Genomic DNA, 114,207 nt, shown 5'->3' with positions numbered 1-114,207 from the left:
AAATTTTTAACGTCGTATAACGAAACGTAATGATGGATTTTCTTGTTATTTTTTTAAATTATTTTCTTAGCTGATGACTAGATGGCGCTGACCTAGGTATACGTGAATATGCAAGGAACGGAGCGTCTTATCTTATTACACGTCACATCAACGAAAAAAAAAATAGGGAATAAAAATGGAATTAAAGGAGAAAAGCGTCAGATTATTATTCGAATATCCCGAGAGATTTTGAATACCATTTGTACACAAATCAGAATTTCTTGGGTCTCGGCTCAGTTTTTTTTTTGACTTGACAAAGGGTTATTAAATTCTTGACCGTTATTTGAAGCTTACTAGTTTGAGATAGGCACCTACGTGTTTTCCGCTTATATCTCTGTCCTTTTCTACCCCATATCTTGCATCTCTCTCGCACACCGACCAGTTTCACTCCCCACCAGGCAGGAGGCGACGAGTGTTCTCGGCGGCCACAGTTCGTCATTGGCGTCTTGTTTTCCGCCCGAGAAGGTTGGTCTAACCAACCGCTGTAGTATTTCGTTGAAAAATAAACTCAGTGCTCTCGCAGAACACAGGTGAGTTTATAATATTTTATACAATTTGTTAACGGTTTTACCGTTCGATATTCGATTTTGCGAAATCAAGTGTTAATATTTTGTACATCTACCCCTTTTTTTGTCACGAGTTTCTTCCGTGTACTTTTTTTTTCAGTAATTTGTTTTCAGAATGAGTGACTTATAAAGCAAATACGGATGCGGTAAATAATAAAGCTACCACAGCCCGTGCACGTGACTATGGAAAAGAAAGCAAGCCCGAAGTTCCTAAGGCACCTGTGGCCCTAGTTCAATCCTGCAAGGCGTTCAACTTTTTGACAAAAAAGAATGGTGTGAGGTGCGGTCCAACCAGCATCTCCTTAGTTCGGACTGGTCACTACCGCACTTGAAGAGGGCTGGTGGTGTCAAGAAAGCTTTTCGGCCTTGAAAGACTTGGTACGCTCCCCTCGGACTGCCAGTAAGTCTGTTAGCCACCCCCCATGGGGGTCGGCTCATTATCAGGGCGTGTGATGGTTTTCGGCCTTGAAAGACTTGGTACGCTCCCCTCGGACTGCCAGTAAGTCTGTTAGCCACCCCCCGTAGGGGTCGGCTCATTATCACGGCGTGTGATGGTTTTCGGCCTTGAAAGACTTGGTACGCTCCGCCTAGGACTGCCAGTAAGTATACTAGCCACCCCCCGCAGGGGTCGGTTCATTATCACGGACCCGTGCAGGGTACCAATCTTGCATTTTGCGAGTCGCAGCATCATTACAAAGCAGGGACCAGTAAGTATACTAGCCACCCCCCGCAGGGGTCGGTTCATTATCACGGACCCGCGCAGGGTACCAATCTTGCATGTTGCGAGTAGCAGCATCATTACAAAGCAGGGACCAGTAAGTATACTAGCCATCCCCCGCAGGGGTCGGCTCATTATCACGGACCCTCGCAGGGTACCAATCATGCATGTTGCGGGTCGTACCATCATTGCAATCTACCCTCGCAGGGTGGCTTTTTGGATCGACTTTCGAAGAGTCGCCATTATAACCTTCCCTCGAAGGGAAATGGTAATCACACTCACGCTGAATGGCGTGTGACGCAAAACTCTAAAAGCTCCCTTGGGATATCACGAGTAAATTACAATAGGAACCATGTCCAACAGAGGAAACAGAAAGCGTCCAGGACCGCAGGCGGATTTTGATGCGTCCAACAAGGCACGTAAGTTATGACTTTCCAGGCGGGTTGCCTAACATTATATCAGGACCAATGGAAAGAAATGGGAGCTCCGCCTTTCTTGTTAAAAATAATAACTGGGTATCGCATACCATTGGCCAAAAGCCACCTTTGATAGATAATGCCAGATTTGACCAGAGAGTCCAAAGAGATGGATGTCGTCATATCCCAAATGATAAAACAAAAAGTTCTATTGATAGCTGCAAATTCTGCCAGCTTTCTTTCCAATATGTTTCTTGTGCCCAAAAGGCGACGGAAAGAACCGTCCAATACTCAATCTCAAGGTTCTCAACAAGTTCATAATTACGGAACCCTTCAGTTTAATAAATGTTTTTCGGGTGCTAGAGTTTCTTCAGAAAGACGAATGGCTGTGCAAGTGGATCTCGCCCAGGCTTACTTCTACCTTCCGGTAGCCGAAGGTCACAGATATGTTCTTCGACTAGTATACAGAAGAAGACTGCTTCAGATTACGTGCCTACCATTTGGCTTAAGCACGGCACCCAAGACCTTCGCCACAGTGACCAATTTGGGTGGCTCAAACTTTGAAAACTCAAGGGTTACTTATAATTGTGTATCTCGATTTTCTGGTGGCTCACCAAGATATATTTGCCTACTTTGGGATCATTTGCACCATGTTTTGGATGGCAAGTGAATAAATCGCAAGCATTATCAACAAGATAATGACAAAACGCACTATGTGACAAACAGCACGACAAACTTAGAAGACCTGCATAGCTTGATAGGACTTTTAAACTTCGCAAGTTTTCGTTGTTCCATACGGCAGACTGCATTACCGGGCTCTCCTCACTTTCCTCAATGCAGTGTTGAACAGCAATCTATACCTACCCTATTCATGGAACCGTGAGCCAAACGGTGAACAAACCATAAAAAGGGTTCTTATAAGTCACGATTGAAGTAATGATCATATTTTATAAAAATAACTACGAAAGTAATATACTGACAACATTAGAAATGATATTTTAGAACGATGTCTGTGGAACTTATGCAATCTTTTCAAACTTAATTGAAATCAAATATGTATAATAAATGCCGTAAATTATTTTCTTAATTTTAATGAAATATGTAGTAAATCGTTTACATTTAAAATGAACCTAGAAGTCTTGACTGTCATACATAGAACCCTACTTAATTGAAGACCACAGATACTAAGAACATTTTACATAAAAATGTGACGTTTTTGTCATCGGTCGGGTTATACCCACCATTTTGAAAAAGTGTCATTCTTTGGTTACATTGTGGGCTCACGGCTCGGTGAATGGAGTATAGCAATGTTGAACCTACCAGCAGATACCTTAGCAGATCTAAAGTGGTGGCTGGTCAGCTGCCACCAAACCTTGGATATTCATTCGCCACTTCCCTGTCACCTTATAACCACGGACGCCTCCGATGTAGGATGGGGGCACAACTGAACGGAACTCCCGTAATGGGTTCATGGAACGAGAGAGAAAAAGGCTTTCACTGCGATCTGAAAGAGATGCTTGCAGTATTAACTGGAAAATCACGGCAAGTTGCTAAAGAGATCAACAGCCATTTTTCAATGCAGAAATGGGACTGTGGTGTCATATCTAAGAAATCAAGGTGGCACCCGATCAAGGAGCCTACCGAACTTGACGTACAGAGTATTCAGTTATCTTGAGCTGTATCAAATCTATCACGTCGTGAATCATATACCAGCCCTATTCAACAGTCAGGCAGACCATCTCTCCCGACACAAACCTCCACCGGAGTGGCATCTTGTATCAGCAGTGGACCTATTTGCCTCGAAGCGAGCCCAGGGACACATAGTTGTGTACTACGTGCCCCTAGATCTGAAGGACCCGAAAGCGGGGTTCCACGATGCATTTTTCTCAAGTTTTGACTTACCCGCTAGCATGGGTATTACCGCCACCTTACCTTATACCGTAGGTCCTCAGTCATCTCAATTCAGGAACGGGAGTTAATCTCATAGTAGTTCCTTCGGTGGCACCAGGTATTTTGGCGAGCAGATTTGAAGTCCCGATCATTAGCAGTACCCTACACACTGATGAACCTCGAGCAGAAACCGATAGACACAGCAACGGGGATACCCCCTGCCAAGGTCAAGGAAATGGGGGGGGGGGGAGGGACAAGGAGTCTCTCCGACTGAAGTCTTCTTCAATCCACACGCAACACTTATCAATCAGCTTGGAGTCGATGGTTAAATTGGGGCGAAAAGTATGAAATTGGATCCTATGAATCCTTGAATCCCTATTTGGACCTATACTTACCCAATTTTTAGCGGACTTACACATAGTAAATAAACTAGCATACAATACTATTTTATTACACAAGTCAGTTATAGCTACACTATGCAATGCAGAAACCACTCTAGAGCTAGGTTCACACGTTCTAGTCGGACACATTTTAAAATCAATAGCGCTGAGCAAACCTGTTCCCCGGGAAGCCGTCCATCTGGAATATTGACCAATTGGTAACCTACTTAAGTGCAGTAAACGTAGACGAGAATAATCCATTTGCAACTTCCAGGCACACTGCTGCTCTTTCTTTTGCTAGCTTGTTTCGGAAAGGCGAGTCCATGATCTTTCCTTGCTTGCAATAGACCCAGAACATTTCAAAAACAACAAAGATAATTTAATCTTATGGCCAGTCTTTGGCTCTAAGACCGACAGTTCTAGTCATAGGCAGTCGGGTTGTTGTTTGATGGATAATCAGGAAAATATAAATCTAAGTCCAGTGTATTGGGTCAGAAAGACTAAAGCCTTGTTAGAAGATAGACGGACATCGGCTAATTCCTTAAATTTATTTATATCCGTTAGAGGCCAACCAAAGGCAGGCACCCGAACGATGATGCGGGTGGATTAAGACATTGTTAAAAGAGGCAGGAATAACTACAACAACAACTACCCCAGGAAGCTTCCACTCGGCGGTAGCGTCAAAATCTGTGTTGACAATATACCTTTGGACGATATATTAGCAAAGGGTAATTGGCGATCAGGCAATACATTTGCCCATTTTTACAGAAGGGAAAGATACCCACTAAATAGAAGTAGCAAGTTATCTCGATTATTTAATTAATCCAGCTGATTAATGTCTATATTTTTGTTACTATTGTTATTAAGAAGTATCGCAATGTTTTTGTTAATTACTATTAGAAAATGAAATCAATTTTTGCTTTTGTTCTTGCATCTCTCTTTTAATTTTTATTACTCATCCTTCGAGCCCCTTTCCCAACTATGTTGGGGTCGGCTTCCAGTCTAACAGGATGTAGCTGAGTACCAGTACCAGTTAACTTTGATTATATTAGTATTCCAGGACGCAATACACATACTTACATGTGATTACTCGTGTACCTAAGTACCTATTTACATACACAATTTCATTGTGCTTTTGCTCACATTGGCGTCCACTTCCACCAGGCGATAACAAACACGTCTCAAACTAGTAAGCTTCAAATAACGGTCAAGAATTTAATAGCAGCGTTTTACCTGAAATAAAACGCATATTAAATACTTACCTTATTTGAAGCTTACATTTTAATTTCTGCCTGGTGTTTTCGACTCAATGACGAACTGTGGCCGCCGAGAACACTCGTCGCCTCCTGCCTGGTGGGGAGTGAAACTGGTCGGTGTGCGAGAGAGATGCAAGATATGGGGTAGAAAAGGACAGAGATAAAAGCGGAAAACACGTAGGTGCCTATCTCAAACTATTATAGTAAGCTTCAAATAAGGTAAGTATTTAATATGCGTTTTATTTCAGGTAAAACGCTGCTACTAACGTAGTAGGTACACCGGTACTGGAGACTGGCAAGCGTAAGCAGGGTGGTCAACGTCTGCGGTACAAAGATGTGCTGAAACGCCACATGAAGAGATGTGACTTAGATCCGTCACACTAGGAGGCTATGGCGGCAGATAGGACCAAATGGAGGCGCACTATTAAGGACAAGGTGTGCGAGTTTGAGAGCCGGCGGAGAGAACAGCTCGACGCTAAGCGAGATGAGCTGAAGGCCCGACCACCCGCGGCCATCCAATACACCTATATCGGAGGAGTGCTGACTTGCAGTGAATGTGGACGAACATTCACTGCAAAAATTGGCTTTGTCAGTCACTGGAGAGCACACCAGCGAAGCTCTCAAAATTAAGCGCAGATCCAAGTCGCTGTGGCCGAAATCGGCCCGGATCAATATATATATATAGGTACACCGCCATCTGGCGTTGATTTTGGGAACAATTTTTTAAAAATTCTCAACCTCCCATTCTGTACATGTATTTTCGAGGGGATCGATGAGGAGTGACAGCGTTTCTGAAAGTCACATCAGAATTTGTATGATATAAGGGCTCCCACACGTACGTTTTGTGTACCTACTTACAATGTGATTTTGTTCGGTAAAGCGTTTTGTAGGGTAACCACATATTCAAGTGTATCGTTTTTGTAGGGCATGGTGATAATAAACTTAAAAGCTTTTCAAATGAAGTAATGCTCATTCTAAAATACTCAAAAGATATCTTCTTCAGTTCTCAACCCATAGTACTTAGAGTAAAATAGTTCCCATCAGAGTGAGAGAGATTAACCCAGAATCTTCTTTTTCTTTTATATCTATTCAACAATAACAGCAGGTGCAATAATCGTTTCGCAATCCACGAATGAAAACGAGTCCACGAAACGAAACAAGACGAGGTGTGATGAAAAGTTACATGTTGCACTAAAGTGCAAACTCACTTCATGCTCTTTTGATTCCCTCGCTATCGCTCAGGATTCCAATTTTTTAATCCTTTGGTTCCTCTGTCATCCAAATTGAACTCTCATTAAAAAGCAACTTTGCATTCTTGTACAACAGATAACTTTTAACTGTGATGTAACAATAAACACAAGATTAATGTCCATATCGTTAGTATTTAATGAAAAATTCATTTTACAAAATTCAAGTATACCTATACAACCAATTAAAAGTAATAAAATTGTTTACGAAGAAAATATGAACTCGTAAATGCATTACTTACATAAAAATATAATCCATTAATATCTTAAATTAGGTATAATATAATAAAAAGATTTTTGATATTCGGATAATTTTAAAGCAATAATTGTATGAATTTAAATGTAATGAACACCGGTGAATGTTATTGTTTTCAGGTACAGTCACTTTAATTATAGTGATACTTTCAATATATCAATGAAATTATAGAACATACATGATTAAGAATTTCGATAATTTAAAGAAGTTGTGTAACAACCTCAGGAATCATGAATTAGGCATCATTAACAGAGAGCAGGGCTGATAGCTGGATCTTCAATCAGGTGTTGTCACGAACGAGAACATTTATCGCACAATTATTGCTTTACACATTCTGATACATTTTATATGAATATATAGCCTACACAGCGTGGCCAGGGACCTGCCTGCTGGTAATTTCTGGCCTTAAATTTGTAAAATACAAAACGCCGTAACTGCTTCATGATAGAACTAGCAAAACCATTTCGACCAAAATGATCACAATGCATTCACGTCTTTGGTTTCGTAGCGTAAAACTTTACCGAATTTTTAATTGAGAATGTAAATAAAGATTTCATTTACATTGAGTATTTCACATCTTATCATTTTATGTGTATATTCTGCTATCTGCACTAACAATCAATACGATTCCTTAAGTTTAGTGACAGTATAGTGGAATGGTATTACGGAGCTTACAACCGAAAACACATAATTACAGTATTTTCTACAAAAATAATAATTAATTACGATGCTATATTCCCAAATGAGTCTTATCATAACTTAAAAATAACGTCAAGATATAAAATGGGTATATTAACTTAATTTTGCTAGATGCACCATTTGAACGGAAATTGTTGACACGATTTTGAATATGGTAGTAAACGTGGTTGCACTATAAGTCTCAAGTACCAGTAAAGCTAATTCTGAATAGAGAGATATGAATTAACAAAACATTTAACAACACTATGTTCAAACAAACTCGGTAGCTGCCAAAGAATACTATTTACACAGTATTTTTTTCTATTAAATTATAGCCTAGCTAAATATTTGAAATAAGCTAATGGCTATGCAGAATTAACTTTACAGCAGCTACTGATTTAATATTTCGATTAAGTGTCAGTAGAAACCAGATAAGAAAAACATCATTAAACTAAATTAAAAATAATGAATTATCTCATAATACTACAAGTTACAAAACTAATTAAGTGGTTCCAAACACCTGTGTCGGTCAGAAGTGGCGTTGTCTCCTCACGAAACCAAGAATCCACTCTACCTGCCAATTAAGATATTTAACGTTTTATCGCAATGATTGCACGTCACGCCACTCCGGCTCGTTAAAGGCACACATACTTAATATGTAGCTTTGCGCGTTATGTTGAGCACTACGAAAACGCCCGTTTATGAAAATTAACCCTTTCATTATTTTTGCACGTCAATGATTTAAGAGTATGCGAAAGGATTTCGTAAGAATGGACCCTTCCATTTTTGTAACAATTTGTGCAAGAATATACCTGGATAGATAACAGTGATATCTCTAGGTGTAATCTAATCATCACCACGCAGAGGGGTACACAGACTGATTTGCAATTGATTTTACTTCAATTGTGATACCCACAAGATTTTGACACGCTAGGTTTTTATACCGAACACGACACTCGTGTTAAGCCCTAATAATAGTATATACCTGGGAGTCTATGTTCTATGTAGGCACCGCTTATTTAAGAACTGATTCGTCCTTACAGTATTGTTAACGAACTTCATTTAAATGAAGTGGCTTCGAATTATTATTTTATTGTATCAAAATTATGTCACGAATTTATAATAGGTAGGTACTATACTTTGTAGTACGAATATCTGAGAAAATAAGTTCTTACCCTACCTAACTACGTATGTATAGACAGCTATTCTGAATCTATGACTCTACAACCGAAATATTGAGATTTAATAGGCTGACGCGCTTGTCTTACTTTCTTGCAATTCGGGAAATGTAACATAACGCACTGTTGGTTTTGTTGGACTTTTCCCGTGCTTTTGACTGTATTAATATTCCTCTTTTACTATCTAAAATGACTTTTTATGGCTTTGACGTGGACACAGTAAAATGGTTCGATAGCTACCTTAACAGACGCACTCAGTTCGTAGAAATACGACATACAGACGGTTCCATAGATGTTTCTTCTTATCGTTCGGTTAGTAGAGGCGTGCCGCAAGGTTCCGTACTCGGACCTATATTATTTAATTTGTATTGCGCTGACATAACGACGAATATAAAAAAATGTAGTTACCACATTTACGCGGATGATACTCAAATTTACATCTCCTTTAAACCCCATGAGTACGAAAGAGCACTGAAAGACCTGCATGATGACCTGGAGCGAATTGTAAATTGGTCCAAGCGCAATTCCTTGGTCTTAAACCCACAAAAAACTAAGTACATGCTTTTTGGTACTAATACCCAGCTAAGCGCAATTAACGCCGCCACTTTCTGCATAAGAGTAATGGGAGAACCTATAGATCGTGTTTATGAGGCACGTAATCTGGGTCTGATTATGGACGCGGACCTTCGTTTTGAGAAACATGTCACTGAGGCAATCCAAAATTGTTTCTACAGGCTAAAAGTGATTTACAAAGCGCGTCCCTATCTGTCTGAAGATTTGCGTATTTTACTTGTTGAGTCTTTGATTTTATCTAAGCTCAATTATGTTGATTCTGTGTATGGCCCGCGCTTACTATCCAAAACGGAACGTATGATACAGAGACTTCAAAATGCATGTGCGCGATTTTGTTTCAACATACCATTTAGAAGTCACGTTACTCCATTTTTTAATAAACGCAACTTGTTAAAAATGAATGCACGACGAAAACTGCACTTAGCCAGCTTAATGTTTAGTGTCATACATTCACGCACACCCCTATATCTGTATGATAAGCTTGAATGGACACATGGTTACACTGGCAGAGTACGAAGGAATTGTGTTCCACAACTTTCTATCCCGAGACACAGGACCGCAGCATTCAGGGGGAGTTTTCGCTATGCAGCAACAAAGTGTTGGAATAATATTCCACCCCCCATTAAAAAAGCAAAAAGCAGTGTGACTTTTAAGGTGAAATTAAAAGAATTTCTACTACTGCATCAAAAACGATATGAAAATGTCTGTATAACCTCTTCTCCCATATAACCTTTACAGGCTTCGTATGGCTGCTGTTTGTTGTGGCTTATATTGTCTTATTTTTGTCCTTTCTGCACGTGTAAAACTATAAAACACTAGGTACACTCACACTCACTGACACACACACTAATCATTATATAATAATATCTATAATATGTATTTACTAACTATTATTAATCTTGGAATAAGGAGTGAATTTTAAGACGGTATCGGTAGCAGTAGATTTTAATAATTTCGAGCGTACGACACTCGTGGGTTGCAGCTGAAAACCAGCGTCGGGTGGCCAGTACTGTTGTACAGTGTGGTCACTTGACAATATGCTGAGCTGTGACCTTGTTGGCACAATTTTTATTATTATATTTTTAAATGTTGAGCCTATTTTATTATTATTTTTTATTTATTTTTTATCTGAATTGTTTTCGGTGATACTTTTATTTTACTGTTAATTTATGTTATATACTGTGTATGTATTGTGCCAATAAAAATATTTTTCTTTCTTTCTTTCTTTCTTTCATTTGAATGCCATTGCATGTATATGTACTTTATGTTGCGCAATAATATTTTCTCTTTCAAAATTTCACGAATCAAATGAGGTACATACATTCTGAGTTAGATTACTCAAAGTTCGAGTTGAACATATTAATGTTAAGGTCTTCGAAGGTAGCAGTTCCGCTCTGGTCCAATATCTGCAGCATGTCGGAGAGCTCGTGCGGCGCGTGCGCTCCCTCGGCGCCGGCCGCGCCCGCCGCCGCGCCTGCGCCCGTCTGCCACGACCACATGCCTGCCACATTTTTTTTTGTTTTAGATCATGTAGGTATAGCGATGAGACGCGAAAGATTTTATAAATTCCTTGATCATGAACTTAAAAACTGAGAAATTTAATTTAATTATCAATTATAGTTAATTTGCTGCGCCCTAACAGGGTTATGTATAGCCAGAATAAGTATGCATATCTGTAACAGTATACATTTTCTAAGTCACGTGAAGATCGATCCTCGGTGTTCCGATACATATATGGTACCTACCTATGTGATGTATTATGGTTAGTCAGAAGTCATACAGTCTAAAAACACTTTTTTACCAAGAGGCATTGTGTTGCCCAGATGAGTTCAGAAAGTTAGATAGACAGCTGCTCCTAATAAAATACTGAAACTCAGGTGCATCTGGTTAACATGGAAGCTTTCCCCAAAATAGTCAGAAAAGGGTATCGTATATCGTAATGTGAGGTGATAGTGTCTTGGTGTGTGGCTTACCGTGCGAGGGGTGCGGGTGGTGGTTGTGGTGGTAGTGCGCGGCTGGTGGCAGGTAGGCGGGCGCGGGCGGCGAGCGCGCGGGGGACGCGTCCGCGGCCGCCGCTCCCGCCGCCTCGCCGCTGTACGCGTAGCTCTCGCCCGCGCCGCCGCCGCCGCTCTGACACAGGCTCACTCATTACTTGCTGGACACTTTCAAGGGCTTGTACACAAAACTGCGATGCGACGTCGCAAAAATCAGGGAGCACTTTTGCGACGCATCACAAAAGTCACATGAAATCGGATCACAATTCACGTCGCGCTGATTCGCTGTGTAGTGTACAAGCCCTTAATTTCACACAATCATTTTGTTATTATGGTACTAGAATTTATAGTTCATGAACATTAAAATAAAGTTCAAGAAACGTACACCATTTATGTCCGTCTTTTACAATCCTACTTATATACTTATATATACTTATATTATAAATGTGAAAGTTTGTGAGAATGTATGGATGTATGTTTGTTATTCAATCACGCAAAAACGGCTGGACCGATTTGATTGAAATTTGGTATGTAGATAGGTGATACCCTGGATTAACACATAGGCTACTTTTTATCAACACACCACGCGGGCGAAGCCGCTGGCGGAAGCTAGTTCTAAATAAATCTATCTTTTTGGACATAGAAGCAGGTATTCAAGTAAACTTACAATGTAATATATTTTTTCCCCTTTTGAAACTGTTATAAACCTTTCAAGGTCAGGCATTCACTTCAATACAGGTCTCAACACAAAAATAAAAAAACAATTTACTGAAATGATTTGAAAACTTTTTTCACTGTTGGAACGCTAACTTTTTCTGAGTACCATAAGCTATATTTTACCCCGGTATAAGCAGTAGTTCCCACGGGACGGGGGTGAAACCGCGGGAAAACATTTAAGATATCCTTGTAAACGTGTAGTAGTTTGTAAAGCAATGGTGTGGTCGACTTACGGTGCGCAGCGTGGTCCAGGTGGTGTGCGGCGGAGTGTTGGCGGGGCGGTGCGGCGAGTACTCGGGCGCGTAGTGCGGCGCGTAGGCCGGCGCCGCCGCCGCGCCCGCCTCGCCCGGCGACCGCGCGCTGCCGCCGCCGCCGCTCACTGGCAAACCAAACGCTATTGGAGCCACGGGACCTTGTCCCGCGCCCACTCTATCATTTACAACAAGTATACGATTGATCTGAACACAATATTATATTTTCATAGAAAGTTTTCTTGATGAGATAAAATACTGCTAATTAACCATGAAAAAGATCAGTCGTCATATGACATAAAATTATACATTTGCAATTTATAGCTACAAAATGCAAATGCGACTGTTAACAGCATTCTGCACTGAAAACCCGTCTAAATTGTGAATAAATCATTAAACCACGAGTTTGGGGGCATCTGTCTCAGTCTAGTATACGGTAACTAAATAGGTACCTAATACAATAATGGTAATCATAGCGAATACAATTGTAGACATACGATAAGTACCTGGTGGCGCATGGTGCTGTTGGTGCAGATTAGGTGCTTGGGCTTGATACACGTCTCTGTGGCGTAAGTGGTAATCGTAATTCTCTTCCGGGGCAGCTTCGCCTGTTGTACTGCCTAACGACCGACTGGGAATAAAAACAATGAGTCAGGCATGGTGATTTTTTTATTTCTTTAACGAGCCCTAATTATATAAACACATACTTCGCTAAAGTGTTGGTGCAGACGATGTACTCTACGTCATCATTGTAAGGGTTTAAAAATGCGAACGCTGAAGTTCTTAACCAAACCCACTCTCTGCTCTTGGTGCGAAATCGGTACATGAGTGAAATAATTTGGCCTTTCAATTTCAATACTGAAACAAGTAAAACATTTTTATTATTTCCGTCGTAGTAAGAATATTCGACGGTGATCCATTCCATAGAATAAGTATTTAGAACCTTGGTCAAAGTTATCTCTCATGTGCTGTTGGTCCTCTGGATGATAGAACTCGTAACAAAGTTTGCCCAACAGATCGGCCGGTGCGTACCCGACCACCTGTGTGGCGCGTTGATCGGCGAAAGTGAATCGACCGTCCACCGAATGCCGCGACACAAACTCCACTCCGCCGCTACATAAACTGTTCTCAGAGGAGTTAGGCGTTGATGTGACCTGTTTAAAAAAAGGTACTAGATAATAAATAAATCCTTAAATGACTGTGATGTTAAGAACTGCTTATAGTATTTATCAACATACCTGAAGTCTTCCGATAGCAACTAGGCAACAATGGGATGTGTCAAGCTCTTCCTGAATAGGACGATCCATCTGCATACCTGGAAACAGATCTGATGTCCCAACACACATATAACTATGCTTCTTAATGTTTTTTAGACAGAAGAACTCATAGCAAATGTTTAGTGAAATACCACGATACACTACTAAATGATAAAAAAATTACATGTATATTACTGGCCTCCTGGCATGAAGGTAAACAGTTTCGTAGTTTTTTTTTTCTGCCGAGTCTAAGCTACCTCCCCATCAATTTTCAGCCAACTTACGCGACTTAATTTATATAGATTTTCAAATAAGTTGGATATTATGTCGGTATATTGTGTTACCTGTAGGAGGCCAATTTTTAATATATCCGGTGCAATGTACAACGGCGTAATTATGGCCATCATGCGAAGGGCCTAATGAGTTTCTTGCACGCAGTCTTCCGAGATGTGCACCCTCTGCAGATCCACCGACGCGCATTCGACATATGAAACCACGCCGGGAGCCCATGACTTGACGCATGGATGCTGTGATAAGTAAAATCGTGAATTTTAAACATTATTGCTTTTTTATACCTATCTAAATATTCTTATCATAAAATGACTTACATTGGTGACCTTCTTTCTTTACTGTCCCTGTTTTAAGATCCAAGATACGACCTGTGTTTTGAGGTTCTTGTGTGCTTAATTGTTCTCTAACTTTTTCCACATCATCTGGATGTACTTGATCATATAAGCATGATGAGTACCATTCACCCTAAAATAGAACGATGTTATTAAAATTCGAAAAGGATTTCTGTAATTCCTAATCTCATCGCCATAGTATATTGATTATTTTAGACATGCAACATTTTATATGAAGAGACATTTAGCTGACCTGCGAGTAGTTCAAAACTGGTGCTATACTGTCACTGACATAGATAATACGTCCAGTATCGCAGCTGACAACAAATAAAAACCCATCAGCCGCTTCAAGGATTAAATGTTTTAATTCCTGATCAGTTAGGAAGGATGGTTTGTACGTGCCGTCTGTTGAAGTATTACCAGTACCTAAAATAAAATAAGAAGATTACATATTAAGACTTGTGTGATACTTGATTAAAACATTTGACTTAATGTAGGAAGTTGCTAGTAAACTTATGTTCCTTTCCCTTAATCTCAAAAACAAACAACTGATACTGTTTAAAAATCAAATAAGTAAGTATACCTATAGAACATACTACTTGATAATCATCACCTTCTTGTAAAGCCATGCCCCTAAAAGAAAATGTATTTTTAAATTGCTTCAGGCCGCGGGGTCACCCTTGTACCGAGGGTTCTTCTTCCCGCACATGTATAATAAGTAGCCTATCATGTATTACTACCATGTTTAATCGAAAGCCTTACAGTCCTTTCTGCGTGGAAGAGTAGAAAACATAAATCCTTACATACTTTTGCATTAATGATTTTTAATTGATTTAGTCACCTCGGAGCAATCGGTGAACATATATAAAAAAAAAATCGAGAACTTCCCCTTTTGAAAAGTCGATAGAATACGAGTTCCAAAAAGCACAATAGTCAATTTAGGCCCAATTTCACCAATGGCTTCATTATCCGAGAATACTAGTACTAAGCTTATACGCTACATAACTTTTAGATAATAAAAATTGCATTTCACCATACTACAGTAGGAAATACATAAAGACATGTAGGTATATGGCTACAAGAATAAACTTTTACAAGATACCTCTTAAGGCTTTCATGTGCGCTACTGCCATACGCAGTATCGTGAGTTTGTCTGGTTTCCGCGCGAGGGCCGAGCATGTTGGAACCATATCAGATAGTTCCGTGATGTACGCCGTCATCTTGTTTCTTCGGCGACGTTCAATTTCGCAGTGGTTCTCGCGACTGGAAAAAAAACATTTCGACAATTTCCATCAATTTCATTTTTATATCTATGACTCTCGTAGGTTTTATATAACAGATCCAACAAGTTTTGTAGTTCTTAGTCTCTATCACAATACCACAGAGTAACATGTTAGGTATTATGTGTTAACAGTTGGGAAGCTACCTACGAATCTTGTGACTGAAATACGTGTCCACACACAGGCGCATTGACTAGACCGTTACGTACTTCTTCCGATGCTGTCAGTAACGAGTGTCTTCCTGACCCACCGCGCTAGTTGTGCTTGTGCCGTTCGCCAAAATAAGAACTACCTAAAGTTTGAAAGACACGTGGGAAACTTAATCATCCTTAATTTTTCCTTAAATGTTATAAAACTAATTTGACGTTGCTACATACATCGCCTAATGTTGCTGTGTTGCGATTCAAAAAGTAAAGGATCGGTGACTATGTTTAATTTGAAGGGTTTACTTTCTTCACGGTCAGTGTCTTAAATTACATGCTTATCTTTTTAAGAATGCCACTGGCCTATACAATGAATTCACAAAACATTACACAAAAGACCTATCAAAGATTACGGCTACAGAAAACGATTTTTGAGGACTTTGAAGACGATGGTGCTGTCAAAACAACAGAAAATCAATTGTGTCTCGCGTGGATCCGCGCACAAAGGGTTAATGAAGATTCAATAATTTATTGCACCTACTGCTCCAATGGAGCTTACATCACCATTTTGACAACTTGGCTTAGCTTAATTAAAGTAGGAAGTCTGGTGCCTGCCGTCGGATTTGATTAAAGCGAGAGCGATAAATACGACGGCACCATAAAAAATATGTAGGATGGAGGCTTCGAAAGTGCCATACGATGTACAATAAATATATAACTAATAATGTAGTATGTATAAACGAAATTGATATTTTCATTAAAAAATGAGTTAAGAGAAGAGCGCGCACTTGTCGCGTGATAAGACACGTTTTCAATCATCACACAGTAACCTATTAATGGGCGTTGTGGGTATGAGAAAATTGCAGGCCTTGATGTTAGCACTTGTGTTCAATTAACCGTTAATGGCATAAATGAGCAGTACTTATTTAAATTTTTAGACTAGCTGTATTCCCGCGGTTTCACTCGCGTCCTCGGAGATAATGTGGCTTCCTAAAAGTGCATACGCGTTAGTAAAGAGCAATTAATTAAAAACATAAAAATATGTAGGAAAAACATGCAATTTAAACAAAATTATAGCCAAGGCAAAAATATAAATTTAAAGAATGTCAGAAGCATGACCTGAAACTTGCATCTGTAGAGATTGATGCTATTGAATCGACTATAATTGTTAAAAAGCCGATTTAAAATTGTTATGCATGATGGTATTATTTGCAAATCCATTCGATATTCTAGAACAATATATATGTTACGGGTAATGCTAGAAGGTGGAGTAAACCTAGGTTTATCCGAGTTGACTTAGTATTACCCAAGCTTCTTGGGTAAAGTCCGAATAATAAGTAAAATAAATTTTAATTTGGGGTTTATCCATGCTCACCTAGGTCTACCCAACGCTGACTGAATAATGTTAGGTGTTGCGTAATCTTCGAGCCCGTGGCGTAATTCTAGGACGAACGTGGTACTATTGAGGAAATGTTCTCAAGGAATCAGTTTTCTGTGTGTCATGATAAACTGATTGATATTGAAAATATATAACCAGAAAAAAAAGCTTACGAGAGCTTACGAGAGCTTGCAAATGAACAGTCGCTTGCAGCCAGGGTTATAAAAGGTGTAATTGCAAAACGAAATGTGCCACAAAGAAGTGTTCAGACAAAGCTGCAGGAAAATTGTTGAAAATTGTGTAATTCTAAATGTCACAGCAGTTTATCTTGCTCAAATAAATAATTTCAATTTGAACAACAACGACCGTGATTCGTTTTTTCTATTAAAGCTTATGTTATTATTAAAGTTCATGCTCTTAAAGCGATTACGATCGCCTTTGTATGTTTTTTAAATAATAAATGTTTAAAATGACCTTGGATTTTCATTTCACTAATTAATTAGACATATTTTTAACATTACCCAGTCAGAGTTGGGTAGACCTAAGTGAGCATGGGTAAACCCCGAATTAAAATTTATTTTACTTATTATTTTAGTATTACTCAAGCAGCTTGGGTAATACGAAGTCAACCCGGGTAAACCTAGGTTAACTCCATCTTTTAGCATTACCCATAACATAAATATAATCAATGACATTTCGTTATTCAGCACTGTAAACATCAGTCATAAACAGTCAGGCAGGAATATAACCTAATTGCGAAAGAAGCATAATTTTAAAATAAAATAATAACTAGACAAATGAAAAGAAGTGATCAACACACACAGAACCTGAGGAATACTGGTATTATATTAACAACTTTATTAAATGCTCACACACTAGTAACAAGTATCTGCGATAATCAAAATCTGTAATTTGGATATAACATAGAACCACCCTTACCTTGCAAATCTTTCCTTATCCTGAATGTTATCCTCCTCCATCCTTGTATATTTCCCTCCACTTGCGTCGTCTTCATCTGACCTATGAAGAAAAACAATTCACATAAACAAATAAAATTTGATTAATATAAAACTTATTATGGCAAACAATCTGACAAATACGAGATTGACTAAAGTCTAAAGCACACAGAGTCCCATATCAATTATCTATAAAATGGCCAAAAAATCTTCATTTAATTCTACTTTTTAGGATTTGTTGTTATAGAGAAAATAATAATATATCATCTGTGATAAAAAAAAATACAAAGAAATAGAATAAAATTTAAAATTTCGAATTATTTTGTGACTTTTGGAATTCATGTTGCTAAGCTACTTCTATCACTAACAGCCTTGCTACAAAACCTTAAACATCTGTTGAATACTTGTCTAAATAACATGTCTGCAAAACAGACCTTATTTCAATGTCATAATCTGTCATTTTTTTAGACAAGTGTTCAACAGATGTGTAAAAAATGTTGTGGTATGACGGTTAGTGTTTAGCTACTTTTGAACTGAATGTGAAGTTTAATTTTTTTCTTTTATATACTGTATCGTAGCAATCAATCAATTTATTAAAAAATCTGCCTCCAGCCAGTGCCAAGTTGTTTCTTTTTAGATTAGACCATATATGCTTTTGCCAGGTCAGCCACCGATCCAGGTGCATACCAGGGTACTTTGCATCATCATCTACTCAAGGGATGGTCAGTATAGGTGGACATGTTTTCCTTCTGAGAGTAAATGTGGCATGTTTCAATTTGATTGTCTTTAATACACTATTTATTTGTTAAACCACATTTCATCATTAATCGTTCAAATAAACTTTTTAAATCTAAATTTAATAGTATTTCAGATTACATCTGAATATTATAATAATTAACAAGAAGCTAATCAGTACAGTCACATAACATCAACACTTACTTACAATATAAATTCAAATATCAATTTGAAATCCAAGACATTATGTTTCAGTTATACTTTTTAATTTATCATCCTATCCTAGAAACTCACCCAACACTGCCAGCACGGCGTTTTTGTATATCCTTTGCTGGGTCAGCCCCTATAAAGATATTTTTTATTTAATTCTGCTATTTAAATCAGCATGACATCACTAAGATATTTCTCATAACTAGTTACTCATTTTTTTATTCTAAAAAGTTATTTTTACATGTCTGGTGAATTGTTTACTGATGATGATATTTTGTTAATTTGTACACATAAGCTGTTGGTGTTCCTTTCTTAAATAAATAAATAAATAAATAAATAAATGATCATTTACTGGCAGAGCAGTTACTGGCTCAGTGGAGTAATTTTGGCTTTGAATTCTAATAAATATATGAATTAGAGCCATGCAGGATGTTAGTGAACCAAAGTACATAATTTAAAGTACTAAACCTGGCTAATTTGTAACTGTTCTTTCTGTTTATCTATGTTCAATAAATAAGTATCAGTCAAAAACAAAAGCCTATTTTAAAAAATCTGCAGGGCATTGAGAATAACAAGACAAAAAGTTAGGTAAAATATGTGCCCAATATTTACAGTCCTTCCATGAACTAATAAACAAAACTACTAGTTCGATGAAAATTTCTTTGGTGAAATGATAACTCATAAACTTAGAACTATTTTAAGCAAATAAAGTACATTCAAAATTTTGATTTACTATAATAGCAACGCGTCACGCGGTGCAATGTCAAATTGAAAATAGGTCGATAACTTTAGATTTTTACGTACCCATATGGCATTGGAAACAAATTTAAAATATCGTAATTATTGAGAAGCTAAGTCGTAATTAACACATAAGTGATATTTTATATCGGTATGCGTGGATTTCCTTCTAATTACAGCAACAAAATGTTCACCAACCGGGGATAGTGGGAGCCACGGCAGACATCGGTCAGTAAACTCATTAGTCCACGTTATAATATCACTAACAAATGAAAAATAAAAACTTTTCAATCCACAACAGTTAAGTTCATTTATACACAAAGCAGTACGTATGTTTACAGCTCTTCAATACAACACAAACGCCATTTTCCATTTGCAACAATTCCAGATCCAACCAACACAAAAACGTCACATGTAATAGAAATGTTGCCATATACTTGACCAAAAACATTTTTAACGCGATTTATTCCGGATGGATTATAAGATTTCATAGTTAGGGATCCCAGAGTCAATCAAGTGCACTAGAGAAAATTTTCACGTAAATAAACTTCATAGTTTTTCACTTGTTTGCTTGACGCCAAGAATTTTGGGGTGAAGGTGTAGTTACTACACCAGATACGTTCTAGCTCGAAAAGCAGATTGAAAGTGCGGTCAAGTCCGATCAAGTGATCGTTCTGAGCATTCGGATAATAACTTCTTTTCTCCTTTTATTCCCTTTTTTCTATTTTTTAAGGCAGATTTGCTTTAAAAAAAATACTGCCCAAGAAAGTGACAGATGGCGTTGTAACTATAAGCCTGCCTTATAAAAAAATATTGCACCGAGTCTTTTGAGCTGAGACTCAAGAAAGTCCGATTTCTGGACAGATTATTTGTGTTCAAAAGTTCTTTTCTAATTTTTTGACATGTTTATGCCCTATTTTCTATTTTTAAATTGTTGATGACAAGTACGTTTCGTTATACGACCTCAAAATTATATAAAATTTATAAGATAATGACGCTCCGTTCTTTGCAGTAACGTATCAAGATCAGCGCCATCTATCCATCAGCTAGAAAAAAAGAAGATCCCTCATTTCGTATATTATACTAATCACGAACATGTTTCTTACTTTTTCCATGCTATGCCTGCTTTACATGAAAACGCAAACTCGAGCTCATTGGGCTCTTGTGTGTCTTGCCTCTGACTGTGGGACGTAAAAACCGAGTCATGCAAAAACCGCCGAAAAAAGGACTGATCATACAGAAAGGGCTTAAGAAGAAACATGATCAGTTTTAGTAACTTAAGGCGGGTAGTAAAGTGTACATCTAGCGTGCCCTCTATAAAGCTGAAGCTGAGTTAGGGTGCGACAGTTCAAATAATCTGGGTCACCTTATTACCGGGGACATTAATGGTGGATATTGAACGTGAACGTAGAGCACTGTCCGTGAGAGCAGACGTGATTGCTCGCGTGTTTTCGGAGGCGCGTATCACTCACTACCATCTACTTTGTGCAAGCAGTGCGCGTCATTGCTGAGCAGAGTGCGGACTAGGTGCAACGACGTTTTAAGTATGGCTATCATATCTAAAAGATCTAATAGATTGCACTGTCAGTACATGGGCGATATATTATTGTTCATATGAGTGTTGATACCTCGACTCATGCATGGGACTGGCAGGGGGCATGTAGATTACGGTTGTTACTAACATTAGTTTTTAAGTTATAACAAAATGGATCTATGTTATCTGAAATAAACGTTTTATATCTCGGTGTATATATTATGGACCAAGTGATAAGTTGGGCAGTATACATAATGACCGGCCATTATAAAAAATGCCCAATATGAGAGCGCAATTTGATAATAATTATTCAAATAAACAAATTGACCGGCCACTATACATATTACCCGTGACGTTTTGGGCAAAGTAATACAAACATATTTAATTTCAATTTTTTTTTTTATTGTTATTGCCATTAAACTTAAAATAAACTAAATATTAAACCACTTAAATAATCAGCCTCATGATTTGGATTAATTATGAAGGACTTCTGCCTTTTTTCATCAAATGACCCCCCGCTGTGGGTTAGCAGCGGTGAGGATGTCAGACTCTTACTGACTGACCGTCGTGTTCTGTCGTAGGCCTTTTATGTACCAGGGCCGCGGTCTTTCGAACAATCCCTCAGCCCCGGCAGACCTTGGCCCTGACGGGCCCCGCTGGGGTTGCTGACATCTCTTTGAGGAGCGCGTGGAACAACGCGCGCCACCGACACGGGTCTGTTGCCTAAAAATAGACATGAGCGAGCCACCCGAACTCACCGCCCACAGACCCACGCCTACGGTGGCCGGGAGTCGTCTCGCGACACCCGGCGCCCGTGGTCTACCTGGTCCAGCGCGGCGGCCGGGATGAGAGGTGCGAACTAAGGCATGCAATACCGGCTTACCGGTTTCGGTTTTACCGGTAAAACCGCCCATTTTCGCGATCTTTAATGTACCGGTAAAAATAATGTGTAACCGGTAACTTACCGGTTTTTACGTTTTTGTGATAATATATAGCAATTGTTCATTTAACGTCAAATCTTCATTATGTAGCCTGAACATAATGTAATTTTGAATACTTTAGGTACATTATTGTAAGAGTGTTAAAGTTGCTGTTTTTTAGGAAAGTAAACTTATGTGGCTCCTTAACTATAGGTTAGATACAAATCTTCATTCTCATCTTAATTTATAATATCTAAACAAATTTTATTCATTCGGTTATTCTGATTTTCCTCATAGCTGTCAGCTCATATAAGCTAAAATATAGATTATGCTTATTTTACTTACTCTATGACCTTATTGAGCAAGTGCTTTTACTTCACTACCATGCGGATAGCACTGAGGACACGGTGGAGCACACAGTCTAGGTGTGCACTGCCTGGGAAGGGTACCGCCGTGTCGTCGTCGAGCCAATAGGCAGCGGCGACCTCTCGCGTCCGGCCCTGGTTAAAGCCATGGTCCGGAGCGAGAGGGAATGGGAAGCCGTCGCCTCCTTCTAGTGCGAACTCTTTGACGTTCCGCCGCCTCCTTCTCGAGCATGACTGCTTCGAAGAAGGAGGCGACCCATTCCCTCTCGCCCCGGACCATGGCCTGAACCAGGGCCGGACGCGAGAGGTCGCCGCCGCCTAAAGCCTCGACTAGGACCCGGCGGTGCTCTTCCCACGCAGGGCACTCCTGGACTGTGTGGTCCACCGTGTCCTCGGGGCTGTCCGCACAGTGTTGACACCCGGGCGCCTCCTCACAAGGATTTCTGCCTTAAAAATCCACTATTTTTTGCATATAAATGTTAAGGAAAGTCATATTAAAAATATAACATAAAATAAAATTAAGAATAGCTGTCTCTGATTAATCAAAGCGTGTCACGCCATGCGTACTTCCCTCCCCGCCCTCGCACCGCGTAATATATAGCTTTATTATCAAATTGCCCAGCTGTCATGTAGCAATATAATAATGCCCGTGCAATGTGATAAATAATGAAGTTAAGATAGTTATTAATCACTTGGCCCGATAAAGCTAGACATTATTCATAATGCTCGGGCATTATTTATAATGCCCGAATTAATCACATGGTCCATAACATATACATACGCGTAACGAAAAACTTGTATCAAACTTATGTAATAAATATCTACTTGTTTTGTACCTTACTGTAAACACGGGGTAACCAAGACAACAAAAAAAGAAATTGAGAAACTACTCCTTTGTGGAAAATCGGTTGGAAAAAGGAGCAGGTACGTGCGTTGCGTAGTCGTTAAGCCGCGTTTACAAGCGCAGGACAAATAGAAGGTCATAAGAAAGAAGCCTAAGCATAGGTATCCTAAGATTATAATACTACCTTCATAATTGTCCTAAAAGAACTGGCCATTTGTTCGTCTATTGTTTTATGATTTTGACAAGTATATTGTGGTCTTACATAATGAAATAAAATGATGTGCAACTTTATTTGAAAGAATTCAAAATTATGCCTATTATATAGACTTTTTCCTTATATTCTGAGAGACCAAATAAAATAATGGACGGCGAGCCTGAAGCGTTATCTGATACAGCGACTAATTGTAACTTGGCATCTGCATCTGAAACGTTGTCAGATAATAATCAAGCTAAACTAGATTCTTTAGAAAAGAAAGCTGTTCATTTAAGGTATTTTCTATTATTTCGTAGTAGTGTAGGTAAGCGAGGAACCCCTATGTACTTGTACTGCTCATAAATAATTCACCGAAACGTTTGTACCTAAGCACTTATCTGTCGGAAGACTGCACCAAATTAGATATTTTTTTCTGCCTGTGTTACCTTCTTATTGTCAGCACAAGGTAACTGTTCTCATGCACATCTGGAGCATGCAGCTACTTTTGTGATTGATTCAGAAAATAATTTTGTAAGTCTTTATGTAAGTCAATATTTTAAGGTCTTACTCGAAGGTTGACATTAGATACTACTTTTGTTAAATCCAATTAATCATTTCAGATTAGTATTGGAGAAGGATTTTAAAGCTGCAGATATAAAATGGAGTCTATTTGTAGCGGCAGCTTTTAGTTTTAGATATGAAAGTTGTTTGAGACCTTTTCCGCCAGCTTTCTTGAAAAATGGAGTCAAGGATATGGATGAATTAGTATGTTGTACAAATAACACTGTTATAGTTCAATAAATTCCTTAGTTATTTTTCCGCATTTCAAATGGACTAACAGCTATGCGCAAGATTACTTATAGCATATTAGATAAGTGAGAAACTTCGCATAAAATTACACAAAATATATAATATTTCGTTTTTATTTTAGCTTAGTGTAATAACCGACGTGCCGGCTTTGGATTTGGTCCTACAGCAGTTGGATAACTTAGATAATTTGTCTAATATCAGCGATATCATTGATTTGTTGTTTTATGTGCTCGTAAGATTAAAGGAGCCTGCTTTGAAAACAGTGCCCGCAGAAGTGGTATGTTGTTTTTTTTTTAAACGCTTATATTAGCTTCAGTTGTAACTATGTATGTAAGAAAATCTTGGAATCTTTATTTGACCCAATTCCCGGTCTTCAATTAAGATGAAATTTTGCACACGCTCTGAGTTTTGATGACATACATGACAAGCGTGTTTTTTAGTTTTTTAAATTATTTTTATTAACATTAAAAGTAGTTAGTTAGGCATCTACTCACTTAAAAGAGAAAAAAGAAACATAGATGAGTATAAGTCAGACGGACGGACGGACAAACAGACGTGGCGAAACTAAGGGTTCCTAGTTGAATACGGAACCCTTAAAAAGAGATTTACCTCGAAATTATCACATTTTTTTTTAATTTTCAGCATGAGACTGTACTAGCAAACGCACATTCCACATTATCTGCACCGAAGCCGCAATATATATTCCAAGTAGCGAGCTCCTGTAAGTCAACTGCAGAAACGAAATGGAAAGAACTGGCAAAAAACCATCACATATTTTATGCATATCACGGAAATCGTTTGGAAAATTTTTACACTATACTTAATTTTGGCTTGCAGCAACATTTAAATAAGGTACGTTGCATTTGATACAATATACCTCCGATACCTACCTCGCAATATGGGTTAGTTACCAACTTTTTGACTTAGCATGTGGGTCATTTGTTTAAGTCACACACATTCTTAATTCAAAAAGATACGGTACGAACTGAACCTGTCCCTGAACCTGCCCCTGAACCATGTCGTTCATCATTTTGATTCTTTTTCCAATAAAAATAAGTTAAGCCAAACAGCAACAACACCGAGATCCTCGCTGCTTGCCATTCTTGCACTGACTGACACGACGGCGCGCGTTTGAACAGCTTGAATATCCGCCTGCCCGCGACGGGCTGCACGCCGCGCAGCCCGCCAGGCAGCCCGCCGGGCTGCGCAGCGCGCGTGTGAACGTAGCATTAGAAAGCGACCTGATGCTATTGGAAGATTATTTTTTGGTAAAAATTATCGTCGAATGTGACTGACTGGCCTGACCTTCTGCATAGGGAAGCTGCTTTTCAATGTGCTATATGTGCTATATGTACTATATGTGCTATATGTGTGTACCATATCGGGCATTCTGCTACTAATATAAGACCAATCGTATTCCAACGACATTCGATTGGTTTGCGATTGGCTGCTATTTTGGTGATTTTGGTCCAGTGGTTCTTAACCGGTGGTCCGCGGACCACTGGTGGTCCCTGGAGGCATTCCAAGTGGTCCGCGAGCTTTGCTTCGCGACGTTGCTATCCATCTTACTTGTCCAACAGAAAAAAAATAAGGTTTGAAATGTAGTCTTTTTACGTAATTTTGGTTCTGATTCTTAAAAAATAATTAAATTTTCCGCTCGCTTCGCTCGCTTATTCAGAAACTATATGCCCTCGTTTTTACATTTGTCAACAAACAAAAAGTTAAAGTACGTTTGGGCTAAATTGTACGTAATTTTGGTTCTGAGTCTTAAAAAATGATAAAAATTTCCCGCTCGCTTCGCTCGCGTATTCAGCAAATATGTGCCCTCGTTTTTGCATTTGTCAACAAACAAAAAGTAAAGTTCGTTTGGGATACATTTTACGTCCGTACGAGTCCGAAAACATTTCGCGCTCGTTTCGCTCGCGTATTTGTAACTACAAAGGCATGTGTAGTCTTTCTGTACATTTACGCAATGTTCAGCGTTTTGTAAGTGAAAGATTTAGTCGGAGCTAAAACAGTTTTTTTTTTTACCTAGTGGACCCCCCCCCCCCCCCGCCTTGTCAAAGCTATAAATTCGTCCGTGGGTTTTCAACGTTTCTGATTGTTAAAACAAGCATAGAAATCCGTTGGATGGCACTGGCGACATGCGTTTAGCTTTGAGTAGTACTGAACCAAGAATTCTGAAGTTAGTAAAGAGAATGCAGTCACAAAAATCTCATTAAATTAAAATCTGTAGCTTTTAGTTTTTTTGCCAAATTCTTTATCAAAGAACTCTCAATTTAGGCAAACCAATGGGGTGGTCCCCGGCAAGACAAACTTTTGGTAAAGTGGTCCCTCATAACAAGGTTAAGAACCACTGTTTTGGTCTATACGGTAGTTTGCTGTACAATCATTTTGCAATCGTAAATCATTTTCAGACAAAATGATTCATTATTGAATGACAGAAAAGGATAAAAGGGTGATTCTTTGAAACCGAGTGTTTTTGACTCATTGATCTGGCTCAATTTTTTTTTGCTCTTAGACCTGAATTGACGTAATAGTATGACCCAGTGCCTTATGTGCAATATCATATATCGAAGGCATCGATTTGCATCACGTAGATTAGGATTTAAAAGGTGCTGATTAATTGTGACAGAGGCAGATGAATGTGATTTCGCACCATATTAATTAGAGGTATACAGATTAATGATACTTCCTTTATTTTTCCAATGATCTTTATTATAAAACTAGCCGTTTTCCCTCGGTTTCACCCGCGTCCCGTGGGAGCTACTGCCCGCACCGGAATAAAATATTACCTATGTTACCCGCAGATAATATAGCTTTCTAATGGTGAAAGAATACCTATTTAAAATCGGTCATGTAGTTTTTGAGATTATCCATTACAACCAAACAAACAAAGTTTTCCTCTTTATAATATTAGTATAAATTTTACCAAATATTGAAATAATTACTCCTATTACTACTTAATTATTTATTTATTTATTTATTATTAGGTTCATCCACAGCATATACATACACATACACAATACACACATAGAAGCATAAGTATTATTCTAATATATATGCCAATTAAGGGTAAACACAACATTTACATTAAATACGCCACATTACACACTACGGGTAAACTATCACTTTAATTATGAATTAAGTAAACAGTCACACTCTCCTTCAAATTAATCATTTATTAAACCTCTTACGGTTGTTAAATCACACTAGCTTCAACGTTATAATAATTATATAAAATGGTAAACTTATCTTAATAAGACCTCTTAACTTAATAACACAAAACAAAAACAAAGTGTATTGTCATCGGTCCTCAATAAATCTACAAAGTTTGAACGAAATCTGGCCGTTTAAAGTGGGTCAAAATCGCGCCCAAAGAAGTCGGTTACAAACATACAAACATACAGGTGAAGCTAATAAAAAGCGTGTAAAAATAAACTTCACCGAAAACAAACTCTTAATTAGAATGAAATAAAACTTACTAATCAAAATCAGACTGAATTTTTCAGTACGATAGGAACTCTAAGCTTGAGATAGTAGAAAACTAATTAATATCTTGCCTGAATTACTAAAAAATATTAAATTTTTCATCATCAGAGTCTATTAAGTATGGATTTATATATTTCCTAAATCGACACTAAAATGTTTACTTCCATCTCTTGCAAAAGTATCTCTTAATCGAAAATCAGGTTAGATCTCCCAAACTTGCAGAACGCTGAATAATTAAATTTGAGTTTTTCAGGAACCTTTTATGAAAATGAAAATTCTCCTATCAGTAGTTGTTTGTTTTCTTCTTTCCTGCGTATATAGTTTTGTATATTCTTTTCTTGTTTTTCTTTCCATAATTCTTCATTATTGTTTATTCTGTCATATCTTTTCTTATCCGCTAGTCTTTTTTTCTTAGTATTTCTTCTCTTGTTTGCAATTGTCGTTATGCCATTTTGAAAATGTGGATCTAAAAAAATATAAAGCTATTCTAGCAACGATAAAAAAAGCCCCAAAACCTCTAGCACAGAAATTGAACTTCGGAATAAAAACCAACAGGCCATTTGCTTTCATTTTTTGTATTATTTACTTAAGTAATCTTATTGAAATAAAAAATAAGTAATACTAATAAAGATCTATGTCCAGAGGAAAATAATTATTTCCACGGTATTTGAACAAAAAAATGCACTAGAAGCCAACAAAAATTAACAGATATACAAACTACAATAAAGAAATGTCATCAGACATACCTGTAACATATGCCCGAATTTGAATGAAATCTAATTCTTATGTCCCGCTCAAATTCATCTTGCTTTAAGAGCCAGATGAATCCAGACTAATGGGGGCCAGAAAAATTAGGAATTCGCAGATTATCAAATCCTGCTCCTTTATTTATAAACGTAAAGCATCAAACATGCAATTAATGTTAGCAAAACCATCTCATAAGACACTTTGCCTTGGTAACAAAACGATAGCAGATACACACTATCAGTTAATTAAGACAGATTGATATGACTACTTGCTTTACAAACACCAGATGACAACTTGCAATCGTATTTTTTTGGAAAAATACGTCCGCTCACGAGCACTCACTGTCACCGTTCGGTGCTGACCGGCACGATCACTTACAAGTAAACATTACTCTTTCAAATATTTTTCATTTACGTATAGATAATGATTGAACAAATCGAGCCAGCTTAATGATGAATTTAGTCGGGGACAATTTTTAAATTTATGTAATTATGAAAATACACCATTTTCTTTTATTTTAATGTTAAAATATTAAGAAACACATATTTGAAGATCATTTGGATTCATTAGTTTTATTGTAACGCGATCGTAGCTCGCAGAAAATTAAATAATGCAGCAAAAACCGTCGTTGGGACACACCAGATTAATTAGGTTTTACTGTTTTCTGCTAACTTAATTATAGTTTTTTAGGGTTCCGTACCTCGAAAGGAAAAAACGGAACCCTTATAGGATCACTTTGTTGTCCGTCTGTCTGTCTGTCTGTCTGTCTGTCTGTCTGTCAAGACCCTTTATCTTAAGAACGCGTGAACGTATCAAGCTGAAATTCACATGAAATACTCGGGTCTATTGTCCCTTTAAGCTGTGAAAATATCAAACTTCTAAGCCAAGCCAATCAAAAGATACAACCGATTATGTCGATATTTTCAACAAATTTTCGACACTCGCAAAGGAATCAAAACCTACAGGGTACTTCCCGTAAACTCAGAATCTTGAAATTTGGCATGAAGCATTGTCATATAATGCAAATATAGGAAAAATTGCGAAAATCACATTTTTTTTTGTTATAGAATATAATAAAAATATTTTAATAAAATGAAACTTACTACCTTATTTCTCACGAACGAATAAAGGTACCAAATTGAAATTTATACCAAATACCTAGGTCTATTGTCCCTTTAAGCAATGAAAAAATCAAACTTCTAAGTTAACGCGATCAAAAGATACAGCAGTTTTACCGACACCTTAGACGAATTTCCGTCACACGCTAGGGAATCAAAACCTACGAGGTACTTCCCGTGAACTCAGAATCTTGAAATTCGGCACGAAGCAACGTTATATAGTACAGATAAAGGAAAAATTACGAAAATGATAAATTTGAAGTTACATAAAATATTAAAATAATATTATTTTTGCTTACATGACATAAAATATTTTTTTTATGTCATGTAAGCAAAAAAAGTCTAAAAAGTCGTGGTGGCCTAGTGGGTAAAGGACCAATCTCTCAAGTATGAGGGCGCGGGTTCGATCCCAGGTCAGGCAAGTACCAATGCAACTTTTCTAAGTCTGTATGTACTTTCTAAGTATATCTTAGACACCATTGGCTGTGTTTCGGATGGCACGTTAAACTGTAGGTCCCGGCTGTCATTGAACATCCTTGGCAGTCGTTACGGGTAGTCAGAAGCCAGTAAGTCTGACACCAGTCTAACCAAGGGGTATCGGGTTGCCCGGGTAACTGGGTTGAGGAGGTCAGATAGGCAGTCGCTTCTTGTAAAGCACTGGTACTCAGCTGAATCCGGTTAGACTGGAAGCCGACCCCAACATGATTGGGAAAAAGGCTCGGAGGATGATGACATAAAATATTTTTTTAATAATTATAAACTTACTACTTAAACTTTATCACATGAACGCGTAGAGATATTAAAGTTTTGATAAAAAGTGAAATTCATATCAAACACTTCTTAAATATAATGGCCTCTAAACTGTGAAAAATTTTAAATCATTCAAAGGTCATTGGGCACCTTAGTATGGAAACCATACCCACGGCGGATACGAACGAAATATAGCACAGTATAATGATAAAGGCTCTGATTTACTACGGCATTAGTCGCATCAATGTGAACCATAGGAATCTAGAGAAAATCAGGTGTAAACATCAAATATTTTCCTCATTTCAATGGGGAATTTAAACGACCACGTTTGACGGATTTGAGAAATCATTTCTTTGTAGTGAAAGAGTATACTCGCCGTTTATTTCCATTGTCATCAGGTCAGGATCTGATGATGGAAATCCTGAGAAATCGAGGGCAACTATCAGAAATTGTAGGCATGCATAGGATTTAAACTTGATTCTCAGATGTATGTCTGGTGATACTATCAAACAGTGAAGGTTTAGAGCTTACCTGATGATGGAGACGTGAGAAAGTCGAGAGAACTCCTTAACGGTATGTTTTTAGTTACGTCGTGTTTATATTATTCGTATTGACGAGAACTTTTCACAAAAGTTAAAAATAAAAACTTTTTACAAAAAAAAAAACAACTTCTAAAAACAACAAATGCATCTATATTTATTTAACCACCGACTTCTAGACCGATGCATATAAACAGTTTTTAATTTCTTTCTTGCTTTTCTTTTCTTGTTTTAATTTCTTTCTTGCTTTTCTTTTCTTGTTGCTTTTTTATATGTTTGAAGTTGGATTTGTTTGTAAAATGCTACAAAATAAAGCCCACTTTATAAAACAAAGAAAGGGACAGAATACTTTTGTCAAGGCTCTAGAAACGTAAAGCCAGCAGCCCCGAATCCTACTCTCTAGAGGTCGTTGTTACAATTCGTCAGCTACAAGTCGTCAGGCGGTTTCGAAAAAAACCTGAAACTGGGGCTCGTTAGGTGATTAATCCCTCAAAAATAAAAGATCCCATTCCTGCAACGGCTGCTTTAACCCAAGTTAGTAGTGAATTCTCGTCACCTAAAATAAAATAAGCTCCAACACAAGGTTACGTTATAAATTGTAAAGGAGTTCCCATAACTATATCTGATCTTTGCTATCGATCCCACAATGGCAGTCAAACCTATCTATGTTGAAAGTCTTCGCCAATACGAATAAAATAAACCCAAACACGTGGTAGTTGCAACATACCGTTCAGGAGTTCCCTCGACTCTCTGTAGTCTCCATAATCAAATCAGCTCCAAACCTTCACTGTTTACCAGTACCCTCAAAAATACACTCACATGTCTGGTTATGACTCGATGCGTGCCTACAATATTCAAGAGTTGCCCTCGATTTCTCAGGGTTTCCAGATCCTCATCAGATCCTGGTCATCCGAATTGGCATCTTCCTTCTTTATGAAAATTCTTTAACAATAAAAACTAGCATTGCAACCTGTACAATCCTCTGAAACTGCTTGTCTTTTATATTTTTCAAACGATCCTGGACATTCGTCTCCATGGAATTTTAATAAAATATTATATTCAAAGAAACGTCATACCATTCTCCACGATTTAAAACTACTTTGATTCATGTCCGCCACTTTTTACAAAGCGGGTCAGATATGCCCAATGACCTTTAAGACATAATTAGTTATTAAAGTTATTTATATACAACATTTGATGACTATAAAATGTTGTATATAAATAACTTTAATAAAATAACTTTTACAAGGTACTGGCCTACTGTTTTAGTTATATTATAAAATAAAAAATATTAACTATTTTGACTCTCACGAAATTACCATAACTAAGATTGTTCTAAACTTAACGGTTGGCGCGAAACTCACTTTTTATCTATACAGGATTTGTACGGAACCCTCGCTGCGCGAGTCCGACTCGCACTTGGCCGGTTTTATTTTATATAAATTCTAATTAGTTAAATGAGGCGTCGATAGATCTTTACCTTTTACATAAAACCTGAAACTTTCATTAAAATCGAATGATATTTTCATGTGTTCTTCGGTCAAAAACACGTAAAAACTGTGTTTCGAAGAATCACCCAAAAACGTTTATTTCAAAGAAAAAAATAGCGGAATGCCACATACAATGCCAATCGTAATCGAGTCGGGATTGGATCTCAGTCGAACCGAGTCGAACGTAAATCGTATGTCGCTTAAGTAAAATTAGGAGAATCGGGCCCCTGTAATTGGCTGAGTGCTGCTTTACGATTGTCGTTCTTACGCTAGTGTTGAGTTTCCATGAAATAAATAATATTATAGTGCGGTACTCATGGTACGTTTACACGCGCGCGTTCAAATCGACATTCAACGGGCACAGTCACGTTCACGAGCGTGTAAACGGTACGCCCGAGCCCGTGAACGCGCCCGTGCCCGTGAATGCCGCGAACCGGGCGAGTGTCGGTTTTTTGGCAAAGTTCAAAGGATGAATGTGCGGGCGCCCGGCGACTGTTTACACGCGCGCGGGCAGTCAGTCTCTCCTGCGCTTGCGTGACGATTAAACGTTCTAAGAAAGTCGCTACGATCGGAGATTACAACATGGCGGAATGGTTAACGTCGTTCATCATTTTGATTCTTTTTCCAATAAAAATAAGTTAAGCCAAACAGCAACAACACCGAGATCCTCGCTGCTTGCCATTCTTGCACTGACTGACACGACGGCGCGCGTTTGAACAGCTTGAATATCCGCCTGCCCGCGACGGGCTGCACGCCGCGCAGCCCGCCAGGCAGCCCGCCGGGCTGCGCAGCGCGCGTGTGAACGTAGCATTAGAAAGCGACCTGATGCTATTGGAAGATTATTTTTTGGTAAAAATTATCGTCGAATGTGACTGACTGGCCTGACCTTCTGCATAGGGAAGCTGCTTTTCAATGTGCTATATGTGCTATATGTACTATATGTGCTATATGTGTGTACCATATCGGGCATTCTGCTACTAATATAAGACCAATCGTATTCCAACGACATTCGATTGGTTTGCGATTGGCTGCTATTTTGGTGATTTTGGTCCAGTGGTTCTTAACCGGTGGTCCGCGGACCACTGGTGGTCCCTGGAGGCATTCCAAGTGGTCCGCGAGCTTTGCTTCGCGACGTTGCTATCCATCTTACTTGTCCAACAGAAAAAAAATAAGGTTTGAAATGTAGTCTTTTTACGTAATTTTGGTTCTGATTCTTAAAAAATAATTAAATTTTCCGCTCGCTTCGCTCGCTTATTCAGAAACTATATGCCCTCGTTTTTACATTTGTCAACAAACAAAAAGTTAAAGTACGTTTGGGCTAAATTGTACGTAATTTTGGTTCTGAGTCTTAAAAAATGATAAAAATTTCCCGCTCGCTTCGCTCGCGTATTCAGCAAATATGTGCCCTCGTTTTTGCATTTGTCAACAAACAAAAAGTAAAGTTCGTTTGGGATACATTTTACGTCCGTACGAGTCCGAAAAAAATTTCGCGCTCGTTTCGCTCGCGTATTTGTAACTACAAAGGCATGTGTAGTCTTTCTGTACATTTACGCAATGTTCAGCGTTTTGTAAGTGAAAGATTTAGTCGGAGCTAAAACAGTTTTTTTTTACCTAGTGGACCCCCCCCCGCCTTGTCAAAGCTATAAATTCGTCCGTGGGTTTTCAACGTTTCTGATTGTTAAAACAAGCATAGAAATCCGTTGGATGGCACTGGCGACATGCGTTTAGCTTTGAGTAGTACTGAACCAAGAATTCTGAAGTTAGTAAAGAGAATGCAGTCACAAAAATCTCATTAAATTAAAATCTGTAGCTTTTAGTTTTTTTGCCAAATTCTTTATCAAAGAACTCTCAATTTAGGCAAACCAATGGGGTGGTCCCCGGCAAGACAAACTTTTGGTAAAGTGGTCCCTCATAACAAGGTTAAGAACCACTGTTTTGGTCTATACGGTAGTTTGCTGTACAATCATTTTGCAATCGTAAATCATTTTCAGACAAAATGATTCATTATTGAATGACAGAAAAGGATAAAAACGTTTATTTCAAAGAAAAAAATAGCGGAATGCCACATACAATGCCAATCGTAATCGAGTCGGGATTGGATCTCAGTCGAACCGAGTCGAACGTAAATCGTATGTCGCTTAAGTAAAATTAGGAGAATCTGGCCCCTGTAATTGGCTGAGTGCTGCTTTACGATTGTCGTTCTTACGCTAGTGTTGAGTTTCCATGAAATAAATAATATTATAGTGCGGTACTCAAATTTTAGCCCAAATCGAGGAAGTCGATGAGCTTATTATTTACATTCTTCGTGCATGTCTATCAATTCAAATTGTACGATCCTACCCTACGTAGGTATTTTATATGTATAGGACCCATACGAACACCTTTGCCTGGCCTCTGGCCACCACAGTGGTAGGTACATGATGTTCGTAGTTTTTACTAAATAGGTACGTTTTATGGCCTTGTTTATCATGCAGAATACACTGCTGGGTAACGGCGTATACTTGTCACCTGAATTGAACATAAGCTTGCCGTACAGTCATGGAGGATTCGGATGGGGTGCTAGCTGCATTGGTGGTCACTTGTCCTGTATAGCCATGTGCGAAGTTATTGACGCCCCCGAAGGAATAAATTATCAAAAGCCTGTTTCCAACGAAGGTAAGCATTCTTTGTGGGGAAATTTTGCAGTCTTTAAGATACTTAAATGATTTAAACTGTCCTTATTGGTATTGTATCGTAGTACGCGAATGTAGACATAGATTATAAGTCCGACTTTAATGTCGAGCCAGAAAATTGTTTATGTACAGACATCAACTTTCCTCAAACTGTCAAATTAGTTCAATAGATTTTCAACAGTTTTTTCAGATTCAGGTTAATGTTCGATTGGTAAAAGTTAACAGATTTGGGTAGGTTGACCTGCTGGCGTCTGTACCGTTTACTTAGTCTTCTTTAATTATTTTTGTTTAACAATTAGGGAACTTTTTTAATTGTTGTAAAGTTTTATTCTTAAACATTTCAACAGGTGACGGCATATACGAAGATGAAAAGAGCAAGTTACTCACGGAGCAAGGTTGCGACGGACAAATGACACAGTACATCGTTACTAACTGTGATTTAGTTAGAGTGCGATACATGCTTGTGTATGCCAAACAGCCTGCATCGATGAGGTTCCCTACAGCGAACGTCAATAGAAATGGTACATATGTTCTAGTTCTTTTCAATATTTAGTTTTTTCAATAGTTTTGTGTCTTCATCCTCGTTCACTATACAGCTAAAATTAACCTAATAACTCTATTGACTCATACTAGCGGTCTCCTGAACTCCTAACCATGAGAGCAGAATGTCGGGTGGAGATGTCATATAATGGAAAATCTCCTCAGAAAGTAGTGTTGTCAAAATACAGGTGTGCGGGGGACGAGGTACATTACATACATACAAGACAAGCCTAGAAAAACAAGATCTACCTTATGGAATCCCTGCTTATTGTTCCATCTCCCGTGGTTCCAACCTATGCACAACGTATAACGCAAAATGATGAGCTTGGCCTCAAGATAGTTTTCAGGGTCCGTTTCTGATCAAATAGATTGAAAACATTTTTTTTTTGGTTATTATCAAGAGTTATGGAAAATATACAATGATATTTTTCGGTATTACATACTTAGTAGTTATTAAGTGGTACGTCGTTTATTGGTACAGGTTTAAATTTTATTTACATTTCAGTTGGAGGTCTGCGCCAGTGGCTTGCAAGGCACAAGCTGTTTTCCATTCTACTAGGATATGGATTAATGTTAGCAACCATAGGTTTCGCAAACAATCAGCCGATCCACTATTACTACAAAATACTATTAAAAAAACTCGATATCGCTTATAGTTCTGTAAAAGTGTGATGTATTATAACTATGAGAAACTGTCTAGCGTTTTGATCAGTGAGGTTAAATTTGAAAGTGATTACAATAATTTTTAGACAATTTTATGTTGATAAATAAATCTAGAAAACGTATTTCTATCAACTATTTTTATTAATCCTCATTCTACAACAGAAAGCCAATGCCTTCTTTCCCATGGCGATCACTTCTCATTACATATGTATGTGGCAAGATTATAACTCGGAGAAGGCGTGAACGGGACAGGGACGTGATTGACTTGTTCCCGTCATACGTGTCTTCGTGATATAGTACCTATGCGCTTTCATGTACCTATGTACCTACATTTTGTATGAAACGATGTTTCCGAAATTTGCCGTTCCGTTCCATCCTTTAAAAAACTGGTTAAATTAAATTACTATTTGTGTACCTACTTATAAATTTATTGTTTATGCCTTTACCTAAAAGGTGCTCTGCGGGTACCTATGCACACCTCGTATCTAAACAACTAATTTTAGTTCTATATTTTTGTTTTATTAATTAATGTATGAATTCCAGTTGAAATTAGAACAATAGTGACCAGTCATTGTTACAATTCTCCCGTCATGGACTAAAGCGCACTCATTGTTCGAAAACAAAATGTGTCGTCGATAGTAGCTACCTTGCACAGTATTACAAATTGTATGTACAGACCTACTCTCCACACACCATGTAGGTATCAACCATGACTCAAACACAAAACGAGTGGCAACCAACAGTGCCAATCGGTAACTTGATGTAACCCAACTTATTTGAATTGAACGTACCTATGTTTATAACATTTAATTCAGTTCACAAAAAAAATCGCTCATAAAAGTAAAAAATGTTGTTAAGTGATAGAATAAGCTCTATAGTTCCGATAAATATTTGGTATTCTTTAAGTTTAACTTTAATTATGGCTGTGGCTCAGGACCCGGTGGCTAACTTGCCGCAAGGACGAATTGTAGGGGTAAGTTTTCTAATATTTTCTAATATTTTTTATTCTTGTATGTACTTACTGAGATACAGCATATGTATGCCACTTTGTGAAGCATCATAACAGGTGTAATTTGCGTTAAGGAAAATTGCTGTTTGCTTTATATTTTAGATACCAATTTTTTACTAAGTCTCATTTCGTTTGACGACCTTTTAGAAAATGGACGGACATGATATTAGGTACGAAGCGGCTCACCAATCTAGGCGAGGAACATTGTAAATGAAAGTCTTTGTAGGCATTAGATGAAATATTAGGACGGATTTTATAAGAGACATTAATTTCCCTTTTGATAATGAATTTCATGTGACTATTGGCGGCCTTTTTTTTTTAACGACGTCAAAAATCATCAAATGACCCCTCCCGCTGTGGGTTAGCAGCGGTGAGGGAGTGTCAGACTCAGTGGCGGCCCTAGGGGTGTGCTAACTGTGCCATCGCACAGGGCCTCGCGCTATAACCCACACTTTGTACCTTTCCTTCTAACTTGATTAGAGTACCTACCTACTTTTATGTCCCAAAACTCAAAAATTTTCGCGCTCGCTACGCTCGCGACTTCACCTTGCACTGTTGTTTATTATAGATACGAGTTTAGGTGCTTTAATAACCTAAAGCTCAAAAATTTTTGCGCTCGCTACGCTCGCAGGTGCTTTACTTTCCCCTCGGGTTATTTCTTTCATCCTTTTTTAGCCGAACCTAGAAGGTAGCGCCGCTTTTAAGTCCTTTTATTAACAAGACATTTACGACGTTCGAACTACTCAAGTCAAGTAAGAAAAGTCGCAAGCATCACATCATTTTAATATTTGTTGATTTTGTGATTCTTTAATTAAATAGTAGTAAAAATATTATGTAGTAAAAATAAAATTTTATTAATTTGTTTAACTTGAGCATTTCTCGTCAAACATGACTATTAGCTAAATCAAAAAACCAGCTTACTCTCGCAACACATACTTTTCACGTAGGACAAAGGGCCTCGCATAGACCTGCCGCACATAGCCTCGCATTGGCTAGGGCCGCCGCTGGTCAGACTCTTACTGACTAAAAACCGTCGTGTTCCGTCATTGGCCTTTTATGTACCAGGGCCGCGGTATCTCTTTCGAACAACCCGCAGCCCCGGCAGGCCTTGGCCCTACTGGGCCCCGCTGGGGTTGCTGACATCTCTTTGAGGAGCGCGTGGACAAACGCGCGCCGTCGATACGGGTCTGTCGCCTAAGCAGACAGAGGGACGATGAGCCACCCGAACTCACCGCCCACAGACCCACGCCTACGGTACTATTGGCGGCCTCATACGGAATAGGCATGATGACAATAATCAAAAATCATTAAAATAATATATTTATTAAATTAAACTTGAAGCTTGGAATGTAAAACGCGCATTGTTTTCTTTATTAATAATGTGATTAATATGTATTTTTATAAAATAAAATTACGAAATAAGGCAATCCGCCATGATATCTTGAACACCAATCAGAGCTCGTGACGTCATTTCTCAAAACAACTCGCGCGAAAGCGCGCGAACGTCACATTTCGTTATTGTGAACTTCCACTGCGATCTTTGTTTTTAATTAATTAATTGTGTATAACACGAGTTATGGAGCCCGGATTTATCAAGGCAAACAGCGCTAATTTGCCTAGAATTGATATCATAATGCTGGGAGAGAAATGAATTTAGAAATGTTAAAACTTCCATGTAAGTATACTAGTTTAATTTAAAAAAACTTCCATGTAAGTGTATTAGTTTAATTAAAAAAACTTCTATGTTAGAATCTAGAGAACTATGTAATAACTTACATCAAAGTGATCTTCACAAAAATAAAGCTTTACCCTGGGCAATATTGCTTTTGAATCTCGCCTTGCAAGTTTAAGCCACTTGTTTCGTATTTTTTTATTGTGAGGAACGTACACAAATAACTTATCAGGAGTTGTTTTGGATGTGTTCTTACACTGGGGGACCCCACAACACCTATGCACTTTCGAATTCATATTTAATAACACAAAAAACTTAATTATTGCACGAGCGTTGTTTACTTGCGTCTTGTAATTTCAGTTGTGACGTCACAAGTGACGACATGACACTGACAAGCGTTTTCGCGCCGGATTCAAAGTGGACAGAGAAAAATGCAATTATTTGATAAAAAAAACTTCGCATTTTCTTAAAATTAATAATTTTTCATATAAAATAGACGTATACCTACATCATACAAAGGAATTTAAAAATTTGTCATCATGCCTATTCTTGTACCCTACCTATTATATTCCAGAATGATAATCTACTTACCTATTGCAAAATTCATAAGTAGGTACCTACGTATCCAAAGTTTTTTTGAAACGCCTGTACGTTTTCCACTTAAAAGGACTGACCGACTGAGTTTAGATTAGGTACAAGAAGAGGTTAATGTCGGTTTTCCGAACCGCTATTATTGTTTATTGAATTGGACATTATATATTGTTTTCAGATTAAAGTTTATACGGAGAATTCCCTTACGCCTGTTGAAATTTATTACGGAGTACCATATGCGACACCCCCAAAAGGTCGATACAGATTTTCGGTATGTATTTTAGAAAATACCTATTAACTTACCATTAAACTACGAAGCTCTTTTCAGGAATTACTTACAGTAGGTACCTGTAAGTCAGCTTTGACGCTAATTATTTATTTCCGGTGACTAGTAGTAGTAAATCTTTGATAGTGGATGACCCCTCACGCTGTGGGTTAGCAGCGGTGAGGGAGTGTCAGACTCTTACTGACTAAAAACCGTCGTGTTCCGTCATAGGCCTTTTATGTACCAGAGCCGCGGTATCTCTTTCGAACAACCCGCAGCCCCGGCAGGCCTTGGCCCTGCTGGGCCCCGCTGGCGTTGCTGACATCTCTTTGAGGAGCGCGTGGAACAACACGCGCCGTCGACACGGGTCTGTCGTCTAAGCAGACAGAGGGACGATGAGCCACCCGAACTCACCGCCCACAGACCCACGCCTACGGTGGCCGGGAGTCATCTCGCGACACCCGGCGCCCATGGTGTCTACCTGGTCCAGCGCGGCGGCCGGGATGAGAGGTGCGAACTCTCTGGCGTTCCGCCTCCTCCTTCTCGAGCATGACAGCTTCGCATAAGGAGGCGACGGCATCCCATTCCCTCTCGCCCCGGACCATGGCCTGAACCAGGGCCGGACGCGAGAGGTCGCCGCCGCCCAAAGCCACGAGGACCCGGCGGTGCCCTTTCCACGCAGGGCACTCCTGGACTGTGTGGTCCACCGTGTCCTCGGGGCTGTCCGCACAGTGGTGACACCCGGGCGCCTCCTCACGACCGATTCGATGCAGGTACCTCCCGAAACAACCGTGTCCGGTGAGGACCTGCGTCATGCGATACGTGAGGGCGCCGTGACTCCTCCCGAGCCACTCCTCAAAGAGGGGACTTACCGCCACTATGGTGGCGTGCCCTGCACTGGGTTGCGACAGTCGCTCCCTCCAGGCCACCATGAGATCGCGCCGGAGCTCTGTCAGCTGCGCGACAACTTGCCGCGGCAACGGGGTTTCCCTCCGGCGCTGAGCCTCCTCGAGCCAGTCGTACAGGCGTAAGAAGACTCTCGCCTCCAGATCCCACGGTGGCAGTCCGGCTAGTAGGCCAGCTGCTTCACGGGAGATCGTGCGGTACCCCCGGATTAGCCTGATGGCTATCAGGGCCTCTGGGGCCTTTGGGGCACGTTCAGGCCTTTTGGGGCACGTTCAGGTAGTGTACGGCCCGCTTCCGTACCGAACGTGCCCATACCGGGGATAGTGCCTATACCTATCATCAAATAATCCTCACATCCAAACATTCATGTTTTTAATACTAGCTGTTCTCCGCGGTTAAAGGCATGAGCTCGTACTCGTAGAGCGCCTTAGGTATAGTGAACAACTAGTATTAAAAACATGAATGTTTGGATGTGAGGATTTGTGGATCACAATGACTTCAAAGTCCAACGGATTTCATGAAAAATGGGATTCATGAAGCTTGATCCGAATAATAATCAGAACGCGTGGGAAAGCGGGGCCGGTACATAATTAAAAATTGCTAATTATTTTGGAAATGTATAATGTATCTTACTTTTATAGGCTCCAGAACGGCACACAGGCTGGAGACGAACATTTTTTGCCCATCGATTACCACCACACTGCCCGCACGTTGGAGACAGTGATAACGATAATTACAGCGAAGATTGTCTATACCTAAATATATGGACGCCTCGGGTTAGATTTTGTTTTTTACGCAGTAGCTAGGTATAAGAACTGAAAATTAACCTTGTGATATTTACATACTAGGGCTGTCAACACGTCAAACGTATTAAACGTTTGATTGGGTTTGCGCCAGTAAAAACTGTTCGATAATATACCTAATGTGTATTTAATCTCTTGGTAGCGGATATGCAAATAGTTTACCTATTCATTTTCTGGTGCCTATAATAATCATTTAAAAAGAGTAACTCTTGTTCTAGGCAGCGCTCGGATGGTAAAACTTTACCAGTTGTGGTTATATTATTCAGTGAATCATGGATAAGGGGCGGTGTATCTCTGCCTTGCCAAGAACTAGCGGCTGAAGGAGTAGTTGTGGTGACAGTAATGTATCGCTTACATTTGCTTGCCTTTTTCACGCTACGCTCTATATCAGCTCGCGGTAATCTAGCACTGTTGGATCAATACCTGGCATTGCTTTGGGTGCGTGACAACATCGCTGCATTCGGTGGAGACCCGACCGCCATAACATTGTTGGGCCACTCGGCTGGAGCTGACAGTGTATTATACCATATGACGTCACCTCGAACTATTGGTAAGTATCTAGATAATTCGGCTGTTACAGTATCAGGTTAATTAAAAACGGCTTATGTTTAACTGATCACCAGATATAGTAACAAATAGCAGACAAAAATAGTAAATGATCACCAAAATGAAACTCGCATTTTAATGTAAAACTATAACCAAAGTTTTAACACTTTGCTATCCTATTTAAGTGAAATTACTCCAAAATAAATCATGCGTAAGCCAAAAATAGTAAATGATCACCAAAATTAGACCACCATTTTAAAGTAAGATTATAACCAAAGTTTTTAAATTCTGCTATCCTATTTAAGCAAAATGAGTCCAAATAAATCATTGTTATCCCAAAAGTAGTAAATGATCACCAAAAGTAGTAAATGAAAAAAAATTATACCAGCGTTTTAATATAAAATGATAATCAAAGTTTTTACATCTTGCTATCCTGTTTAAGTAAACTGACTCCAAAAAAATAAGTTCGGCCTGATACAATAAATTTTATAACATTATGGGGACCCTTTTCCTGCACTAGGGTGGAAAATTGTCTATTGCATGCCTCTAAACAGTGCGATAAGAGTGTGTTTTCGAGGGAGTGTATTGAGAAACACATTCTTCTTCTTCTTTCTCCTGCCCTGTTCCCAATTTTACTTGGGGTCGGCGCAATATGTCATTTTCTTCCATTTTCCCCTGTCACTCGTCATACTGACACTCACGCATGCATTGCAAGCCGGACACATAACTTAATATGGCATCATAATACTTTATTTGGTAATAAGCCTACATTTTATGGCAATCACAGTGACTTATTTAGGCAAAAATAATACATTAATTTGGTCGTCAAGAGTTGGTGATCATTTACTAAATTTGGTGGTCGAATACAATTTAAAGTGAAGTCGTGACTAAAATAGCTGGTACTATTACATTTTTAGACTTTATTTTTCTGGTGTTCAGTAGATATTTCTGGTTACAAAACTAAGGGTATCAAAGCATTTTATGGTGGTCATTATATTTGTTCCCATTAAAAACATTAGAATTCTTGATAAAGAATTTCTCCTTTTCTCTAGATTTTATCCTAAATATTTAGCCTATTATACCGTCCACTGCAGAACCCAGGCATGCATGAACGCCAACTGCCCGTCACCAAGGTAGACATATTATATGTAGACTCAATGGCGCTATCCCATTGATATACAAAAAGCCATCCACAGGTATTTTATCGTAAATCTTATATCGGCAGGTCTTTTCCAAAGGGCGCTTATAATGTCGCCACGTGATATCTGGAAAGCAATAGATGAAAGCAAAATTGTTAAATTCAGTGAAGTTGAAAGATTATCTCGTGAAATCGCAAGTTCACTTGGCTGTAACAATAACACAGATAATGAAATTCTGCATTGTATGCGTGAACGTCCTTTGTCGGATTTAATGTCATTATACTCGGTATGTCGATTATATTTGAATATAGTACCTACCTACCAGTGTCACGCTTTCTGTGCTGCAATAAAGGCCATTTCCACAGAACGAAACCTTGAGCGCGGGGATGCAACCTATATCTGACAATTTTTTACCAGAATCGGAGCAGTTTTTACCACTTACGCTTACGAAGTATTTGTCACTGAATAAGCAATCTACACGACAATTGGATTTACTTCTAGGATGTAACGACATTGAAGCTTTGAACTACAATGGTGAGAGGGCTTCTTCCCTTGTAAATATTTGCCTGTAGCCTGTAGTTAAATTTGAAAAACACCGTAAAGTGAAAACCTCGTTTGAAACTCTTAATTAGAGTAATTCGTTTTACCTTTGTTTTGTATTTGAAATATTAAACATGTGTTTCTATTCCATTAGGTACTTTCTTTAATATGATTTGATTAATTCCAATATGTGTTCCAGATGCGAAATACAAAGAATTCCTGGAGAAAGGCACTCAGTATGTATCTGATTACGCCAATAATGAGATTATACCTGAAAGCCTTCAGTTGTTTTCTTACGAACAGTCGGAATCGTTGGCAATGGTAAGTACCTAGTTAACATACACAGGGTGTTATATAAGTGACTGGGAAACAAAAGAGGGTTATTTGATTTTACATACTTACTATTAGTTCACTTGTCAGAAGGGATTCGTTTTCATCTTTCTGACTTTAAGGAAACTGCTAAGCCACCGGTCAATAAATATCATTTCTTCTTTTGCCTACTGATAAAGATGAAGTACAAAGTGCTATTCTTGAACTTTAAAACGATTGTGCCCCTGAGTGGGATGTAATCCGTTGAAACTGCTCTTTGCATCAACAACGCCAGTCCTAACTGATTTTATTATAGGTAATCTTTTGTTTAATCTTACTGGAGTATTTTAGAGCAGCATTCTCAGTGGTTTTAGAGCAGGTTGTTCAACAATAAGTGCAGTCCTTATCTAGTTACCATTGTAGTGAATATCTTGGATAATAAAAACTGCTATTTAGCAATATTTTTAGGCCTTGCCAAAGCCTTTCACGCTGTTTCTGTTCCTCAACTCAAAAACTTGAAGACCTCGGCATCCAACATATTCCACTAGTATCCTCCTATATAATGTAACCCAATCTGTAAAAATTGGCGATCACATTAGTGACTAACTGCCAGTCTCTTTTGGTGTACTTCAGGGCAGTATTTTTGGTCCCAGTCTATTTCTCTGCTCCATAAACGATCTGGGGCCCGATTCTCTTAATTTTACTTAAGCAACATACGATTTACGTTCGACTCGATTCGACTGAGATCCAATCCCGACTCGATTACGATTGAAGCGTATGTGGCATTCCGCTATTTTTTCTTTGAAATAAACGTTTTTATCCTTTTCTGTCATTCAATAATGAATCATTTTGTCTGCAAATGATTTACGATTGCAAAATGGTTGTACAGCAAACTACCGTATAGACCAAAATCACCGAAATAGCAGACCAATCAAATGTCAATCGAATACGATTGGTCTTTTATTAGTAGCAGAATGCCCGATATGGTTAAAACTGCTATTGCGATCATATTGCGATTCGATTTCTATTCGATTTTGACATTAACTTAGGAGAATCGGGCCCCTGTGTAACCTCTACATCGCATACGCTGTCACCTATTTACATATAGGTACTGATTATGAAAATTTATATTAACAAGTAACCTACCAATTAAGTGTTTTTACTTTTTAATTATAATATCTAGTTAGGTACAGTGAGTTGCTAAATTATAAAGATCAAGGTTTAACCTACTCGTACTTGAAGATTTTGTAACATCGTTTTCAGTTGGCAGAAGCGGTACGATGGGAATATTGGAGAGAGAAAACAAAAAATGAAAAAGAAATACTTAGTAGAATTGAGATTCTTGGTCGAGTGGAATCGTCTGCGAAATGGACCGCCGGTATAGCTCTCATAGCAGCCCGCTTGGCCAGGAGAGTATCGCGGCTTTATGTCTATAGATACTCACAACCCGGAGGCGTTGATCTGGAAGGTCGTCAGTACAATTTTACAGGTGAATTACGGCTAGTAGCTGTAATTTAATAATTAACTATTGACCAATTAGTAAGAGTAACTTAGGACTAATTAGGTAGCTCCACCTACCTTGTTTTGTAATATTTTTCAATCAATACAGGAGCTGTTCACGGATCCGACTTAGTGTCACTTCTAGGTGACGCTTTGATGCTTCAAGCTGCTCGTCGACCTGCAACTAAAGACGAGAAACGGATGTCATCAATTTTACGACAATATGTTGTTAATTTCATAAAAAACGGGTAATGTCGTGAGTTAAACAGTATTTATAGCAGTATCTATTTTCCATAATATAAATATGTATGTACTTACATTAAAATTGCGAAAGCAACTTTACGTTTGAAAACCCTTAGACCGAAAATTCATAACGGGGCAGGGCGTGCGTGAAGCAGGGCGTTTGTTTTGGGCGACGCCCGACTACCGAACATATATTATGCAATTCTGTCTAGGTGTTATGTAGGTACCTATTCGTAGCAGCGTGCAGCGTTAAGCGGCGTGACCAGCGATTTGTCGTTTTGGCGAGCTTTTGTAAGTTTTTCAGTTCTTTCAGCCTCGTATAATACATCTAACAAAGGGAGTCGACACTGCACGCTACAGCCCACGTTCAAACCCCGCTGCTCACCCTGTTGTTCCGAATTTACGTCCTTAAGGTGCTGCTCACTATGAACATTCATCTTTTATGTAAAATGATTGAACTGTCATCAAAAGTAGTTTAGTAGGTAGTGAAACATTATTTGCATAACGGGACATTCCTTAAGACATACCTACTAAGCAATTTTCATGTTTAAAAATTTATAAATTTGAATTTATATTAGAATTAGAATTTAAACTTAACTTGAATAGGCACCTAGTAGGCGATCAATGAGTGCATAGCTCCATTATTTCTACGGAAGTTGTCAACATTTCTGTGGTTCAATGTAGGTATGTATCAGTCCCGTTACTAGTTACGTAAATTGCATTGTTCCAACAGATCACCTGACGATGAAACCGTGTGGCAGAGCTACAAGACAGGTGATGCAAATATATGCGACATTCGTGATGCGGAAAGTGCCACCAACAACTACCACAGCGCTAAAAGAGATGTTCGATTTTGGCTTCAGTATTTACCCCACCTTTACGAAATATCCAACGTTGAAGAGAAAAAAAGCAAACTGACGGATAAACAAGGTACTTAATTAGGTTTGTTCCCACTAGTTCTACTGCTTAGTTCTACCGTAGAACTAATGGGAACTTTTTTTCCCACTAGTTCTACTATTTGAGGTGTAACAAAATAGTAGAACTAGTGGGAATTATGGTGTTTATTGGTATTCCCACTAGTTCCACTGAACATTGGCAGTAGAACTAATGGGACATAATTTTGTTCTACTAGACAGAAGAAGTACAGTTGACAGCCGATAGTTGTGATTTTTTTTAGAGCTCAAAATCGATAGCAGTCAGAATAACTTAGATTTTTTTCATTACTTTCAACAAAAATCTAATGTTTTTCTTTATATAAGTACTAGGATAGCAGAAATGAAGAGGAGCTAGTTAATCTTTTTGTTCTTTTGATTTTTAAAAACCACCATTGTGGTGGTGTTTGACACATTGATTAAAAAAAAAACACACTAAAGTTAGTTTAGTTAAAAGGTTCTTCTAACCTACAGACAGACAGACATGTGTTGCTGGGAAGTTTGTTGCGCCACTTTTTCTTTCCAGCAAAAACACATAGGAAGTGGTGAAGGGTGGGCGTTTTGGGGGCTGTCTATTGTAAATTCCTGACGTTCAAAAAGTGCTGTCTTGCAGCCAAGTTTGAATAAATGATTTTTGATTTTTTGATTTTGATTTTGTTAGTTTGATGTGAGTGTTATGTTTGGAACTAACAGACTGTTAATACAAAAGTTAAACATCTGTTGAACACTTGTCTAAAAATAGTGTGGCTACAAAAGGGACCTTAGTTCAACGTCGTTTGACATTTTTAGACAAGTGTTCAACAGACTATTAAAAGTTTTTGTGGTACGACGGTAAATGTCCGAATTATTTTGTAATTTTTTAAGCGTGTTTTTTAAAACGATTATTTTTGTTTGATACTAGCTTCTGCCAGCGGTTTCACCCGCATCCCGTGGGAACTACTTCCCGTACCGGGATAAAAAGTAGCCTATAGCCTTCCTCGACAAAATGGGCTATCTAACACTGAAAGAAATTTTCAAATCGGACCAGTAGTTCCTGAGATTAGCGCGTTCAAACAAACAAACAAACTCTTCAGCTTTATAATATTAGTATAGATTTTTTTGCCTAAATCATAGGGCTGCAGTTCAAATAGCCAGTCTCTTCAAAGTTATTTTTGCGTTATTGTATACTTACATTCCTATTCAATGTGTATTATTATAAACAATGTCTTTTAATTAGCATTAGCAGTGTTATAGATGAATATCAATGTCTGATTTTAAACACCACCTAGCTCCTCTTCATTTCTGCTGTCCTAGTACTTTTATAAAGAAAAACATTTATTTTTTGTTGAAATTCATGAAAAAAATCTAAGTTATTCCGACTGCTATCGATTTTGAGCTCTGATAAAAATCACAACTACAGATAACCACGGGCCACGGACACGGCGAGATGTCACCCAGGCGCGTCGTCTGTACTTCTTCTATCTAGTAGAACAAAATGTCCCATTAGTTCTACTGCAAATGTTCAGTGGAACTAGTGGGATACCAATAAAAACCATAATTCCCACTAGTTCTACTATTTTGTTACACCTCAATTAGTAGAACTAGTGGGAAAAAAAGTTCCCACTAGTTCTACGGTAGAACTAAGCAGTAGAACTAGTGGGAACAAACCCTTAATTAATATGTAGGTATTCTTTTTAGTGTAGGTACCTGCCTACATATGTACCTACAAGATAGGGTTGTGTTTTTTAATGCGCTCTTTGGCAACAATAGCTATCAGTTTTCTGAAATTCACATCTAGCACTTTTCAAAACGCCGACGAACTTTCTATCAGGAATTAGGTAGTCCAGTTTTAACCGTTTTCTTAGCAATTCTCCATAATTCAAATTAAGAATACTTATAAAAAGTACACCCTTAGGCCGCGTTTCCATTGACGCGGAGCGGGGCGGAGAGGAGCTTAGCGGTGCACAAATTGACCAATGACTATGCTTGAAATCTCCGCTCCGCTTCAATGGAAACAGTACGAGCGGGGTGGAGCAGAGCTGAGCGAATATTCATACATCGAGGCGGTGCAGTGCGGAGGACAGCGAGCATTGGGCGTGCAGTGTGTCAGTTGTCTTCGTTACGTCACTAGGTGCATTCAAAATCTTCATCGCTCTTCTCCGCCCAGCTGCGCTCCTCTCCGCCCCTCTCCGCCCAGCTCCGGTTCAGTGGAAACACTGACCACTTTTCACCGCTCTTCTCCGCCCCTCTCCGCCCAGCTCCGCGTCAATGGAAACGCGGCCTAACGCTTCCTTGACTACCCTTTTGATGCTAGTGCCTAACAGACTCCAGTCATTAAAACCTTTTGAAACGTACTCAAAGTCGTTAAAACCAATATTTCGCACAGGTGATTGATTGCTTCTTTTTAAGAGTTTCTAGTGGCCTTTTATGTAACATAGTTATATTACTGTGGTTATATTATAGTAGGTATGGTTGAGCCAGCGGCTGTAGTTTAAAATTTCTGTCTTTGGGGCCAGTGGACACTTACCCGATATCAGTAGGCACCTATTTTTTGTTAAACATATTTATATATTCTTTTTTGGTTCCAGGTGACAGACTCCGGGGTGGTGTGCTTGCGATGTGTGGAGTAACTGTAATGCTACTGTTACTACTACTTGTATGCGCCATACTATTACACAGGCAAAAGTCTCGTCGTTTTACTGTGACTGATGATAATCATCACTAGATAAAATTTTACTTCGATTGATTGTGTATTTGTAACAAGTTTACTCACAAAATAAATTGTGCTGTACCTAATAATAGAGTAATTATTTAAATAAAGATATAACCAATCAGGCAGCCCTTAGAAAATCAATAACCTATTAGGGTGCGTCCACATCTGGCGAATGCACCGCGAATGCGCAGCACGCGAGCCGATCGCGAGCTGTCCGCGAGCTGCGCGCGTGCATTTTTGTTCGTGCGCCGCTTCTGCGCCGCCCGCGCGCAGCTCGCGCGCGACCTAAGCGCCGCACGCGAGCGGCGCGCAGGCGGCGCGCGACGTCTGCCATCTTCGATAGTACTGAGCCAATATACGGAACTGTAAGGGCGAGAACTGGGGCCCGATTCTCCTAATTTAACTTAAGCGACATACGATTCACGTTCGACTCGATTCGACTGAGATCCAATCCCGACTCGATTACGATTGAAGCGTATGTGGCATTTCGCTATTTTTTCTTTGTAATAAATGTTTTTATCCTTTTCTATCATTCAATAATGAATCATTTTGTCTGCAAATGATTTACGATTGCAAAATGATTGTACAGCAAACAACCGTATAGACCAAAATCACCAAAATAGCAGACCAATCACACACCAATCGCACACCAATCAAATGTCAATCGAATACGATTGGTCTTTTATTAGTAGCAGAATGCCCGATATGATTAAAACTGCTATTGCGATCATATTGCGATTCGATTTCTATTCGATTTTGACATTATTAACTTAGGAGAATCGGGCCCTTGATTGCGCGCAGATCGCGCGCCGCTCGCGCGCTCTATACGAGCCTTGCGTGAGTTGCGCTAAAGAGGCGCACCGAACTATTGCAGTGACTGCACGCGCGCAGCTCGCGGACAGCTCGCGATCGGCTCGCGTGCTGCGCATTCGCGGCGCATTCGCCAGATGTGGACGCACCCTTAGGCTACGTTCAGGGGCCCGATTCTCCTAAGTTAATAATGTCAAAATCGAATAGAAATCGAATCGCAATATGATCGCAATAGCAGGGGCCCGATTCTCCTAAGTTAATAATGACAAAATCGAATAGAAATCGAATCGCAATATGATCGCAATAGCAGTTTTAACCATATCGGGCATTCTGCTACTAATAAAAGACCAATCGTATTCGATTGACATTTGATTGGTGTGCGATTGGTCTGCTATTTTGGTGATTTTGGTCTATACGGTAGTTTGCTGTACAATCATTTTGCAATCGTAAATCATTTGCAGACAAAATGATTCATTATTGAATGACAGAAAAGGATAAAAACGTTTATTTCAGAGAAAAAATAGCGGAATGCCACGTACGCTTGAATCGTAATCGAGTCGGGATTGGATCTCAGTCGAACCGAGTCGAACGTGAATCGTATGACGCTTAAGTAAAATTAGGAGAATCGGGGCCCAGTTTTAACCATATCGGGCATTCTGCTACTAATAAAAGACCAATCGTATTCGATTGACATTTGATTGGTGTGCGATTGGTCTGCTATTTCGGTGATTTTGGTCAATACGGTAGTTTGCTGTACAATCATTTTGCAATCGTAAATCGTTTGCAGACAAAAAAGTCGTGGTGGCCTAGTGGGCAAAGAACCAACCTCTCGAGTATGAGGGCGCGGGTTCGATTCCAGGTCAGGCAAGTACCAATGCAACTTTTCTAAGTTTGTATGTACTTTCTAAGTATATCTTAGACACCAATGACTGTGTTTCGGATGGCACGTTAAACTGTAGGTCCCGGCTGTCATTGAACATCCTTGGCAGTCGTTACGGGTAGTCAGAAGCCAGTAAGTCTGACACCAGTCTAACCAAGGGGTATCGGGTTGCCCGGGTAACTGGGTTGAGGAGGTCAGATAGGCAGTCGCTTCTTGTAAAGCACTGGTACTCAGCTGAATCCGGTTAGACTGGAAGCCGACCCCAACATAGTTTGGGTAAAGGCTCGGAGGATGATGAAATCGTTTGCAGACAAAATGATTCATTATTGAATGACAGAAAAGGATAAAAACGTTTATTTCAAAGAAAAAATAGCGGAATGCCACATACGTTTCAATCGTAATCGAGTCGGTATTGGATATCAGTCGAATCGAGTCGAACGTGAATCGTATATGTATTGCTTAAGTAAAATTAGGAGAATCGGGCCCCAGATGACAAGGGCACAATTTTTTTTTTTTTAATTTTTACCTTTATATATTTTATAATGCATAATGTATCGTATCACGAACCGTATCAAGTTGTTGGATTCTCCGATTTGCTGATATGATTATTATTTCTGTGTTGTGCGAGAAAGGGGAAAAGTTAGAGCAAGAACAGTCATGAAAAAGGCATTTGTCATCCATACAGTTGTGCCGACCGATGGCGCGGGCGACGCGGCTGTCCCGATCATAGATATATTACGTCTATGGTCCCGATCGTAAGCTGATGTATTATCTGTGGTAAAGAACTTTGATAGTGATGTTCCATGGTGATGCAGCAAGGATATCGATAGTTTGAATAATTATGATATTAGCGCAACATAAGGATTGTTTTGGCTTAAAAATAATTATTCTTGGAACGTCAATATGTAGCTTCACAACTGTTATAAGAGAGTATATTTATTAAATTGTGACGCTGTGTTTACTCGTCTAAGCTATTGGTTTGACTGATATAATTATATATATTTGTATTGTGTTATGCTCTTTTATATTATGTTTATATATATTTTGTATATAGTATTTTATTTTTAGTTTTGTATAAAGATAAGTAGTTTAAGTTTGTATATATGTATAGTATGTACATTGTAAAAAATAAATGGATAATATCTGTGACAACTGATAGCGTCTGTGTCATGTCACCTGTCACTGTCACTAATCCTAATGTAATGTCGGACGGATTGTGCGTGCATTTTGTTGTTTGAACTAATTGTTATGATTGTGATAATTTTATATTCTGAATGATCGTAAAACTAAATCACTAAAGAAGGTAGCGCTACTATTGGTCACTTCTTTTTCGTGTAGAACTTCGAGTGCAACTAATTGTAATAGTCACTGAAACATTGCGATTATGGCTTTAGCCCTTCAAAGGCGTGCAAATGTGAGTAGATAATGAGATTTTATTTTATTGTCATATAAACAGGAGCTCTAGTGTCTATTGGCAACAAGTATATCAATAATTATAGCATTGATTAATATAACACTGCGGAACAAAAAATGCAGGATTAATAATGTAATTGTAAACTTAATAAATGGTTTCACAAAAACTCCATTAATTCTCCAGTGTCTTTTAGGTACGATTACCACCAGAAGTTAACAGAATACTTTATGTCAGAAATTTGCCCTACAAAATATCTGCTGAAGAAATGTATGATATCTTTGGAAAATATGGTGCAATTCGACAAATTCGTGTGTAAGTATAATATTATAATCATCGGCAAGGATATTGAGCCCTGACCTTCACCTGAGCAGAAGTGATTTATTGGTTTATTGCCTTAAGTGTACAGTGTGCAAAGCAATCCCTACTCTTTCGCCGAGAGCTCGTTATCCGTGCCGATAACTATATCTACATTCAGTAATGTTATAAAGAAGAAAGATTTATATTTTTTTGTACACATGTTTGTAATGTAGAAACTCAAAAACTACTAACTAAACCCATTTGTAACTTATTTTAAATTAAGAGGACCAGGTTGAAATATATTGATTGAAAAGTTATTTATGTGTTAGGAAGATACACTATCCCTAAGTAACATAGGCAATATTTCATCCTGGTAAAGGAAGAAGTTCCCACGGGATGGGTCAAGCAGCAGGGAAACAACCACTACACTACAGAAAATAGTTCCCAGCTGAAATGAATGACCACTTTAAGCTTTTCTATAGAAAGCTTTCTGTAAAATACTTTTGAAACAAGTATACCTATATATAAAAATATATTTTTCATGTTGCAGTGGTAATACACCGGAGACAAGAGGTACAGCTTTCATAGTTTATGAAGATATATTTGATGCCAAAAATGCGTGTGATCACTTGTCAGGCTTCAATGTTTGCAATCGGTATCTAGTAGTATTATATTACAGATCAAACAAAGCTTTCAAGGGAATGGATATTGAAAAGAAAGCAGAAGAGATTGATGCACTGAAAAAGAAATATGGTATATCAAGTGAGGATCTGCGAAAATAAATACTATCTGTCTATATGTAAAAAGTGTTTTATTATTATAAATACTAAAAGCATTTCACATTTATTACAATTTTGTATAAAAATGATGTCTCATCCTAATACTTGCTAAAAGCACAAAATAAATACATAAAGGACGTCAGCCGTTTTGGTCCAAAATCAAAATAAAAAGTGCTGAATTCTGACACATCACATCCACCTGAGCATTTGTTAATATGGCACCAAAGCTGTAGCACCACAGTCCTTTTGCTCTGAAAATATTTCTTAAATTGTCCCATTCTTGTTAGGTCCATTATCTGATGATGGAAACCTAGAGAAATCGAGGAAAACTAGTCAAAATTATGGACACACTTTGGGTAAAATTTTACTTTTTACACCACAAAACAATGAGGGTTTAGATCCTACTTCATGATTGAAAGGGTACAGATGAAAGAACTCTTCAACTGTACATACCTACCTAGCATTGGTGACTGCTAATGCGAGCTTGATAATGGAGATAAAGCGAAGAGCTAGCGGCCAAGTCAAAGCCGCGCGGATCGATCGATCATAAGGTTAAGCCTTAACGGGCGGTCTGTGGGTTAACTGTACGCGGAAGGCTCTAGACGCCCTGCGGGTACAATTTAATAATGGTTTCCGGCTGCTGTTGGGGCTGCCTAGATACTGCAGTGCATCGGGCATGTTCGCTGAAGCACGGGTGGATGATTTCTATGCGCTCATGAGGAAGAAGGCTGCCTCGTTTCTAAGCAGATCTAGGTTCAGGGGCCCGATTCTCCTAATAATGTCAAAATTGAATAGAAATCGAATCGCAATAGCAGTTTTAACCATATCGGACATTCTGCTACTAATATAAGACCAATCGTATTCCAACGACATTGGATTGGTTTGCGATTGGTCTGCCATTTTGGTGATTGTGGTCTATACGGTAGTTTACAATCATATTGCAATCGGAAATCATTTGCAGACAAAATGATTCATTATTGAATGAAAGAAAAGGTTAAAAACTTTTATTTCCAAGAAAAAATAGCGGAATGCCACATTCGCTTCAATCGTAATCGAGTCGTGATTGGATCTCAGTCGAATCGAATCGTATGTCGCTTAAGTAATATTAGGAGAATCGGGCCCCAGCATTCTACAAGTCTTGGCCGACAAGCATGACGCTCCGCTGCTTAGGCATTCGATCGGGTTGCTTGTTAGGCAGACACTTAGCTTTTACGTATTACTAACCCTTAGTCGATAAATTATAGTTGATAAGATACTAACAATTGGTTAGTTGTAGTCATCAAAAATAAACGCATTATTATATTTGTATGTCTCTACCAGACCTTATTATTAGCGCGGTCGGTCAGTGGATGGGTGAACATCTTGTCATTTAAAGAGTTCTTGTGTTACGGAAGGCACGATAAATTGGTCCCAGCTATCATTTGAATATCAGTCGTTACCAGTAGCCAAAAAGCCGGTACGTCTGACAAACCAGCCTTACCAAAGGAGCATCGGGTTACCGTGGGTAACTGAGTTGAGGAGGTCGAATAGGCATAGGCATAGTATAAAAACATAACGTGGCGCTAGGGACCGCAACATGTAAAAGGCTTATGTTTAACTGATCACCAGATATAGTAACAAATAGCAGACAAAAATAGTAAATGATCACCAAAATGAAACTCGCATTTTAATGTAAAACTATAACCAAAGTTTTAACACTTTTCTATCCTATTTAAGTGAAATTACTCCAAAATAAATCATGCGTAAGCCAAAAATAGTAAATGATCACCATTTTAAAGTAAGATTATAACCAAAGTTTTTAAATTCTGCTATCCTATTTAAGCAAAATGAGTCCAAATAAATCATTGTTATCCCAAAAGTAGTAAATGATCATCAAAATTAGCGTTTTAATATAAAATGATAATCAAAGTTTTTACATCTTGCTATCCTGTTTAAGTAAACTGACTCCAAAAAAAAATAAGTTCGGCCTGATACAATAAATGTAATAAGATTATGGGGACCCTTTTCCTGCACTAGGGTGGAAAATTGTCTATTGCATGCCTCTAACTAAACAGTGCGATAAGAGTGTGTTTTCGAGGGAGTGTATTGAGAAACACATTCTTCTTCTTCTTTCTCCTGCCCTGTTCCCAATTTTACTTGGGGTCGGTGCAATATGTCATTTTCTTCCATTTTCCCCTGTCACTCGTCACTCACGCATGCATTGCAAGCCGGACACATAACTTAATATGGCATCATAATACTTTATTTGGTAATAAGCCTACATTTTATGGCAATCACAGTGACTTATTTAGGCAAAAATAATACATTAATTTGGTCGTCAAGAGTTTGTGATCATTTACTAAATTTGGTGGTCGAATACAATTTAAAGTGAAGTCGTGACTAAAATAGCTGGTACTACTACATTTTTAGACTTTATTTTTCTGGTGTTCAGTAGATATTTCTGGTTACAAAACTAAGGGTATCAAAGCATTTTATGGTGGTCATTATATTTGTTCCCCATGTAAAACACTAGTACCTACCAGTCAAAGAGCGGGTAGTCTAGCTTCCCAACAGTGAAAGAATTTTTCAATAATAAAACACGCAAGTGAGATTACATATTTATTTTTCAGCAGCATAGGTACATATTTGTTTAATGTAGTAAGCTAGAATCGATTACAATCTTGTTCAATACAGTAACTACAATATTCATGCTATTGTTTATATCTTAAGTAAATAGAAGATGACACTATTTTAATAGTGTGGGTTGGAATAATTCACTTAAACAGTATTTTTTCACGACTGATGATATAATGCGAGTATTATGGCCAGTTCCACCGGTTACTGATATTCTCTGATAGCTGATCAGACACTACGGTTTACGTACAGAGGCGACTTCGAGCTGAGTAAGCATATCGATACACTTAGTTGGTAACAATTAGAAAAACTTGTTTCAGTGTGTGTATAACAGCCAACGTAAAACGGTCGTATCTGTGACATCACCACACTCAACAATAAACTCAACTAACGGTAATATACTGGCCCACTAAACTCGTACACACACTATCTATAAGATAAGTTATATTTAACTTTTGGGTTCACCTTTATCTGGTATATAACATTAACTATTAGATAACTAACTGACCCTTAATCGGTAACCAGTGAAACCAGGCCTAAGTGTACATTAGGTACCTACGATTGCATAACTGTGCATTCATCGAAAAATAATTAAAATAGAATTCGGAATTAACAAATTTACACTCAAGGAGAACTCGATGGTGAGTACGAACGAAGTATCTTAGCGAGACTGAAGTCAGCTGTATGCTGGGCAGTAAATCTTTTTAAAACAAAATTGTATACTGTGCGGCTAATTAGCAAGTTCACGCTCGCCGAGATACGTCGGTCATAGTGTAACTAAATAACAACTTTTAGAGGACCACGCCTGTCTTTTTACTCTTACTAATAATTAAGTCTATATAAAGTCATCCCTCGCTAGCAAATATCTTAGTACGCATATTGCAGCCAACGGTTAAAATAGCCATTCAATCAAGCAGCTGGCCCTTTGACCAAACAACGCCTCTCAATCACTCTTCAAGTTATACAATTGAAATTGAGGCGCAGAAAATGTTCAACATTACAGGTGATTCAAAAGCTGCCATATAATTGAAGTAGTTGACAGTGCCCGTCTTAGTTGAGTTTTGCTAGCGATATGGCATCAACTACACGGTTTTGATTATTTTACGATATTTTTCCTCCTACTTTATGCAATAAAAAAAAATGTCGCTTAAAATGATTGTACAATCTACAATATTAACGACATGATCAATTAATTGTGCAATTTAATGATCGCCTAGGACTTAAGTTTTTGGCACTGGAGTTACCAAAACGCTAAACAACGTATAGACGCGTTTTTGAATGGCATTTTTCAGTCAAAGAGCTGTTTGATTGAAAAGCTATTTTAACCAGTTGGCTGCGACACACAAATAACAAATGAGTATGACATAAGAAATAAATAAGGATGTACCAAGGTATAACAAAATATTCTTAAATATTATCTGTTGATTACCACTCACTGGTGCACCTGACTTCACGCAAAAACTTAGGAATGATCAAACATGTGCCATATTATGAAGGCAACAAAATACCAATTGAACCTCGTGGGTCTCGTGTGAAGGTCTACAAGGCCAACATTTACAATCGCGAGCCTATTTCAAACCACAACAAACAAACATCATTCTCCATCCTACCTATTACATTCAAGCATCAATCGTACTGATAAAAAGTACCTTACATGTTGTATACTAGCTCTGTACACAACAACTCCGACGCGGAGGACATTAACACGTTATGTCACATTTTACTATAGTTCGGCCATTCAGAGAATGCGTTCCTGACACGTCGCGATTGAACTGACGACGTAACTACATTCATTGATTATTGATATAATAATGTTGTTTTAATGCTCCTCAATTGTTAAAACGGTAAACAACCAGCAAAAATATTTTTATCGTAACTGCAACGCCATTGCAAAGTTACGTCGTCAGTTCAATCGCGACGTGTCAGGAACGCATTCTCTGAATGGCCGAACTATAGACATATTTACGTACACTTTTATGGTAGTAAATAAGAAGCCTGTTCTATATCCCATAACTCATAACATTTGAAAAAAGTACTTCCAAAATTTTTCAACAATAGGAAAAACTATGGGGTAATCCTTAAAATCTGCCAAGATGTTTATTAGAATGTATGGCAATTGGTTTAAATAAGATAATAACAACGAAGTTTTCGGTTTACACAGAATAAATAAGAACTTATTTTGGCTACCGATACTTTTTTTGCAGGCAGTTCACATTTCATTTACATGTTCACTGGAGTTGTGGGAACAAATTCCCAGGCGTATATGCAAGTATACTGCCAATTTATGAATAACTTGATTCATTTAATTAAATTGCATCAATGCTGCAATAATAGAATACATGTTATCCATAAATCCACAAATACTTCTAAGCAATCCAATAAAATAAAGCTGAATAATTTAATTTATTTGACTAAACAAGCTACTACTAGTTCTACTTCAAAGTTATATTTCAGTATATATCCAGGAAATCTATTTGTGAAGGAACCTTGGCTTTTTTCGGATAAATAAGTAAGCAACTACCGATAAAACTGCGCGAGACAACTATACCATGCGCGCTGAAAAGAGAGAATTTCGTACGAAATGGACCTGCACATACGCCCACGTAACTATTTTTATTACCATTTACAGTTATGCCTAGGTCAACGTACGAAAATCACTCTTTTCCGAGCGTGGTTAATAGTTTTTTATATATTATAGTTGACGATCCAAAAATGCCATACGTGAGAGGGTACATTTTGTTTCGTGACTCAGTCTGTGTCCTCTCTCATAACAAAATTAATACAGAGAATAATAATTCTAAGAGTAATCTGTTATACCTTGTATTAAAGCAAACTTAACAGCTTGAAATTATATAATATCGCTTAGGGAGTTGATGCGAGCCGCGCTCTGCCTTCAGCAACCAATTGTTTATTTAAATATATGTCTTCGTCAGTAGATGTGTCAATAAGATCAAGTGTCAATAAGGGCTCGTTTGGATTAAGAGGATCTTTTCCAACGTCTTTGCAAATGCCTACAAACTGCTGTTCTACGCATAATTCCTGAAACCTAATGCAGTCTTCTACCGTCCAGTCTTGGTGTAAAGGAAAAACATCTGAAACAAATATAAACTTAATAATAGTAGCAACGCGCTCCGGCTACCCTCAATTCAATTTCAATTTTGAACTATAACAGGGCTGACGACTGTTTATCTTAATATGAATATCCTCACTCCGGTGTTAAATTTCAACTAATGTTATTCAATTTAGCAAAATATATGTTTTCAGAAGCAGAAGGATTTCCTTCTCAACAAAGTCGTAAAATTTATAATAATACGAACTCAACAGAATTTTCGTTTTGAATAGAAATAAAACAAATTCCTTACCATATAGTCGAGCTTTTATAGCTTGAGGTGGTAAAGACCGCGCTAACGGCGCTGCCGATGGTATAGGTCGCAATGCTTTAGTAGCGAATAACGCCAAATCTCCGTAGTCACAAAAGTAGACAGTAACCATCTCCGACGAGACAGTCCCCGCAACAGTCACTCTACAACAATATAAATATTTGTGAAATTATGTAATGGATCCATGTTGGTTCGATTTTAGTGATTCATGGTGAACGAACACTCATCGAAATCGACCGAGGCCAGGAATGAAATTCTGTTAAATGTCATATCTGTGGTTCTTCCAGATTGGGACGATTCGACCGATGATAGTTAGGTTCTGCTGTAAAATCTTATCATTAACCGGGCATTCTTTATCTTAGCATAAATAAATAAATATGTTTCATAATTACCTATACCAAGATGAATCTTTTTCGTAATATACAGTATAGAGTTCTCCACTAGCTGGATTTACTGGAGCATCCTTCTCAGACAGTTTGGGACATTCTGTTTGTAGTGTCGACATCATTGTTTGCAGAGTATGTCTAGTACTGTTTGGCTGGACCTGTTAATACAAATAGTAGTGGATTGATGAGTTATTCGGGTGACAACGGAGGCAGGGCCGCCACCACGATCTGTGTGTATGTAATAAACAATAACATATGAACAGTATTTATAATCAGTAGACTACACTTACCACAAAGTTCCAAGGATTAGCAGCCATTGCAATATACACGTCGAAGCACTTGCCGGGAGCTGGAAGCGGCGGCGCAGGCAACACTGCGCCGCTCGTGGGTCGCTCCTCGCCTTGCATAGAGAGACTTCTAAAAATCCGTTCCTTTTTCTTGTGCAACGCCTCTACGTGGTTCGTGGTGTCTTTTTCATCTTCCTTAAGCCTGCCACTAAATTTTATTTTATTAGGTATTTTCCTACTATATCCTAACCATTGCGAATTAATAACTGTATGTTTGAAAAAACACTTGTATGTTAGGCCGCGTCCTGCGTGGGCGAACTTCAATGTTTAGTGGGTATAAAATAACGCATGTTCCATACAATAACAGATTTGAAATCAGCACAAAAATTCATAAACCAATCATCAGAAATGCTGTATAATAATTAGGAGGGAATTTCCCGAGCTCTCACCATAACAGAATAAGTACTTGTTTGCTACGTTTCGAGTAGATCAGTCCAATTATATCCTCACTAAACTCTTAAGCAAAATAAAAGTTTGTTATTAATCGCATACTTAAATTGTGTTGATTTACAGATGCAAATAAATGTGGTGGACAAGTAACTTACTGCTGCAGATAGTCGTACTCCATGAGTATGGCGTTGTTGACGGAGGCGAGGATGTTCTGCGGGCCCGTGCGCACGAAGAGCTCGACGTGCGGCGCGGCGGGCGCGGCGCCGGGCGCGGGCGGCTGCGCGCGGCACAGCACGCTGCTGTGCAGCAGCAGCTCGCGCAGCCGCGCCACCATGGCGCCCGCCGCGCGCTCCGCCGGGCCCAGCCGCACCGCCACTGCCTGCCCGCGAACACACATCTACGTATACGTATGTCGTGCTACCACCTACACTCATCTTAAGGTTTTTTGTGTTGATGGGTGAACATAGAATAATCTATATTATGTATATTGATTGACATATCTACACCTCTCATCAGGACGGCTTCCGCCAAATTACCGACGTAGATACTGTCAGAATAGTTTATTTAAGCTACTTTCACAGCCTAATGTCGAATGGGATCCTTCTTTGGGGAAACTGTGCGGAGGCACATCTGCACATAATAATATGAAGTCACGATATGAAGACAATGATCTCACATTATCGTTGTTTTTAAGTACAGACGACAGCACATCAGCAACCTCAAACTGTCAAATTTCTTTAATAGAATTTGGTAAAGTTTGACAGATTTGGGTAAGTTAGCGTCTGTATCTTACTTTAAAGTATGAAAGCACATGTTAGAGAAGTTTGACAGTCCAAAGCCTGATCATGATCAAATGGCAAACCTTGTTCAATCATTTACCTGATATGGAAAGGCATTAAGAGCTGGTGAAAACGACTGTAGCGGCACCAAGGATGACAAGGGCGCTCTTAAAATAAGACCGCTATCGACGAGTTGTGTCCTGACAGTGCCTTCGCCATCCAATCCGCTTATAATCGTGCAGCGAACCCTAAGATGAAAAGATCAAATATAAATTTATTTGTTCCAAGATACTGTTTAATTGTTATACTATGGTTCATTTGAGGCACACCTTTTAATTCAGATGCTTTTGGCGCTTAAATTATGTTGCGGTGCCTCAATTTTCTTTTTTATAGAAGTCATGACCAAGTTCTTTTATTAGAATCCTCAAGTAAGTAATTTTGATGGCCTTGTTTAACTCTGAAAGTTCTTACAAATCAAAAGTAATCTGACATACTTTTAATACGAAATGTATAGTTATCGGCACGGATATTGAGCCCTGACCTTCACCTGAGCAGAAGTGATTTATTGGTTTATTGCCTTAAGTGTGCAGTGCGCAAAGCGATCCCCATTCTTCCGCCGAGAGTTCATTATCCGTGCCGATAACTATACCTTACGTATTGTGGTTATAGAATAGAAGTGTGTACCAGTCTCCGGCGAGCGTGCGCACGATGTAGAGCGTGCCGGCGTTGGGCGCGGGCGCCTGCGGCGCGGCGGGCAGCGGGCGGCGGTAGGGCCCGGCCGTCAGCAGCGCCAGCGCGCCGCGCACCAGCGCCGCGCCGCCCGCGCGCGACACCCACACGCGCCCCTCCTCCGTCACGCACCCCACCTCCACCTCGCACGGTTTCTGAGGACACATGCTATACGTTGCACTAACATATCAAACAAATGCACTGGCTTAAAGGCATTACGATCGACTGATCAAAGTTTAAGCAACGCTTGCCACGATCTGTCGATCGATGGGCTAACCGTCGAGCATTTATGGCATAAAGAGTTTCTCTACGTTAAATTCAAAAACTTATCCCATTCTGGGAATTGCTCGTAGTTACAAGTAGTATTAAAAACAAGAAACATGAGACTACCAGCGCTATATGGCAGTTTAACATTGTACTGACACATAGACCAGTAAAATTGTTGAAAAAGTCGCCCTCGCTTTCGTCGTGCATTGTTAATTATATAAAGAAATTGCCTTTAGTGTCTCTTTTATGATATGAAATGAAATGGTTTATTTTGCAAGTTGGACATTACATCACTTTTAAGGCGCGGCTCCACCGCAGTGCACGCTGTGCACGGACACGCGGCGCATTTTAGCTGCGTGTATTCATTTGTTTGACAACGTGGGTCTACGTTTCCACTGAAGTACACGAATATGACCCACGACTATGTATAGCGTGGCACGGCGCACGGGTAGACCCACGCTGACATCGTTGAGCTACGTAACCGCTTACAACAACTGCTCTGCGATAACCGAGCTGTACATAGTCGTGGGTCTTATTCGAGTACTCCAGTGGAAACGTAGACCCACGTTGACAGCGTTGAGCTATGTAACCGCCTATTCGAGCAAGCCACGCGTGTATCAATGACGTCAATTCATGCGTAGCCTTTCCGTGGGTTGCAGTGGACACAACCACATACATTTTCTTACAAAACGAAGCTTAATACACGTGCGTAGCCTCTCCGTGCACCGCGGTGGAGCCGCGCCTTTACACGTCATTTTAAGAACGCTGAGGCCGGCATTTCCTAACTGACTGATCCCTGAGAAGAAACGCCGAAACAAACTCAAGGGTCATAGTCTCTTTTAAAGTCCAAACATGTTACAAATCAAATAATATTATGTGTGAGTGTCACCATGTACGCGGTCTGGAATGGCCTTTTGAGGAAAGAGCCACATCAGGCTGGAGCTGACCAGTCCCAACAGACGGCACGCATGCATCAGTCGTCGTGTAGCTCAACCATATCTTAGGGAGCTCAACGACCTGTCACACGACGATACCAGATCTGCAGAACATTTGCGTAGGCCATTCAAAAATACTCAAACCCGCCAGACAGTATTTATGTTATAAGAATATATAATGTTGCTCGCATACACGATACTCACATTCACAATAATAATAATAAATAAAAAAATACAATTATAATATATAAATGTCAATAAAAAGAATGTCATGATAATAATATTTAAATGTCAAAAGTAACAATACACAGGCATTTAAAAAGATATCACTCACTAAGCGAGCAGCTCATTCCCAAGCTTCTTTGTCATTTAAATAATCAGATATTTTGTAATATCCTTTTTTCAAAAGTTTGGATTTTATATGATTTTTAAATTTCTTGATAGGTAAATCACGAACCGCTTTGGGTAGTTTATTGTAAAAGCGTATACATTGACCCATGAACGAGTTGCTTACTCTGTGGAGGCGAGTAGCATGTACAGCAAGATTATGTTTATTCCTAGTAGTCCCCAGGCCGGCGAACAAAGGAGATGGCCAAAAAAACACCCAGAGTCGACAGAAACTTCATATGTACGATTAGATTCAGTATAATGTAAGGATTAAAAAAAGTATTTCATATCATCTAAAAACCATGGGGTTCTCTTTTTATAACGTTTTTTCGATCATGATTTTATATAGTTCACAGAAAAGTTTACTTTTACTGTTTCATGTTCATTAGAAGTTGAATGCAGACTCATGATTGGACCGTTTTGCATCGCTAAGTCATTTGTTACATTTGACAATGTCACATGGCGCGATTTTCAAAGACAATTTTTAAAAAGACGTTTCATAGCCAGTTGTGAAGGTTGCATATAACTGCGAAACCTCTCCAAGTATGTAAGGTCGGTGCTTTCGTGTTTGGAGTGGTTAAATATAAGACCTTTTAATCACCAGGCAATCTCAGTAACTATGGGAATATTACTGTTGGCTAGTATAATCTTATTGTACATAGATTTTTTTTTATGTTCCTTGATGTAAATGATCTTTAAAATCAATATAAATTCAACGACCTATTTTTGTGAAAATATGATATAGCTCCTATACCCCATGGATTTCAGGCTGGAGTTTTTGGCACCATCAAAGGTCTATCATAATGAACCTATTGGTAAGCATTTCATTGCTGTCGATTCTGGGTTTTTTTACTATGAAAATTTGGCCATCTCCTTTTTTTTTGATACATATACATTTAAGACTTTGTGAGTGCCTTCCTTACGATGAGTCCGACAAACTTTTCGAATGCGCAAATTTTGGTGCCGCTGCGTTTTTTAATGCTTGACTCCTGAAATTGTCGATATGACGACACTATGGCTCTTCGTACATACCTGTTTCATTTTTTGAGATTCGTTTAACAAAGTTAACTAGAAAATGGTGGTCAACTTGTCCGATAAAGATCGTGCTGCGTTTGGAGTGTCCACCGTCCGGAAAATATAGATATATTTTAAGATTTGGTATAAAGTACTGACAATTGGTGTGAAGCATGTTAATAGTAAATGTTGCATTTAGAAAGTCGTTTCGAATGATATATGTATCATTACTACAGGAGGGATTTATTAACATGAAAACACCTATCGATAAAATAATCTTATATAAGCTCTAGCTTCTGAAATACTAACAATTCGCCGAAGTTTTTTTAATATGAAATGTTGCATTTAAAAACGTCTTTTGAATGATGTATAACTCATTACTAGAGATGGGATTTATTTAATTGAAAACATCTATCAATAATTATAATTTTAAATAAGCTCTAGCTTCTAAACTACTAACAATTTGTCGGAAGTATGTTAACACGAAATGTTTCATTTGGAAAGGTTTTTCAAATAATATATAATTTGTTACTAAAGAAGTAATGGATTAGCTTGACAGAACCTACCGATAATATATTCTTAGAAAAGCTCTAGCTTTTAAAGTACTAATAATTTGTCGGAGTTATGCTAATACAACCTTGCGCTTAAAAAGATCTTTTGATTGAAATATGGCTCATAACTTCAAGTGAGATGTTATTCCTTAACACAATGTTAAGTATCAATAATATGCCTTAGGTCAGTTATGTCTTCCAATATACTAAGAATCGGTAAGTAGTATGTTAAGACGGAATAAAGCGCTTAAAAAGATCTTTCGATTGACATATGGTTCATACCTAGAGGTGGGACATTATTCCCTAACATAGTAAAACCTATCGATAATACGCCTTATTTGGGCTATATCTTCTAAAATACTAAGAATTGATAAGTGGTATGTTGAGACAAAATGTTGCACTTAAAAAGACCTTTTGATTGATATATAGTCCATTAATAGATGTGGGATATTATTTCTTAACATAATATAAACTATCAACAATACGTCTTAGTCAGGCTACTTTTTCTAAAATAGTAATTAAAATTGGTAAGTAGTATGCCAATTTAATATACTTAAATAATGCACGTGAATATTTAAGTCAGAAATTGACAAAAAGAATAAACTTCTTCCAATTGTAATATTTTTTTCTCATTTTCTTGTCGAACTGACTATTTGCCTCACTACATTTGTCGGACAAGTCGATATTTGCAATAAGAATAGTATTATCTATCATTGTTGTATTTGACAGACATGTATGTATGGGGAGACACAGTGACGTCATATCGGATGGTGGACACTCCAAACGCAGCATGATCTTTATCGGACAAGTTGACCACAATTTTCTAGTTAACTTTATTAAACAAACCTCAAAAAATGAAACGTGTATATACGAAGAGTCTTAGTGACGTCATACCGACATTTTCAGGATGGTGGACACTCCAAACGCAGCACGATCTTTATCGGACAAGTTGACCACCATTCTCTAGTTAACTTTATTAAACGAATCTCAAAAGATGAAACGTGTATGTACGAAGAGCCATAGTGACGTCATATCGACAATTTCAGGAGTCAAGCATTAAAAAACGCAGCGGCACCAAAATTTGCACATTCGAAAAGTTTGTCGGACTCATCGTGAGGAAGACACTCACAAAGTCTTAAATGTATATGTATCAAAAAAAAATTTGTTCGCCGGCCTGGGGACTATAGTATTTATGCTATGGACATCAGACATTTGAACAAAGTTAGATATGTTTTTACGAACGTACATTAAATTTTCAAAAATATATTGAGAGGCAACAGTCAGAATATTTATTTCTTTGAATTTCTCTCTGAGAGAAACTTTTGGACCCAGATTATAAATGGCTCGAACAGCTCTTTTGTAAAATAAATATAGTTTCAACATCCGCACAGTTTCCCCAAAGGAGGATCCCATACGTCATTGAACTATGAAAGTAACTAAAATAAACTATCCTGGCTGTGTCCACATCGGTGATTAGTCGGATCTTTTTAATAGCATAGGCGGCTGAACTAAGCCTTCCTGACAATTTAACAATATGTGGGCCCCATTGGAGTTTGGAATCAACGGTCAAACCAAGAAATACCGTTGACTCAACAGGCTTCAACTCTACTCCATTTAGTTGTACATTGGTGTGTAACTGCCTTACGTTAGGCGTTGAGAATTTAATTAACTTCGTTTTAGATTCATTTAAAAGAAGACTATTGACATTAAACCAATGAACAACCTTAGAGAGTGCATTGTTAACTTCGTCAAAATTGTCGAGTTGGCGCTTGATTTTAAAAACGAGTGAAGTATCATCGGCAAACAACACAATCTTGTGATTATCCCTTACGTGATAAGGGAGGTCATTAATATAAATAAGGAACAAAAAAGGGCCTAGAATTGAACCCTGTGGAACCCCCATGGTGACCGTAGACAAGATTGACATTCTTACGCACAGTGGATACCATAAGCAATTTTAGTGTAAAGTTCTCATCAATACTCCATTTAACGATAAAGGTACTTAGTTACTTACTATAGGTGCGCAATGTATTCCCCTCGGGAAGCTAGTATATAGTTGTATGTACCTGCGTAATAGTGAAGGCAGCCGCGATGCAGAAGTCGTGCACGATCTCCTTGTTGAGGTTGAGGTCGCGCTGCGTGGAGGTGTCGTAGAGCACGACGGCCACGGAGGGGTCGGCGGGGTCGTGGCGCGGGCCCGGCGCCGCCACCAGCACCTCGCCCGGCAGCCGGCGCCGCACCAGCTCCGCGCCCAGCGCGCTCGCCGCCAGCTCCTCCGCGCCCTCCAGCCGGCACAGGATCGCCTGCCCACGTACTTACTATTCATTCATGCTCCACGACCACTCAACAGATTATTCAGAACAGTACAAGTCATTCCAATGGAACCTGGGTGAAACAATTTTAATAATTACAATAAATATAAGTTATGGTTTATGATACTGGATACACCAGTACACGGGTACAGTTCTTGCCAAACTCAATGGTGGCCCGCAGTTATACTCCGAGAAGAATAATTTCGCGCATGTGGCCCTTTCGATACCTACTTCTTTATAGTATACAGCGTGAAATGGAATTCATTGGCAATATTTTAACCACGTGTTCTACTCAGGATTGATTTTAATTTGGGCTCATAAAATAGTGAACCAAAATTAAAAAAAAAAACGCTCAGATCGTCGTTGTCGTAAAAAGTCGTTGGAAGTTGGATAAAAAGTGCTACTCACCTGTGCTGGAAGTTTTCTAAATTGCGGCTCTAATATTTTTATCTTATTAATATACACTACATCATCATCGCCGTGATCACCAAGAAAAACCGTCGCCGTGTCTTCTTCTATCTCTAATATTTTAGCACGTTGCCAGCCGCCATCATCTAAATTTACAGCATACCTATAACCACGGTTACATACAGGGTTAGATGTATTTTATACGAACTGGTAAATACGTGGACAAGGCAGAAAAGGTAAAAGGAAAGGAATGCAAAGCTTTTTTTTAAGCTTTAATTATTTGAAGCTGTATTTTAATCTGATCTGATTTAGGCGTTAAATGTTTGTTTTCTCGATTTGAATATTAGGTGCATATGCAATGCAATTATCATGTTAGTTAAATCGTTTCAATAATGTATGAATTTATAATAAAGAAAGTTGAAAATGTTATAGTTCGGCCATTCAGAGAATGCGTTCCTGACACGTCGCGATTGAACTGACGACGTAACTTTGCAATGGCGTTGCAGTTACGATAAAAATATTTTTGCTGGTTGTTTACCGTTTTAACAATTGAGGAGCATTAAAACAACATTATTATATCAATAATCAATGAATGTTATAATTTTGTGCCAAACTGAGTGTCAAATAACTTGGTAAACAATATTTTTCTAAATCTATACTGCGCTATTACAAGGTTATGTCAGCGGTTTATATTTTGTAGTGCTGTGCTAAAAATAACAGGCAAGTATCGTAATCTGTTCTTATACAGTTATAATATAAAATAATACCTTTTGATTTTCTTTTTACTTTTATGAAATATAAAAATAAAACTATGACCAAACCGCATTTTTATACTTAGATTAAAAATGGTAACCCCAAATGGCGTTATGGGCCGCCATTTTGTGACGCTAAAACAGTCGTCCGTCCGTTGTCGTTTCGTGCGCATAGACCACGTTTTTCAAGTGTTTTCGATCTGTTTTTATTTGATTACCCGGCTTTTGTTAGACCGAGATATCAGGATTGATTCTGTTATTGATAATAATATAATTATACATGTAGGCGAAGATGATGATGAAGACACCACCTCCTCAAGCAAATCGGAGTCTGATTAATATTCTGTTCGCACATTCAATTCAATGTACTTGTAACAAAGAATAAATAAAACAATTTTATTATATGAATATTACCTTTTTTTGGTTTCCACTTAAATAACTAAAATATAAAACAAATGATTCCGCCAATTTAAAACGAAAATAATCTTAAAATAATGCGGCGGTTCATTTTGAAGGAACGGTAACGAACTCAGTGTTATGTTGTGCCCATCACTAGTCGTGACTAACTGATAGGTGTCAGGAACGCATTCTCTGAACGGCCGAAGTATAATTCAGTTAAAAAAAGGTCTAAAGAGAAATTGGCGCGAATATGGCGCGATTCTTTACTTAAACAGTTGAATTCTATAGGTATATTTTTATTTCAGTGTTGTTTCTTGTTACATTATTATCGTTACGCAAATATGAACGAAAGAAGTTCCTTCGATACGCCGATATACCGGTCAAGCTGCCGCAGCAACTTTCATGTAGGCACGATTAAACACAATACATAATGTAGAAAGTCAGACTAATACTAATGCTGATCAAATATTTACCGCGTTGTCACGTGCAAAAACTAGTTTACAGTAAATCAAGAAAACTCACCAAGCGTTTTTAATTATCATTGATTTATCCACGGGTGATCCAGAATGGTCATAATATTTAGACATATCAGATAATAGAGTTTCGAAGGCATCCTGGAATAGAACAAATATAATATTTACAGATACATTGATATTGACTATAAGTGCAACGCTATCGCGTTTTGACTCACTAACCTGACAGTTCATAACTGATAGCTATAGTGATGTAATTAATTTAATCCATTGTTATAAAATACCGCATCGCTTGGTATGACATACGGATGAAAAAAAAACGGAATTACCGATTTAAAGGTGGCTGCTACTTACTCTTCATAATTTTTTGTCGATTCAGAAACTCGCGTCAAATGATATTGATGCAACTCAAATTCCAATTCATGCTCCTGACATTTTTTAAATTGTTTGAACTCTTAATTATTATGCATTATTTATTTAGTTTACTAAATATATGAAAAATTATATACCATGTAATTGACAAAGACCACATTTTTTTTAATAATGCTATTTTGTTATTTTCGATAGTTTATTTTTTATTACTCTTAAGTAGTACGTGTGGCAAGAAAAAATTACAACTGTCAGGAAACTCATCATAACGCGAAAGCGGTATATAAAATCAGTCTTAGTTTTCCAAGAGCCAATCAAAATCATGACTATAAATTAATGAAATAATTGCACTTACACTATATTGCGTTCCAATGATTCGCAGCCAAATTTCAAGAGTCGAATTAGCAACAGTTACGAATACATTCCAAAAATTGTCATCAGGGAATTGTAACGGTGGCAAATCACTGTCCATGGAATCGTCTAATACGGTAGTAGTTTCTAACGGCGTCGATACTTCCTGCTGATAAGATTACATTTAGCTTTCAAGTAAATTTTATATACATTTATTGCAAACCGCCTTATACAAAGACGCCCCACATCTCTTCTGTCAACTTTCTGTTGTTTTGTTCTTTTTTTGGCTATATATATCCTTACCTGTATGTTCTGCTGTCTTTTTAGTCGGTTAAACTCAAACTCAAAATGACTTTTTTTTTTCCGACGTCAAAAATCATCAAATGACCCCTCCCGCTGTGGGTTAGCAGCGGTGAGGGAGTGTCAGACCCTTACTGACTAAAAACCGTCGTGTTCCGTCATAGGCCTTTTATGTACCAGGGCCGCGGTATCTCTTTCGAACAACCCGCAGTCCCGGCAGGCCTTGGCCCTGCTGGGCCCCGCTGGGGTTGCTGACATCTCTTTGAGGAGCGCGTGGAACAATGCGCGCCGTCGACACGGGTCTGTCGTCTAAGCAGACAGAGGGACGATGAGCCACCCGAACTCACCGCCCACAGACCCACGCCTACGGTGGCCGGGAGGTCATCTCGCGACACCCGGCGCCAAACTCAAAATGACTTAAGAATAGTTTTTCTGGGATAATGAAGCCATTGCCGAAAACTGGCCCTAATAACCTTTCAGAGGTCGATTGGTGATGGTAATATTAATAGGTATACCAAAGTTAATATTTATAATTAATTATGTAAAACTATTAAACATACATACCTCATTATTGGGAAGAAGTACTAAAAGGCCGTTCACAACTCTGTCCTTAATTATTTTTGGACAGTTTTCCACTAATTCTAGCCAGTTACTTGGCAAATTTTCATGATATTTTTCTCTGCAAATTAGAACCGATATTATTGTTTTGTTATGAGACTACAATTTTCATACAAACAACTAGACACCACCTTAACTCTAGTAAATCATATAAGATAACCATCACACGAATAAATTATAAAGGCTATGATAGCTATGATCATGGGCGTAGCCAGCTTTGGACTCCTAACCTATCCCCCGGGGGAGGGCGGGGGCCATCAGATTTTTTGTATCTTGAGCCGTTAATCTCAAACTTGTTAATCTCTTAATTTGAGAGGTTTATATTTTCAGGTACAGAACATAAACAATCACACACAGGACACAAGCCAAAAGTAAGGGCATATATTTTCTGAATACGCGAGCGCGAAATTTTTATCGGACTTAACCAAATATTACGTAAAATTTAGCCCAAACGTACTTAACTTTTTGTTTGTTAACAAATGCAAAAATAAGGGCATATCGTTTCTGAATAGGCGAGCGAAGCGAGCTTGAAATATTTATCGGACTTAAACCAAATATTACGCAAAATTTAGCCCAAACGTACTTAAGTTTTTGTTTGTTAACAAATGCAAAAATAAGGGCATATCGTTTCTGAATACGCGAGCGAAGCGAGCGTGAAATTTTTATTGGACTTAAACCAAATATTACGTAAAATTTAGCCCAAACGAACTTAACTTTTTGTTTCTTGACAAATACAAAAATAATATAGCTTCCGAATACGCGAGCGAAGCGAGCGCGATATTTTCATTATTTTTTAAGACTCAAAACCAAAAACTTCGTAAAATGTCACCCAAATATACATTTTCATGAATGGGGGGACTAGGTACGACAAACCCGATTTACGTCCATACGAAAACCCCCGCTCGCATAGATAAGTCGATAAAAATAAATAAATAAATGCTTTATTGATGCAAATCCTTACAAAATGCTCACAAAATGCTTAATATCTAGCAGGATTACAATTTAAGGCGACGAATTGGTCAACAATAATTCCATATCCGGCACGCGCATCTAAGGCGCCAAAAGGGGTCGGAGCGTCAGAGCGGGGCGAGGATAACAATACGCGCGCTAGCTTATAACTAAAAGTCGTAAGCGACAAAATGGTTTTGTAATTTTATTATTTAGAAATGATAATTTGATAAAAATTCCTTCTACAATTTTAAAGAGTATATATATACTCAACTACTAAAAAAGTTAAGAGGCTTAAATCGGTCCCGTTTGCCCATAATATGTGAATCTCTTTTTAAAAAGAGGTATGTTTGATATATTTTTCTCTGTTATAAAAGTTACCTAATCATGTTTCTACGTCTAACAAAATAAGGTTTATATCATGAACTTTCAGGTAACCAAGTTGTATTTTGATCCGTTTTGTATATACTGAGAAAAATTGAGATCCTTGGCGCCAAAAATTCCAATTCGTCCTCTTAATTGGAGGCATACAAATGTTGAGACCCTGGCCCTTAAACTAGGAATGATTGTGACTTAGGAACTTAAAAAAAGGACTTAGTTAGATAACCTATAGCCACGTCGCGCAACTAAGCTTCGCGGACCACTCGGAATGCCTCCAGGGATCACCAGTGGTCCGCGGACCACCGGTTAAGAACCACTGTGCTACTTACACTGCACTGTTATATTATTATTATAAACGATCGTTCTATTGTACAGGCCGTACATGGCTGGGCAAGCAAAATAGCGAGCGCGGTTTTTACACTAGGATAAAATTGCATTTCCGAAATTTTGATCACATCTACCAGTTCCATCTCCTTCAATGCATTATTTTTTGGATTAGATGGACGGCTCGGCTCGCTACGCCACATAGCAACTATTCTTTTAGGGAATACGGCTCGCTTTCAAATGACGCGTGCACCGCGCATGTTCGGGAACTCGAGCGTGCATTTTGTTTTGATCGCGCTCTTTTCAAAGTCGATAATTTTTGTGCAATAACTTACGGATAGTACATATGATTGTTGATGTTGTTAGTTAGAGTTAGTAAAAAAAACATTGTTTAATCAGACACCTTATAGGTCAGAGCTATGGCCCAGGGTGGGGCAAGTGCCCCAGCTTGCCCCAGTGTGGCTACGCCCATGGCTATGATATTCTTGTGAAAATACGATCTTTTTTGTATTTACAGTTCTGTTCAATAAGACCAGTGCAGTGCTAATATAGGACGTTTATTTACTTTACATCGTTTTAGCTTCTTTCACCATCTGTATACATAAGGTTAAATAATATTTAAATCATGTACCTATAAAGATGCGGTACTGTATTCGCCCAGAGTCCAGCTTCATGTTCAGAGATCAATTCTGTGAGACATACAATAGCATTGCTGCTTGAAGAAGTGGGCATTCCGCCAGCTTCAGAACTTTCTATAACCGAAAGTAATTTCACAGCTCCTACTTCTTTAGCTAATTCTTCAGATGGGGATGAGTCAGGATACGAGCAAATGCAATACGATGCTACCTATGAAAAAGATAATAATGAATGAATTTACACGAACTTCTTTGGTTATGAATGCCTTAAAGAAGGTACCTATCTGCTGTTCGAATTGTATTATCTTACCCCCGCACTCAGACACATTTTATGGTTACTTGACTTGAGCCATTCCTTACAGAAGGTTTTATTTAACAATCCGTCACTAAGGAGTGACTTAAGTAATCAATGAATTCTCCACCGTGTTAGGAAAAAACGGCCACCACTTAAGAATATTATTGATTAATAATATTAGTGTAGATTACGCTTATGTAACTTATGAACATCTTCCTATTGTCTACATACGTATGTACCTATAGTAGAAATGTTTCATTTATTTAATTTAATTTTTAGCCTGAACTGTCCCACTGCTGAGCAAAGCTCCTCCCCACTTCGTCTCCACATCTGTCGATCCTTTGATACCTCCCACCAATCAGGGTTGTAGGCGTCCAGGTCGTCGCGCCATCTTTTGCGGGGTCTACCTCGTCTATGGTGGCCGTCTTGTGGTATCCACTGGGTGACAATGAAAAACGTGTCCAGCCCAGTCCCATTTTAATTTTGCTGTTTTTTGGCCCACATCGGAAACTCCAGTTTTGAAGCGTATAACGGTATTGCGTATCCGGTCTGTTCGCTTAATACCTAGCATGCTACGCTCCATTGCTCTTTGGCAAACCTTGAGCTTGGACTTCTGACACTCCGTGAGAGACCAAGTTTGTGCACCGTAGGTTAGGACGGGCAAGATACACATGTCGACTAGCTTTCGCTTGAGTGAAAGGGGAAGGTCCCCTTTCATGTAATGCTTCATGGACCAGTAGCTTATCCAGGCGTTCTCAATGCGGCGGTCGATTTCTCGCTGTTGCCTGTTTTCGAAAGAGACTAACTGGCCCAAGTAGATGTATTCGTCGACATAATGTAGAGCTTGCCCGTCTACCTCGACCCTACGTTTCGTACTGTTGGTCATTGTCTGTGTCTTAGTCATGTTCATTTGAAGGCCAACCTCTCGGCTTGCCATGCTCAGATCTTGGAGCATTTGTTGGAGTTCCTCTGATGTGGACGCAAAAAGGACGATGTCATCAGCAAACCGCAAATTGGTAAGTATTTTGCTCCTGATCGCGATACCTTTTGATGTCCACGGCACAGTGAGCTTTTTGAAAACATCCTACAGCGTACACGTGAAGAGGTTTGGTGATAGTGGATCACCCTGTTTCACGCCTTTCTCTATGTGGAATTTTGGACCTGGGGAAAGGAGCTTTACTGACGCTGTACTGTCTCTGTAGATTAGCTCCAAAAGCCTTATGAAGTCTCATTTACATTTTGTGCGCGTAAAATTTATCATTATACAGTCAAAATGAAAGTGTTAACAAAGGACAATGGGCAGATTGGTATACCCCACCAATAGCGATGTCATACATATCATTGGATAGGCCTTTTTATGTAGAACAACATTTACTATGACAGCTTTGCTGAAATGTTTGTCCGTTCCGAGATATAGATCAAAAACTGTGCAAAAGTTAAACTAAAGTTAACTTAATAATCTATTGATATCTCAAGTTTTTAGAGGAAAAACTAAGTTCCACTAAGTGTAAGTCTCCTGAGTTCTTCCTGCTGTATCCGTTAGGGTTCATAATTGTTACTATTATTTAGCATTTCAACCTTATACTGTAACCAACTGGATATTGGCATAATGATAAACCACCACCAATAGCAAAGTCATGCATATCGATGGATATGTCTTTTTAACTGGAACAACATTTACTATGATAGCTTTGTTCTATTGTTTGTCCGTTCTGAGATATGGCTAAAAAACAATGCTAATCAACACTGTAATCTGATTTTCTTTGAAAAATAACACCAGTGTCTTTATTTTTTTTATAATAATTATGTAAGTCGTGGTAACCTTGTCGTTAAAGAACCAACCTCTCAAGTGCGCGGGTTCGATTCCAGGTCAGGCAAGTACCAATGCAACTTTTCTAAGTTTGTATGTAGGTACTGTCTACCTAAGTATATCTTGGACACCAATGACTGTGTTTCGGAGGGCACGTTAAACTGTAGGTTCCGGCTGTCATTGAACATTCTTGGCTGTCATTGCGGATAGTCATAATTCAGTAAGTCTGACACCAGTCTAACCAAGAGGTATTGAATTGCCCGGGTAACTGGGTTGAGGAGGTCAGATAGGCAGTCACTCCTTGTAAAACACCCAGCTGCATTCGGTTAAACTAAAAGCCGGTCGAATCAATATCTTTATGTACTTTAGAATGAGAAAGATTTAATGATCATGAGAAAGAGAAACTCTTGTCTGAGTAACAGCCACATGTGTCGATCGATCATAAGGATCATAAGCAAACGCTTGGTGCGGTCGGTCCATGGTCGTGCATGGGTAACAACAGAAGACAAAGAGACTGGCAACCAATCTTACCAAGAGGTATCGAGTTGCCCAGATTACTGGGGTAAGGAGATCAGATAGGCAATTACATCCGGTTAGACTGGAAGCCGACCGCAAGATAGCTGGGAAAAGGCTAATAAGATCATATCGAATTATTTAAATGTACAAAGTAACGTATGAACGAAATGTGGATATTATTCTTATATTCATATCGTAGGTGGAACTGCTAAATATAGTAACAAATGCAGACTCACAGCAGGTACTTAGTACATCGACGACATATAGGTATAGATTTTCCTTTAAACACTTAATGTGCATTAATTTTAAGTTTGTATTTTATCTATATCTCAGAACTGACAAACAATAGAACAAAGCTGTCATAGTAAATGTTGTTCCAGTTAAAAAAGACCTATCCATCGATATGTATGACTTTGTTATTGGTGGGGTTTATCATTATGCCCAATATCCAGTTGGTACAGTATAAGGTTGAAATGCTAAATAATAGTAACAATTATGGACCCTAACGGATACAGCAGGAAGAACTCAGGAGACTTACACTTAGTGGAACTTAGTTTTTCCTCTAAAAACTTGAGATATCAATAGATTATTAAGTTAACTTTAGTTTAACTTTTGCACAGTTTTTGATCTATATCTCGGAACGGACAAACATTTCAGCAAAGCTGTCATAGTAAATGTTGTTCTACATAAAAAGGCCTATCCAATGATATGTATGACATCGCTATTGGTGGGGTATACCAGGTCCCATATATTTGTGCCCATTGTCCTTTGTCAACTGACTGGGCTATTAGAAAAGTTTTAAAACAAAGTGATTAGCAGTTTTCCTTTGACCAAACTAGAATGTTTAGGATAGTTACTCACTTTCACGGTGCAGTCGTAACTGGGAGGCCCTCGTTTAGGTCGTATCTCATGCATCTTGTACACAGGTTCTGGAAGTCCAAGCTTTTTACAAGTCCACTCTAATTTTTCTACCGACGATGTGGAATCAGGTGGAGGCTCCAAGTTGTGAGCCGGCACAACATTCGTGACAGGACCACTGGTTTCCTAAAACATCGACAACCAATTACAAACGTGAAATATGAAAATAGTAAGCAATAAAATCAACTAATGTACCCGTACCGGGATAAAATATAGCGTAATATTTAATAATAATAAATAGCGTATAAGTTACGTTACTGATTTCCCTTAAAATTTGAAGTAAACAGTAAATTGGTATCATTCTTAATAACAGTCCAAAAACATGCACAAGAATGACGACCGAGCAAAGGAAGGGTATAAAATCAGAGAGGGAATCAAAAGACCATGAGCAAAAAATCTTTGCACTCGAGTGCAAATCATGTAAATAATTATTTTTCTACTAACCAAACATTCATTATTTGCAGCTGGCAACTGCAACGGTATAAGATCCACGGTATTAAGACGATCTCTTAAATTGGACAATCGTTGCGACGCTGAGACTTTTCCGCTATGTTTTCCATCAATTTCATTGTTAGAGCGTGCAGATTGCTTCACCTAAAAAAAATATGCAAGCAGACAATGCCTTAACGCATTACAGAAAATTCAAACTGGTAGGCCTCTATATCTCTCAATTATTCATCAAGTAAATTATATACATACATACACACCTATGTATATGTAAAAAATATTATTTTATAAATACCTCTTCAGCGTGTGCGTTGTTCGCTTCCCTTAAACTTTGTGACGATGTATTGGAGCTTTTCGGTAATTTATCTACATGGTCATTTAATGACTTCGATGTTTGTTTCACATTCGACAATAGTTTCGTTTCGTTCGACTTTGAATGATATTTATTATTAATCTGTAAACACATTATAAAACAAAACAATATTACCCCACTACCAAGAATGGTTGTTTTTCGGCCGAATCTTGTATGCATGTAATATTTTTTATATAACCTCATATTATCTTCGAAGCCAATATTTTTTTTATTTTTATAAAAAAATAATATTTTTAATTACTATAAATAGGTACTTCAAATATTTTGAGAAGTAGTTTATTTGTGTAAAAAGACATATCAAGTTGTTTATTTGTTTATCCGTAGCTAAGTGCCTATTTGTTTATTAAGTGATTATTGAGTGTACAGTCTCTTAGGTCACAAATTGTGTTGACCTTATTGTATGTGCTTGGATGTACTGTGTACAGCAGCGTCTAGCTAGTTTAGAGTTGGCGTTTGGTATGGGTATCCTAAATACCCGTTTGCAAATTCTGTCCTGGTAGTCAGCGCGTTTTTTGATAAGGGTGTGTGACAAGCGTAGCTTTGAGTATGAAAAAAGTTGGCGGACCCTTAGTACACAGAAGTTTTCGTATACGGAGTCTGTCGGGAATTTAAATGGTAGTTTTAAGGCTCCATAGCTAAGAGGGTGCTCTTTCCAGCACTCCCCCATATACGTATACAATATTGTTTGACGGATTGGCAGAGCGTGAAGTAAACGGTTCTTAGTAGCTCCGTCTAATGGGGGTGTGCGTTCGCGCAGCGGAATGTTGTTGAATTTAAAGATTTTAATTATGCAGATAATTAATGTATGACGTCCTATAATTGTGTAAAAAAAAAAGTCGTGGTGGCCTAGTGGGTAAAGGACCAACCTCTCAAGTATGAGGGCGCGGGTTCGATCCCAGGTCAGGCAAGTACCAATGCAACTTTTCTAAGTTTGTATGTACTTTCTAAGTATATCTTAGACACCATTGGCTGTGTTTCGGATGGCACGTTAAACTGTAGGTCCCGGCTGTCATTGACCATCCTTGGCAGTCGTTACGGGTAGACAGAAGCCAGTAAGTCTGACACCAGTCTAACCAAAGGGGTATTGGGTTGCCCGGGTAACTGGGTTGAGGAGGTCAGATAGGCAGTCGCTTCGTGTAAAGCACTGGTACTCAGCTGAATCCGGTTAGACTGGAAGCCAACCCCAACATGATTGGGAAAAGGCTCGGAGGATGATGTCCTATAATTGTGTATGGTAAAAAAAATTCTGTATGCAGCCATTGTGGAGAAATTAACTAAAATTTGTTTCCGCTGGGCGAACGTTGTCCTGGCGGAACTTTTTTTAAATCCATAGACTAATAACGTTAATAAACGTTACGTATATTAACTAAAATGTCGTAGATAGTGGCGTTATTATTAAAAAAATATTTTTCAATCAAGAAATACAATTGTTTTATTTTTTCCTAACGCTTGTGTACGCAACTGTACCATATTAATAAATACTAACCTTCCAAGTTAAGAACGTTTCTTAGACATATGGCACGGCCGCTTTTTTGTAGCTATCCGAACTTGGTCGGATTATGTAGGTTTTCGATGCTCCGTCAGTATTATAATTGTCTTTCTTTAATTACTGAATTTAATGACATGAAATTTTGCAAGTGAATAGTTGAATGATTAAACTTTAACATTTTACCATGCAATTCCTTTAGAACGTCGTGATATTCGACTGCTTTGTAAACAGTGATCTATTCATGGTAAAATATCCTATAACTTTTTAATTACTAACGGAACATCATTGATACTTGCCAACATGTTGGAGACACTTACAAGGTTTGTGTAAACGTGAAAATCCAGACCCCAAACTGCATACTTTAAGAACTAAGACCTAATAAGTGTATTTTACGTTTATATTTTTATCTTTTAAACCCTACGACTTTTTCTAAATCTGTTTTTTAAACAAATATAAACAAATTCAAAACAACGTATGTAAAAATCTACAGCTCTCTATGTAAGCGCTTTATATGAAAACTAGCTAATGGCCAAACGTTCGCGTAGCGGAAACTTGAATTTCTCCGAAGTTTATGCATGCACTGATTTCATTCATACATAATCAATTATACACAAATACACACTAATTTTTGGACACATCTCTTTTCTTCTAAAGTCTATGGATTAAAAAAAGTTCCGCCAGGACAACGTTCGCCCAGAGGAAACAAATTTTAGTTAATTTCTCCACAATGGCTGCATACACAATTTTTTTTTACCATACACAATTATAGGACGTCATACACTAATTATCTGCATAATTAAAATCTTTAAATTCAACAACATTCCGCTGCGCGAACGCACACCTAATGGGGAGCAATCACATAAATTACTAGGACCGAGTGTACTGCCTTGAGGCAAATATTTTTAGTCTAATAATTTATATAGTCGAATAGTAATAATTTTTGTCACCAACAATTTAAAAATGTAATGTTTTTTTTTTACTTGGCAGAGGCACACTCACGTAGTAGGTACAACGCCATCTTGTCACTCTCCTGAGAACAATTTCTTTTTTATTCTCAAAAAAAAACCTCGAATTGTCAGAAACTATTTGGTTTTTTGGAAGATGTACGATAATAAAAAATATCACATGCATAGGTATATGCACTGGCTTCTTTATATACGGTAGGTGTTCAATTATATTTTACCGAAATTTAATTAAATTACTCACCTTATGATATTGGTTATTATTGTTAAATGGGGCACTGGTCTTTGCTCTATAATATTGGTTGGAGTACTGATTATTGTAGTTTGCCGTATAGCTAGAAGCTGGTTTTCGCCATGACCCTTGTTTTTTTGGGAATCGATTCTGAAAAAAGTTATGAGTTCGAAAATGGCTATTACATAACAAGTATATGTAAACTTTCACTATCAACTTACTGGATAGCTCAATTTTGGTGTAGCCTTTTTACTTGACTTTTGTCGTGCCACCATAGTAGCTATATGTTGTGTCTCTTGGCTAGCTATTGCATCAACATACCATTCACCATTTATTTGAGTCACTTTAAAACCAGGAACATCAATAAAAAGCTTATCCAATGATGGATAACCAAGTTTTTTGAAAGGTATCCATTCTCCTTGCAACTCTCGATAGTCACCTGCAATAAAATTTGTTTTAAAAAAATGCAACACTTAGGATATTATGATATCTGAATACATATTACAAAAATGGTTGGATTGCTTACTTATTTTACTACCTACAGAATTCAAATTAGTTTTTATTTATTACTAGATTTCAGCTGCATGACAGATGAAAAATATGGCGGTCTAAAATTGGTAGTTGAGATATTAATCCCATCTCATCTTTCCTTCCTCCGTGAAAGTAACCCACCTCTGACAGATATCGGATGACCCCGCCGCGCGCAAATGTGTAATCATAACAATAGCAGAATTAATTATTATCACACACAGTACATTCTTTCTATTACGTTATATTTCAAAACATTATTTTCATCTATTAATTAAAATACATAACTATACAATATACATGCCTAACCCATTTGAGTATGCACTTAACTAAAGGTAATCAATTTTTTCTTGGGATATCATCAAATGACACCGTACAGCCAGCTGTGGGTACAGCGTGAGGGAGTGTCAGACTCTTACTCACTAAAATCCACAATGTTCCTTGTTGATCCCTTTGTGTACCAAAGCCGCGGTAACTTTTTCGATCAATTCCGCATTAGTGGGCATTTACCTTGATTTTTGCATTTTATTTACCTATCTATACATTAACTAGAGGTGGCAAGCGACTTCGTAATTCGGCTCACTGACAAATTTTAAATTAATTTTTCAAAAACAGGACTTCAATGCCAACTACCAACTCCCGTTGGAATCGAATAATGGTCTAGTACTGTGCGCAGTACTCAATCATTATTTTGCTGTGTTGTTATTTTAAAACTGCTGTATCTCTTAGTTAGAATATTCTCTTAAATCAATTTAAAAAACAACTTTGTTGTAAATTAAATATTTGTGATATATAACGTATTTATTTGGATAAGGATTAATATCATGTTCATAAAAACACCTCCCAAATTATGCCTTGTTTGAGAATAAATACTATGAAAAATAATTTGATAAGCATAAAAAAGGTTACGGAAAGCTAATCCTAAGGTATAAACATGATGACACAGACATTTTTTTTTTACTTTTAAAGGGAAACAATTCTGTCATACATAATTTTTGCTTTAACTGTTTACTCAGCTTACACAACAGGAGCTCTCAAGAGTTGATCCAGCATGACGAGCCCACTGCCACTCTCGTGCCATTCATTCAATATTATATTATAATGATTCATTTTCAAAAACTTGCTAGGTTACAAGGCTATAACTATGTTATGAACTGCCAGGGAACAAGGAAGTAAAAATTATTTAACACACCACACAAAAACTTTGGTTGAGTTGTGAATTCCCTCTAATTTCCAGATCACATTGCTGTCATGCATGCCCACATTAGTCTAGTATAATTAAAGTAGCTTCCCAGTTTCTAAATTAATATCAAATTTAAACAATGTAGGTATAAGTACATTGTTGCTGCGATCACTCGATCATAAGGTTCCCCTTGGCACATGGATACAGATGGAAGGGTGTCCATCTTATCATAGTTTAGAAGTACATCCAACATACTTCTGAATGTCCCCGAAAAGGAGACAGATAGTAGTAATAAAACTGTAGGTTCCGCCTGTCATTTGAACATCCTTGGCATTCATTACTGGTAGTTAGAAGACAATAAGTCTGACAACCAGTCTTACCCAGGGGTATTGGGTTGCCTGTGTAACTGGGTTGAGGAGTTCAGATAGGCAGTCGCTCTTGGTAAAACACTGGACACTCAGCTGCATCCGGTTTGACTGGAAACCAACCCTTTATATGTAGTTGAGAAAATGTACTAGTAATAAAGTAAGACTTACGGTTACATTGCTTGATTGTCAAAGCTCCTTTTACTGATATCAAGGTAGCTCTCAATGCTTGAATAACCTGCTCTTTGTCAGCCATAGCCAAGAAGAAACTTTCTGTTGACAATTTCGTTTTACAAAAGTTACAATTAATAATGTGCCTTGGATATGTATGTTCAGTTATCTGCCAACCAAATGGATACACTTAATAGGTACCTAGTAATTAACACAAAAATTAATACTCAACGGATCTTAAATCACTTGGACGATTGGATTACTTAACTATTGAAATGGTACCTCTTGCACTTTATAAAAATTATCTCTGCCCTCACATACAGTAAATGCCGGTGGTCTATTGGCAGTATCACCAGTAAGCTAAATATTACCGAACTTTTATATAGTTTTTAATTTATTTAAAAGAAACAACCCTCATAAATTAGTCTGAAACGATCAGTGACGTGTAAGCAAGAGAAATCAGATCATTACAACAAATATCGTAAACAGTTTACACACACACCTACTTTCACTACGTTAAAAAACGTTTTAAAACTTCTTAATGTAACTTACAACATTATTTTCTAATGCACCGTAAAATATGAAATGCTACCGACCTGCAATTTAATTTCAAAGCAGTAAAACTTTATCAAATTCAGCATCAATCCAACAGTGCATCCCCTTCTTTTTCCACTTCTACTTCTTGTACTTGCAGTCAGTATTTTATTGCACTATTTTTTTTTTTTTTTGCAATTGCGGTTATACCAACATACTTAATTATTAATGTACAGTGTACAGACTACCGACAGCACAGATGTAATGTAGAGACTGCAGCCAACATGACGGTACAAAACATTCCCATACAAAAAAGCATCGACATCATCGACATGCATATTTTGCCCGCTGATCGAAACTTTTGGATACATCTCTAGGCCCGGTATATATCCATCCATGGGCCAATGCAATGTAGTCAGAAAATAAATGGAATTTTGTTTTGATTTCTAAATAGAAATTATAAATTAAATAAATTTGCATTTTTTTTTAATCTATAAGAAATTCAAAATTTAAATAGCTAAAAATCTTCGCACATCCTTCAACATTGACTCTGTACGGCCAATTTGCACACTGACCACCTTATTATAAAACGTGATTTTAAAGGTAGAATTTTCATTGTTTGACTATTGTCGCGAACGACCGACGACTGTCATAGGCGACAGTTGCGGTGCACGGAATTCTACCTTAAGAAGTACCCGCTTTAGTAATAGCTTCAACCCACTGATTTTGTTCGGGACGGTGCGGTGGTGGTTTCCAGTACTTTTTTTAAACCACGTTTTATAATAAGGTGGTGAGGGATTTTCTTTTTCATCTTTACCTAGATGGCGCTGATCTTAGTACGGTAGACCGCACATCAGTGGTAACTGTCATGCACCTTAAGTCAGTAGTAATAAGTACGATTTTGCTACAAAACTGTTACCACTGACCTGAAGTTGACTGTACGTTACTGGAAGGAACGGAGCCGAGCGTCATAAAGCCCCCAGTACACATTGGCCCAAGCGTGGCCAATACACTCCATCACCAATGTGTACACGGGGTATTGGGATACGTTGGCGGACAATTTGTCAATGTTGGCGTGCATTCAGCGAGTTGTCTATTTTTTGGGCACGCATCAAAGGAATCGTGGCCCAGCGTGGCCTGTGGTGTTTACACATTCGGCCAATGTTTAGTTCGTCACCGGCCGCTGAGGATAGTACACTTTTGTATTGCGTGCAAAAATAAATATAAGTAGTTGTAAATATAGTAGTGTAGTATACAAATAAATAGCCGCAGCCTTAGTTACTTCAACGTCCATCGCAAGTGGTTTGCCAGGCAGCAATGAGCCATGCGGCAATGTGTAAACACCATAATTTGATCGTGGCCTACATTTGTGCATTGCAGAGCTTGGCCCAATACAGGCCAATGTGTACTGGGGGCTTAATATCTTATCAGCATCATATAATTTTGAGGTCGTATAACGAAACTTGTCATCAATAACACTAGTCAACAGCATTTTCGTATCCAAGGTGAAACATATAAATTTTTGCAGATTATCTATCACAGAATCGTAGTCTAGAACACTGGACTGCTCTAGCATGTCTAGTTTTGGAGAAAAACCAATCTGAAAATGCCTAAAAACGCTTTTTTAACGATATTTAAAGCCATTTTTCTACAGACACTATTTTTTTTTGTATTTTCTAACTAAAGAATCATTTAGTACTGCTCTTCTCAATTCAAATCCAGTTACTTTACATCATTACGAGTTTTCAACAGTCCTGTGTTCTAGACTTCGATTCTGTGATAGATAATCTGCAAAAATTTATATGTTTCACCTTGGATACAATAATAAAGGAAAATTTTGTTGAGTAGTGATAATTAAAGGAAAGGGGAATACAAATGGAATAAAATGAGAAAATAAATAATTCAAATTATTATCCAAATACCCCGAGAGATTTTCAAAACAAATTATCCAGATATTTTTTTTCAACTTAGCAAACTTGGCATCTTCTTAGCATTGGCCGGTCACGTAGTAGGTACAACTCCATCTATCACTGTCTTGGTTTTTTTTTACGTTATTGTAGGTCTTGGGGCTCTCTAACTAAGGGTTGGAGAAGGCCCTTTTTCAATGATGATGCGGTGATCAGATTATCCTTCGGTATAAAAAATAACGAGAGGAAGTGCCCTCACACCTGCACAGAATTTATGTCACCAAATTCACATTTTTTTAATTTATAATAAATTCTACATTTCAAAACACAGAAAAGTCTAGCTGTACGTTTAAATTAAAGTGTAAACATCTACTTACTTACCTAATTATCGGATTTGCCAGTGGGTTTTTGTTATGTATATATTTTTTTTCCATAAAATATAGCTTGACAATATAACAACTTTTTATAAACTACTAATTGTCTATGATTCCACTATTCAAACATGGCATAGGTGGCTGAGTCCGCCATCTTGAATATACTTAAACGTCACCCTTTCCTTTGGTGAGCAAGGTGTGTTCACGTGAGGTTGTGTGTTCCCTTCATTAATAGGTCACACAATCCTCAGAATTTCGTGAAATATTCTTGTAAAATAAAAAAAAAAAAAACAAAAAAATACATAAAATCCAAAAAAATAGTAAAATAACAAAATTTTAACGGGAATCACTTGATTTTAAGTTAGTGTACGTAAGCGTGCAACGTGGTCTGAGGAATGCGATAGTCATTATAAAGAGAAAGTGAAGTTGATCTTTGCCTACGTTTAAGTTAATGTCGACGTAAACTGCTACAGTGAAATTTTAAAAATGAATCCTGGTCCACCCAATTACCCTATGGCATCTCTGTATGTCGGGGATTTACACTCCGATATTACCGAGGCCATGTTGTTTGAGAAATTTTCTACCGCTGGTCCGGTCCTTTCAATACGCGTATGTCGCGATATGATAACTCGCAGATCCTTAGGCTATGCTTATGTTAACTTTCAGCAACCTGCCGATGGTAAGTGCCTTTTTGTATATTTTTTTTACCTATTTTTAATATAATACGGTCTAGGTATTTTTGACATAAAAATTTCTTGCACCATCTTGAGACTTAGTATATTGGCATCATGTTATTCACAAATGTATCTCTCTAATGGTGACTGAAATTAATGAAGCTGTGGTGCCTGCTCTCTAATATTGTCAGCAATATTTCTGATTGGGGATTTAACACATGAAGTATATGAATGATATAATCTTACATAAAGATTCTTTAAATGTAACATACAGACTTTTGCTGGGGTGTAAGATGTTCCAGTTTTTCTTCCACAAGGTGGGACTGTTTGATGTTAATGTTTGATTCCGCTTTTCAATATTTGTAGCAAGCATTGACTGGATGGATATAGTATTTTAAAACTATTCAGTATGGAAAAAAATTGCTGCCATTGTCACAAATGTTTAGTTAATTATTAAAATAAACTCCCTTATAATTCTAACATACATAATTATTTTTTTATATTTTACTCATGTTTAATCTTGAGGTAATATGAAGTAATGATGAAGTCTATAGCTGTGAAAATAATTTCTATACTCTATTGTTGAGTTGACTCGTTTGTTGGTGTCATATTTTCATTACTAAATGGACATCAGTAATTTTTTTGCTACCAAAATATTTAAGTTTCAAGAGTGGTCCTATCCTATTGTCGTCAGAATGAGATTGTATGCATTTACTAACAATATACTCACTATGATAAGCATTGGTGGAAGTTAGGTAGAGTTATTCATGTACTTGAAAGAAATATTCATAGGAATGCAGCATTTCAAGTATTATTTCTTTTCCTTACAAGCTGTCGCTGTAAGAGAATGGCAACATCACAGTTTTGTGAATTAAAATTTTGCAACCCAGACATTGGATGTTGTTGTTTGCCAATGTCACGGGTGTAATAGTTTAAATAGTGTAAAACAAAGGCTTTTTTATTTAAGATTTTATGACTTTTATTATTAATTTTGGAACTTGAGGCATATCCACTTCCACAGTATCTTTTTGTATTATTAAATCAGTGTAAGTTCATAAATAGCTCTACCTTATATATTTAATGTGTGATTTTTAGTCTGGTGATCTGTGACATATGTCTGAAAAATTGATAATATCGTGGTGACATTTTCTTACTTATGATGAATGTTCTATCTAATTTAATAACACTAAAGGTTAAAAAAAATCCGATAGTTGAAACATACATTCATGTTAAGATTATTTTTGTCACTGAATCAAAGGCCAGTATATTTGCAAGCATGTGGCTAATGATGATAACATTGTGCAATTGGCACGGACAGTCTAGTTGGATGACCATCTATTCATTTTGCGTTCCTCCATGTTTCAAAAGGCAAGATAAATTGGTGATCTCCAGCTATCTTCTGAACACCTTTGGCAGTTTTTTGTAGGTAGTTGGAAGCCAGAAAGTCTGACAACCAGTCATATCCAGGGTTTGGGTTGCCAAACTGGTTTAAGGAGGACAGACAGGCCAACCTAGTTATGAAAAGGCTGATGATCAAAGTCTAGAACAAAATGGTTCTCTAACAGTCTAACACCTTAGGAGCTTCTGGGATAATCTCATTAAAAAAATCATAATATTTTTTTACTGGTGTTGGTTATTGTGTTTGACTAATATAGAAATATGTATGATTAGAAAATTAAGGAATGATTCCTTTTATGTTCCCGATCATCATCATCATCATCCTCCAAGCCTTTTTTCCCAACTATGTTGAAGTCAGCTTCCAGTCTAACCGGATGTAGCTGAGTACTAGTGCTTTATAAAGTGACATTCCTGCCTGACCTCCTCAACCCAGTTACCTGGCCAACCCCATGGTTAGAATGGTGTCAGACTTACTAGCTTCTGACTACCTGTAATGACAGCCGGGACCTACAGTTTAACGTGCCATCCGAAACAGTCATTGGTGTCTAAGATATACTTATGTTCCCAATCATTTAATTACAAAAAAAAATATTTCCAATGCCTTCTATGTCTTGATTCATTGTCATTAAGGGTGTATCTGCACGGTGCACGGTGTAGCTTGCGCATGTTGAGGCAGGTTATATGCATTTTAAAAACGTGCAGGTCCAGCGACTCGCGCATGTACCAAACAAAATACCCACCCGCATGCTCTGTTACGTTGTGCGCGTCACTGCACATGTTAACACTTGCTCCAGCTACATGCATTGGTAGACGCACCCTAAAGTTAGACGACATTGTCTGATTGACATAAAACTGATAGTATAACACTTTCAAGACCAGAGTATTAGTAGAATAACTGCCATAGAAGTACATTAGAAATTATTATTATATTTTATGGCAGTTGATGTGAATGCTTTGACTGGTAGTGGGAAATTCAACCTTCAACCTACTACTTGAAGCTTTCTCCTTAAGAATTTGTTACAACCAATTTTGACTTAGCTTTTTTGTTTTATGCTGTTGTCCCCAGATTGTCCAAATAATTGTAAATTATGCTTTGTTTTCCACAGGTAATAATTGTGTAGTACTATGTTTCAGTTCTTTATTGTTCCTTTTTTTGTTTTAGCTGAAAGAGCTTTGGACACTATGAATTTTGATATGATCAAAGGAAGACCTATTAGAATCATGTGGTCCCAACGAGATCCATCTCTTCGCAAATCTGGCGTTGGGAATGTTTTTATTAAAAATCTTGACAAAACCATTGACAACAAAGCCATGTATGACACTTTTTCTGCATTTGGAAATATTCTAAGCTGCAAAGTTGCTCAAGATGAAACAGGTGCCTCTAAGGGATATGGATTTGTTCATTTTGAGACTGAGGAGGCTGCTAACAAATCCATAGAAAAAGTAAATGGAATGCTTTTAAATGGGAAAAAGGTTTACGTGGGTAGATTTATTCCACGTAAGGAACGTGAAAAGGAACTCGGTGAAAAGGCTAAGTTGTTCACCAATGTGTATGTCAAGAACTTTGGAGAAGATTTTAGTGATGAAATGCTTAAAGACATGTTTGAAAAATATGGCCGAATTACCAGCCATAAAGTAATGTATAAAGATGACGGAACATCCAGAGGTTTCGGATTCGTTGCATTTGAAGATCCAGATGCTGCCGAGAGAGCATGCATGGAGTTGAATGGAAAAGAACTTGTTGAAGGAAAGCCTTTATATGTAGGACGGGCTCAAAAGAAAGCAGAACGCCAGAAAGAGCTAAAGCGTAAGTTCGAACAGTTGAAGTCTGAGCGATTGACACGTTATCAAGGCGTCAACCTGTATGTTAAAAACTTGGATGATACTATTGATGATGAACGTCTCCGTAAAGAATTTGCTCCCTTTGGAACTATCACTTCAGCTAAGGTGAGTATCAACTTGTTAATAATTGCCAATTTCACAGGTAGCATAAAAAATAAATAATTCTGGCCTCACTCAACATTTGGGTTGTCATATCATTACATACTAGCTTCCTCCCGAGGCTTCGCCGCGTGATGTGTTGACAAAAAACAGCATAAGTGTTAATCTGAGGTATCACATACCAAATATCAACCGAATCTGTCCCACCGATTAATTCTCACAAACTTTCACATTTATAACATTAGTAGGACTAGCGACCCGCTCCGGCTTCGCACGGGATAACAGTATTTCCCCAGTATTTAATGTGTGTTATTATATGTATAAACCTTCCTCTTTAATTATCCTATCTGTTTGGAAATTGGTTGCATAGTTTGGAAGATTTAAGCATACAAATTGAGATGGGGACAGAAAAAGCGACTTTGTTTAATACTATGTATTGAAATACGATATTACTAGGATTGTTACCAGACCAGGTGACTGTCAAGTCCTGGAATTCTGTAAGGAAAACATTGGGCTGAAGCCAACATGCTTAAAGCCTTTTTAGATAACTTCAATTAACAGTAACACTGACACATAGCCAACAATAATTCCTGTGTACGTTATATACAAGGATAATCCTTCGTTTGCGCTTAACTGTTTATTCATTTTTTTATTTTAATCATTCAATCAGTCTTCTGACCATTAGCAGATATGGTGAAGTTTATGTGGCTTAACTGTTTCTAACTATGAAATAACTTTATCATTTTAGGTTGTTATATTGTTTTTTTAAATAATGATTATATAAAGTTTGTAACTGAAGTTCAATCAGAATAATTTGACATTGTTACAAAATTTATATATTTAATCATTATTTTTTAATCTATTACTAGTTAGCATTGGTTAGTTTTTACAACACTCACTTTCACATAGAAGAGACATTGAATGTCACTGTTACTATGAATTTGCACATCCAGGCTATAAAGTAAACAGTTGTTTTAAGAGAAACAGACGTTTTTGTTGTGGGGGTGGGGAACTTGAGCATCTGGAACCTAAAATTATTTAAATTAAAATATATGATATAAAAATCACAATTTTAATAAAAAAAAATGTGGAAAGAAGTTGAACAGTAGCATTTGGGCGCAATCTCTTGGATAATCAAGTGACTTTACAATTTATCTTAACACTTGGATGTCAGTGTTTTTGCAGAGACTGACAATGTTTTATTTTTATAAATGTGTGATTGTATTTCAGGTTATGTTGGAGGATGGACGCAGTAAAGGTTTTGGATTTGTTTGCTTCTCATCTCCAGAGGAAGCTACTAAAGCTGTAACAGAAATGAATGGTCGTATTGTTGGAACAAAGCCTTTGTATGTTGCTTTAGCTCAGCGCAAAGAAGATCGAAAGGCCCACTTGACTTCACAATATATGCAAAGAATGGCCAGCATGCGCATGCAGCAAATGGGCCAAATATTCCAACCGGGTGGTGCAGGAGGATATTTTGTTCCAACAATTCCTCCAGCTCAAAGATTCTATGGCCCAGCTCAGATGACTCAAATAAGACCATCGCCGCGTTGGACTGCACAGCCACCTGTCAGACCCAGTACTCAAACAGCTGCATCAGGATATCCCAATATGCAAGCGCCTTTCCGACCTGCACCTAGGGCTCCAACACAAGCAGCACTTCGTACATCTCTTGGGGCTAGACCTATTACAGGACAGCAAGGTGTGGCTGCTGCAGGCTCTATTCGTGCTCCACTTGTTACGCAGAGTGGCCGCCCTGCAGGTTATAAGTACACTGCTAACATGCGCAATCCGCCAGCTCCACAACCGGCTGTGCATATCCAGGGCCAAGAACCCTTAACATCAACTATGTTAGCTGCTGCTCCGCTTCAAGAACAAAAGCAAATGCTTGGAGAACGTTTGTTCCCACTAATTCAAAGGATGCATCCAGATTTGGCTGGAAAAATTACAGGAATGCTTTTGGAAATTGATAATTCAGAACTACTACATATGTTAGAACATGGAGAGTCACTGAAAGCTAAGGTTGATGAAGCCGTTGCAGTTTTGCAAGCTCACCAGGCTAAACAACAAGCTACTAAAAAAGAATAAGGATAAAGGCCAAATATAATACTGACCAGATTTTAAGATACAAGAACCCATAACATGTTCTTGTTAATTATACTGCTTTGAACATCTTACATTGTTAATCCCGCTCATAAAAAAAATACATAAATAAAAATTGAAAAAAAAAAAAAGTGGATTGCACTCCTTCTAAATAATTATATAATAACATTATTATACCCAATATTAGAGTGCAATTCTGCAAACAAAAATAAGAAACTGTCAACATTTCTATATTTGAAAGAGTATTCTGAACTCGTAAGACTTTTTACATTAACTGAGAAGTTTGGTTTAAGTTTTTCATTAGCTTTTTATTTCTATTGTATCTCTAGAAGGGGATTTAGTTGGCTTTATGTTCTTTCAATTTCATTCTTTTATCTTTAATCGGTTTTACATTTGTATGATACCATGGATTGTAAACTTGGTCTCGTTATGTAACTGATTCAATATTCCTTTATGATTTGTTACATATATTTTGTGGAAGTTTCACATTAATCAGTGTTTTTATTTTTGTGTTCTTTGAATACCTACCTATGTTATGAGAATGCAGTTCGGATCCGAACCTGTATATTCCGTGTGTTGTGCACGGTCATCAGGAAAGTTCTAGACACTGCATTCTTCTTTTTTGTTCCGCCAAGAATTGGCCGCACCCGTGTAGAATACAGGTAAATTGCAACGATCCCTTGATCTTACAGAGCGTTAGGTTAATTAACCTGGCCTAAATATTTCGGCAGAGCTCTTAGATAAAAATGATCGTCTTGTAACTTCATCATTCGTTTCCAGTCGGTGCCCAGGGGCCCGATTCTGCTAAGTTCATATAGTCAAAATTGAATAGAACTTAATCGCAATAGCAGTTTTACTTGCCATAAACCAAGAAAAGAATAGTACCTTAGCGGGTATTCTGCTACTATTATAGCTCTACAATCATATTGCAATCGTAAATAATTTGTACCTAGACAATATGATTCATTGTTGAATCACAGAAAAGGATAAAAACGTTTATTTAATGCCGTCGGATGTGAATCGTATGTCGCTTAGGTAAAATTAGCAGAATCTAGCCCCTGGTAGGCCAGTGTGGTCAAACAACTCATTTTAACTTGTTAAATTGTGCGACCCCGAATTTGATTTGAGAAATAGGAGGCGCTTCATGTATATGCAAGTGCTCAGACAACAGATTTTTAGCTCGGTCTAACAAAACTACAAATGTTTGGCAAATCAAAATATCAATAATCCATCCGTAAGTTAATAAATTTCTAGTAGGTAGGTAAGTTTATTAAGAAACAAAATACCTATACCTACGAGTAAAATAATACAATTTACCTAGGTAGGTACCTCTCGGAATCCTTCAAAAGTTTATTTTCCTAGGAAAATTGTTAACTTACGGATCCTGTTATTTTCCGATGACATATACCTACGTAGGTACCTGTATGCGCCTGACAAAAATTGTAGTTTCAAGGCCTAAAAGAGGCCATAGCTGGGCTGCTGATATACAAGGCGACTCACGGGGGAAAATAACCATGAATGCATGGTAGTCTTCATTTATATGTACTATTTTGTTTCAAACCAAACTTTCTGAATAAAGAAATTAATAAAATGTTTTTTTTTTTACTGGTACGGCTCCTTCGCTGCAAGACATTTACTAGCTGGGGCCCGATTCTCCTAAGTTAATAATGTCAAAATCGAGTAGAAATTGAATCGCAGGATCGCAATAGCAGTTTTAACCATATCGGGTGTGCGTTCGCGCAGCGGAATGTTGTTGAATTTAAAGATTTTAATTATGCAGATAATTAGTGTAAGACGTCCTATAATTGTGTATGGTAAATAAAAATTTGTGTATGCAGCCATTGTGGAGAAATTCACCAAAAACAGATTCCGCTGGGCGAACGTTGTTCTCCGAACCTTGTAAGTGTCTGCAACATGTTGCCAAGTAGGTACCAATGATGTTCCGTTAGTAATTAAAAAGTTATAGGATATTTTACCATGAATAGATCACTGTTTACAAAGCAGACGAATATCACGACGTTCTAAAGGAATTGCATGGTAAAATGTATGCCAATAATTAGTTTAATCATTCAACTATTCACTTGCAAAATTTCATGTCATTAAATTCAGTAATTAAAGAAAGACAATTATAATACTGACGGAACATCGAAAACCTACATAATCCGACCAAGTTCGGATAGCTACAAAAAAGCGGCCGTGCCATATGTCTAAGAAACGTTCTTAACTCGGAAGGTTAGTATATTTATTAATATGGTACAGTTGCGTACACAAGCGTTAGGAAAAAATAAAACAATTGCATTCCTTGAATGAATTTTTTTTTTTTAATAATAACGGCACTATCTACGATAAAAATAAACCATGCAATTCCTTTAGAACGTCGTGATATTCGACTGCTTTGTAAACAGTGATCTATTCATGGTAAAATATCCTATACCTAACTTTTTAATTACTAACGGAACATCATTGATACTTGGCAACATGTTGGAGACACTTACAAGGTTTGTGTAAACGTGAAAATCTAGACCCCAAACTGCATACTTTAAGAACTAAGACCTAATAAGTATATTTTACGTTTATATTTTTATCTTTTAAACCCTACGACTTTTTCTAAATCTGTTTTTTAAACAAATATAAACAAATTCAAAACAACGTATGTAAAAATCTACAGCTCTCTATGTAAGCGCTTTATATGAAAAGTAGCTAATGGCCAAACGTTCGCGTAGCGGAAACTTGAATTTCTCCGAAGTTTATGCATGCACTGATTTCATTCATACATAATCAATTATACACAAATACACACTTATTTTCGGACACATCTCTTTTCTTCTAAAGTCTATGGATTAAAAAAAGTTCCGCCAGGACAACGTTCGCCCAGCGGAATCTGTTTTTGGTGAATTTCTCCACAATGGCTGCATACACAAATTTTTATTTACCATACACAATTATAGGACGTCTTACACTAATTATCTGCATAATTAAAATCTTTAAATTCAACAACATTCCGCTGCGCGAACGCACACCCATATCGGGCATTCTGCTACTATATAATAAAAGACCAATCGTATTCGATTGACATTTGATTGGTCTGCTATTTTGGTGATTTTGGTCCATACGGTAGTTTGCTGTACAATCATTTTGCAATCGTAAATCATTTGCAGACAAAATGATTCATTATTGAATGACAGAAAAGGATAAAAACGTTTATCTCAAAGAAAAAATAGCGGAATGCCACATACGCTTCAATCGTAATCGAGTCGGGATCGGATTTCAGTCGAATCGAGTCGAACGTGAATCGTATGACGTTTAAGTAAAATTAGGAGAATCGGGGCCCTGGTATTTTCTCAGTTATTTGAGTAGGCACCCGAGGCACGCTAAAAACTTCCACCAGAGATTTACTAAAGCAGGGGCCCGATTCTCCTAAGTTAATAATGTCAAAATCTAATAGAAATTGAGTCGCAATATGATCGCAATAGCAGTTTTAACCATATCGGGTATTCAGCTACTAATAAAAGACCAATCGTATTCGATTGACATTTGATTGGTGTGCGATTGGTCTGCTATTTTGGTGATTTTGGTCTATACGGTAGTTTGCTGTACAGTCATTTTGCAATCGTAAATCATTTGCAGACAAATGATTCATTATTGAATGACAGAAAAGGATAAAAACGTTTATCTCAAAGAAAAAATAGCGGAATGCCACATACGCTTCAATCGTAATCGAGTCGGGATTGAATCTCAGTCGAATCGAGTCGAACGTGAATCGTATGTTGCTTAAGTAAAATTAAGAGAATCGGACCCCTGGTATGAGCGCTAAAACAAACTAAAAGTTACTTACGAAACGCAATAAGGTGGGTTTTAACTGACAGAGCCTGCGCGTAGTGATCTATTCATGGTAAATTATCCTATAACTTTTTAATTACTAACGGAACATCATTGATCATCACTTGGCAACATGTTGCAGACACTTACAAGGTTTGTTTAAACGTGAAAATCTAGACCCCAAACTGCAAACTTTAAGAACTAAGACCTCCTAATAAGTGTATTTTACGTTTCTATTTTTATCTTTTAAACCCTACGACTTTTTCTAAATCTGTTTTTTAAACAAATATAAACAAATTCAAAACAACGTATGTAAAAATCTACAGCTCTCTATGTAAGCGCTTTATATGAAAACTAGCTAATGACCAAACGTTCGCGTAGCGGAAACTCGAATTTCTCCGAAGTTTATGCATGCACTGATTTCATTCATACATAAATAATTATACACAAATACACACTAATTTTTGGACACATCTCTTTTTTCTAAAGTCTATGGATTAAAAACTGTTCTTTTGCGAATGATTTTAACTAAAATTGTAAATAATGTAACTGGCTAGCAATTGTACTCAAACTGAAGGTAGCTAGGGTATAACGACTGTAACATTATGTAAAAAAATGTACTGTTCTGTAAACACTATGTTAGGGTGCGTCCACATCTGGCGAATGCGCCGCGAATGCGCAGCACGCGAGCCGATCGCGAGCTGTCCGCGAGCTGCGCGCGTGCAGTCACTGCAATAGTTCGGTGCGCCTCTTTAGCGCAACTCACGCAAGGCTCGTATAGAGCGCGCGAGCGGCGCGCGATCTCCGCGCAATCAGTTCTCGCCCTTACAGTTCCGTATATTGGCTCAGTACTATCGAAGATGGCAGACGTCGCGCGCCGCCTGCGCGCCGCTCGCGTGCGGCGCTTAGGTCGCGCGCGAGCTGCGCGCGGGCGGCGCAGAAGCGGCGCACGAACAAAAATGCACGCGCGCAGCTCGCGGACAGCTCGCGATCGGCTCGCGTGCTGCGCATTCGCGGCGCATTCGCCAGATGTGGACGCACCCTTAAAGTTGTAAATATAGATAGGTTGAAATTATTTGTGGAGGCTTGTTGTTGGCAATTTAGTTTTATAATATGTTACTTATAATATTGTGATTAGTCCGTAAGCCTTCTCTAAGAATAAATAAATAAATAAATAAAAAAGTTCCGCCAGGACAACGTTCGCCCAGCGGAATCAGCTTTTGGTGGATCCTCCACAATGGCTGCATACACAAATTTTTATTTACCATACACAATTATAGAAAGTCTTACACTAATTATCTGCATAATTAAAATATTTAAATTCAACAACATTCCGCTGCGCGAACGCACACGCTGCAAACAATCTGGGGCTCGATTCTCCTAAGTTAATAATGTCAAAATCGAAAAGAAATTTAATCGCAATAGCAGTTTTAACCATATCGGGCATTCTGCTACTAATATAAGACCAATCGTATTCTAACGACATTCGATTGATTTGCGATTGGTCTGCTATTTTAGTGATTTTGGTCTATACGGCAGTTTGCTCTACAATCATATTGCAATCGTAAATGTGTGCGTTCGCGCAGCGGAATGTTGTTGAATTTAAAGATTTTAATTATGCAGATAATTAGTGTAAGAAGTCCTTTAATTGTGTACATGCAGCCATTGTGGAGAAATCACCAAGAACTGATTCCGCTGGGCGAACGTTGTCCTGGCGGAACTTTTTTTAATCCATAGACTTTGGAAGAAAAGAGATGTGTTCAAAAATTAGTGTGTATTTGTGTATAATTATTTATGTATGAATGAAATCAGTGCATGCATAAACTTCGGAGAAATTCAAGTTACCGCTACGCGAACGTTTGGTCATTAGCTAGGTTTCATATAAAGCGCTTACATAGAGAGCTGTAGATTTTTACATACCTACCTACGTTGTTTTGAATTTGTTTATATTTGTTTAAAAAACAGATTTAGAAAAAGTTGTAGGGATTAAAAGATAAAAATATAAAAGTAAAATACACTTATTAGGTCTTAGTTCTTAAAGTATGCAGTTTGGGGTCTAGATTTTCACGTTAACACAAACCTTGTAAGTGTCTGCAACATGTTGCCAAGTAGGTACCAATGATGTTCCGTTACTAATTAAAAAGTTATAGGATAATTGTGTCCGTTTCGACCGCGCGGCCAACTCATAATATTTGATGAAACTATGCCAGGAATTAGTAGTAATTTGTTACTTTTCAATCCTCTTTTCCTGAATTTGTTACAAAAAAACCAAGACGCTATGACAAAGAATAGTTGGCTGCTAGAACCGCCACTTGCCGTAGTCATCGCCCGTGATTACACAGAAACTATACAATGCAGATAGACGAATGATACATCAAAAGAAAGGTCTTAATTTGTATAATTTGTTACAAAAATAAAAAAAGACAAAACGTAGATAAACAAAAAGTTATGCAATGTTTAGTTTTCAGGTTATGAGTATGTAGGTATATCACCTTAGGTATCAAATTAATAGAAGCTAATGTGTATAGACAATTAGTCTTGTTACAGCGAAAAAAGACAAAAAAATACTAAAAAGTAGGTTCAATAATATGTTAGAGTCGCTTTTAGTTGGCCGCTCGGACGGCAATATGCCTAAAATACAATTTCGTTTACCTATCTCGTTATTAAAAGTAGGTTTTAGCTTAATTAGAGTAGGTAGGTACTAGTCGATGGGTAACGTAACCTAGTTTGAATAAATATAGTGAATATAACTGCAGCATTCATATTTAAGAAGATATTTACAAAAACACAGTGGTATGAAACTGTATGAGAGTAGGGTGTCCATGTATTTTCACATATTCGAAATTTTCGATAGGTATTCACATCTTATTTTTTTAGGGAGAGTTTTTACTGTACAATCATTTTGCAATCGTAAATCATTTGCAGACAAAATGATTCATTATTATTCGTTTATTTAAAAAAAAAAATAGCGGAATGCCACACACGCTTCAATCGTAATCGAGTCGGGATGGGATCTCAGTCGAATCGAGTCGAACGTGAATCGTATGTCGCTTAAGTAAAATTAGGAAAATCGGGCCCCTTTTTTTTATCGACGTTAAAAATCATCAAATGACCCCTCCCGCTGTGGGTTAGCAGCGGTGAGAGACTCTTACTGACTAAAAACCGTCGTGTTCCGTCGTGGGCCTTTTATGTACCAGGGCCGCGGTATCTCTTTCGAACAACCCGCAGCCCCGGAGAATCGGGCCCCTGGAATCCTGTCAAATTTAACTTACGCGGTATTGTTAGATTTTCCAAAGCCACCGCCAGCCAAACTTCGTAGTAGTCTATCGTTCATACCCACTGAAAGGTAGATGCGCACACAAAGTTTCAGCCTTTATAAATTAACGTAGGTCTGGCGGTTGGTGGCTCTTGGGTTATAAAAGAGAACACACTGGCACACAAGCTTCATTTTTGTTATTGTTCAGAGCTTGGAATCCGATGGAACCACTCCATAATTCTTGATTTGCTCATTTGAATTAAAAATCGTTTGGGGTGTCTTTGGTTTTGCACAAAGTATACTTTTACCTGGGGTCACCAACATGAAACTCTGCTTACATGTAAATATTATATTTCTTGTTTAATCAGTTATGATAATAACAACCACTTCATTATGAACTAAGTTTATATTTTCAACCAATAAACACTTTATACAAAGTGACAAAAACCAAAATAAACCCGTTACTGGTATCACTGGATGTAATTCATAGGTTATGTTACTGAAGGACCAATCCAATTTTATTTGGTGCCATGCTTGGACATCTCCAATTGTACAAATAGTATTGCAAATTCCCATCTCCGATTCCAAACTTCAAAGCCTCCAGAAATTCTTTGTTTTCCATCAGATCCAATGCATTGAAAACATCAAAACCAGAATTTTTGGCAGTAATCAAGCAGTCAAGCATTAAGTCTGTCCAAGGTGTCTTAGTAGATACATTGTAAAATGAATACGCAGCTTTTAAAGTTTTGTGTACAGGGTGGTACACAACTGTAGAGGGCAGCGTATAGTAACTGACAAAATCAGTTATACTTCCATCTGAAGCTTCAACAACAAAACTATCAATTATTCCAGACTGTGGCATGAACCAATGCTTAAAATCTTCTTCTGAAAATATTGGAGCTAAATCAAATTTTCCCAGATAGTCATTTAACAATTTGACTACCTTTTCACCATCCTGGATTTCCATTTTACGAAACCCAACAGTTTTGGGTAGGTCAGGAAGTTTAAATAATTTAAGTGTTCTCTGCATTGTCATATTTCTAGACAAGTGGCTAAATTTAATATCAATCAGCTTCTTAGGATTGAGAGACCTGTGCCAATAACGGCATGTAGCTATTGGTTTGGGCAAAACTATGCCTGCAGTGTAAACACCTTGGAATATTCCAACCAAATTTACTCGACGAGTTATTTCTCTAATTAAAACAGGGGCCACTCTCTTAGCACGTAATTTTTTGTGCACACATAAAAAGTTGATTTCGACAACAGTTTGTGCATGATCATATATTCTCAATTGGGCTGGGATTGCAGATATAAATCCAACCAATCTCCCAGACTTTACTACGCGAACCCCACAGTGCCATTCCATTCTCCAGCCAGGTGGTTGCAGAGCCCACTTAAGAAACTCCGTCTGATAGTCAAACCTAAACATACAATCGTCATCCTCAACATAGTTTTCATTCAGCAGAGTGTACAACTCCTTTAATACTAAGGGTTCATTCAAATTCAAAGTATCCCACTGAAATCCATCTGGTAAGGTGTAAGGTTCAGACCTTATATCCTCTGGTGATTTTGGGGGCTCTATAGGTTCATTTGACATGATTTTTTCATCCATTTTTGGAACAGGCTGAGTTGACCAAAATTGATAAGACTTGTGCAAAGCTTCCTCAGTAGTTTTGGCAGGTTTTTGTTGGAGGTTTAACACTTCCATTGCCATTTTCAAATCTTTCAATGATATATTTTGATGAACATCATTAGAATTAGGCACAGAAACTAGTCCATCGGGCAAGGCTGAAACGCCGTGGTCGCCATCCCCACCGCTGCGTTTTTTCTTATTTTTACTTTTCTTCTTTTGTTGTTTTTCCTCATTTTCTCTATAGTAATCACTAGATTGAGTTGCTTTGGCGTCTTCCATTACTAAATACAAGTAATCAATAAAATTGTATGGTAATTTACCTACTAAAAAATTTAATCAGATTCAGACAGAATTCCAATTCTCTACTGACTCTATACTCTATGATCAGTTAGGGCGGTCCCTAGACCTACGTACAGCTTGGCAAAAAAGAGTGTGGAATAAATGAGGTCAGCACTATCGCACCTGTGGCAACCCGGAGTACTACGACTCACAGATTTTGATATTTGTTATTTTTGAAGATATTCAATCCTAAGTAGGCGATGTCCCTTGGACACTTCAATGTCCAGTATTAACGATTGTACAATAACGTTGTGCAAAATAATTAAAATAAATAGTGATAAATAGGTACTGTGCGGTTAAAATTATAGCCACTAAAAATCATTGTGCAATCCTCACCCAAAACATTTGCACATTGGTAATGCGAAATTCAGCAACAAAAAAAATTTACACTAAAATAAACGCGCAATTTTCAATATTAAGCCTAAATGTAATAACATTTTCAAAACTTTAACTTAATTGTGCAAATATTGTCGGTCGATACTCGGACCAGGGACCGACTAAGTTATCTATCAGAGACGGTAGTCTACACTTCTATAGACACAAAACTCCATGATATATTTACTGGTTTAAACCTAGAAGTATCTACTGATGTATTCAGGAACAGCAAAACGTATTCAAAAAAATGTAACAGCTGTAAGCAACCTTGTACTCGTGACAAAAACGCGAACGGTAGTGTCCATACTCCATGGTTGGTGCCAAATAAGAAGCTCCAAAAAAGAACATTGATATGCTCCAAAAAAGAATATTGATGCTATATATATAAATAAAACCCATTAATTAAATTTTATTATGTTTGTTGTAAAAAATACAAACAAAATAATAGAACCATACTGAATGGTATTGTAGGTATTCAAACTTCTGGTATTCTTGAAAGCCTTTATTAATAGTTAAAGAAATACAATCACATTTTGTTAGGAATTATAACATTGTTCTCACTAGTTTTTACATCATGACAATTCACACCACAGTCATTCTTTTTCATAGACTAACAACCCTACATTTTTTAAATGTCATAGACTATAAATTCCTAACACCTTCTCCTATTTTTAATATATGAACATAAATTAAAAATACCTTATAATTACTTCAGAAACACATCAGTTTTCAAAACATTAACTTAAACAAGTTTTCAAAACATTAACTTAAACACTTCTAATTATAACTCTCAATTTACACAACAACTTTATCGCAATGAAATTTAAATTTTTCTTTATATAGTGGTTTCGTCAACATATCCGCTATCTGATAATTTGTAGGACAATATATAACATCTAAATATCCTTTCTTATAATTTTCGTGTATAAAATAAAATCTCACATCTATATGTTTAGATCTCTTGCTGAATGAACCTGTTTTAATCAATTGGATAGCACTCTGGTTATCAATATTCAAACTAATCTTAATACTGCTACCAATTAATTCACTTATAAAAGTCTTTAAGTATAAACACTCTTTAACGCAATCTGCTGCTGCTATATATTCCGCTTCAGTTGACGATAGACTTACTATCGGCTGTCTTTTGGAGCACCAAGCTATAGGTCCACCTGCCAACATTATTATGAACCCTGTTGTACTTCGTCTGGTCTCTGTACAACCTGCATAATCTGAGTCACAATATGCATGCAATCTTGTAATATCTTTCCCAGCATTATACAAAATCCCTTTATCTCTCGTTCCATTCAAGTACTTCAACACCTTCTTTACTGCTAATATGTCTTGCCTTGACGGATTTTCTACCTTTTTACTTGCTTCATTCACAGCTTGACTGATATCTGGTCTTGACCTGGTTGACAAATACAATAATCCACCAACTAGTTCTCTGTATGGGAAATTTGACGTAGCCACCTTAGATTCATTTTCCTTTCCCACAATGCATGGAGTATCTGCAGCTTTGGAATCATACATATTATATTTTCTAAGTAATTTTTCTGTATAATTCTGCTGATGCAACAAAATGCCTTGTTCTGATCTTTTTATTTCAAAACCTATATAGTTTTGAGGTTGTTCATATGTTTTTAAGATAAATTCTTTTTCCAATTGATGCAAGATCTGTAATAACTTTTCCTTGTCTTTTGATATGGCCAAACCGTCATCAACATATATAGCCAATATTATAGTTTTGTCTTCATTAAAAAACACACACTGATCCGACTTTGAAGCTCTCAGTCCAAGTTTCCTTAAAGTTTCTGTAAATCTTTTATTCCATGTCATTGGTGCCTGTTTTAGCCCATATAGTCCTTTCTTTAAATGACAAATTTTATTAGGCTGTCTTTCATATCCTTCAGGAATATACATAAATATGTCTTCCTTTAACTCGCCATACAAAAATGCTGTTTTCACATCAAAAGTTATCATTTCATATTCCTTTGAAGCAGCAATTGCTATTAATGATTTTATTGCTGATTGACTTACTACTGGACTATATATTTCTTGATAGTCAATGCTTTGCTGTTCGAAGCCTCTTGCTACAAGTCTTGCTTTGTAAGTACCATTTTCTTTTATACAAAATACCCATTTACTTGACAATATCTTGTGTCCTTTTGCTCTTCCTACATCAACTATTTCCCATGTATTGTTACTTTCCAATGATTCCTTCTCCGAATTTATGGCCTTCTCCCAATTATTCTTTTCAGCAGACTTCATGACTTCATCATACGTAAGTAATACATAATCTTGCAGGTAAGCTGGTTTTTTCCGTTGTCGTTTTGTATTTATAGTTTCTATAGTTTCTATCTCTGCAGTATTACTTTCTTTATTTTCATCATTTTCTACTTCATCAATAATATCTGGGATGTTATCTTCTATTACATTACTTTGTTGTTCTAACTCTTCTATTTCATAATAACTGTCATCACTTTCTTCTTCTTGATTTATTTCTTCTTCATTATTACCTGGTATTATTTCTGTTATCACCGAACTTCCTGTTTCTTCATATTTTTCTCCAATTTTCTTATTATTATTAATTATAACAATATCCCTTGCTATTTCAATTCTTCTTTCTTCTTTATTCCACAATCTATATCCATTATTAGTATATCCAATCATGATTAACTTTTTGCTTCTTGGATCTAGTTTCTTAATATTCGAATGTAATTGTTTAGCATATACTATTGAACCAAACTTGCATATATTAGATATATTAGGCCTTTTACCATGCCACATCTCATAAGGTGTCTTATTCTTCAAAGATTCACTTGGTAATCTATTTATAATATAAGTAGAACAGTATACAGCTTCACCCCACATTTCTTTATCTAACCCTGAATCAAATAGTAATGCTCTGGTTTTATCTAATAATGTTCGATTTAGTCTTTCTGCTTTACCATTTAGTTGTGGTGAGTATGGTACTGTATAATCTAGTTTTATTCCCTTTTCAGTACACCATTTTTTAAAATCATTGCTTGTGTATTCACCTCCATTATCGCATCTTATGGTAGATACCTTTTCTGTTCTCTCTCTTTCTGTTTCTTCTATATAATGTTTTAAATTTTCTTTAACTTCATTTTTATATTTAAGCAAGTATATTTTTGTAAAATGAGTATAATCATCCATGACGGTTAAAACATAACTATAGCCATCATACGTTTTGTTTTCGAACGGTCCACATACATCAGTATGTAATAATTGAAGTGGTCTACTGGCTCTGTTTCTTACTGTGTTAAATGGAAGTCTTGTTTGTTTAGCTTGTGTACAGATTTCACATTCGTCTATTTGCCTTAATCCATTTATTTTTATTCCATCTGCCACATCTGGTAATATATCTAGTATTTTCTTTCCTGGATGTCCAAGTCTTTGATGCCATTCTAAGGCAGTGCCATTTTCTTTCATTAACAGTGTTTTTTCTTGCATATTATTATCATCCAAATTAATTTTATATAAACCGTTTTCTTTTTTTCCTGTTAATATTAATTCTGACTCCTTATATATTTTTACATTATCTTTGGTAAATATAACCACTCCTTGATTGTTTGTAACTGCATTAACCGATAATAAATTTTGTGATAAGTCAGGAACAAGCAGGGTATTATTAAGAGTACATTTTTTTCCAATGACTTTACCAGTCCCTTTCACCTCTATTGTTTCTTCATTTGCAGTCAAAACAGATGATGGTTTGCATTCAAAAAATTTTAGTATGTCTACATTTTTGGTCATGTGTGCAGTACACCCAGAGTCTACAACAAATTCTTTCAGTTTTGGTTCTTGAATTTCACCGTTTGTAAAAAATGCCTTTTCTATTCTTTTGTTACTTTTTTCTTCATTCTCATTCTTATTCTTATTTTTGAAAAAACAATTTTCTTCTCTGTGATTAATTTTTTTACAGATTGAGCACTGTTTATTTTTAAACTTACAGTCTTTATCTTCATGGTTGTCCCTTTTGCAGATACTACAGGCTCTACAGTCTTTCTTCATGTGCCCTGTTTTGTTACATTTGAAACATTTTATTGCATTAAACTTTTTCTTTGATGTAGATGAAGATGTAGCTTGAAATGCTAGCTGCTTGTCACTTTCTTTTGCTTTCAACATTCGATTTTCTTCAGCCAGAAGTCTGTTTGTTAAATTTTGAAGGGTTTTCTTATCGTCTGCCATGCATTCCCAAGAAGTTATAAAATAGTTTAAATTATTTGGTAAACAGCTTAGTATTTTGGATATGACCATTTCATCATCTATTTTTGTTCCTAGCTGACTTATACGAAATTGTAAATTTTCTATTTCACTTATTAATTGGGAAAGCGATTGACTCTCTTGTTTCTTATATGTGAAAAACTCTTGTAATAATGCATCTTTGTTTCTTTGCTCAGAACCTTCGAATATTTCACATAATTTTACGTACATTTCACGTGCACTGTTACAATTAATTATGTGACCTTTTAGTTTCTTATCAATACTGCTTATGATAATTCTTTGCACCTGAGCATCTTTGATACTGAAGTCACTTTTCTTGTCATCTTCTTTTGTTTGTGCAATTGTTTTTGCAAGATTTGCCGCTTTTAAGTGTATATTGAATTCAAATTTCCACAATAAAAATGTTTCCGCATCTTTTAATTTTTCTATCTGTATTATCTCAGGTTTTTCCATTTTTTAGTTTTTCACCGTTTTTTATTTTCTTCCTTGTTATTACTGTTTTTTAGTTTTTTTTTTTTCACTTGTTTTTTATGTTGGGTTTTTCATTACCCAATCCCGGTTTTTAATTTTTTCTTCTCGGGCGTTCTGGGCCCATAACCTATTGTAGGTATTCAAACTTCTGGTATTCTTGAAAGCCTTTATTAATAGTTAAAGAAATACAATCACATTTTGTTAGGAATTATAACATTGTTCTCACTAGTTTTTACATCATGACAATTCACACCACAGTCATTCTTTTTCATAGACTAACAACCCTACATTTTTTAAATGTCATAGACTATAAATTCCTAACAAATGGTCCATTAAATACATTTGCGTTTAGAAGATAAAAAACTTTTTTTGCCAAAATAATTATGTGAATGAGGCAATAAAACTTTATTTTTTATTCTTATCCTATGCCATCGCAAGAAATTTACAAGAAGAAAACCTGCCATTAGAATTTTGAAGCGGTAGCTCCTACGTCTATAATGGGACTGGACCTAATCAAATGTATAATTTTTTATCGCTTATAAAGCGAGTACCACACGCTTTTTGTGGCCCCGCCCCCGAGTGCCATTACTAATCACATAAACGGACTTTTCTAAAACTATAGACTGTCTTGTCTGTGGTATGCCTTTGACAGATTTTAAGTGTCAAAATATAACCACAGACTAAATTCTTTTTAACATTTTCCTTCTCGACACCGGTCAGTGTTTTCTTTAATCATAGTTTTTTATTATAATCCCGAGAGTAATTAAAAACTTTTTAGCTATTTTAGAAACTATTGCACCTGTGCCCTTTGATGAATTTATTATTTGTTGATTTCGTGTTGTAGGTGAAGTGCACTTGTACTAAACATGGGGAAGGGTAATAATATGATACCCAATGGCCATTTCCATAAGGATTGGCAACGATTTGTTAAGACTTGGTTTAATCAACCTGCAAGACGTCACCGCAGAAAACAGAACAGGATCAAGAAAGCCAAGGCTATTGCTCCTCGTCCTGCTGCCGGACCGCTAAGACCTGTCGTTCGTTGCCCTACCATTCGGTACCACACGAAGGTTCGTGCTGGTCGTGGTTTTACTCTGCGGGAAATCAGGGTAAGAGTAATTTAAAACATGTGATTTATTTTATTTGTTGTGTTAAGTATACATGCCTTATCGCCGCATACAAGTGCTACGACGACTGTATTGAATTGTGGTGAAATTAAAGGCTTCTGTCACTACAACCAATACCATACCACCCAGTTGTTCGTCGTGGGCGATTACTATCACCAAAATATGTGTGTGAACTTCTTCATCCAGCAATAATTTAGTGATTCACACTCGTCTTCCTAGGGTCGATTGGGATACTAGGTTAAAGACTGGTAATCAAATCGAACTGTCACACGTCCATACCATAAACTTTAACAACCCACTCAATGCAAAACATTAAGGTACCCAAGTGTTTTGCCTCTAGCTTTCAACCATAACAGCTGACACTTAGGATTTGATCTGTGTTCTTATTTACTGATTGGAATAGCAGGAACTATTACAATACATTGGAATACACTAATTGATTGAGTTAAGCATTGCAATAACTAATCTCATTAAATTGCAGTATTCTTCTTTCTATACCAAGTTATTATGAACCTAGTTTGTCTATTTATCCTGCATTCTACTATCTTTACATTTGGTTCAGATATGTCATGTATTTATGTAAAATAATATTTTACAGGCTGCTGGTTTAAACCCTGCTTTCGCCAGAACCATTGGTGTTGCAGTTGATCCACGCAGGCGCAATAAGTCTGTTGAGTCTTTACAAGTTAATGTTCAGAGGCTCAAAGAATACCGTGCGCGACTGATTTTGTTCCCGAAGGGCAAGAAGGTAACTTATTTATAAATAATCAGGACTTAAACGCGATCCTGGCATCCTAGCACAAATTTGAAATTTTTTCCTAGCACAAAAGAAATTGCCATGCTTTCAATATTTGTCATGTTAATTGTTGATTATTTATTGTTTTTAATATTCTGTAATCTCTAACTAAAGTCATAAAATAAAAATGCATATTTATTCAAATTTTGATTTATGGTATTTTGGTTGCAGGTATTGAAGGGTGAAGCAAATGAAGAAGAACGCAAATTGGCCACTCAGCTCCGTGGACCATTAATGCCTGTACAACAGCCAGCTCCTAAGTCTATTGCTCGTGCTATCACAGAGGAAGAAAAAGACTTCAAAGCATACCAGTATCTTAGAGGAGTAAGTCCATTTATTATTCTACATGCTAACCACTAATATCATAAACAGAAGCATAGCGTGCAAAATCTAAATTTGTTTATTCAAACTTCAGAAATATACAAGAGACTAGAGCAAAAACACCACTTCCTATGTGATTTTGCTGGGAAGAAGTGGCACAACAAACTGTCCAGCAAGTGCTGGCTGGGCCCCGTTTACAAATTCATTTGGAGCAAAAATGCATAAAATGAAAGGAAATATTTATTCATCACAGATATCGAAGTCTCTTAATATTTTTTCTACAATCAATTAAAATTAAATATACTACTCCATGCCTTGTTTTCGGCAAAGTGATTTATTAAAGTACTAGCTACCGCTTGCGGCTTCGCCCGCGTGGCGTGGTGATAAAAAGTAGCCTGTGTTAAACCAGGGTATCACCTATCTACACACCAAAGTTCAATTAAATCGATCCAGCCGTTTTTGCGTGAAAGAATAACAAACATACATCCATACATTCCCACGAACTTTCACGTTTATAATATTAGTAAGAAGTAAGATTTATAATATTAGTAAGATTAGTAGGATACTATTAGATTTGTTAACTGAAAATTTTTCAGTTATCTTTCATAGTCAAATGATGCAACTCACCATAAGTGCTTTCCTTATTAGGTGGCTATTTTTATGTGGTCCTGTGCATATAAAATTGCAAAATGGACATAACTTATCATTCAGCCCCAACACTTGTAAGTTTTTACGCAAGTATCATTGAAGCAACTTCCTAGAGAACTTGTAAGACATTCTATGAAATTACCATTATGCAACTTACGAAAGGGTGTTACAGTGTAATTTTATCGTAAGTTAATCTCGTAAGCTACTTATGTGAGTAAAACCTACATGTGTAAGGCCGGCCTAACCCATATCATTTAAAAATATGAAATAAATACTAAGTAATGTATTTTTTTTTATTACAGGCTCGTTCAATTGCCAAGCTGGTCGGCATTCGCGCCAAGCGTTTGAAGGACGCTGCCGAAAATCCTGATGACGTCACTAAAGCTCCTACTGCTGTAAAAGAAACTAAGCCTAAGAAGTGATGTAATCAATAAATGTATAAGTAAATGATACGATTCTTTTTTCGAGTCGATGCTTCGAAAGCACTTTCTTTCCCAACCACACGTTCCTGTCACTGTCGTTTACCGTTGTTGACGCTTCTCCAAGGTGCGCGGCCGCACGGTGGTTGTGCGTTAGGGCCTTTCACATGCATCCGGTTTCACACGAGAGGATCGGTGAGCGCAAAACTGTGTTGGCACGCCACGGTTTTCAGTGGTAACAGAGCGTATATACGTATAGGACATATTTAGGTCGTCAAAACGTGCTCTAAATTATGGCGTTATTGATTATAGCATATTTTTGCAGTGAAAATCCACAGTTAATTCGCCGTGTGTAGCCAGTGTGCGTTACCCAGGCCAGATGTTGTCGAAAATTGACATTTTAATCTTATAGATAATTATAGTTCGGCCATTCAGAGAATGCGTTCCTGACACGTCGCGATTGAACTGACGACGTAATAACATTCATTGATTATTGATATAATAATGTTGTTTTAATGCTCCTCAATTGTTAAAACGGTAAACAACCAGCAAAAATATTTTTATCGTAACTGCAACGCCATTGCAAAGTTACGTCGTCAGTTCAATCGCGACGTGTCAGGAACGCATTCTCTGAATGGCCGAACTATAGTTGTGCGGCTTCTGTAATTGTTGCGCACATTTTTAAATTTGTTGCGCTTATAGTTATTTAATTATTTCACAAAAACATTTCCTGCTGGCGTAACGTTACCCCAGCCAGACCTTTTTCTTTCTAATGGGAATATTTAAATAAATATTACCTATAAAATTAGTTGTCTAGATAAAGTAAATGTTGTGCCATATTTTGTATTTGTTCTTTCTACGGTTGCGACGTTATTCGAGATTTTGCTGGGGTAACGTTTTTGGTTTTGCTAGATCTCTGAAATGGTTAAGCGGATTCTTATCATATTTTGTACATGACTTCCTAGGAATTAGTTTAAATTTGTTCGGCAATAATAAAACCAAAATAATGCCTATCTTACCCCAGCCAGACCTTTTTCTTTCTAATGGGAATATTTAAATAAATATTACCTATAAAATTAGTTGTCTAGATAAAGTAAATGTTGTGCCATATTTTGTATTTGTTCTTTCTACGGTTGCGACGTTATTCGAGATTTTGCTGGGGTAACGTTTTTGGTTTTGCTAGATCTCTGAAATGGTTAAGCGGATTCTTATCATATTTTGTACATGACTTCCTAGGAATTAGTTTAAATTTGTTCGGCAATAATAAAACCAAAATAATGCCTATCTTAAAGGTTATTTCATCAAATGGAAAAACGTTTCAATTGGTCCCAGCACCCTCAATAAGAAGTCTAAAGACTTACTTTAAAAAACAGATTTAGAAAAAGTCGTAGGGTTTAAAAGATAAAAATATAAACGTAAAATACACTTATTAGAACTTAGTTCTTAAAGTATGCAGTTTGGGGTCTAGATTTTCACGTTAACACAAACCTTGTAAGTGTCTCCAACATGTTGCCCAGTATCAATGATGCTCCGTTAGTAATTAAAAAGTTATAGGATATTTTATCATGAATAGATCACTGTTTACAAAGCAGTCGAATATCACGACGTTCTAACTAAAGGAATTGCATGGTAAAATGTATGCCAATAATTAGTGTGCGTTCGCGCAGCGGAATGTTGTGTGTTGAATTTAAAGATTTTAATTATGCAGATAATTAGTGTAAGACGTCCTATAATTGTGTATGGTAAATAAAAATTTGTGTATGCAGCCATTGTGGAGAAATTCACCAAAAACAGATTCCGCTGGGCGAACGTTGTCCTGGCGGAACTTTTTTTAATCCATAGACTTTAGAAGAAAAGAGATGTGTCCGAAAATTAGTGTGTATTTGTGTATAATTGATTATGTATGAATGAAATCAGTACATGCATAAACTTCGGAGAAATTCAAGTTTCCGCTACGCGAACGTATGGCCATTAGCTAGTTTTCATATAAAGCGCTTACATAGAGAGCTGTAGATTTTTACATACGTTGTTTTGAATTTGTTTATATTTGTTTAAAAAACAGATTTAGAAAAAATCGTAGGGTTTAAAAGATAAAAATATAAACGTAAAATACACTTATTAGGTCTTAGTTCTTAAAGTATGCAGTTTGGGGTCTAGATTTTCACGTTTACACAAACCTTGTAAGTGTCTCCAACATGAAGCCAAGTATCAATGATGTTCCGTTAGTAATTAAAAAGTTATAGGATATTTTACCATGAATAGATCACTGTTTACAAAGCAGTCGAATATCACGACGTTCTAAAGGAATTGCATGGTAAAATGTATGCCAATAATTAGTTTAATCATTCAACTATTCACTTGCAAAATTTCATGTCATTAAATTCAGTAATTAAAGAAAGACAATTATAATACTGACGGAGCATCGAAACCCTACATAATCCGACCAAGTTCGGATAGCTACAAAAAAGCGGCCGTGCCATATGTCTAAGCAACGTTCTTAACTTGGTAGGTTAGTATTTATTAATATGGTACAGTTGCGTACACAAGCGTTAGGAAAAAATAAAACAATTGTATTTCTTGATTGAAAAATATTTTTTTAATAATAATGCCACTATAATGGTTGGGTCATGCCAGTCCTGATGTACTCCTTCGGCATACTCAAATGGACTCAAACTGAATTGGATGCCTTGGATAGGAGAGTCCGCACACTGCTGACCGCAGAACGAATGCATCACCCACGATCGTCGGTGATGAGACTGTACATCCCACGGAAATGTGGAGGCCGAGGCTTTTTAAATGCAAAGACGCTCCACAACCGTGAGGTGTGCAGTCTCAGAGAATATCTTCTCAAAAGCGACGTGGGTATGCATCGTGATATGGTAGCAGTGGACAAAGGACTCACCCCGCTATCGTTGGCAAATGAGAACTGGCGCAGACCTGTGGTACTAACTACCCATGATCGCAAGGAGGTATGGCAGAGCAAACAGCTACACGGACGCTTCTTCGGGGCTCTTCATGGCCCCGATGTAGACTTCAATGCGTCCGTATCTTGGCTACGCTTCGGTGACTTGTTTGGAGAAACCGAAGGGTTTGTATGTGCAATTATGGACGAAGTTATCCTTACGAATAACTACCGGAGATATATCGTGAAAGACGGGACGGTTGACATATGTCGGGCATGTCACCATCCGGGTGAGTCTATCAGACATATTATATCTGGTTGTTCTCGTTTGGCTAATGGTGAATATTTGCACAGACATAACCAAGTGGCCAAGATTATCCACCAGCAGCTTGCTCTGCAATACAACCTTGTAGACCTTGAGGTACCGTACTACAGGTATGCGCCCGACCCAGTTCTCGAAAAGGACCATATCACGTTGTACTGGGATCGATCTATCATCACTGACAGGACTATTGTAGCCAATAAGCCTGATATTGTGGTGATAGATCGATCAGCGCGCCGCGCGATGATAGTCGATGTCGCCGTTCCGCATGACGAGAACCTTGTGAAAGCTGAGAAAGAGAAACAAATAAAGTATCTCGACTTAGCGCACGAGGTTGTCGCCATGTGGAGTGTCGACACGGCTGTTGTTGTGCCGATTGTCGTTACGGCCAATGGTTTAATAGCCAAGAGCCTCGACGAACACCTCAGGAGGCTCTCGTTGGGCGGCTGGATCAAGGGACTGATTCAGAAGGCAGTACTCCTTGATACGGCACGTATTGTGAGGAGGTTTCTGTCTCTGGGACCCTAACCACCGGTACCTTGGACCCTGTGCCTGATATCGGTGGCAACCTATTTTTTATATTTTTAAATGTTTTTTATTTTTATATTTAATATTTAAAAATGTAAATTATATGCTTGAAAATAAATAAATACCAAATTATGCCACTATCTACGATAAAAATAAATCTTCAATTAACAAGTACTTCTCTATTTAAATATCCGTGTACAAAAATATTTTTATTATTATTACTTACATAAATTACTTAACTACGTGATTTAAAATAACGTTAATAAACGTTACGTATTTTAACTAAAATGTCGTAGATAGTGGCGTTATTATTAAAAAAAATATTTTTCATTCAAGAAATGCAATTGTTTTATTTTTTCCTAACGCTTGTGTACGCAACTGTACCATATTAATAAATATACTAACCTTCCAAGTTAAGAACGTTTCTTAGACATATGGCACGGCCGCTTTTTTGTAGCTATCCGAACTTGGTCGGATTATGTAGGTTTTCGATGCTCCGTCAGTATTATAATTGTCTTTCTTTAATTACTGAATTTAATGACATGAAATTTTGCAAGTGAATAGTTGAATGATTAAACTAATTATTGGCATACATTTTACCATGCAATTCCTTTAGAACGTCGTGATATTCGATTGCTTTGTAAACAGTGATCTATTCATGGTAAAATATCCTATAACTTTTTAATTACTAACGGAACATCATTGATACTTGGCAACATGTTGGAGACACTTACAAGGTTTGTGTAAACGTGAAAATCTAGACCCCAAACTGCATACTTTAAGAACTAAGACCTAATAAGTGTATTTTAAGTTTATATTTTTATCTTTTAAACCCTACGACTTTTTCTAAATCTGTTTTTTAAACAAATATAAACAAATTCAAAACAACGTATGTAAAAATCTACAGCTCTCTATGTAAGCGCTTTATATGAAAACTAGCTAATGGCCAAACGTTCGCGTAGCGGAAACTTGAATTTCTCCGAAGTTTATGCATGCACTGATTTCATTCATACATAATCAATTATACACAAATACACACTAATTTTCGGACACATCTCTTTTCTTCTAAAGTCTATGGATTAAAAACAGTTCCGCCAGGACAACGTTCGCCAACGTTCGCCCAGCGGAATCTGTTTTTGGTGAATTTCTCCACAATGGCTGCATACACAAATTTTTATTTACCATACACAATTATAGGACGTCTTACACTAATTATCTGCATAATTAAAATCTTTAAATTCAACAACATTCCG

General features: G+C 37.6%; 8 protein-coding genes and 1 long non-coding RNA gene across 19 annotated transcripts; 5 read left to right on the top strand and 4 right to left on the bottom strand.

The window, feature by feature from the left end:
• Positions 1-6,627: 6,627 nt before the first annotated feature.
• On the bottom strand, positions 6,628-19,895 carry LOC124633174 (aryl hydrocarbon receptor nuclear translocator homolog). 10 transcript variants are annotated; one of them, XR_006984708.1, is made up of 15 exons: positions 19,677-19,893; positions 18,825-18,873; positions 17,779-17,859; positions 15,141-15,301; positions 14,292-14,464; positions 14,024-14,171; positions 13,760-13,942; positions 13,398-13,486; positions 13,103-13,313; positions 12,867-13,017; positions 12,666-12,790; positions 12,142-12,320; positions 11,171-11,327; positions 10,432-10,698; positions 6,628-8,747 (listed from the first exon to the last, which is right to left on the bottom strand). XR_006984708.1 is itself a non-coding variant. In XM_047168396.1 (15 exons), the coding sequence occupies exons 1-14, from the start codon at positions 19,702-19,704 to the stop codon at positions 10,532-10,534; spliced, it is 1,902 nt and encodes a 633-aa protein (XP_047024352.1). In that variant the 5' UTR covers positions 19,705-19,893; the 3' UTR covers positions 6,628-8,020; positions 10,519-10,531. The 10 variants fall into 10 exon arrangements, 5 of the variants coding, with proteins under 5 accessions (XP_047024352.1, XP_047024492.1, XP_047024566.1 ...); XR_006984744.1 differs by having other exon boundaries at positions 12,142-12,287; XR_006984743.1 differs by having other exon boundaries at positions 19,545-19,682.
• A 3,607-nt stretch (positions 19,896-23,502) lies between these two features.
• On the top strand, positions 23,503-36,277 carry LOC124631575 (protein mono-ADP-ribosyltransferase PARP16). The gene is made up of 7 exons (XM_047166033.1): positions 23,503-23,630; positions 23,955-24,099; positions 24,266-24,421; positions 24,787-24,996; positions 34,755-34,935; positions 35,300-35,473; positions 35,998-36,277. The coding sequence occupies exons 1-7, from the start codon at positions 23,503-23,505 to the stop codon at positions 36,162-36,164; spliced, it is 1,161 nt and encodes a 386-aa protein (XP_047021989.1). The 3' UTR covers positions 36,165-36,277.
• A 628-nt stretch (positions 36,278-36,905) lies between these two features.
• On the top strand, positions 36,906-49,385 carry LOC124634665 (carboxylesterase 1E). The gene is made up of 11 exons (XM_047170328.1): positions 36,906-37,128; positions 39,606-39,698; positions 41,240-41,374; positions 41,624-41,951; positions 43,173-43,372; positions 43,452-43,620; positions 43,826-43,947; positions 45,199-45,424; positions 45,545-45,683; positions 46,412-46,608; positions 49,178-49,385. Exons 1-11 carry the CDS (start codon positions 37,003-37,005, stop codon positions 49,312-49,314), a joined length of 1,872 nt encoding a protein of 623 aa, XP_047026284.1. The 5' UTR covers positions 36,906-37,002; the 3' UTR covers positions 49,315-49,385.
• A 2,779-nt stretch (positions 49,386-52,164) lies between these two features.
• Positions 52,165-53,509, top strand: LOC124634379 (splicing factor 3B subunit 6). The gene is made up of 3 exons (XM_047169951.1): positions 52,165-52,406; positions 52,600-52,718; positions 53,254-53,509. The coding sequence occupies exons 1-3, from the start codon at positions 52,377-52,379 to the stop codon at positions 53,483-53,485; spliced, it is 381 nt and encodes a 126-aa protein (XP_047025907.1). The 5' UTR covers positions 52,165-52,376; the 3' UTR covers positions 53,486-53,509.
• On the bottom strand, positions 53,498-54,314 carry LOC124634390. Its single transcript, XR_006984863.1, has 2 exons — positions 53,940-54,314; positions 53,498-53,792 (listed from the first exon to the last, which is right to left on the bottom strand). It is a non-coding gene; the product is annotated as an uncharacterized LOC124634390 (long non-coding RNA).
• A 3,958-nt stretch (positions 54,315-58,272) lies between these two features.
• On the bottom strand, positions 58,273-83,630 carry LOC124645637 (tudor domain-containing protein 7). 2 transcript variants are annotated; one of them, XM_047185461.1, is made up of 20 exons: positions 83,416-83,630; positions 82,820-82,921; positions 80,794-81,011; positions 80,585-80,722; positions 77,812-77,970; positions 77,514-77,663; positions 77,013-77,195; positions 73,527-73,741; positions 71,189-71,303; positions 70,329-70,493; positions 69,654-69,745; positions 67,981-68,143; positions 67,327-67,563; positions 62,062-62,261; positions 61,478-61,625; positions 60,754-60,977; positions 60,152-60,356; positions 59,868-60,019; positions 59,458-59,618; positions 58,273-59,187 (listed from the first exon to the last, which is right to left on the bottom strand). In XM_047185461.1, the coding sequence occupies exons 2-20, from the start codon at positions 82,902-82,904 to the stop codon at positions 58,958-58,960; spliced, it is 3,240 nt and encodes a 1,079-aa protein (XP_047041417.1). In that variant the 5' UTR covers positions 82,905-82,921; positions 83,416-83,630; the 3' UTR covers positions 58,273-58,957. The 2 variants fall into 2 exon arrangements, with proteins under 2 accessions (XP_047041417.1, XP_047041425.1); XM_047185469.1 differs by having other exon boundaries at positions 70,329-70,490.
• Positions 83,631-85,774: 2,144 nt separating this feature from the next.
• Positions 85,775-92,242, top strand: LOC124634414 (polyadenylate-binding protein 1). Its single transcript, XM_047169991.1, has 3 exons — positions 85,775-86,313; positions 88,869-89,653; positions 90,878-92,242. The coding sequence occupies exons 1-3, from the start codon at positions 86,121-86,123 to the stop codon at positions 91,733-91,735; spliced, it is 1,836 nt and encodes a 611-aa protein (XP_047025947.1). The 5' UTR covers positions 85,775-86,120; the 3' UTR covers positions 91,736-92,242.
• Positions 92,243-99,216: 6,974 nt separating this feature from the next.
• On the bottom strand, positions 99,217-100,864 carry LOC124631895 (glycylpeptide N-tetradecanoyltransferase 2). The gene has a single exon (XM_047166534.1). The coding sequence runs from the start codon at positions 100,735-100,737 to the stop codon at positions 99,322-99,324; it is 1,416 nt and encodes a 471-aa protein (XP_047022490.1). The 5' UTR covers positions 100,738-100,864; the 3' UTR covers positions 99,217-99,321.
• Positions 100,865-106,469: 5,605 nt separating this feature from the next.
• Positions 106,470-109,233, top strand: LOC124632058 (60S ribosomal protein L13). The gene is made up of 5 exons (XM_047166715.1): positions 106,470-106,606; positions 106,736-107,000; positions 107,617-107,766; positions 107,986-108,138; positions 109,086-109,233. Exons 2-5 carry the CDS (start codon positions 106,758-106,760, stop codon positions 109,203-109,205), a joined length of 666 nt encoding a protein of 221 aa, XP_047022671.1. The 5' UTR covers positions 106,470-106,606; positions 106,736-106,757; the 3' UTR covers positions 109,206-109,233.
• Positions 109,234-114,207: the final 4,974 nt, after the last annotated feature.

This window comes from Helicoverpa zea, chromosome 1 (genome assembly GCF_022581195.2).
Source record: "Helicoverpa zea isolate HzStark_Cry1AcR chromosome 1, ilHelZeax1.1, whole genome shotgun sequence".
Classification (NCBI taxonomy): Eukaryota; Metazoa; Arthropoda; class Insecta; order Lepidoptera; family Noctuidae; genus Helicoverpa; species Helicoverpa zea.
This window is presented reverse-complemented; position numbering and strand designations above follow the sequence as displayed.

Excerpts from the sequence above, each read along its gene's own strand:
- LOC124632058 (XM_047166715.1), top strand. The coding sequence starts at position 106,758 with ATGGGGAAGGGTAATAATATGATACCCAATGGCCATTTCCATAAGGAT. Across the intron at positions 107,001-107,616 it reads TTACTCTGCGGGAAATCAGG|GCTGCTGGTTTAAACCCTGC; the intron begins GTAAGAGTAATT and ends AATATTTTACAG. Across the intron at positions 107,767-107,985 it reads TGTTCCCGAAGGGCAAGAAG|GTATTGAAGGGTGAAGCAAA; the intron begins GTAACTTATTTA and ends TTTTGGTTGCAG.
- LOC124634414 (XM_047169991.1), top strand. The coding sequence starts at position 86,121 with ATGAATCCTGGTCCACCCAATTACCCTATGGCATCTCTGTATGTCGGG. Across the intron at positions 86,314-88,868 it reads CTTTCAGCAACCTGCCGATG|CTGAAAGAGCTTTGGACACT; the intron begins GTAAGTGCCTTT and ends TTTTTGTTTTAG. Across the intron at positions 89,654-90,877 it reads GAACTATCACTTCAGCTAAG|GTTATGTTGGAGGATGGACG; the intron begins GTGAGTATCAAC and ends ATTGTATTTCAG.
- LOC124633174 (XM_047168396.1), bottom strand. The coding sequence starts at position 19,704 with ATGTCTGCCGTGGCTCCCACTATCCCCG. Across the intron at positions 18,874-19,676 it reads CGTGGCTCCCACTATCCCCG|GGGCTGACCCAGCAAAGGAT; the intron begins GTTGGTGAACAT and ends ATATCTTTATAG. Across the intron at positions 12,321-12,665 it reads ACAGCACCATGCGCCACCAG|GTCCCGTGGCTCCAATAGCG; the intron begins GTACTTATCGTA and ends GCGCGGGACAAG.
- LOC124634379 (XM_047169951.1), top strand. The coding sequence starts at position 52,377 with ATGGCTTTAGCCCTTCAAAGGCGTGCAAAT. Across the intron at positions 52,407-52,599 it reads CCCTTCAAAGGCGTGCAAAT|GTACGATTACCACCAGAAGT; the intron begins GTGAGTAGATAA and ends AGTGTCTTTTAG. Across the intron at positions 52,719-53,253 it reads GCAATTCGACAAATTCGTGT|TGGTAATACACCGGAGACAA; the intron begins GTAAGTATAATA and ends TTCATGTTGCAG.
- LOC124631895 (XM_047166534.1), bottom strand. The coding sequence starts at position 100,737 with ATGGAAGACGCCAAAGCAACTCAATCTAGTGATTACTATAGAGAAAAT.
- LOC124631575 (XM_047166033.1), top strand. The coding sequence starts at position 23,503 with ATGGACGGCGAGCCTGAAGCGTTATCTGATACAGCGACTAATTGTAAC. Across the intron at positions 24,100-24,265 it reads TCAAGGATATGGATGAATTA|CTTAGTGTAATAACCGACGT; the intron begins GTATGTTGTACA and ends TTTTTATTTTAG. Across the intron at positions 24,422-24,786 it reads AAACAGTGCCCGCAGAAGTG|CATGAGACTGTACTAGCAAA; the intron begins GTATGTTGTTTT and ends TTTAATTTTCAG.
- LOC124645637 (XM_047185461.1), bottom strand. The coding sequence starts at position 82,904 with ATGGCTGACAAAGAGCAGGTTATTCAAGCATTGAGAGCTACCTTGATA. Across the intron at positions 73,742-77,012 it reads GTTACGACTGCACCGTGAAA|GTAGCATCGTATTGCATTTG; the intron begins GTGAGTAACTAT and ends TCTTTTTCATAG. Across the intron at positions 71,304-73,526 it reads ACAGTACCGCATCTTTATAG|AGAAAAATATCATGAAAATT; the intron begins GTACATGATTTA and ends TCTAATTTGCAG.
- LOC124634665 (XM_047170328.1), top strand. The coding sequence starts at position 37,003 with ATGTTGTTAAGTGATAGAATAAGCTCTATAGTTCCGATAAATATTTGG. Across the intron at positions 43,948-45,198 it reads AGTCGGAATCGTTGGCAATG|TTGGCAGAAGCGGTACGATG; the intron begins GTAAGTACCTAG and ends CATCGTTTTCAG. Across the intron at positions 45,425-45,544 it reads TCGTCAGTACAATTTTACAG|GAGCTGTTCACGGATCCGAC; the intron begins GTGAATTACGGC and ends CAATCAATACAG.